The sequence below is a fragment of the Ostrinia nubilalis genome, chromosome 23 (assembly GCF_963855985.1).
Source record: "Ostrinia nubilalis chromosome 23, ilOstNubi1.1, whole genome shotgun sequence".
In the NCBI taxonomy this organism is placed as follows: Eukaryota; Metazoa; Arthropoda; class Insecta; order Lepidoptera; family Crambidae; genus Ostrinia; species Ostrinia nubilalis.
This window is the reverse complement of record NC_087110.1, coordinates 3,725,671-3,869,849: the sequence shown is the minus strand read 5'-3', so window position 1 is coordinate 3,869,849 and position 144,179 is coordinate 3,725,671. Positions and strand designations below refer to the sequence as shown.

Here is a 144,179-nt window from a genome sequence, read left to right as displayed (position 1 = left end):
CCATTTTGTTTCTGACATCAATACTTAAATGAGCTTTCCTTGGCTTCTACTCTTCTAGCACTAAAATGTATTCATTCATCATTATCATAAAATATATTATAGTAGACATGGCCGTCACATGTACCTACAAAAAATTATTTTCTATCAACCCTTACCCATGTGACATGCAATAAACAATTTGAATTTGACATTTCAGCCTCGTTTTTACCATTAATTGGTCCCAAAAACATCCACTCGTGCGGAAAAAGCCAGGAGTTTAGTAATTCCAACCTCTTTAGAATCCATTTAATATTTGCTTCAAACTGGAAATTTTCTTGAAGGTCCTTGTGAACAAGTTGTCGACATCTGAAAAAACAGAACCCAGTGGTTTGTGAGACAGAGGCGGTAATACGTCCGCCAATCTCACGGTACGTTACACTTAATCTTTGGAACAAACACCCATGCTCGTGATACAGCATGGCTTAGAACAGCCAGTTCAGTCTTATTTTACTGTCGCCCACATATTCACCATGCAACAACAGTTTAACACATTAGGCTCTTTCATTCGGAGACATCCAGTTTATTGCAGGAACTGTTTTATGCAGGATTCCGATTTACGTGTTTTACCACTTTGTATACGAACATTCCATTTGCAGTGTCCCGCAAAAAAACAATCAGTTCGAATTGATGAATTCGAATTTCAAACACACTATTTGTGTGTCAGTCCACACGACAGTCCAGTTTTGCGGGATCCTCCATTACTGGATCCCTTTGATTACCTGGGAACAGACCCTTAACGTCATCATCATTTCAACTACGTCCACTACTGAACATAGGCCTCACTAATGATTTCCAGGTTGATTGGCTTATGCTAGTTTTCACCATCAATTTCCAATTTTTAACCCCTAAGGTAACACATGACAGGAATTTTGTTTTTAAAGGGACACTTAAAAATTCCGCCGTGCTAGAAATCAGCAGTAATTCCATTTTTTGACAAAACTATAACAGCTGACAGGAGTTTTTTTAAAAGCAAAATTTTGCAGTTACAAGACACTGCTTATACCGATAGCACGGCAGAGTAAAGGATTGATGGTGTAAACTGGCGCAACTGTAATAATAACAATAACTAAATGGTACTTACGACACACAAGAGAAACAAAACAAAATCCTATTTTAAAGTAGATAAGCACTCTAAGCTTCCCCTGCTCATTCACTTGCTTTGTGTGAAAGGACTGTTCTCTTTTCTTTGTGGCAAAGGCGTACGCTGAATGCTCTTAAACACATAAAAGGTACCACTTTGAGGGTAACACAGGAACTGCATTACAGAACAGCTAATAGAAAGAGACGTAAATAGAGGGAAAAAGATAGTGAATGCGTTGAATCCAGCGCTAACTGACTGTTAAAGTCTAGCGCTAATGTTTGCTGCACTAAGGCTGAGTTGCACCAACTTATTTGGACTGTAACTTTAACAATAACCGGTGCTCTTTGTATGGAGTTTGACAGATTTTTGACGTTTGTCAAAGTCAAAATAAGATGCACCATCTTATCTCACCTAAGAGCGATTTCACATTTAGGCGATTTAGCAGCGCGACAAACGCGCGACAGACGCTTTTGACTTACTTGACTTAAGATTCCATAGCCACAGAGGGCGTCCAGAGGGCAGTTTAATCACCCACTTGCACGAAAATACTCGATAAGATAAAATTTCATACTATGTGACAGCTGATGCCTCCCTTCACTTTACAAAAACGCCGCTGTCGCGCTGCTGTCGCGCTACTAACGCCCTAATGTGAAAGCGCTCTAAAGCATTCGATTTAATTCTGCTAAAGAAATCTTAGTAGCTGTGCCCGAGATTTCGTACGCGTGAAAACAGTTGATTAGCTATTGCAACATTTTTCATTACTGCTTTTTATTACTATTGGCTGTAAGGTGTTAAATGTTATAATTAATTTTAGCACCGAATTTAAATTACACAACAAGATACAAAAAACCGCATTAAATTGTCTACAAAGTGTGCTCTTGGGAGGTCAAAAATGTAATTTTAGAAAAACAATTATTATGAAGTCTTTACTTTTTAACTAATCTTGCATTTTTTATACTTTTAACATTTTGGTAACAGCTTTATTTTTTAAAAGCATAATAGATTTAAAATTGTATTCATAAGGCTCACAAGAAAATTAGTTTTCTTTTCATCTTCAACAACGTATCAAATTATCAAAACAACGAATATTGCGGTCTTCAACTCGTTTATTTCAAATCAAAATGAGAATTTTCTGTCCAAATTTTATTCGACCAAAACTAAATTGCTTCATAAATAAAATGAACTAAGTTACGAAAATGCAAAACCATAACTTAGCCACAAATTACTTGGATAATAAATTACTTTTTCTTCCCACTTCCCACTGACTGGCCTGTTACATAATTGTTGTTTCACAAAAATTGTTTCTTCCCACAAAAAGTTTGGAGTTTTGGCGATTTTCGGGGATATTCAATTTCTGTTTATAAAGGTTGGTTTGAAGTAAGTAAAAGGTCCAGTTAAGAAAACAGGTCAAGTACGAGTTGGAGTTACTTGCTGGGGGTACCGTATCACTCCCAGCCAGTATACACTGTATCTACCCTGTATATACCGTAAGAGTGAATAGGCACTTACAGGGCTGATCAGATATACCATCCTAGACTGCATCCCACGTTCACTCGCAACATCAGTAGAGTCACAAATGCGCTGCCAACCTTTTAACTCCCATCCCCCCAATAAAATGAAATAGGAACACAATAATGAATAGTTCTCATAAGTTTAACAGAAATAATTTTAACGTAGTAGTATCTTCGTTCGTTCGTTTCAGCCGAAACAAGTGCACTGCTGGACAAAGGCCTCCTCCAAGGATTTCGACAAAGACCGGTCCTGCGCCGCTCGCATCCAGGCACCTCCCGCGACCAGATCGTCTGTCCACCTAGACTCTAGGTGGACCGACGTGCTACGTCTTCGGGCTCGTGGTCGCCACTTAAGAAGAGTATCTTCAAATTGTTGCAAAACTTTTCTGTTTCAATTTAACTCAGTATTTACAAGCAAACTAACGTAATATTATTAAATTTTAACACCCAGGCATGCTTCTCAGAAGTAAGTATGAGTTTACGATCTAGAAAATCCTTGAGCCTAGATATAATAGTGTTTTGTGTCCATATAAACTTAATTACTACACTGCTCTTTCCACACTAGAGTCCCTTGAGATTAATATAATACTCTATTTTAATACCGTTGTTTAGTTTAGTTTTGGTTATAATATCTTCAAATGTTCGTAATATCTCAGTTGGGACTGGGTGAGAGCAGGAGACCAATTGACTGTTAAATAAATTCGTTTGAAATTATTGCATGTAAAAAAATATTTTATTAAATACATGTATTTTCCTGCCGAACAAGGCATGCCTTATTCAGCATAAAAAGAACATATGCGTCAATAGGCCAATGGTGTCCAAATTGAGATCTGAAGAACGTGGGTTCTTCTAACTATTGTGGGGAACCCACTCGTAATACAAGCATTATTAATTTTAGCTTACACGAGGGGTAAATGGGACTATATTTTTATTCGTTCGTTTCAGCCAAATGACGTCCATTGCTGAACAAAGGCCTCCCTCAAAGATTTCCAGAACTACCCGTCCTGCGCTACCCGCATCCAGGTTCATTTTGCGGCCTTCATCAGATCGTCAGTCCACTTAGCGGTGGTCCATTTTAATTAAAAAAAATACTAAAGAAACTAAATTTTATCATACCTAGCTCTAATATAACTATTGAATTTTATTCACATTATCAGCACTGCACCCCATTATAATTTCAAAGGCAATACAATACCTCTTATCTCTGGCCTTGCTCATTCAAAATGCCACCTGCCGGTACAGAAAATTCAATTTATTTGTAGCACTTTCTTCCTGAGCGTTTTTTGAATCCAAATGACTGTTACATAGCTAATAGAGAACCAACAACTTTGAGGCATTTGCACATGCCTAATAAAATTATATACAGTTAGTCGCTTAAGTAAAGGAAACTGAGGTGAGTTGTGATATTGTCGATTTTAACTAACTACTAGCGAGCTCGTAACAGTGAGCTTTTTTATTTCAAGTCTCGAGTTACCAAATATGCGCTGCTGCGAGCTGATTTAAAAAAAATCAACAATGTCACTACTTTCCTCTGTTACAAGTCACCACGGTCTCCCCTATAGATCAAAAATTGTTAAATTTGAACTTCCTTCTCCTGGGGAAAGTTTTAGAATTTGATCTGTAGAATGAATTAAATTTGTCAAAGGTATAGCGTGGGCAGGTCTCCTACTAGGTGGACGGAAGATCTGGTAAAGGTCGCGGGAAGAGCCTAGATGCGGACAGCGCAGAACCGTTCATTGTGGAAAACCTTGGGGGAGGCCTTTGTCCAGCAGTGGACGTCATTTGGCTGAAACGAACGAATAGTGTCTTATGTCATAGACGAAATAGAATCTCTCTGCGTACTTCATACAAAAGGAAGGCATAGGCACGTAATGTGAATAGTCTCTTTATTGTCAAATGACTATTGACTACCCTCCCCAACCCGTCTGGCCAGGGTGGCGAATGTAGGCCAAATCCTCCATTTACTTCTAGTAAATTAGAGAGGGTCGTGCTCCTGCAGTGGAGACTAAATAAGCTGATGATGATGATGTTATCAAAGGACAGCCAAAACTGTAGTAGCTTTTGAGTATAGATTAGAATTTATAATCAAAACACAAATGATATACCTGCTGCACTGTCGGTTTTTCAACGGGCTAATCACATGAACCGTATTACGTAGAAAGTTGAAATGTTCACAGAATGCTTCTTCTAATTTCGCCATAACAACAAACAAAAACATAATTTAAAAGCTTCAAGGAAAAAAACAAAAACTCAAAAGTCCACGGGGTATTAAAAATGCCAAAAAAACATGTTCCTTGCACAAGAAACTTTTTTGTTTCTGTTGAACTTACGAAAATAATAATACGTAGGCCTACCTAGAAATATTTTAATTAACTTATGAAGGTATCGTATAAACCTAGAAATGAAATTTAATCATCAATCCAAATATTAAAGGTACAGCCAAACCAGCGCGATCACACGCGATCAGCCGGCGTGCAGCGATGGCGATCAGACTTAAAATGATCGCGTATAATCGCGCTGGTTTGGCTGAACCTAAAAGATTCGAATCATTTGAATCGATTCAAAACAAAAGAAGATCGGAACTGGTGGTAGGGGTAACTCCGAGTGCAAATATGGTCCTCCCAAATAAAGTACTCTCAGAGTATCCGATTTTCATCCCAACTCCCGACTGAGTGGACATGGAAGGCATATGCATGAAGCTGTATTACTTGTACAGGCAGCACATCAAGCTAAAAACAGAGGTCAGTAATGTCACTGTAATAGGGTTGATTTTGCATCAAAAATGCATAGTCTGATCTGCTGGTCGTCTGTACCTAATACCGGGTACGAAATTCATTTTCAGCTTCATTTTTAACCCTTTCAGAGAAGTCTTATGCGCTCGTTCGCTTTTGGATTGTAGTTTGAATTTGAGAACGTTTTAGAACGAATGTGAATTGTTGATGGCGCGGATTTGATTGCCAGTTTGGCCAATTTTATTTAATCAGATCAGTAACTTTGTTTCTACAAAAAGTCACACTTACCACAAAAGCCTTTATTGCTTGGACCTTCACAATGAAGTTGAAATAGTGTTAACTTCTTAGTTAAGTTCTTGCTTTTGCACAGCATTCATGCGTTTTTTCTTACCAAAATTCAGCAGTTGTTTATAAACCTAAGGCAAAATATTACAAAATAGCCCTATAAACCTATAAACCTAGCTGTAATGCCTCTTCAAAGAAAATTTCTGAAAATCGTTACTTACTAGGTATCGGATTCAAAATCCGACAACTGCTGTTCAAATTCCGACTATCTGAACTGTCGACTCTAAAACAATATCGTACAATGTTTCCGCGAACCGCTTTGTTGTCACAGTAGAGTAAAGGACTCTACACACCAAGCCCGGCGGCATCATTTTAAACTAGCTTTTGTCCGCGGCTTCACCCGCGTAAAATTTGTTTGTCACAGAAGATCGTGACAAATTATAGCCTATATGTTATTCTGGGTTATAAAGAATAATACTGTAAAGTTTCATCAAAATCCGTTCAGTACTTTTTGCGTGAAAGAGTAACAAACATGTTAACATCCAGACAATATGCATACTTTAGGCATTTATAATATTAGTAAGACTAGCTGCCCCGGCGAAAGTACCGCCCAACCGCCTATGTTCATCAGAAATAATGAAGTATTCTCAAATCAATCCAGTACTTTTGGAGCCTATTCAATTCCAACAAACACTCTAATCTTTTCTCTTTTTAATATCGGTAGATGAATCATGTATTTTGTACCCGCTCGAGTCGCCCAGCTTGCCTACTTTTAACAACATTTCGGCGATATGACGACACTCAAGAAAACCATACTGTCTTGTCACCGGTTGTCATAGTGACTGTCGTTGATAGCAACTGTAAAAAAGTTGCTATAGTTGGTTGGATACCACTGAACTCAGATCATAGAAGGGAATAGATGTGAAACGGGGGCGTGGCGCGTGTCTCCGCGATATGCCCAGAAACGAACATCGGCCGCGTAGCTAGTTTAGTCGCGATTCAGTCGTACTAAGGAAATGTTCTCCGATATTTTGGATAATGCGTCGTTACGTGCAATAAAACAAGTGAAACGAAGAACTACAGGTACAATGGAGTCATTTACTACATGTAAGTATTGCAAATCCATTGGTATTTTGCTTATAAATAAAAAAAACTAAACATTTTTACGAACGAATTCAGTGCCGTAACAGTTACTGCGATATCGAAATCAGTGGTGATAAAAATTCTAACACACTTGTACATTGACGATTTAGTTAGCAACCACTTTATGTCATGCTCAACTACTGCGCAATGTATTTAATTTCTTCCGATATCCACTGTCGTGTGAAAATACACAGTACGGCCGCATGTGCCGGTCGTAACATAGTGCCGTGCTCGTGTTCTAATGCGGTTTCCTATTATCGATAAATAGAAGTAAATTATAATTTTCTATTTTGTAATTTTAAATAAAAAAATGATGTGTTACTTGCGATTATAAGATTTTACAAAAAAAATAATAACAGTAGAAGTAATTAGTAACTGTCAACTATGTAATTACTATAAGAGCTAATTGAAAGCCTAATATAGGCATTATTTTTGATAAACATATGCGGTACGCAGATCGCCATAATTAAAAAGTAAATGCGTGATAGTAGTTAATAATAACGTATAATAATAAAAAGGTTTTCATACATAAGCATTTTGTGAAACCAGTTTCGAGCCTTGCCCCTAGCGATTTAAAGTATCGATATCTTATCGACTCCATTTTATCTTTCTTCTCTCTAATTGCTTTTTTCAAAGTGTGCGTCACGTCACGCGGCCATTGATTGGCCATAAGGCACGCCTTCTGGCCAATCACAGCACTTTTAAGCCGGTTGCACATGTTGTCGTAGACTCTCAGTCGCTTTGTTTTTACACAGTTGAATGTGTGTGTGGGAGCTGTGGTGGGGGAAATGTGGGGACACTGGTTCTCGTTGTAGTTACGCGCGACTTCATATCTATTCTCTTTCTATGATCTGAGCCACTGAAGGACTGAAGTGTCTTAGTTAGAATATTGACATTGATACTATGAATACTTGATTATTGGTTCCGATTTTTGCCACGTTGGACAACACGGAAGTGTCTCATATAATTATGATATTTACAGAAGAGCCCTATCAATATGGGTTCCTAGTTCATTTTTGTAACTTCGCGTTTCAGAATCCTTGGACTGTCATGCTGACAAAGTTTCCCAATTTCAACGAGATATCACTGAGTCGGCGGGTTTAGTGTGAAGCCTGCATTATGACTGCGGCACGAAACTGGGAACACAAACACAAATCTTGCTTGATTCAGGTGAACTCCAGATCCGCTGACCAAACGTCCAATGGATTCGATTCCAGCGCGTTTATTATGCAAAACCATTTGAGTCTGCGTGAATATGCTATTGAGTTTCAAGTTTAACCCTCGCTGTACGAGGTGGGGTGTGACACACCCCAGTCCTTTAAAAATAGCCACAATTTTAAAAATTTGCAAGTGCTGAATTTGAAATTCTCAGTAGCTGGAATTATGACACTGCTGCTTCGATCAGCGTTGCAAAATCAGTCCAGCGCGCAGCGGTGACTACCAACTGAGTTACATGCCTTTAAAGTACGTGTGGGTGTCACACACCCCACCTGGTACGGGACGTTGTTAAAAAGTGTGGTCTATTCTTGCTCTTCTCGACTTCTCTCGTGCATTTGACACATTAAACCATAACCTTCTGCTATCTAAAATGTCCTACTACGGTTTTGATTCTGGTGCATTAAGGTGGTTCTATAGTTACCTTCATTGTAGATCACAGCGCGTGGAGGTCAGTGATGAAAGTGGAATACCATCACTTTCACAATCTACCTTATTGAGGCGAGGTGTACCGCAGGGTTCCATATTAGGTCCAATTCTTTTTATTTTGTATAGTGCTGACTTGACTAGTAATATCATACATTGTAATTATCACATCTACGCAGACGATTTGCAAATTTATTTGTCTTTCAAGCCTCATGAAACTCTCGGCGCGGTGGGGAAAATCAATGAAGACCTTCATAGGATTAGTGCTTGGGCTAATAAAAATTGTTTAGTTTTGAATCCACTAAAATCCAAATTTCTTGTTCTTGGTTCCAACATACAAATAAATAATATTAACAACTTCAACCCTAATATCTCAATTAATAATGAGGTTATCCAACAGGTAACTGAAGCTCGTAACCTTGGAGTCCTTATGGACGACAGGCTTAAGTTTCACAGCCACGTATTGGAGACGGTTAAGAACTGCTATTATAGGCTCAAAGTACTATACCATGTACGAAATTACTTAGATGTGGACTTGAGAGTTAAGCTCTGTGAATCTTTAGTTCTGTCCAAGCTTAACTACGCCGATACCGTCATAGGCGACTGTATCTATGGTTACACTAAAAAGGTCATACAGCGGGTGCAGAATTCCTGCGCCCGATTCTGTTTCAATATCCCGCGTAGAGCCCATGTCTCGCCGTTTCTCAATCAAGGAAACCTGCTTAACATGAAATCTAGGCGTGCACTCCATTACGCGTGTTTACTGTTTGGGGTTGTGCGTACTAAAAGTCCGCCATATTTATATGAGAAACTTTTATTTTCCCATCGGAGTGTGAGGCTTGCTTCACGCCTTGGATGTCCAAGCCACAGTACCGCAGCATTTCGTGGTAGTTTCCGTTACTCTGCCACGAAATGCTGGAATAATATACCACCGCCTTTTAAAAATTGTCACACGTTAAATTCTTTTAAATTAAATTACAAAAAGTATCTTTTAAACCTTCAAAAGCACACATAATAGCATTATAGAAATACCATTCATATCATAAAAAGAAAATCGTAAGAACTAATTTCTGTGCATGAGTTGTTTGTTCATGGTTGTAGTTATTAATTTATATTAATTATTATTAGAATCTTAGCTATACATAAGTAATGTAATTAAATAATCTGTCTAGGCTATCTATGTTTAAAATTACTTGTTACGTTAACCGATTGTTCCTGGGCGAGCTGCGCCCTTTACCTCAACTGGCATCCGCAGAATACCAGTGGTCGTGATGCGCTCTCTGCCGTCACGGCGTATACTGAGCTGATGCCATTTTGGTGCTTGTAGACGTTCTGTTGTCTAGTTTTAGTTATTATCTTGCTGTGTACCTACTTGCATCGAATAAATATTTTTCTTTCTTTCTTTCTTTCTTTCTTTCTAAAAAAATCTGACAGTTTTGGTGTAATTTATATATTTTATAGCTTATGCCTATAACATAAGCTTTGTCAATTGAAAAAAATTCAATACAAATAATATTTTTCGTGATTTTTACGGTATCTGAAATTTTCAAGCACTTTTAGTCAAATGAGATGACTTTTAGTGCGAATCTGGAAGTTTAGTACTGAGATCCGAAGATGTATGTGAACATACACTTATGGGATACAATTTATGCTTGGTGATACAATTTATGGGCTACTGAAATGGAATAACATATTTTATAAATAAATAAAATTGTTACGCTTCCATTTTATGCATTGAGCATACTCATTTTCTTTCATCAGAATTGTGGTAAATTGAAAACCGATGATCAAAACAAATTTATACCCTTCCAGTTTTTAATTTACTTTTAAATTATAAGTAAATACTTGTACTTTGTTAAATAAAAACAGTTGTCATAATTAAAGGCACTAATTAAAAATTATACATAGGAAACTGATTCCTAAATTACAAGAACAACGGAAATTGTGTCTTTTTGTTTTTTTATGATAAAAATGTTATAATACATATTTTCAGCTCAGAGCATTTCTTAAACCTAATTAGCATACGTAAATAATCAATATTAAATATTAAATTCCACCTAAAAAAATGTTGAATGAAAATTTTATCACTTTGTATATTGGGGTGGGTCATACCCCACCTGGTACGGGACGTAACTTTTAGTCACCTCGTACACGGAGGGTTAAGTCAATTGAGGTTAGCTTAAATTATATCAGCTCGAACTACACAGACATTTCGATTCCCAAATTCGTGTGAAACCATTTAGTTTGTTTGGAAATTAACTGAAAATGGAAAAAGTAACGTAACCTCTGAAACTCGTTACCAAAGATAAGTGCGAACATTAAAATTTATGACAAATACAAGTTATGATAAATAATTTAGCAAATTCATTTGGTCATTGTTTTTTGTTTCTCTAACATAATTTAATATTTAACATATGTATCAAATTGTACACTTTTGGAATTTTATCAGATCGTTAATTTGTCTTGACTTGAGGTGTGATAATATTGATTTATCAGTTATGTGTTAGCTAGTATAATTGCGTAAATAAGTAGAGGTTCGTGACTTGTGAATCGTTTTAACGTTTTAAAGTACCTTCTTATCTGATTCAGTAACTCTATAAACTTTTGTAAGGATATTTTTGTAGCGAGACAGCAGTAGCAGTCAGTTTAACAGTGTTAGCAGTGTTTCAAATGTATTATGTCTCGATTTTTATTGATTGTATTCAGTGTGATTTGCTTTACAAATATAAACTCTATCAGTGAAGCAGCTAGGATTCTGGCTTACTACCCTACCCCGTCCATAAGCCACCAGATTGTCTTCAGACCACTTACTCTGGAACTTGTGAATCGAGGCCATGAAGTGGTCGTTGTAACCACAGACCCTATATTTCCAAAGGGTAAAGCACCTGAAAACTTAACAGAAATCGACGTACACGACCTATCATACGCAGATTGGAAGAAACTGCTAAATAAATTTGATAACAAAATGGAAAACAGCGACATCACTGCAATATTCAAAAATGTAGCATCGACTATAGAAAAGCAAATGAAATCAGACGCTGTTAATAAGATTTTGAAAGATAAATCAAAGAAGTATGATTTGATTATTGTTGAGGCGTACATGGAAGCCTTATTGGGATTGACTCATGTTTTCAAAGCACCAGTGATTCAATTCAGTACAGTTGGTGTTACTACTGCTATATACAAGATGTATGGCGCTGCCGCTCACCCGTTGATTTATCCATCAATAATACATGAAACTTTAAATAACCGTACATTGTGGGAGAAGATAAAAGCACTTGTCATTGAATATACATTTTCTATAGATACTGACATTGATGATCATGTTAATGAAGTATTAAGGAACGTATTTGGTCCAGAAGTCCCGAAATTGGATGAACTAAGAAATAATGTGGATATGATGTTCTTGAATGTGCATCCCATGTGGGATTCAAATCGACCAGTGCCTCCTAATGTGGTTCATCTTGGTGGTATGCATCAGAAACCAGCAAAGGATCTACCTAAGGTAGTATTAACTACCACTAATATTTACTACATTTTATACATCCCGAGTTATCACTATAATTAAATTATGAGAGAGTTGAGTTTTTAATAAAACGTAATGATCAATAAATACCTTCCAGGATCTTCAAACATTCCTAGAATCTTCTAAAAACGGCGTTATTTACGTCAGTTTTGGCTCCATAATCGATCCCACTCAATTCCCTCAGGAAAGGATAAAAATCCTAGTAAACGTCTTCTCGAAATTGCCATACGATATTCTGTGGAAGTGGAATCATGGAGATGTCCCTGGACGTACTAAAAATATAAGGATTTCAAAATGGCTGCCACAATCTGATCTTTTGAGTAAGTTTTTTTTTGCATTTGAAGTTACTACACACGCACATTTCGAACAATTATAAAACTTGAAAAAAGTATTACGTATTACTCAAGTGGCAATTGAACCCACAACCTTTTACTCGATTACTCGGAACGCTAAGATACACCGTGCGATATGTCGTTGCTTTATCTAAGCACCTTACAGAGTAGATTATTTTTCACATTGTTAGTTCGCTTGTTTCAGCCAAATGACTCCCACTGCTGGACAAAGGCTTCATGATTTTCTACAATGACCGCGGTCCTGCGCTGCCCGCATTTAGGTACTTTCGGTGACCTACCCATTTCACCACTACATTTTCCGGCTCGCGGTCGCCACTCGAGAACTTTTCTGCCCCAGCAGCCATCTCTACGAGCATGCCCCGCCCTCTGCCACTTAATTTTGGCATATCTGTGGCCTGTGTCGGTTACTATAGTTTCCTGCTCCTCATTTCACAATAAATTTCGTTCCAAATAAACATCTTTTCTTTCTTTATTTATTTCCAGGACACCCGAAGATCAAATTGTTTGTAACCCAATGTGGTCTCCAGTCCACTGATGAAGCCATCACAGCAGGGGTTCCTCTCGTTGGAATGCCGATGTTTGGGGACCAAAAGTACAACGCAGCGCAATATCTCCACCATGGCATTGGTGTTATAGTTGACATTGAAACTGTCACTGAAGAGAAACTTAGTAACGCAATTACCATGATACTACAAGATGACAGGTGAGCTAATGAAACATAATGGGTCCTCGCTTAACGTATAAATCTTCTTATAGGTATGGGAGAAGAATGGGAGGGATGACATTGACATATTATGACGTGACAGAGCATACAAATCTGAAGAATATTTGTTTGACGTCTTAAAAATACCCTCCTGTACAGTTCTCATACCTCAGCTACTGACTGAGTTAAGCGTTAAGACCTTTAATTTTGATGATAATAATATTATCAACAATATATTTAAGACTATTAAGCTGAAAGCAATAGGATTATGAAATATTAACCTCTTTGTGAAGGCAAATAACTTAATGCTCACTAAGCTGTCTGCAAAATTTTGAGATTAATATTTGTATTTGGGTACTTGATCTTTGCAGCTTTGTTAGTCTAGGTACTTCAACTGTTTCAATATAAACCTGATCCTATAATTTTTTAAACTTTGTCACTTTTTAAGCAACAAGAAAAATCGACTTTATTTAATACACGGTATTATCACTTCTAGGCGTAAGGCAACTTCATTGTCTAAATAATTTGCCTTGGATTGGAAGGCATGATTTATTAAGTCTGACACCAGATTCTGACCGCAACTTTACAAACTACACGACAGGAAATGCTCATTCTTCAATTACTTTGATCGTGTCATCATCATCATTACCCACAATGATTTCCAGATTAGCCGATCCGCACCTTTCTGCAATCATTATCGTGTGTACTCAACATTGAGACCCTTACGCCCGTATTCAAAAACGATGCTTGCTTAAGTGAAGCAGCAAATCGAACACACAACATTCAATAGAGCGCTGTGATTGGTTCGTGTGGGACTCTGTGCGTCCACGCGCACTGTTAGACCACCTACCTTTAACCGTAACTATAACGATAACCGGTTAGTAGTTTGACAGATTTTTGACGTACTTGTCAAAGTTAAAGTAATATGATGCAACTGTTCATGTGATATCAATTTCCTCAACGAAATCATGGTTCTCAAAACCAAGTCGTTGCCAAAATGAAAGAAGAAGAAGAAGAAGATGATGCAACCCAGTCTAATGTTCGATTGTTTCCCTTTTTCAGTTACCGCAGAAATATCGTTCGTCTACGTACCCTCATGCAAGATCAACCCCAGACTCCACTAGAGCGCGCGGTGTGGTGGACAGAGTACGTCATCCGACACTCCGGCGCACGCCACTTGCGCGCGGCCGGAGCATATCCTTCTTTTGTTGAATATTATGAACTATACTTATGTGTTTATGGATTGGCAGCATTATTGGCTGTAGTAGCTGGACTTGTGTGTTCAGTGAGATGTTGTAGAAAGGTTTGGAAAAGTAAAGAGAAGACGAATTGATATCAGGGTTTTATTTCATACTTCTTACTGTTTGAATGTATTTAGAGATTTTTAGTGTGAATCAACGAGTTTAAATGATTCATATTTTTTTACTGATTCCTCTGAAGGATGTTTAGTTGTAGGCATAAAAATTAATGACCACGGGTTGGAAGACAGGCCAGACCTCCTACTAGGTGGACCGACGATCTGGTAAAGGTAGCGGGAAGAGCCTGGGTGCGGGCAGCGCAGAACCTTTCATTGTGGAATTCTTGTGGGAGGCCTTTGTCCAGCTGTGGACGTCATTTGGCTGAAACGAATAAAAATTAATAACTGTAACAGTTTCACCATTGCTGCAGTTTTTAAATTGACTAATTCAAAGTTCCCGCAGACTACCGAAAGACTTTTAAGTGTGAGGAATCAACCATTAATAGTTCAAGAGAGTTTAATTTATCAAAGCGAGAAAATACAATGAGGCTGAACGCACTTGTAAGTGTCATACATTTTCGAAATTTGGTATCGAACAAATTACTTTTAAGAAGGTTTCTAAGCAGTTTGTGCTATGTTGTAGTAACGAAACAATATAAATAAAAGGTTCGTTCGTTCGTTTGTTTCAGCCGAAAGACGTCCACTGCTGGACAAAGGCCTCCCCCAAGGATTTCCACGAAGACCGATCCTGCGCCGCTCGCAACCAAGCACCTCCCGCGACCTTGTCTGAGGCCTGCCCACGCTACGTCTTTCGGCTCTTCTTCAAAAAAAGGCGACAAATAAAAGGTACATTATAATAATGATATGAATCAACAAAAGTTAGTGTGGAATTCCAGTACACGAAACAAAGCCAGGCTGTTCGTCATGCCACGATGATAATAACTACCTACCTATGTACCTTAAAAAGCGTTCAAAATTCATAACAAACAGCTGGTAAATAGTAGTTTTTGAAAAACAGTAGCAAAAGTAGCGCGAGTCGAACTCGCGCCCGTATGGTTCCGTACGACAATTTTGTTGTTGTATGAGAGAGTCCCTTTAGAGTTTATTTTATTTTAAATTTAATTTATATCTTCCTTCCTTTCAAACAAACATATTATTATTATTAATAATTTCCATTAGTATTATTATTATTAGTATAGATTATTATTTGTTCCTGTATCACAGAAAACGTAACGACATTAGGAGTAAACAGAAAATGAAACAGAACTCCGTGACGTGAGGAATTAAGCTCCAGGATTCCCCGCCCTGTTGCAACGTCTTAGTCATTAAACAAAATTACATTAATGAACTAATTTTCAAGCATGGCAACCTCAAATACTTGCGGCTTGAACATTCAACGTACAGCTGAAGCTACTGCAGGGATGTTAAGGATATGAAGTTTCGGTTATGGATACGGTTACAGATATAAAAATAATATTATAGCGGTTTCGGTTACGGTTACGGATATGAAATCATTTCGGATTATTCGAAAGTTTCGGATAATTTCGGTTACGGATATTAGAATTTTAAAAATGTAAAATTCAAATATAAAGATGCTGCGTGACCCACATAGCCACTTTGTGCACTATGACGACACTCTATGATAAAGATAAAATAGGCCAGGTTTGGTTAGGGAATGCCAGACAAATTACAAATATTAAAAAATAATAAGATTTAAACTCCACTTTTATCCGAAACTATCCGAAACTTTTGAATCCTTTCGGATACGAATATTTTTTTTATTTCTAATATCCGATGGTTTCGGTTACGGTTACGGATATCCATAACATCCCTGCTACTAAGTGCAGTTTCAACTTAATGGAAGCTAATAACGAACGACGCGGTGCACAGTCTTCCCCAAATTGTGTCAGAAATTTGGACTTTATCGCAGAAGTTTTAGAGTCTGTTAATTTTAAACGGAACACTGTATTGTAATCGCACTGACAGTTTTAAGCAGCGATGGCATTCAAACTTCAACTGAATCCGAAAAGATAAGAGGTTGTAATTAAAAACTAAATAATTTTGTCGTAACTGTGTATGTTAAGTATTTCCATTGAGTGAAATTATCTGGCATTAATATTTAAGGAGCACATTATAACCCGATCCGTAAACGAACTAAAGTCGCTGACAGCCCGACGGATTATCAAGCTGAATTAGTGGCAATGGGCAGGGCACATAATACGCAGAACTGACGGCCGATGGGGCAACAAGGTTCTGGAGTGGAGGCCGCGTACCGGAAAACGTAGCGTGAGTGAGACGTCCACCCACAAGGTGGAACGACGACATCATAAAGGTAGCAGGAAAGCGTTGGACGCAGGCCGCTACCAACTGGGCAACATGGAAAGCATTGGGGGAGGCCTGTGTTCAGCAATGGACGTCCTATGGCTTAGATGATGATGATGATTATAACCCGATTGAGTTAACTGCGCACCTGGCAGCCGTGACGTCACATCGACGCACTGATACGAAAGTGGGGAGGTGTGCGGGTGAGTGCAAGGGAGAGTCGCATTCCAGCAAGCTAACATTTCGATCGGGTTGTACTGCAGCCATACCATAAAAAGTAGACAAGCTACATACTATTTTGTGGCCATTATATCTCTCTCAGGATTAAGGCCGGGTAGCAGAGAAAATGGCGAAAATGAGGTTTTCATTTTTCATTTTTGAGGTACTAAACAGTAAAATTAAAGGCTAAAATTTTTATTGGGCATAGTTGAGGATATTTTCTAGGGCTATTAACGGATGGAAACACGATTTGATGAAGTTGACTCGATAGAATAAATTCCCAAAGTTACCTCTATTCGTTTTCTATTTATGGTTTTATTTTTAAAATAAGCGATTTAAGATTCTAAATCTTTTACTAAACTAAAGTTCAGAAATAACTTGAGGGCTTTTAACGGATGAATTTTTTATATTGCGTCTTATTTAGTTACTATGTTAAAAAATGTGGAAAAAATCGTCCATGACGGCTTGGACAATCTCAATCAGTCGCGCGGTGGCGTTTACGGAGGACGGACGCGTGTCAGTTTTTTGGCCGTGACAGTTCGCGATTTGTCAATATTTTTGACAATGATGACTTTGATGAGTCACAGTATAATAATATCAGTGTTACTGGAGAAAGCTTAAATTTTTGATAATTAAGAATTATCAATTTTGTCTACCTATTGAAATTTAAATCGTTCGCATCCTTTTAAACGAAGACTACTCATGATACATAGTACATTCCTCAAATATGAGACAAAACCAATGAGTTAAAATTACATTTTAATAGTACCTACATACAATCGTCTTACACTCTTTAGAAGAGCACACTGACACAAATAAATAATAAAAAATATTGTCTAAGGTCTGTAGCTAAAGGTCTAAGCTGTAAGATAGAAGAATCTTCTAGCCAAAAAGATGGCAGATGCAGCAGATGTCAACGGATTTCAAACTGGAGTTCATATGACTCCTTGTAGACTTGAGTCTCTAGAGCGTCCCTTCCTCCACCATGCGTAAGAATGTTTCAAAAATACTGTCTAAGGTCTGTAGCTAAAGGTCTAAGCTGCAAGATAGAAGAATCTTCTAGCCAAAAAGATGGCAGATGCAGCAGATGTCAACGGATTTAAAACTGGAGTTCATGTGACTCCTTGTAGACTTGAGTGTCTAGAGCGTTCCTTCCTCCACCATGCGTAAGAATTTTCACAAAAATACTGTCTAAGGTCTGTAGCTAAAGGTCTACGCTGCAAGATGGAAGAATCTTCTAACCAAAAAGATGGCAGATGCAGCAGATGTCAACGGATTTAAAACTGGAGTTGATGTGACTCCTTGTAGACTTGAGTGTCTAGAGCGTCCCTTCCTCCACCATGCGTAAGAATTTTTACAAAAATACTGTCTAAAGTCTGTAGCTAAAGGTCTACATCATTTATATTTACTGTGGTTATAAAGGTGTACCAAGGGTACATGCTACACCTTTTTATTCGATTGTAAGAGTAATGGTTTACTCACAAATCCGTTTTATCTGATTTTCTGAAATCTTTTAATTACACTGGTGTTTATCATTCAAATCAAAGACTAATGTTTGAACTAATTTGGACATATCAAGGTCTATCATTGGTATTTTTTTCAAACTTCTGCGTTGAGCCATTTACGAGATCTGGGACATCACAAAACATTACCCCAGCAAAATTCTAAATAACTTGAGAACCGGAACACGAACAAATTTTGCTATTCATGGACAAATTACTACGCAACAAGAGCTATCTATACCATGTATTTGGTTCCGGGATAGAACGACTTTCAAAAAAAAAAAAATTTGCCAGGGTAATGTTTGAAACGTTACCCCAGCAAAATCTGTTTTTTCCTAATAATTTTAAAACGATAATTTGAACGAATTTTGCTATTAGTGGACAAATTAATCTGCTTACAATGGACTAATTATCTGCTATACTTTCGACTCTCTAAAGCATAACATTTATAAAAATTTTGCTGCGGTAATGCACATTGCTCATAGTGATTTTCGATACAGAGACCCGTACATACGTTATACATAAATTATGGAAAGAAAACACTCAGACCAATACAAACAAATATGTATGCAATTTTAGTATGATATTTTTATTTATTAATAAACAAAAAGACTGAACAAAATTGATGCGTGTACTGATTAATGTAATTAACTACATGCAAAGCTTTGTGAATTGCAACAAGTATAATTTATTATCCAAGCTCTAAGTAATCGCTACTACGAGTAACTGATCATAAAATGTTTTTCCAATCGCTCAAGCTCCCGAGGATCTACCGATAGGTCGGGTGACGTAATCTTGAAATTCTTTTAGCCGGCGCGGAACTTCCGGAAGGTCGGGTGACGCCACGCCTCTTTGAACCGTGTTTACTTTGGCAGTTATATTCTATATTTATTCGATTCTAAAATATATTCCCAAAAATTTTGAAAGTTGTTTTAATTTGTATCACTTGGATATGATTTGTATTAGAAAGTGCTGTGAGTGTGACGCTTGAACGGAAGGAAGTCAACCTAACCTAACCAACTGCGTATTTCTAAACTGCGTTTTTCTATACTGTGTAGCCGCGAGAGCTCTTTGGCGCGCTGTCTTCGGCGAAGTATTGCGCGCGCAGATTTTGACAGCGCGAAATACCTACTTTAGCAGAAATACCAAGCCTTAAGTTTAGTTGATAATGTAATGACTTATCTCACGTAAATGATTTCTTTCTCACAAACAAGGAAGCTCTTGATCTGCATCTCACCTGATGGAAAGTGATGATCAAAACACTGTATTTATATATAACATCTTTATGTATTATCTAGTCTCGGTGAATAAAATAATCTTTGAATGATGAAAATGAAGAAGTTTATTTACGTTTAAGTAATGAAGTAAGAAATTGTTGAAAAAAATCAAAGCAATTACACACATCAGTTCTTCTTTACTTTAAACGTAACTCTGAATAACTTCACATAAGTATACCTTAGCACTCCTATAACTACGGCTAGTGCTAGTCCTACAACAAATAACACAGTTATTACTAATTCCAACTCATAGTATTCTGTCCAAGAGATGTTCGCTGCAGGTGTTCGCAAGTGACGTGCTCCAGAGTGACGTATGGTGTACTCTGTCCACCAGACCGCGCGCTCTAGTGGAGTCTGAGGTTGATCGCGCATTATGGTGCGAAGTCGCACTATGTTGTTACGGTAGCTGTAAATAATAATTATTCATTAGATAATATTATTTATTCAGGTTCACCTGAATACTTTAAATCCTCCAGGAAAAGGCCTTATGCCAGTTTTGAAATATTTTAGATTTATAAATCCAGACTTTTGAGGCTTACGTTTCTAACCACAAGGCCATCGTACGTGATTATAGTAAATGGCTCTCTATTCTTATCAGAGTATTTAATTTTATTATCAACAAGAGCTGCATTGTTTAATTTGTGTAATCAAGAGATACTTCTGTGACTTACGAATCATCTTTCAGAATTTTATTGATCCCTTCATTTAGTTTGTCTTCAGTTACGGTTTCCAAATCAACTCTGACGCCAATGCCGTATTGTAAATACTGTTCAGCATTGAATTCCTGGTCTCCAAATACTGGCATTCCAAGAAGAGGAACACCAGCTGTGATGGCTTCATCCGTGGACTGAAGCCCACACTGGGTTACGAATAGTTTAATCTTTGGATGTCCTAAAATAGATTAAAACTAATTAAGATTTAAATAGTAAGACATGGGTCTTAACGCGAAGTTTAATAATGAGTTACATTATGTACTCACGGCTTGACGTTTCGGCTGCGATGCTGCAGCCGTGGTCACAAGCAGAAGCGAAAGTTTAAAATCTTATAATTAAGATTTGGTTCTTTACTTGTTACTGATGATGTACGAGTACACAACTATTAATTTATAGTCACATCAGTCGGTACACGTTAGGTACTTTTTTTTATTGTTAAAAAGACACTAGTTATTTATTATTGACATTGCTAATTTAGTGCTAGCATTTAACACGTTGACTGCCAAAGTAAATTTACTAATTCGCCAAAATTGAATTTTTTGCTAATCGATGTGTAATGGCTTGAAATGAATAGTTATTGTTAAAAAATATTTTTTTACTATTTATATTGACATATTATACCCATAAAAAAAACTGTCAGCCACCCGTGCCTGACGCGGCCCGAATGGTATAAATTTCAGTCACAGCGCCATGTCAAGCATTTTGTCAGGCACAACAAAATCACGTTTCTGCGTTTTGGCGGGAACTACCGTGTCGCATCGCTGTCCTCGCTTTAGCCCTCGTGAATACTATCGCTCTGTCCGGTTGCTGTCGGTCAATTGTCAAATTTCGGTCGTGTAAAGTCGAGAAAGACAGCAAGTTATAACTTACTCTCTTCAAAGCCCTAATCAGCCTAATTTTTGTCTGTAATGTTTCAATTTTTTACACAAATAATAATTTTAATATATATATTTTAATAGCCGTGTGGTGACGGCAGAGTAGAATACATTTGTCACCAACCCCTACTCTTCCCGCGGGTGTCGTAAGAGGCGACTTAGGGACTACACATCAAACAGAGAATGGGCAGCAGCGCTCTCTGAAAAACATCAATCTTTTAAACTGCGATCTCCAACCCGCCTGCCAAGCGTGGAGATTATGGCAAAACCCTCCACTATAGTGGAGGAGGCTCATAGTCCAGCAGTGGACTGTAAAGGGCTGTTGATGAATAATTTTAATAATTATGCTTAATAATTTATTCCGAAATATATCGTAAACTTGTGATTTTATTAAGAATTTCAAATATTTGTCGTGTTTTTACTAAAATTTTCATTCAAACCTGTGTTAATTTTTATTTAGGTACAAGAGTTGCAGGCCATGCTAAACATACTTTGTTGGGGGCCACGTCAGTCATTTAAAATAGGAAGTAACGCATTAAACGTGCCAGGCGGCCTACTGCGGTCGTTTGATTTAGATGCTTCAGTGTCAGGCTCCAGTGACTGACATGGCCCGAATAGGTTGCATGTTTGTCAGTCACCGGTGACTGTCATGGCAGCCTACGTGTTAAATAATTTTAATATTATGAAAAATCTTGTAGATTTGATGTTTCTAATTTACACCAAATTAACACATACAATACTTTGGTCTAAGACGAAGTCATTTTGACCTATGACCTGGTTAAGTCAACTTAAATTACTATGATAATAATTATGAATATTGTCTAGGGAACTACGCCAAATTACAAATTACAGTTAGCAAGTAAAGTTTGGATTTTGAATACTTACTCAGAAGATCAGATTGTGGAAACCATTTTGAAATTCTAATATTTGGAATATAGGATCCGGGGTTATGACGACTACCTCATGTCCCCTTTTAGCTAGTTCTAGACTAAGAGGTCTGAAGACTACTTGATGACTTATAGACGGTGTTGGATAGTAAGCAAGTATTCTGGAAGCTTCACAAATACTAATAATAGTCAAAACGCTTGTAAAACACACGACTAATAGACACGACATGATTCTACGATAGTTCTGGTAGTATAACTATACTGTTTATATAAATAACTCTGTTCACTTGGAAAATTCCAATTTAAATGATTTGTGGGAATGAATAGAGGTGTCCGTGGCCGTGGGCTCCACTGATTGTTCTGTTCATTTCCATAGATCAGCTAGTGGTGCAAAGAGGCAAAGCATGTTTGTAAGATGGGGATAGCGGTGCGGGTTGTACAATAACTAAATGTCGATGTATAACTTTACTGCATATCTGAATTGTACAATTGTTTGTTATCCTAAATAAAATAAAATAAAATAAAATAAAAATAACATAGTGTGATGAGGAAATCTTTATGTTTGCTATGAATGACAATAACTAGTTCTGCAAATTGTTTACAGTAGCCTACCTAATTTTAATGACAAATGATTATTTAATTTTGTAATAAGTATGAAATTGTGGTATTTTACTAAACGAATATCTATGTTTCCTTACAAACATTTAGCGATTTTTAAAGAACCATAAATTTCAGTTTTATGAAATTTGTCGGTAGATTGAAACAGATACATGGAAAAAAAATGGTAATTATTCAGGGTGATCAGAAAAGTGAAGTCTTAAAGAAAAATTTAGATTCCTTACATCGAGGTGTACCTATCTAAATCACCCCCATTTTGTGATATTTTTAAATTTTAATGACCTAGTATGCTTTAAATTTTTTTATCTTTTTTTTTGGGTCGTCTTTTCTCAGATTTTTTTTTGACACATTTGTTATTATTTGCTGATGTTTAAAAAAAACTAGCGGCCGCCCGCGACTTCGTACGCGTGGATCCCGTTTTACCAGGCCTCCGTCACTCGCCTATGCCGGCCGAGATAATTACCTACAGCGCGCGACAACTTCAAGTTGCAAATCAGTCAGGACCGCCACGCGCCTGTGAGCACACGCGTATTTCTATACACGCTCGGTCGATCATCGTCACAATCAAGGTTTATTGTTCCAACAGCACTGTTATCCTTCTTTAATGTAAAATCGTAGTATTTAGGAATAATAATTAACTGTACTAATTTGAATATAAAAAAAAATACACTTTTTAAATAATTTTGTAATACTTATGACAAAAAACTGTAGCAATAAAATTATTTTAGCTAATATAAACATTAACTTACTTCACCGTGTCTATTTTCCGACACTACACCTTTTAAAACTATTTGTCCAATTTCGAATTATTGCAACACTGAAGTTTATTAATAGGTACTTTAGAGATGGTACGATTATACAAACACCACTAGATTAAAGATTACCAATCGTAAATACAATAAATGCTTCTTAAAATTAAGTTATTATTTATTTTACTTTGCTTATACAACCCTGACGCTTGAGCTGCGAGGTAGATTAATTCTGAACACAAAAAATTTGCGCTCTTGTGAGCGTAGTAGTAAGGTGCGATTTCGAATGCACCATGTGCGTTGGATATTTTGCATTATTATTATTACCGTTAAAATGTCGGCATCTGATCCTACACAAAGGAGTGCAATTTCTGTTGCTACTATTATGTATTCTGTGGTTTTACCCCCTTCATCTATCTTACGCGGTTTAGATTTTTTCATACAAATGTTTTTTTCCGCTAACTCCCGTTCCCGTGGGAATTTTGCAATATCCTGTTGTAACTAAGCTTCAAGTTTACTAAGGTACCTGCATGCCAAATTTCAAGCGTCTAACTTAAGCGGTTTAGATTTTTCATACAAATGTTTTTTCCCGCTAACTCCCGTTCTTGTGGGAATTTTGCAATATCCTGTTGTAACTAAGCTTTAAGTTTACTAAGGTACCTGCATGCCGAATTTTAAGCGTCTAACTTAAGCGGTTCAGATTTTTCATACAAAACGATTTTCCCGCTAATTCCCATCCCCGTGGGAATTCCTAAGTATCCTATAACCTGCCCAGGAGTATGAAGAATAATTGTACCAAGTTTCGTTAAAATCCGTCAAGTAGTTTTTGTTTCTATAAGGAACATACAGACAGACAGACAGACAGACAGACAGACAGACAAAAATTTTACTGATTGCATTTTTGGCATCAGTATCGATCACTAATCACCCCCTGATAGTTATTTTGAAAATATATTTAATGTACAGAATTGACCTCTCTACAGATTTATTATAAGTATAGATAATCACTTTCCTATATTTGATGCATGATACAAAAGTTTTGTTAGAAATATTAAAATTATGATTTTAGTAGAACACTATCAAAGGACAATGTTCGTTCTCCATACATTGTTCGCCGTTAGATCAACAGTGCCGAAATAATACTTTCTAGGTTCTAAATGACACAAATCTTTATGTAAGAACAATTATTCCTGGCGGACCAATTCTATAAACTTATTGATAGCAATATTGTTATCATAACCTCTTACTTACTAGTATTGTATTATATTATTTTATGCACATCGATTTGGGAGATGTTCTGTATTGTAGTTGTCGCAGCCAAATTGTATTATAATATTGGACGGGTTTTGGAAATAGCTCGGCGTTCCACTTTTATGATTTACTTACTTACATTTTGCACGTAAATAAATAACATGAATCCTATGTTTACTTTCCACTCTTGACATTTAACACGTGACTTACCAAACTAACTATCTCCATGGTTACCGTCTTAGTCTATGCATGACTAGGGATTGAACAACTTTTAATTGAATATTATTAACAATTCTCGATAATTATTATCGATTGAAAAATATTCGGTATTTGAATCGAAAGATATATTCAATTTTATCAATATCAAAATATTCAATTTTAATAATAAAATAAATATTATTTACTACCACCTATGAAATGTTCTAAAAATTGCCTGGAGCGCTCCCCCAATCCTGGGTTTTCCCTTTCCAAGCTGAGAGGATATCATTTTGGTTCTATCGATACATTATAAAGGTACTTAATATTTGAAATGTATTACCAATTATTGTTATAAGCATTTTGAGCGAATAAAACTTTCAATTCTATTAGAACTTTAGACATTTCTCTCACTTTAAGCGGCATTGGATTTTTCATCGAATTTTGAAACTGTAACAGATATATTAAAGATGATCCCATATTGTTGTCATTGTCTATATCAGTGTTATGATCACAATTCTTTTTATTTTATTCATGACCTTCGACCAGTTGGACACATTAGATAGCTTCTTGTAGTATCGTGCAATATATTTTTAACTTTTAATTAAAATCTAGTCATACTGTAGCAATTTGGACGATTTATTTTATTTACAAGATCGGTATCTTATTGTCTATGATGACCGCAGTCAACATCACTATTACATGGATTCCTAACAATGAAGTACGGCATTGCCTTGTGCCGATTTTACATAGATTTTATCGACACAAATTATGGAACTTCATAGGATATGGAGCAGGCCACGCCCTAAAATGTCCGGATGTCGTCATAGTATTATGGAATACATATAAAATACTTTTATTATTTCATTTTTTAATCCTCAAGTGTCCGTTACAATCTAATTAATATTTAAGTATTCAAAAAGTAAGAGATTAATTTTGATACTTTACTGCTGTGCCCAGGAATCTAAGGCGGTTTCTGACAATGTCCTTTTCAACTTAAATGTTAAAATAAAAAAAAAGAACTTCCATAGGTCCAAAACCATTTTAAAACTGCGCAAGTTTCCTGAACATTCATAATAATACAAAAATGGGCCACTATTTCCTGTAATCGCTCCACTAAAGTGGTAAGTCGGAGATTCCGTTACATGTTTTTGACTTTCTTAGAGTGAATTAATATTGGAAATTACGTAGAACAGATGTACAGAGAATAACTGGACAGAACATGTTTTTATTCTCCACGAGGAAGTTCTTGCCCTTCATCATACCTGGTGATTAGGCTGAAGGTGGAAGGGAACTTCAACTACAGAGGAACTATGGCTTCCTTTTTCCAAATGCCGGAATACAGTTAAGCTATTAACATTATTGTTATAGTGACAGACTTAGGAAAATAGAGTTGCTAGCCAGGCAATGAGAATCAAATCCGGGACCTCTAAAGCTTACCTCTTACCACTTGCTAATAGACGTAGACTAATAAATTTATATTCGTTTTGTAATATAGCTCAAATACTAATAACACAATGCAAATAAAACATACTTAAACGACCTGGTTTTTCTTGTATTGTAAAATAACTGAAAAAGAAGTAAAAAGTATAGGTAATGTTTTTTTTTCTACTTAAATCCATTCTTACTCCACTAAAGTGCATGAAACTTGTGTCTGTTCTACTTCTAACAATAGATGATTTTATTAGCTATCATAAATGATATAAAATACTTGCTTATTAGTGTTAAGGGTACCCACGCTATCCCTCTTGTTTTTGAAGGCAGAAGTGAATACTAAAAATTTAAAACTTAAATCCTTGTTTTGTGAGAAATGGGTATTGAGCCCTAGTATTTATAGTAGTAAAAGCCCTAGTATTGAAGTATTATCATCGATAAAATTGTTCATACATCACGCCCAAAAAATGGACATGGCTATTGTATTAGAGGAATAATTTAATATTTATAAATATTGAAAAAAAAAATCGTCAATTTTATATGTATTTTAACCCCCTATTATGATTGTGTGGAAGCTTCATAGCGATAAGCCCGTCTAATTGTACTGTCCCTTTGTATTTCTTTTTTATTTGTCCTTGTTCTGTGTGTGGTGTACAATTACGTGTTTTTATTATTATTATAATACAGTTAGGAAACGGGGAAAAATAAATCTGATTGAACTGCATTGTATTTATTAAAACGGGATAAGAAATTTATGCCCATTTTCACCATCAATCCCTAATTTTTATGTGACCCCTTAAAAACAAAATTTCACTTCACTCACTTAAAAATAAGGATTGATGATAAATACGGGCATTACTTAGTCTCATTGAATAAATAATCTGGACCATTTATAATGAACAACATGTATAGGTTCAATTTTAGTATTTTCAAGTTCCGAAGAAACATATTTTAAACAAAAAAAAACAATGACACACATCAATTCTTCTTTACTTTAAGCGTAACTCTGAATAACTTCACATAAATATACCTTAGCACTCCTATAACTACGCCTAGTACTAGTCCTACAACAAATAACACAGTTATTACTAATTCCAACTCATAGTATTCTGCCAAAGAGATGTTCGCTGCAGGTGTTCGCAAGTGACGTGCTCCAGAGTGACGTATGGTGTACTCTGTCCACCAGACCGCGCGCTCTAGTGGAGTCTGAGGTTGATCGCGCATTATGGTGCGAAGGCGCACTATGTTATTACGGTAGCTGTAAATAATAATTATTCATTAGACAAATTATTATTTATTTTTTACAGGTTTACCTAAATAAAAAAATAAAATAAAAACCTTATAAATAAAAAAACAAGATGCTGCCTTGGGTTAGGGGCCTATATTATATACTCCAGGAAAAGTATCGGTTCTTCAATTCATAAACTAGTTTTGAAATATTTTAGATTCATAATTACTTAGAATTTTGAGATAGTCAGGTCCTTAGGTTTCTAACCACAAGGCCATCGTACGTTATCATAGTAAATGGCTACCCACTCTATTCTTATCAGAGTATTATTTATTATCAATTAGAGATACTATTGTTTACATTGTGTAATCAAGAGACACTTCTGATACTTACGAATCATCTTTCAGAATCTTATTGATCCCTTCATTTAGTTTGTCTTCAGTTACGGTTTCTAAATCAACTCTGACGCCAATGCCGTAATGTAAATACTGTTCAACATTGAATTCCTGGTCTGCAAATACTGGCATTCCAAGAAGAGGAACACCAGCTGTGATGGCTTCATCCGTGGACTGAAGCCCACACTGGGTTACGAATAGTTTAATCTTTGGATGTCCTAAAAATAGAATAAAACAAGCTTTTTTGGTTTGGTTCATAAATTATTACTAATCGTGAACACGTCACTTCTATTTGGTGTCGAATAGAATTAGGCCATGCTTTTTGGTATCACTAATTAAAAATATCCAAAGTATTTAAATAATTGAAATTGCTTATTTAGTGCTTAATTGTTGTTTTTACCCTACAAAAATGTTATAAATAAAAAATATTGGAGAGTGCTTGACCTAGATGATTTCATTATCAGAAACTTTTAATTTTAAACAATTTGCACCGAAATAACATACGATAATACTTTTTGTCGCTGTAAAAATGCTCCAATGATAAAATGCTAATGGATTGTAGTTATGAAGTTACAGGCCAAATCAAGTTAATAATGTCAAGATTAATAATAGATTTTATATATTATTTCATATTATTTGTCTCAGATCATAGAAAGAGAATAGATATGAAGTCGCGCGTAACTACAACGAGAACCAGTGTCCCCACATTTCCCCCACCACAGCTCCCACACACACATTCAACTGTGTAAAAACAAAGCGACTGAGAGTCTACGACAACATGTGCAACCGGCTTAAAAGTGCTGTGATTGGCCAGAAGGCGTGCCTTATGGCCAATCAATGGCAGCGTGACGTGACGCACACTTTGAAAAAAGCAATTAGAGAGAAGAAAGATAAAATGGAGTCGATAAGATATCGATACTTTAAATCCTGGGGGCAAGGCTCGAAATTGGTTTAAAAAATACTTGTATGAAAACCTTTTTATTATTATACGTTATTATTATGTTCTTTAACGATTTTTGCATAAAGGAGTCAGTTCCATTTTGTATGGACGAAAAACTCAGAATCAATTATTGGGACTAAATGAAGTTACCTTTTATATTAATTTACCCCAACCAAAGCTCAATGTCGTTATCGATGGAGTATAGAAGTTATAGACTGACAAAGTTTGTATGAAAAGTCATGGGTTAAGTAGGTACTTGCGATTTTTACCAGTATTTACAATATTGGTAATATATTATTATTTACTTTAATAATAATAACAGGATCACTATAATTATTATTAACTACTATCGCGCATTAACTTTTTAATTATGGCGAAATTCGTACCGCCTATGTTTATCAAAAATAAGGCCTATATTAGGCTTTCAACTAGCTCTTATAGTAATTACATAGTTGACAGTTACTAATCCCTTCTACTATTGTTATTGTTTTTGTAAAAACTTAAAAATCGCAAGCAACTCATGATTTTTTCATTCAAAATTAGAAAATAGAAAATAATAATTTACTTCTATTTATCGATAATAGGAAACCGTATTCGAACACGAGCCCTGCACTATGTTACGACCGGCACATGCGGCCGTACTGTGTATTTTCACGCGTCAGTGGATATCGGAAGAAATAAAATACATTGCGCAATAGTTACGCATGACATAAAGTGGTTGCTAACTAAATCGTCAATGTACAACGTGTTTGAATTTTTATCACCACTAATTTCGATATCGCAGTAAATGTCACGGCACTGAATTCGTTCGTAAAAATGTTTAGTTTTTTTTTATTTATAAGCAAAATACCAATGGATTTGCAATACTTACATGTGGTAAATGACTTCATTGTTCCTGTAGTTCTTCGTTTCACTTATGTTATTGCACGTTACGACGCATTATCCAACAATATCGGAGAACATTTCCTCAGTACGACTGAATCGCGACTAACCTGGCGTCGCGGGCGATGTTCGTTTCTGGGCATATCGCGGAGACACGCGCCACGCCCCCGTTTCACATCTATTCCCTTCTATGATCTGAGTTATTTGTAGAACAAGACAAAATAACTTACTCAGAAGATCAGATTGTGGAAACCATTTTGAAATTCTTATATTTGGAGTGCGTCCAGGTAGTTCGTCTTGGTTCCATTTCCATAAAATATCGTATGGCAATTTTGAGAATACATTCACTAGCGTTTGTATTTTTTCGGGCGGGAACAATGCTGGGTCTACGTTTGTACCAAAACTGACGTATATGACTCCATTTTTAGAAGAGTCTAGGTAATTTTGTAGGTCCTGAAATTGAGATTAAATAGTACGTATATTTAAAAATATGCCACAAAAATAAAGTTACTAACTTGAACTAAGTTTCGAAACTATACTTGAACTATGTTTCGAATAATTTACAATTACCTTTGGCAGATCTTTTGCTGGCTTCTGATGCATCCCACCAAGATACACCACATTTGGGGGTACTGGACGATTGAAATCCCACAAAGGATGAACATTTAGAAAAATCATATCCACATTCTTTCTTAATTCTTCCACTGTCGGAACATCTGGGCTAAATACACGTTTCATCACATCCAAACAAAATTCGTTTACTTCTGGAACCAACGAATCAAAAACGTATTCATCGTAGAGTTCGTTGAGTTTCTCTCGCAAGGTGAGATTGTAGATTCGATGATGAAAAAATGTAGGATAAAGAAGCGGATGTGTAGCAGCACCAAACAGTTGCAAATCTATCTTAATGCCAGCTAATGAACTAAACTGAATTACTGGTGCTTTGTATATGTGAGTCAGGCCTAAAGCACACTCCGCATGCGCTTCAACGATTATTAAATCAAACGGTCTTGGATCTTTAAGTATCTTTTGCACGGGTTCGGTCTTAATCTGTTCTTCCATTATTGATATCAGTGATTTAAGCATTGTCCCGAATTGGCTGATTTCCATCTTGTTTTTATGTTCCTCAAACAACTTTCTCCATGTCCTGTATGAGAGATCATGCACATCTATTTCTGTTAGATTTTCCGGTGCAGTTCCATTTGGGAACATAGGATCTGGGGTTATGACGATCACTTCATGTCCTCTTTTAGCAAGTTCCAGACTGAGAGGTCTAAAGACTACTTGATGACTTACAGATGGTGTTGGATAGTAAGCGAGAATTCTGGAAGCTTCGACAACACTATTCACAGTCAAAATACTTGCAAAACACACAATTATCAGACACGACATGGTTCCACGGTAATCTTCACCACTCTGATATAATAAAATAACGTGACGAGGAAATCATTTTATTTATGAAGTGGCTAATTCTGCAGAGTCATGTTGATTTAGATTTTTTACAATCTACTTAATTTAAATGACAAGTTGATATATTGTGATAAGCATTTTATTTACTAGCCTATTGGATTCTGTTAGCTTCTCCTTCAAATATTTTTTAACACAAAAATAGGTATTATACAGTGGGTTTGGGATAGGGCTAGCGATAATTTAAGGCGATGTTATTATGTCAATTTTATCGACAAAATGCCTCCAAAAACGTGCCCGTCAAAACTAAATTTTTTGACAAAAACTAAAATTCATTTTTTTTTTTAATTTTTTTGGTTTTCATTTTTAATTTTTTTGATAATTGTTAATGACACATCATTATTATTATCTTACAAATGCAATTTTTTAGTTCTCTGTAAGACGGGCACATAAGAAATACAAACAGTTTTTATGTAGAGTCACATAAAAAATTAAGCCACCCCCATTCCAAGAGGAGGGGTGGGCCCACTTATGGGGCATTTTTGTCGACATCACAACATCGCCTTCAATTATCGCTCGGAACAGTCCAAACACACTTTTAAGGAAGACATTAGACTAGGAATAATATTTTGGATTATAACATGACGCACACACTACAGAAAACACGTTTGACTCAAGATGCAAAGCAGCATTTTTAGGGTTCCGTATCCAAACGGGACCCTATTACTAGGGCTGAGTTGCACTACCTAACTTTGACCGTGACTTCGAAAACCGGTGCTTTAGTATGGAGTTTGTATTTTGACGTTTGTTAAAGTCAAAATAAGATGGTGCAACCCAGCCTAAGACTTCGCTGTCTTTTTGTCTGTGACCAGGCTGTATCTCATGAACCGTGATAGCTAGGCAATACCAAATATTTAAGAGGGGCATACAACAACAAAATTGTCGTACGGAACCCGTCGTGCGCGAGTCCGACTCGCACTTGGTCGGTTTTTGCTACTGTTTTTCTTTGCGTCTAATGACGCACATTATTAATTATACACCAAAAAAACTATTGTTTACAAGAACCTTCCGGGTACTTTAAGAATTTTGTACGCTTTTTAAGATAAATTAATCGGTACAATACAGAATATCATTGTTCCATAACAACTTTGTGTTACGTACGTGTAATTTTTTTATTACTTGGAATTGTTTTTTTTAATATTATTATTATAATGTACCTTTTCAGTATACTTATTGTCTTGTTAACTAATCAACATTGTAGAAAGCTTAGAAATGCTAATTTAATTATTGATTTAATTACACAGGTAATTTGTTTTTATGAAATCAAATCAAATCATTTATTGCATTACATGTGTGGTTTGACAGTTGGTAAATGGTAGGGTAGTACATCACATGCACCCTGTAAGGGCATCGCAAGTATTAAGTATAATAAACATAAAGGTATATTTTGCTGAATTAATTCTTAAGTAAGATAAATTAAATTTTACAAAATAAAAGAAGAAGTTACAATATTAGATCAGTAGTAACAATGATTAATTATGTTATTTCATTATGTATATTTCATTTAATAATACATTTATTCAAATTTAAATTTATTGCAGCCTAATATAATATTCGTCAATTTTGTAGAAACACTTATCACATTGAAAAACATTTAAGGACGCCACAAATTTATCATAATTATCTATTTATTCTGTCTTAAATATTTAGGAAGGGCATTATCTCAGATCATAGAAGGGAATAAATGTGAAACGGGGGCGTGGCGCGTGTCTCCGCGATATGCCCAGAAACGAACATCGCCCGCGACGCCAGGTTAGTCGCGATTCAGTCGTACTGAGGAAATGTTCTCCGATATTGTTCGATAATGCGTCGTAACGTGCAATAACATAAGTGAAACGAAGAACTACAGGAACAATGAAGTCATTTACCACATGTAAGTATTGCAAATCCATTGGTATTTTGCTTATAAATAAAAAAAACTAAACATTTTTACGAACGAATTCAGTGCCGTGACATTTACTGCGATATCGAAATTAGTGGTGATAAAAATTCAAACACGTTGTACATTGACGATTTAGTTAGCAACCACTTTATGTCATGCGTAACTACTGCGCAATGTATTTTATTTCTTCCGATATCCACTGACGCGTGAAAATACACAGTACGGCCGCATGTGCCGGTCGTAACATAGTGCAGGGCTCGTGATCTAATACGGTTTCCTATTATCGATAAATAGAAGTAAATTATTATTTTCTATTTTCTAATTTTGAATGAAAAAATCATGAGTTGCTTGCGATTTTTAAGTTTTTACAAAAACAATAACAAAAGTAGAAGGGATTAGTAACTGTCAACTATGTAATTACTATAAGAGCTAGTTGAAAGCCTAATATAGGCATTATTTTTGATAAACATAGGCGGTACGAATTTCGCCATAATTAAAAAGTTAATGCGCGATAGTAGTTAATAATAATTACAGTGATCCTGTTATTATTATTAAAGTAAATAATAATATATTACCAATATTGTAAATACTGGTAAAAATCGCAAGTACCTACTTAACCCATGACTTTTCATACAAACTTTGTCAGTCTAAAACTTCTATACTCCATCGATAACGACATTGAGCTTTGGTTGGGGTAAATTAATATAATTTAAGGTAACTTCATTTAGTCCCAATAATTGATTCTGAGTTTTTCGTCCATACAAAATGGAACTGACTCCTTTATGCAAAAATCGTTAAAGAACATAATAATAACGTATAATAATAAAAAGGTTTTCATACAAGCATTTTTTAAACCAATTTCGAGCCTTGCCCCCAGGATTTAAAGTATCGATATCTTATCGACTCCATTTTATCTTTCTTCTCTCTAATTGCTTTTTTCAAAGTGTGCGTCACGTCACGCGGCCATTGATTGGCCATAAGGCACGCCTTCTGGCCAATCACAGCACTTTTAAGCCGGTTGCACATGTTGTCGTAGACTCTCAGTCGCTTTGTTTTTACACAGTTGAATGTGTGTGTGGGAGCTGTGGTGGGGGAAATGTGGGGACACTGGTTCTCGTTGTAGTTACGCGCGACTTCATATCTATACTCTTTCTATGATCTGAGGGCATTATATAGCCTTATTGCCATGGAGTATGGTCCCGATCCATGTAATTCTAATTTACTATCCGGCAACACAAGCTTGTTTCTCTTTCTCAGTGTCATAGTCCCAGTGTACTTTTCGTCTGTCTTATCAAATATTTCCCCATTTTGCCTAAGTATTTTGCATATTTCCAATATATAAAGAGATGGGACAGTTAATATTTTATATTCTCTAAAATATGGTTTACAGCTTTCCATAGGCCCTATCCTTATACATTTTTTATGTGGAACCAAAAGTTTTGGCGCATCTGTGCTGTTGCCCCACAAAGCAATACCGTAGCGCAGCTGCGAGTGCGCGTAAGCATGATACGCAATTTTGGCGGTATTCGTGTCTGTGGACCTTTTTAGTTCGTTCAATGCATAGATAAATCGCGATAGCTTACCTGATATGGTTTCAATATGGCTTTTCCAATTTAAATTGCAATCTATTTTTATACCTAGTAATGAAAATGAATTGACGCATTCGAGCTCTATATTATCAACTGTGAAATTTAGTGGTATTTTTGATAGGGTCTAAAAATCATTAGTTTTGTTTTGTTGTAATTTATGTTTAAAGAACTTTATTCTCATAAGAAATTTACATTTCACTTATAATGAGATACTAAAATATTTAATAAATAAGTTACAAATTAGGCACTGGTACTGGTGTGGTCATTAATTTATGACTAGATTATCACCCAACCAAGATACAATTTCATGGGTAGTTTTATTTAACTTATCTTTTAGTTGTTCTTCATCTATGGTAGGAAGTATAACTGACATGTCATCTGTAAACAAAATACTGGTCTCTTTAATTATTTTTGGCAAGTCGTTTATGTAAATGAGAAATAGAAAGCATCCTATGACTAGGGTTGCCAGGTTCAAAAACACAAAAGCCGGAGTCTGTGCTTCATTTGGCCGGACATTTTCATTTTACCCTAAAAGCCGGACATGTGAGGGGGGGGGGTGCAATTAATGTCATAGCTCACGAGTGAGTACTATCATCGTATCACCATCGGCTGCCCAACATCCTGACGCGTGCGATTCATATAATTCTGTTGCTCTACTTTCGTCTGGCGCGGCAGGCCAAACAAAAAGCCTAACAAAAGCCGGACAGGCCGGACAAGACCGTAAAAAGCTAAACATGTCCGGCTAAAGCCGGACGCCTGGCAACCCTACCTATGACACTTCCTTGGGGTATAGATTTTGATACTACTGCCTTGGAGCAGGTATTAATGAAAGGGCCCACTTTTAGCTTCGATGTTTTTATTAGTAAATTAAACACCAAATCAACAAAAATCTACTCTAAAATCTTAAAGTGGGCCCAGTTGCTGGAAGAAAAAATAAATAAATCAGTGATTTGGCCCGTGGACCAACCTGATAGTGGGCCAAGTCACTGGATAATTATTTCAATAGTTGGATTTTTACATTTCGATTTATGTACAACGCTCTTCCTAGTGCTAAGCCCTTCAGCCTCATTATTTCTCGCTTTGCTTTTAAAATTGAAAAGCTCGTTTATGTACAAAATATTTTCTTATTTCGACCATTGAAGGTGGTTCCACTACATGCCTTAGCAAAATTGTAGGGCGCGGAAAGCCGTTTATGCCTCAAAATGCTTAGAGCTAAAAATTGAAATGGGATGGTTGTTTGTTGAGCGTAGCGATAAGCGGAGCGGGTGACGGTTTGAAGCGAGTGGTGCATGACTTTTATAAAGGTTTAGCCAAACCAACGCGTGCAGATCGCGTAGACTATGATGGTCTGCAGGCGCTGATTTGGCTTAAGCTAAGCGGTATTTATACAGGATGTCCCATAAAGAGCGTGCCGAACTTAAGGAAATAATAGACTAATAGATGAACATCTATGCAAAAAAAAAAGTTATTTAGAATCCCTGATCGTAACAAGGCAGGTATTTGACCGCAATCGCACTTGGCGTTAAGTGAGATGCAGTATAGGATGGTACAATCTGCCCGGTTTCAACCAAATTATATACTTGCTGGACAAAGTATTCCAAAGACTTCCACAACGTCTTGCGTGCGTGCGTGCTTTCCGCGACCTTTACTAGATCATCGGTCCACTACGTAGTCCTAGTTAGTTCCTTCTTTCTGCTTATATCGTTTCAGAATTTACGGTGCATAAACTTGACTCGACTTGTTACTGGATCCGCACCCGAATGGTAAAAGCCAGTACGTTTTACAGTAATTAAGATATTAAAGAGCCGAGTGTTTTGAGCCGTCCCGAGCATTCATTTGGAAGTTTAAAAGCCGGCATTTTCAGGTTAAGTCTTGTTCTGTTCGTGTTTTAGTAATGCAAGCTTTCTTGCTTTTGGGGTGTTACAGGAACACTGCGTCAATACCGTAAGTGTAAACAGTTTTTTGCAGGAACATTGCGTCAATACCGTAGGTGTAAATTATTTTGCTGTTCACACAAACTTACAGAACGGGGAAGTATTTTTGAAACATTAGAAACAATATAATCTTAATGACGGACTTTTGAGTTTTTTACTCGCAAATGTTAGCTAAGTACCTATTTAAGTGTTAAAAAGGTGGACTCTGTGAGGCATTTTCTGCTAGTCTTAAATTGAGCTGAGCACTTATTTTTTTTAATAAGTGGAGGATTTTGATCATAATAATTGATATTTTTTTCAACTTAGATAAATCTCCTGCTGGACTAAGGCCTTTTCTACAAATTTCTACAAGGGCTTGGTCTTGCGCTGCCCGCATTAAGGCGCAACCCGGAACCTTATGGTAACACTTTAAAGGAATTTTGTTTTCAAAAGGGTCACTTAAAAATTATGGATTGATGTTGAAAACGGGTTCGTACTGACGATCTGGTAAAGGTTCCGGGTTGCACCTGAATGCGGGTAGCACAGGACCTGCCCTTGTAGAAATTCGTGAAGAAGGCCTTTGTCCAGCAGTGGACGAAATTAGAATAACCAAACGAAAGGCGATAAATACATTAATAGGTCACAAAAACATCGGATAATTAAACTTCCGTAAACCACAATTCCTTTATTAATATTGTAACGATTTTAAGTCGTTATTATGAGCGAGCTATTAACTTTGACAAAATTACAGCAAATTCTGAGCGTCAGAAGTTAATTAACTAATTGTATAGGAATTTCTCATCTTTTGAGCAGAATAAACAAGAAAATATCTTCATTTACTCGCTTATTATGAAGCGAGGGTGAAAATTACAGAGTACCTACATTTTGAATAGACTGTTACTCGTGGTCAATCCAAGTTATTCAAATTTATGTACCTATGCGAGTCATTTCTACTAGTATTTAAGTATCTTAATCTGTAAGTCTAGATATTAGCACGTCACTACCTTGTTTAATATACCACGCAATTTTGTATACCCATTCTTATAAGTATACACCATACAAGAATGCATGGTAAATTCAGTGAACTGCTCCTGAATCGAATGTACCTACTACTGCTATTTCTATTTATTTATATTAACCGACAGAGGCACAGTGGTGACTGAGTTTGTTGCGGCGCTTCTTCTCAGCACTTGCCAAATGTTGGTGTCGAAGCGCTGGTAGGGTAAAAAGATTATGAGACATGTAGAGGCTCTTTAAGAGCAAAATGACGATTTGTAAGAACTATTTATTAGTCTAAACAAATAAAGAAATTTTGACTTTGACTTTAAACTTTTCATTAATAGGAATATTTTTAGTCAATTCGATATTCTGACATGCAATAATTTGCATGCATCATTAATTATTATGACAACCTTTAATTAAAATCAGCGATTTTTATAAGCACATGATGTCGTGCCCTGCGTTCCCAAACAACTGCACGCAGGAAGATTTAATGAATGCTGCTGACAACGCCACTCTTGTATCGGAGTTTTGGGCTGATACTGTATAGGTTTGTTGTCGACACGACAAGAAGAAGAAGAATCATTATTTTAAACCGAAATATCTCACTTTAGGAACAAAATGCTGTATAAGTCAAATTGGCGCCATCGTTATGAAAATGTTTTAACCATTTTTAGATAGGAAAAAAATATTGGACACAAAAACTGTCAGTTTGTTACGTTCATACCACATACGAAATTGGAAGGGTTAAAAAGGAAATCCTTTAAAAATCATAAAGTTCTTAGAAATGTTAACATACATTTACAACTTCATCACTTGGAATGACATTACAATATTTTAAACAGATCAGTATAAATTAGAGATGAAACGGATATCCGGTAACTATCCGGTAGGCCGGATATCCGGCCTAAATTTACTATACAGCCGAATACCGGATAGTAACTCACTATCCGGCCAGATACCGGATATTAAAAAACTACGACAATTTCCTATGAATAAAATGGAATACATTAATCTTTGAGGTAAATATCAATAAAATGGCTTATAGTAATGACGGCTTTTATTTAAAGTCCAAAAAGTTACAAAAAAGCCATATTAAGGCCTTTCAAAAAACTAATTACTTTTTCAGGTCTATTCACTCTAATGGCGAATACATAAATAGTAAACATCTGTTAATGTCGAAATATTGCCAGATAAAAAGGGGATCTTTTTTTCACTGATGGTCTAGTGACATGATGCATGCAGTTCAGTCAGATTACGCAGCAAGTAAACTAATTTAATTTTCGCTATTCAATCACACACTCACGATAGCAACCGATATCACCCGAATTGATCTGCCCCCTAGACAAGTGGCAAAATCTGACATTCTATTCGGACGGATTTGATTTTCAAAAAGTGTGACTACTCTAGTCTACTAATAGACCCACTGATCGCGTTCAAAGCACCTGTGCAGCGCTAAACTTGTCACGACATGCAACGAGACAATGGGCCAACTATCCGGCCGCCGGATATCCGGCTATCCGGCCTGGCAGCTGGCCGGATATCCGGTATCCGGCCAAACAACTATCCGTTTCATCTCTAGTATAAATGTAGAATTACATTCGTTTTAAAACAGTTTTAGAATAAATTATGTTTCTATTTTCGTTATTTAATTAAAAGATGTTAATTATTAAGCTCGACTTATTTACTAAATATTTGGTTAATAAAGTTCAGGTCAAAATTTTTGATAACATAATATTATTAATTATCCTAAAATGATTTTGTGAGAAACTAGTGTTGTCTAATCTATTAATGGCTTGGCTATCGATATGCTGTAAAACTATTTATTTTATACCTTGTTAAAGATCGATCAATCTGATAATCGTAAAAATACAATTTATTATTACTAGAAAAGTTGCAGCCTCTTTGGCCAGTTCTGGCTGCAACTTTTCTTATTTTTTTCAAATTCTAGATGGTTTTGAAAAACCAAAGGTTATACAGGGTGTTGATTTCAATACCCGCCATATTTAGGGAGTTGATTAAGTAGCTTATTCTGATCACGAATCAGCAAAAAAACTGACTTCAAATTTTTTTTAATATTTTTTTAAATATCTACGATTTCCATAAATCGACCACTACAGTGCAGAATAGTCCCCCAACGCAAACGGCGCGCGGCGCTCACCTAATCGCCTGAGGTATGTCAATCGTTTTCTTTATTTTTCTTTTGCTTGCTTAATTTTAATTTTCCCGAAGGTTACCTAGCAGACCTTATGGCATTTATATCGCAATTTCTATGTTCTATCGTATGTAATTATTAGTTAACGCATCTCACAAGTCTTAGGCTGGGTTGCACCATCTTATTTTAACTTTGACAAACGTCAAAAATCTGTCAAAGTCCATACAAAAACACCGGTTATCAATATAGTTACTGTTAAAGTTAGGCAGTGCAACTCAGTCTTAAAAATATGTTTGACACAGAAGCAGAGCATTAATAATTTTTTTTTTTTTTAGTGTAACAAACCGACTATACACGTAACTAGTAACCACAAATTGTGGGCAGCGGGCCTATTAAGGACACTGGGCCGTAAAGGGGAACTTTCGTGCAAAAAAACTGGGCCGTTCCCTCTACAAACCTGGCACCCACAATGGGCCCTAACTCTAAAGTTAGTGACACTAAATACACAGCTTTTTCCAACTTTATCGGGCCTTATTAAGCTAAAACGGGCACCAAACTTGCTGCCGAGATAATAACAATCGAAAGGACAATCTCGTTCTGAGTTTGGGGCTACGAAAATGAAGGAAATTATTTTCAATTTTCAGTTTGTTAAACCGCCTCTGTGGACTAGTGGTAAGACCACCTGCTTCATACGCAGAGGTCCTAAGTTCGATTCCCAGTGGAGGCAGATTTTTCTGTTCGGTTTGTTTGGTGGTAGGGCTTGTTCTAAGTCCGCCTGGCTAGCTACCATCATCTTACCTGTCTGTCGCCATAAAAACAATGTTAACAGCATTGTTGTGTTCCGGCAGTTAGAGGTAAGATAGCCAGTTCCTCCGTGGTTGAGGATTCCCGGTGAAGCTCGCTTCCACTTTCGGCCTGATCATCACTTACCATCAGGTGAGATAGAGGCCAAGAGCTTCCTCGTTATGGATAAAAAAAAATTGTTTCAGCACAATGGATAAAGGCCCATATCTGGAGAAAGGCCTTCCACAAGGATTTCCATAACGACCGGTCCCGCGCTGTCAGCATCCACTACTTCCCGCGACCTTTACCAGATCGTCGATCCATCTAGTGGAGGCCTGCCCACATTACATCTTCCGGCCCGTGGTTGAGAAATGTCATGGGCACAAATGTCGTTGTCATAATTAGCTGCTTTAATAATGATTTTATTAAGATGAATTAATAGCCGTGGGTTCCAAATAATACCAGAGTTATGTTCTACATTCTACTTCTATTATGTATGTAATTCTACGCTAGAGCATGACACTTCAAATTCAAATTCAAATTTAAATTCTTTATTGCTCCAATGTTGGTATATAAAAGTTTCTGAGTGGTTGCCATTTTAGTTCAAAAATAAAAACAAATTCATTTATTTATACATCTATATTTCTGATGATTTTGAGCTATATAAACAAATATCTTTCTTCTTATTTCAAATAATTATTATTTTTAGAAATTATATCGCGATAGCTCTTTTCGTGGCCCCATAGAAAGGTTGTTTCGGTTAGAATATTTGGGGTAATCTTTATTTATTAGTGCTCGCATGTTTTTGTACCCTCTATTATTCCCGTTGTTTCCTATTTGCCCTTCTATATGGATACGATAACGGCGAAATAACATATTTCAGGGTATTTTCGCTCGTTATAATGAAAATAAGGCAACATATTGGAACACTTACCTGGATGCCTAAAAGCGTGTAGAAAGTACGTGGTAGGTTTCCATTGCAGGAGCAAAATTCTCTCTAATATACCTACCAGAGGATGGCTGGTTCACACGTCATGTTTGTGAACAGGCGCTGCCTTCGGGGACTGGTCAAGGAAAGATATACCTGACATAAAATATATATGTTTCAAAACGCAACAATTAACCTAGAAATTAGCACGGCACTAAAGAAATATATTCAAAACTGCCACGCGGTCTCGTGCTAGATGGGCGTCTTAAAGGCCACCTTCTTCAACGGGAGCGCGTGGTAAGTAACTTGCTTCTGAATGTATTGTAACTTCCTACTTTTTTATATTTTTAAACCGGCAGACAGTGGTGACTGAGTTTGTTGCGGCGCTTCTTCTCAGCACTTGCCAAATGTTTGTCTCGAAGCGCTGGTAGGGCAAAAAAAGAATGAGACATGTATAGGCTCCTTAAGAGCATTTGACGATTTGCAAGTACTAATTTAATTAGTCTAAACAAATAAAGATAATTTTGATTTTGATTTTGATTTAGAGGCTTTGTAGATAGAAGATTTGGTCCACACTCCTCACCCTGGGTTGGAGAGGCTTGATGTTCGCTTATTTGTCCTCTAGTCATCTTCTTTGACAACCATAAGAAGAGTGGGAGTGGAGGACCACTAAAATCCAGAACCGCAAGGCATGTCGGCTGAAGCACCACGATAGGCCACCTGAACTATCATTTGCCAATCAAGTGCGGGTGAGCCTCTCAAAAAGGACGATACAAAGCACGATATCTCGCGTTTGCATCCCGTCGCCAACTGTCTTCTTTAGGTCGGTGTATGGAGTACGTGAGTACTCAAACCAATTAACACAAACTCCAGGGATGGCTGGACAAAGGCCTCCCCCAAGGATTTTCACAACGACTGGTCCAGCGCCGCCCGTATCCAGGTACTTCCGGCGGCCTTCACCAGATCGTCGGCCCACGTAGTGGGAGGCTTTCCCACGCATCTTGAGGCTCGTGGTCGTTCGTTCGTTCGTTCGTTTCAGCCGAAAGACGTCCACTGCTGGACAAAGGCCTCCCCCAAGGATTTCCACAAAGACCGGTCCTGCGCCGCTTGCATCCAGGTACCTCCCGCGACCTTCACCAGATCGTCGGTCCACCTAGTGGGAGGCCTGCCCACGCTACGTCTTCCAGCTCGTGGTCGCCACTCAAGAACTTTCCTGCCCCAGCGGCCATCAGCTCTTCGAGCTATGTGCCGTGGTCGTCAGTCAGGAATTTACACTAGGGTAGCTAGTGGCCATCAGCAATACGGCCTGCCTGCTGCCACTTTACTTTGCCAATTCTGTGGGCTATGTACTTATTAAGCACTTTGGTAAGGTTATTGTATTTACACCCATTTTAATCGTACTATCTGAAAATTCTATTGTTTCAAATTGAACTGACGATGGAAATTAAACGAGATTTGGGTGACTAAAACACATGTTTAAAGAGAAAAAAAGGGAAAAAAGGAATGGAATTAATTTTTTTCGTGTGAAAACAAGAGCCGAGCGTTAGCACGGAAACATTGTTCATCCCACACCGTTTCGCCTCTAAGCGGGTCTAAGCACAGCGATATTAAATTCCAGAGTATTTTCGTACAGCACACAGTGAAATTATGTACAGTAGCTGTTGCATAATAGTGTTAAAGGTAGGGCTATAAATAACATATTAGTAGTTTTCCGCTACGGGACTCTCTCCCACCTCTCGTTCCCACCGCTGCATCTCCTGTGTAGCCATGATCTACAGCTTGACCGCCAGTAAAAACCCAACCAGTGAAGTTTTCCGCTAGTGTCAAACTCAAACTCTTTCATTTTCCCTATCTCCTTCTCTTCCTATACTTTCTACCCACTCTCCCTTTTTCTCTCTCTCTCTCTATCTCTTCACTTTTTTGGAATTTATAAAAGTAGGTAGGTGTATGATCGTGGCAATAAAAATATAGGGTGTAATTTTTAACGTGGTTCAATTCCCGGGTGGCGCTTCGATGGTTCTTCCTTTTCAAAAATAAAGGAATTTTTGATAGTAATATTTTTCTCTATAGTATTATGAATGAGTACTTTCCCTCCAGGTGACATTACACAATAACTGGATTTATTTATTTACACGAAGTTGCGAAAACGATACACAAATAGACCCGACCTTTCTGTCTCTTTCTTCATTATGAAAAAGGCCTCTTCTGGCTGGATATGTAGAATTAAAAACAAAATCCCTGAATATGCGTTACGTTACTCATTAAAACAAGGATGGTTTTGTTTTGGACAGCAGATTCGTTAGATAACATTAATTCCCATTTGAGAGCATTGCTCGTAATCCTACTAACATTATAAATGCGAAAGTTTGGATTCACAGTATTATTGTTTATAACCCAGAATAACATATACGCTATAATTTATGACGATCTGTGACAAACGAAATTTTGTTATTGAATAACACTCAAATTAAAGCATAGATTCAAATTTTATTTAATCAAAGATGTAACGGTGAAATATACGAGTATGTAATAAATTTAAATTAGATAATCAGTGTGCATGAGTTTATGTTATGTATGGTCGCTACAGCGCCCTTAGCGGCTACTTTCAAGAACTAAAATCTTCATAGATTTAGATAGCTAGCGAGCAATACTACATCTTAGTTATAATTTGTTTAAGATTAAATGGATTCATATTTTTTATTCGGAAACTGCGACTGCTTATAAATGCATTAAGGACAGTGGAATCTCGATCTATAAAAGTGATATACCACTCAATGATTAATCACGAAATCTCAGAAACTATAATATCACCTACAAACATGAAATTTGGCAGTTAGGTTCTTTATAGGTCATAGACATCCGCTAAAAACGGATTTCACGAAACTCCACCCCTAAGGTGAAAAAACGGGGGTTGATTGGAACTCCACTCTTACGAAGTCGTGGGCGGCCACTAGTCTACTATAAGACTAGGCGCAGACCACCGATTTTTAGTTGACCGATAGTTTTGCCCGATTTTAAATTGTATGAAGAATCGGCCAAATCAAATCGGCGTAATGTGCGCACTTCCATACATGCCCATACTGATCAAATGCTCGACTAAACTATCGGCCGACGAAAAATCGATGGTCTGCGCCTAGGCTAAACATGATAGTGTACATACTTATTGACGGTAAATAAGCCAATTTGTTTCTCCTAATATATCGAATATTGTTAGGACTCGAAGATCTGTGTATCTTGAACTTACCATATTGAATGATGACATAAAATCTAATATTCAAGAAAATCTGTAATAACGTTCCCAAGTAACACGCAATCTGTATATTCACTGAAGTTAAGATTGATTTACGTTTTAAAGTCAGACTATCACTTTAAATCAGTTTTGACTTAGTTTAAATGCTTTTGAGTAGAATGCGGTAAAATTTACAATGCATGAAGCTATTATATGGTCTAAAAAAATTAAGTTAATTGGCTTATAATCATACTAAAACATTAATTACTTTTAATATACAGCACCTTTAACAGCATTTACACTAACACAAAGGTTAAAACCGTATATTAGTAAATAAGAAAACCTAATGCATTAAATAAACGTTGTCGAAATATTCTATAGTGTATTCAGATATATTAACACATTTTACAGATTGAACGCATTTTTATGATCTTTTCTTATGCTTATTTACTGCTCAGCATTAGCCAAACATTTACTAAAGTTTTAGCTCTGTTATCTTCTTATTTTATTGTTACTTTAAAGCTTTTAGCACTATTTAGATAAATAAAAAAAATATTTTATTACTTTAGGTCATAATTTGGCCATAAAACCACGTGCCGTATGATTATATTCATTTGTGCGTTAGTAGGTCCTGTATATTCATTAGAAAATTTATGTCGAACGTGTCACGTTATTGACATGAATAAACAGTGGAAAAAGACTTAAGGCCGGGTTGCACCAACTTACTTTAACAAACGTCAAAAATCTGTCAAACCCCATACAAAAAACATCGGTTATAGTTACGGTCAAAGTTAGGTGGTGCAACTCAACCTAAGAGAACAAGTGGAGTAAAGAGAAAGATAAAGACGGAATATTCAAACTTTATATTTGATTTAAGAAATGCAAAACGTGTTCCAAAAAATGATACACCTCATACACAAAATACAGTACAATCGGTTGTTGTGTGAGTCAAGAAGTTCCGTAGAACATTCCTTCATCCCTTTCGGTCATTTGCACTATTTTAAAAGGCATCTGAAAAAAAAACAAATAAGCTTATTTATGACTTAATAGAGAAGTAGGTACCTGAAAACTAAATAATTACCCGTATAACGCATACCCTTCAAAAAACGACTACAGCAACACTACTAACTAGTTACAAAAAGTTCCTTCAAATTATTACTATTACAATGAGCGAAAAATAAGATAGGTAGCTATATCGTGTTTCATTACAAATTACATTTGTAGTGATAATGATTTTATACTTAACACTTGTCAAACTAGGTACCTACCTAATTGGAGACAGATAAAATTGAAAGACGTGGAGTAGGGGATCATGACGTGATTAAAGGATTCTAAATTATTGTTTCGGTACCCTGATTAACACTAAAGCAATCCATTTTTATGACGTTTAAACCTAATGGACATTATAACATACCTAAAAAGTGTTACAGTAATGCTAAAGATATCACTTAGATATTTTATATGTAGGTTGAATGACTTAACCATTTTCTTTTTACTATAATAAGACTGACAACATTAAAAGACACTAGTTGAAAGTTTTAAACATTAATATTATCTGACGCCATTTGCTTTCTGTTTTCTCTAACATAGAAAATAAAATTATAATACACATATGCATGAAATACTACTTATTATCCTTTTCTTACAAGCGGAGTATCGATAGAAGCAATTTTATAAGTTAAAATTAATCAAATCGTTAAAAAAATCACAAAAAGTGTCATATGTCGATTCTAAATTTGTCCCTATTTTATTAAAAAAAGGATTTCTGTGAGGGCGCGTGAATTATAAACCACAAACATATATATATATTCACATAAGACTAATACTCCCAGCTCATTTTCATTCTTGAAACAAAAAAAAATGATACTTACCTTATGATAAATTATTTTAAATAAAGACATTAAAACATCTTCTCACAACACCATTGCACTGCAATACTCTAAACGAAAAATAATCAAATCGGACAATAAAATGCGATAAGTTTTTTCGAATACTTTCAAACAAACAAAATAAAACGTTTAGCCTTAGAATAAAACGTAACTTTGGCATTGTAATTCTGAAAGCTGTTTCAAAGCTGTACTAACATCTAATAAAATGCTTTTTACATTAGAATATGCTGTCTAACAACTTTACTAATGTCTGTCTTCAATAACATTATAAGCGCTGGTTAGCAGCACTAATAATATTTAATAATGCTTAAAGCCGTATTATTTGGGGCCCAAATTGCGCTTACAAGACACTTATAGACTTTTATACGGCTGATATAGTGCTACATATGCTGCTTATATACTGCTCTGCACGTAGGTTCATGCTGTTGTACGCTTCTTATAATTGTGTTTTGTGTTACTTGGGTTGTCAACGGAACCCTCGTCAATACTGACAACACGTTTGACATTTTCTCGGGAGGTCAAATCTGACAGAGCCGGTTTTTTGCCAATACGCCACATTGTTAATAATGTTTCTGGGGAATGTTAAAATAACTTATTTCCTTACAAATACAGATAGTACAAGTACCTCGAAAGCAAATCACCTAAAGTTAAAGTCAAAGTCAAAATATCTTTATTTTCATGGACCTAAGTCTAATAAAAAAATAAAACTTAAAAAATAAGTTCCTCAGAGCGAAAACAATATTTATTATTATTAATATAAAGTTTTTTTTTATTAAAAGGTCTGCAAAACTAAGTCAAAGACTTGTTTGCTTATAAATCTAGTAATAATTGATGATAACCAGATCCATAATTTATCTGTTACGAAATAGCTCAGAATATTATCTGACAGATTTTATGAGAAACATTTCTTTGATAGGATCCCGCGGGAAAACTATGAGTAAAAGGGCAATTGAATCAGAAGGACATACACATTCATAGAAATATCGGTTGCTAGGCCCGGTTTCATACATAGCGAAAAGGAGAAGCGACGAGACATAATATTGTATTTAAGGTCATAGCACACTTATCAACGCGTAAAGGGATCAACACCGCATCGCCTTCCGCCGCGCTGTCAACCACGAGACAAGGCGTTTACATTACGGTGCGGAAAAGTGTGCATTACAGTACGGAGTTTCTTACAAAGAATACTGACCGCCTCGAGCTTACGGGTTGATAGTTAACTTCGTCCTTTATTAGTAACCCAATCAGATGTCGTTATTTCAGAATGGCCGACTTGAGATCCGAGGAACGTATGTTTTTTTTTTATATTAGTGCTACTGAAATGCACTAGAAACGTAGGTTACACCGCCGCGGCGCTCGACTATTGTGGTGAAGCCACTCGTAACACTAGTATAAAGGCCGTAGCACGTTTATCAACCCGGAAAAGGATTGTAACTGATCAACTCGATGCGGTCAGTAAAATAAAAAATAAAAATAAAATAAAAGTAACGTAAACGCCTTGTCTCGCAATTGACAGCGCGCGAAAAGCGATGACAGCTCGCAAAAGGCGATATGGTGTTAATCCCTTTCCGAGTTGATGAGCTTTAAACTTAGCACGAGAGGTTAACTGGACTATTCTTTAAAAAAATAGATGAAGCGGAGAGAAGATTTATGTGCGTTCACGCGCCTCGTTCTCCGCTACCTTCTCCCTGCGCCTCATACACCCAAAAACTCACATCTCCGCTACGCACACTCACATCTCATCTCCTCTCGTCTCCTCTCCGCTTTAGTGGAAAGCGGGCTTTATTAGAGTAAGTAGGCTTTGTGAATGTCAAAATAAAATGTATAAAAATATTTCATACTAATAGTGTTCGCAGTTCCCTAGGGATTTATTAATTTACTAGCGGCCGCCCGCGACTTCGTACGCGTGGATCCCGTTTTACCCCCTTTTCCCGAATTTTCTTTGCTATAAACCTCACGGAGCCCGAGACCTTTCCAACGAATGCAAAACCGTGGAAATCGGTTCGTGCGTTCTGGAGTTATAGCGTCAGGGAGGAAAACCCGACTTATTTTTATATAGTAGATTGATGGATATTTTTTTCATTTAGCTATTTTTTCTATTACAGGACGATGAGTACCTTATAATTTTCTCTTACCATTTTCTTTCTTTCTTTCAAAATCTACTCATATCGAAACAAATAAAATCCACAGTTTTAAGTGTGTTCTTATGTTACAGAAACAAAAAATAAAGGAAAATAAAAATCAGCTCGGTTGTTTTAAAGTAGATTTTAAGTGACTTGTTTTTCAAACAAACAAAATATTTCATATACATACTTAACTGAAAATGACATATTTCGTTAATTTAAATAGGTACCTACACTTATAAATGAATACTTACAATAACCCCTCCTTCTGGGCAGTCGGGTAAAAACATATGACCTTGGGTATAAAATGATAGTAATACACTTTGTCGGGTGTGTTGTTATGCGGTACATCAGATGTATGAAAAAAAAAACAAATAAAATTCAAACTCCGAAGAATTTATTTGGAACAGAGTTGCAAATTAATTGAAATCCGCCCTCAACATCTGCCCCAACTTCCTAAGATGGAGTTGGTCATCAACCCACTTCCTCAGAGCTGACATTTTGGCGTACACTCCAGGGTAATCTGGTCTAGCGCATCCTGCACCAAAGGACACTATACCAGCCAGTTTGCCGTCGTGGATGAGAGGACCACCACTATCACCCTGTATAAAAAATAGTTTCAGATACTTTTCTTCATCATCATTGGTTTCGGAAGACGTAGTGTGGGCAGGTCCCCCAAAAGGTGGACCAAAGATCTGGTGAAGGTCGCGTAGGACCGGTCGAAATCCTTGGGGGAGGTCTTTGTCAAGTGTACCGTGTACCATTTTATTCTGTGTCTCACTCTCAACACGTTCAATACCTATTGAGACTTCCCACTTGGCGTTCCAATTACTGCAACTCCCGTGTAGCTGGAATCTACAGCTTGACCGCCCCAAAAACTCTAGCAGGGAAGATCAGGTTTGTCCCGCGGGAAAGAAACTACCATTTGACCTACCCATTGTAAATTTTTTATGACGTTAAGAGTATGCGACTAGTGTGACTTAACGTATGCTCGTGTAGCGCACAGTCGCATAGCATAGCTTTGTGTCGCGTTTGTCACCGATATTGCTGAGATTCATGAAGCAGTGTCACTTATCGCTCTCGTCGTCATTTCAGTTTATGACGTCCACTCATGGATAAAGGTCTCCCCCAAGGATTTCCACAACGACAGATCCTGTGTTTCCCACATATAGGTGTTCCCTGCAACCTTCACTAGATCGTTGGCTCACCTAGTGAGATGCCTTGTTTAGATTTTAGGTTAAATAGTAAAAAAATACAAATAAGAACGCTTTACCTGGCAAGCATCCTTCCCGCCTTCAGGAAAGCCCGCGCACAGCATTTGTGGGGTGATTTTTGCAGGTGCATATGCTTTTTGACATACATCATGGTTCACTTTGGGAACCATTACTCTTCGCAGCTTAACGTTGTAGTTCTGTAACTTAAAAGGAATAAATTTTAAAAATATTTGACCAACCACTGACGTTGAATTTCGTTCTTATTTGACCAGCATTGAAAGATAATCAATTATTGCCAGCTTATGTGCTTAGGTATTTTTATTATTTTTATCCCTTAAGAGGAAATTGACTCATTACCTTTTTGTTATGGGACATTTTCAAAAACGCGGGAAGATTGGGGAAGTTCCTATTCTACTCTGCCATAACCACATGGCCATGCTATGAATAGTGAGTACTATGTAACAAAATCTCCTTACTTTAAACCAAGGGTCGGTAGCTCCATATCCTGTCACTTGTGTCATCGCACCATCAGGTACTTCTTCGTTTGAATCCTTCATTGGTATAGCCGCGACTTTGTCACTGAATGTAACTGGTTTAGAAAGCCAAACGATAGCTATATCGTTGTTGGAGTTATAATCTGGGTGGCCTAGTACTTTGGCAACCCGTAAGACCTGACCACCGCTACCAGAGTACGACGACCCAACGCGAACTGTGTAATCCAATGGGTTTGTGCTAAAAGAAATTTACATAGGTAATACGATTATTATTTAATCTTTATAGCTTCAAAAGGTTTTTAAGGCGGACTTTTAGGCCGGACACCACAATCTTCTTTTTTCGGATTTGATTTATTTTCCATAGTCCATTGATCGATCGCAGAACTGACGGCCGATGGGGCAGCAAGGTTCTGGAGTGGAGTCCGTGTACCGGAAAATGCAGCGTGGGACGTCCACCCACAAGGTGGACCGACGACATCATAAAGGTAGCAGGAAGGCGCTGAAAGCAGGCTGCTACTAATCGATCAACATGAAAATCATTGGGGAGACCTATGTTCAGCAGTGGATGTCCTATGGCTGAAATGATGATTGATTATCGATACAGTTGAATCAAAAGGGCATTACGTGGACAAACAATGTGCTGCAGTAATAACGACGTCCTTGGCTACTATTGAACCTCCACAGATGAAGTCACCCTTGAACAGCAGCCCCACTTGGTGAGGAGCATCAGTGATCTCTATCTCTTCGCCTCCAACAATTTCATTGTTACCGCGGCTAAATGACCCCACCACTGCAACAAAAAAATGGTCTAAGGTCACATTTATCAACCTGGACCCCTTCCAGGTTGATAAGTTTAAATCAACACCGTATCGCCAGAGTAAATAAATACAAATGAGTAGGTCATCTTCATAGAAACGCACCGAGCAACAACAATTTAGCGTGGATTAGCGGGGTGTAGCGCCGAATTTTGTCAGTGTGTGCGTGCGCGCCGCATATACGTATTGGCGCGCTCACATACAAACCGCGTTCGGTGCGTTTCTATGAAGATGACCTACTCATTTGTATTTACTCTGGTATCGCCTTTCTCCGTGCTGTCAACCGAGGAGTGGCGTTTACGGTTACATACAATGGGGATGAAGGACGTCCCATATTTATCAACCCGGAAAGGGATCGTAACCGTATCAACTCGAGATGGCCAGAGGGCTGAGTGTGAGGTTCATCAAACGCGCTCACTAGTGAGCGCGTCAAAAAATGACATTTAATGTATGACGGATTGTACAGCGCCCCTAGCTGGAAACGTTCAAAAACTAAAATTTTCATACATTTTTTATGTAAACTCACACTTAGTACATAGTATTCTTTGTATGAAACTCCACACTGCAAGGCACACTTATTCGCACCGTAACATAAACGCCTCGCCTCGCAATGAGGGCTATCGTTTTCATACTTAACAGTTGGCACCCCTGGCGATTGACAGGACCTTACTCTACAGTGGCGCCATCTTGATGAGTGCAAATGCGATAGTCCTCCTACCACTTTAGCGCTCACCAGTTGGTGCCACTGTCTTCGCGACTAGCAAGTGACAGGACCTTACTCTACAGTGGCGCTAACTGGTGAGCGCTAAAACGATAGCCCTCATTGACAGCTCGATTAAGGCGATGACAGCTCGCGGAAGGCCATACAGTGTTGATCCCTTTCCAGTTGATAACGGAGCGGTATTGAGTGTCATACAAGGAAACTGACCGCCTCGAGTTGATACGGTTGCGAGGTTGATAAGAATTCAGCAATGAAAGGTTCCTAGTTTAAAAATATTCCTGGGAAATAGTGTACTCTTGGGAACAAGTAGGTACATAAAATAAAATAATAGAAGTGAGAAAAAACCATCAAGTATTACCACAATAACTACTCTCTGGTTATATTTAAATTTAATTACCTCCAGCGTGGCCGTTGAAAAACTGTGCTTGCAGAAATAGAATTACAGCGAACCACATTTTGGTTGTTTTATAGAACCCAAACTTAGCAAGAGAAAGCTAAGTAAGTCGATAGTGAAATTCTTTCTTATGTTTATATAGGTGCCCATTAACGCGACTGGTATAAGGTAAGACGTACAGTGTGCATTAGGTTTCCTTAAAAAAATACAAGGATAATAATAAAAAAATAGTGAAAGGTTGTATGGGAAACTAATTTATAGGTATTGAAAAAAATATTTTTTATGCTAGACAAGGCAGGTTGACCGCAATCGCACCTGGTGTTAAGTGAGATGCAGTCTAGGATGGTACATATCAGCTGTCTTGTAAGTGCCTATTCACTCTCGCCTTGAAAATGCCCGGATTATAGTGTCCGGATTATAGAGGCCTAAGATGCGCGCCGTGATAACTTTTATCGACGCCAAAATGTATGGGCAAAATCGATAAAATGGCGTGATTAGCGCTTATCGCGGCGCGCATCTTAGGCCTGCAGGAAATACAGCAGCAGGCAGCGAATTCCAGTCCCTAGCTGTTCGCATTACAAACGATATTACGCATTTAGGCTTCAAGTAAAAAATAACGATTTTATGTATTGATAAATGATTAAGAAGATTTACTATATAAAACTAGATTATCATCAAAATAATGTGGCTTATGTTAAAATTTAAACCATTTTTCGTCACAATAAAAAACATTTCATAAAATTAAAAGCAAATTGTCAGTGTACGACATACCTTAAATAAAATATTTTTAACGAGTTATTTAAATTCCAAAATGTATGAAAGTATGTAAATGTATAATATTATTATCATCTATCACTTTTTAACACGTTTACAATAAATACATACGTAACATTTTATGAAAAATAGTTTTCTTATCAACATTTTTATATAAGACAATTTTTCTAAGGATTTGCGTATGCGTTTTGTGGTATTTTGTACTGTATAAGAATCAGTTTTGCACTGCAACATATTATTATTATAGCTAGCTATTGCCCGCGGTTTCGCCAGCATTATTTCGGTATGCCACAGATAGCAACTTTTATTTATGCAGTGTGAGTCTTGATAAAATACACATATGAAAACAGATGAAACTAGATCAATTTTTATCGACAGCAAAAGGTCAAAAAATATCTGAGATATTTTAATTTTTATAGATTTTTTTTCGTTCAAATACTTATTGTTAAGAAAACGTAATAACTTTTAAACTAAGATGTACCTACATATATCCTGATAAAATATAAACAGTAATAATACTAAATTACAGAAGATACTAAAAAAATACATAAAATACCCAGAAAATGCCAACAAATAATAAAAAAAAAATATTTTCTGAAAAAAATATGCATTTTAATTCGTGTTTTTTTGAAAATTTGAGAAATGTCTCCAAAAAATGCCCATATAACAGGTGGTTTTTATAACTTTGTGTTATTTTCTATCATATTACCTTTGTAAAACCAAAAATCTCATGTCTCTATCCCTATAGCTACGTTTGCAATGATCGTCAGTTATATTAATGTAATAAGCTTAAGACTAAACCTACATTCGATTTTACTGAATTTGAAAAGATGGTGATGGGAGCACACCATAAACTTAAGGACGAAGCACACTTATCAACCTGGAAAGGGATCGTAACCGTCTCATCTCGAGGCGGTCCAGTATTCTGTGTATGAAACTCCATACTGCAACGCACACTTAGGCCCAGAACAGACGGTGAAACGCAACTACAACGAAACTGCAACTTTCTGATGATTCTAATGAATGAAACTGAAACCGAAAGTTTCAAACTGGTCGCGTCATGTGTGGTCTCTCAACGGACGCTATGGCAGAAACTTAGATGCAACTCAAAAGTAACTAGCAGTTGCAGTTTCGTTGCAGTTGCGTTTCACCGTCTGTTCTGGGCCTTACCCGCAACTTAACGTAAACGCCTCGCCTCGCTGTTGACAGGGCAGCGAAAGGTGATACGGTGTTGATTCCTTTTCGCGTTAGTAAGTTTGCTGACATTTAACTTTGCAGTGGAATCACACGAATCCCTTACCATTTTACCTACACCAATAGTACTTAAACTTGTACTGAACAATCTTCAGTACAAGCTTTCTTATAATTCGAACCACAATTTTATAGGTTTTATAATAAAAATAAAAATATCGGCCGTGGTGTTATTGGTTCGTTCGTAATGGACTAAGTACTATGCCAGAGATCGCGGGTTCGATTTCCACACATTTGTGTGCATGAAGATATTTGTTTGTATTAGCCTGGGTGTTATACAGGGTGTTAGGTAAATGGGTATATGAGCCGACACTAGCCCATGTTAACATGGGCATATAAATGGTATGGCGAAGTCAGAAATTTGATATCATCATTTTATGTTTTTTAATTTTCATACAAAATAAATTTTATAAAATCCGATTTGTATGAAAATTAAAATAATTAAAATGAAGATATCAATTTTCTGACTTCACCATACCATTTATATGCCCATGTTGACATAGGCTAGTGTCGGCTCATATACCCATTTACCTAACACCCTGTATATCTATCTATAAATATACAGTACCTACAATATAATATTTGTAGAAAATTAACATACTTAACTAAAGTATGTTTATATATATCCGTTATTTTAGTTCAATGTTTTCTTAATTTGGGACTAGAGTCGCAAAGTGAAATTTCCAAGGATATTATTTTATTTGTTATTTAATAATTGGTAAATACTTATGTGAAGGAAGGTTGAGTAAAAAATAGAAAAGAAAGTTAAAAATCTCAAAATTTTATTCCACATTAAAAAAAGACAAATCACTCAAAATCCCTTTCCCACTCCTTATGCAGTTTTTTCTTGCGGACTTCCTCATCAATCCATTTCCTCAAGGCTGATACTTTGGTGTACACTCCAGGGTATTTTTTCCTGGCACATCCTTTACCAAAGGAGACTACACCAGCCAGTTTTCCATCGTGGACAAGAGGACCACCGCTGTCACCCTGCATAAAAAATTAGAATGTATAATTACTGGATAAGGTTTAGGTTTAGGTTAAGGACATAACACATTTATCAACCCAGAAAGAGATCGTAACCGTATCAACTCCAGGCGGTCAGTTATGAAACTTCCTACTGCAACGCACACTTATCAGTATCGTAACATATACGCCTCAACTCGCGGTTGACAGCGCGCAAAAAGCGATGACAGCTCGCGAAAGGCGATGACAGCTCGCGAAAGGCGATACGGTGTTAATCCTTTTTGGAGTTGATAAGTCTGCTTTGACCTTTAAGGAGTTTTTCTTGCATCGTGTGGATCATAAAATTATGTAAAAGACAGAAAGACTTTGACCCAAGTCTGCATAATTTTCCGTGTCAATAAATTACAGAAAGTAATCTTAATAATTGAGTCCTGAGATTGAAATTTGAAACTTACGGCCTTCGATCAAAAAAGGACAGAAGGGGTGGATATCCTCAAAGCCATGTTTTATTAAAATTAGTTTTACTGTAAATATTAACAAAAGATACTAAAATGCCATATTATATAGTTTAGCCCTAAGTTTTTTTACCTTACAAGAATCTATTCCACCTTCAGAAGTGCCTGCACACAGCATTCGAGAACTAACATGTGCTGTTGGTTTATACACCGCTTTACATGCTTCAAAATTTATTGTGGGAACCAGAATCCTTCGTAGCTGATCATCGTCTTCTATCTGTAAACAGCATCATGAAGTTTTAAATAAAAAACTGCTTGGATTAAATTTTCATTATTTGATAAATTAAATTTTCATGACATATTATTATGACATATGGAAATAACATCACCGTTTCACCCGCATGAAATTTAGTTTGTCACAGATCGTCATAAATTATAGCCTTTATGTTATTCTGGGTTATAAACAATAACACTGTAAAATTTCATAAATTTCCGTTCAGTAGTTTTTGCGTGAAAGAGTAACAAACATCCAGACATCCAAACTTTCGCATTTATAATATTAGTAGGAAGGATATCGAAGAATAAAATTAGAGAGACCGTCGAGGGTGCGTCTTTCCGTTCTATACATGGCCAGAACGCACCCATAGGAAACTGCTCGTGTATATTTTGTAGTGCCCGTTTGTAAATCTGTGACTCCAAACTATACACGAATTTTGCGTACTGATCGTGTATAGTTTGGAAGAGCTTAGTAAAAAAAGTCATATCCAAACTATACTCGATTAGTTTCTACTACACCACTTACACTTGACTAGAGTGTGTTTAGTTGATATTGATTTAGTAAAATATGGAATTATATTTAAAATTACATTTATTCGATATTATTACATAAAATATTATTATTTTACTGAATCTATAATAAATCTAGATTTTTAACACTATTGTAAGTGGTTTTTGAAATTAAATTGATTAGGTAGATTTCAAATTAAATAACAATTATTAGTGTAATCATAAATTCATTTAAAATGAGAGAGAGTGAGAGAAGAAAGTTCAACGTGCATTATTAATACATTATGCTAGACTTTAAATGCTAGGTTTGTATTATCGGCCGTTTGGTGTAGTGGTTCGAAACGGACTACTATTCCGGAGGGAGCGGGTTCGATTCCCGCACAGTACAAACATTTGTGTGCATGAACATATTTGTTTGTATTGGACTGGGTGTTTTCTATGTATAATAAGTATGTATTTACAAAAAAAAAGTATTTAAGTATGTATGTATAATACTTAGTATTATGTACAAGCTTTGCTTAGTTTGGGACTAGAAGCGCAGTGTAAAATGTCTAAGGATATTTATTTATTATTTATTTTATTTATTAACTTTTATCTCAAGAACAAAATCATTTTGACATAATAATATTTCCATACCTACATAATTATTAATTTAAGAGTTATTCGAGAATTGGTGAAAATTAAATATCAGCCCCAAAACAAATATCTTTTCTATGGCAGAATACGTGTCGAAAGATGATTCAATGTTTAAAGTAGACACGCAGATATGAATTAATATATAATAGAAAGAGAGGTCAATAAGACAAAATGACTAATAGCATGCAACTACTCGCGTATAAATTGTAATCACGCACTTATTACAATACATACATGATTAGTCCGTATGCGTACTGGCGATGTATATTTTGGAGTAAGATAATTAATGATTAAACGAACTTACCTGTACGTGAAGTTCTATCATAATTATACGATAGCTTCGTCCGAAGAGATTAAGTAATACACATGTAGTAGCACCTACCATGTCGCCAGTTAGCACAGTTATTTGAGAGTACTAATATTTAATAAAAAATCAAAATACCGTTACCGTTACAACTTCCAACGTTATCGCTGTATCGCCACTAGTTGTCATTATGTTCAGAGTTATTAATATGTGATATTTTACTTCAGGGTTTGGGTGGGAGGGTTGTTAATCTCTTCGGACGAAGCTATCGTATAATTATGATAGAACTTCACGTACAGGTAAGTTCGTTTAATCATTAATTATACTCAAGCTTCGTCCTTCGAGATTAAGTAATACACATGTAGACATTGAGAGATGAAAATCGTAAAATATCACATCATTCTAAAATAAAGACAATCGCTTGAGTAATAAAAAAAAATATGTAATTATTATTCCCTTTAAGTTATACTGTTTAAATTTTTAATTATAAACATTTTTAACTTATAAATTAATCATCATCCGATTCACCTGTTATAATAGACCTGGCAAAAGAAGTCTGTTCCACATTGTTATAAATTTCTCTATGATAGAAACGCCCAAAGGTATTTGAGCTGCCAGTCCACCCTGCCGTTTTTCTAATTAAATCGATGTTGACCCCAAGTTTATATGCCTTAGAAGTCGCAGCATGCCTAGTGCTGTGCGCTGTAAAAATGGATACATCTACCCCACATTCTTCAAGTGTGTTTTTAACCCAACGACTAAGAGACTGAGATGTAATTTTAGAATGTGGTTTTCGTAAACTGATAAAGAGATGAGAATTGTCAGTGCGTAAGGTTTCAGTCATATTTAAATACGAATCCAAAGTGTTAACGGGACAGATTTGAGGTTTATTATGAAAAGAAGGCAAAACTAGAGTAGGCTGTTGTGATCCAATACGAGAAGTTTTTATAAGATCAGGAATTTTGATAATTATCTTGTCCGGGTATCGTTCAATATTATGAATGTTAATCTTAGATAGAGTTTGGATCCTATGAGCGGTCGTTAGGGCTAATAAGGTAACAAGCTTCTTAGAAATTTTCTCCAAACTTAAAGATTGATTGGGATACCATTTACCTAAATGATCTAAGACTAACGAGGTATCCCAAGTACAATTGTATTTTGGCAACGGGGGACGTAATCGGAATATACCCCTGAATAGACGCTTGACTCTAATGTCATTTCCAATTTGTGGTCCAAAAATTAGAGACAGTGCGGACTTACAGCTGTTAAGGGTACCGTACTGAGCACCAGCTTCGAACTGCTCAGTTAAGAAGAGTAAGATATTTGGAACAGACTCCTCTAACAGATTGTAATTATGAGCAATACAGAATTGGAACCACTTTTTTAAACATGTGTCATATTGCTTTATCGTATTTTCAGCCAAAGAAGCTAGAATTATATTAATTGAAGATAGTGGAACCTGTTTCTTAATCATTGATCTGGTGATAAGATTCCGGCAACCAGGGTAAGTCGTTGGTGAACGTTGCGGTTGCTGGAATGAGAAAATATTAAGTTCTGAGATGGCTCAAAGACCAAGGGCTTTGAGACAAGTAGCTTTTTAAAAACAGGAAACCATGGCTGAGTTGGCCACCAAGGCACAACTAGAATACCCTTGGCTTTATCCTTTATTATTTTACGAATAGTTTTAAGTATCATACTAAATGGCGGAAAGCCATAGAAAAAAAAATTTGTCCAGGGTATTGTAAAAGCATTGGTGGCAAATGCATCTGGATCCCTGTGCCAGGAAATATACTTTGGACATTTTTTGTTTACTCTGCTAGCAAAAATGTCTATTTCAGGTATCCCGAAAACATTTTGAATTTTTTGAAATGCAAAATCCGCAAGTTCCCATTCAACGTCAGGATGCACCCGCCTAGACTCTGAATCGGCTAGAGTGTTGTCTGCGGAGCTAATATATGCAGCAAAGACTATAATATTTTTTGCCTCGCACCATTTCCATAATTCACGGGCTATTTGCGTCAAGTGAGGAAACTGGACACCGCCCATACGATTTACGTAGGATATTGCAGTGGTATTGTCGATTCGAAGCAATATTTGACAGTTATTTAAATTTCTCGCGAAAACTTTAAGGCCTAAAAAGGCAGCAAGTATTTCTAAGTAGTTGATGTGCATGCTACGTTCTTTTTCAGTCCAAATGCCGCTCGCAGTTTCCTCACCACACGCAGCCCCCCACCCCATAGTCGAAGCATCACTGAAAATTTCTATACAGTATTCGTCATATTTTATTTTATTTACTGGGTTCTCCATTGCTTTTAACCACCAATCAAATTCCGATTTTAGACTCTCAGGAATATCCATATACATATCATAATTTTCATTATTATTTTTCAGATTTAAATATTTACACCTTTCGAAGCTTTTTGTATAAAGCCATCCGTATTCAGTAGCTAAACAAGCAGAATTGAGTAACCCGAGGAAACTTGCAAAGTCCCTTATTTTGCATCTAGATTTATTTTTGAAAAAATTTACTTTTTCTTGTATTTTATTTATTTTTTCCCGTGGTAAACTGATATGGAAGTTTTCAGTGTCAATAATATAACCTAAAAATTTACAGACAGTTTTAGGTTCCATATCACTTTTATCATGATTAATAATAAAGCCCAAAGTTTTAAGCAAGTTTATGGTAGCATTAGAGTTTTCAAAACAACTACTGTAACTGTCAGATATTAATAAAATATCATCAAGATAAATAGTAGATATATAACCACAAGATCTTAGCAGACTGACAACCGGCTTCATTAATTTCGTAAAAACAAAAGGTGCCGTGTTGAGGCCGAAGGGTAAAACATTAAATTGGTACATCTCCTCATTGTCGCCAAATTGAAATCGAAGGTATTTTTTATAATTATCTTGGATTGAAATTAAAAAATATGCATCTTTCAGGTCGATTGTACACATATAGTTATTTTCGGATACTAATTTTATAGCTGTACGTAAGTCTTCTAATTTGAAGTGTTCTGTGTCGATAAATTTATTTAACTGCTTCAAATTTAAAATAAATCTATTTTTCCCATTTGGCTTAGGTACTAGAAAATAACTAGAAAGAAACTGATCCTGGCATGGCTGACAAGAGGAGATGGCACCAATAGACAAAAGCTCATCAATACACTCCTTAATTTGTGATTTTTCATAATCAGAGTATGATCGACATTTAGGAGGATCGTTTTGAATTACAGGTCGTGCAAATGGTATTTTATAGCCTGATATCCACGATAATATAGTAGCGTCGTTTGTTAACATAGACCATTGATTGTAAAAACGTGTTAGCCTGCCGGCGTGGCTCACCGTGTCTAGCGTCGGTTGCGATTCTTCGGAGGTGGCGCTCGATATGATGGTCGCGAGGAGCTCGCGGGCTGACTCCTCTGTGCAGGCTCCTTCGGCTCCTGAGTCCCTTTCGGCCTGCGGTTCTGAGGAGGAGCCTTCCAGTTTAAATTCCTTTGAGGCGTAGAAACTGGAGTTTGCTTGGTGAATTTTGTAGCAGCAGGCTTAGGTGGTGGAGCTGATTTTAGCTCGGCTCCTGACTTCGAGATATTTCTGGCAGTTTTTATATTTTCTGCTAGGTCCGCACCAAAAAGAGAAGTGTCAATCTTAGATTTTTGTAACTGATCTCTCATTTCCTTTTTAAGATTATAGAGTATGAAATTTCGACGTGTTACAGAATCAGTATTTTGGCAGTCGCATATAATACGACAAGCATCCATTAGGAGCTTAATCAATTCTGTATTTTTATCTTCCACGGCTAACAGTTTGGATATAGCCTCCCCAATACAGGTAATTGCACTTCCAAGGAGTTTCTGTTTCAATTCGATGCCCTTATCCCTTTTTAAGACTGTCTCGGAAACAGCAGCTTTTATTTCCGGATTAAGAGTGGGGGCGTCAACAAAAGTGCAGTTACTAGGGGGCAAGTATTTAGTCTGCAGCTCTTTACGGGTATCTTTGGATAGGCCGTTGGTTACCATGTGCTGGATACGAACTGCTAGTCCAGAATTAATCTCATTGCCATATGATTTGGTAACGGATGGATCATCTCCTAATAGTTCTAGCATAATTTTGTCCATCGGTTCTTCACACGGTGAGGTATTTGTTTGTGACTGTGGCGCTTCGATTGATTGAGATTCGATACCTGATTGTGGCTCGACACTTGTTGACGCAAGCGCAGCTTTGCTCGTTGAAGCTATAGGTGAGCACTCGCGTTCTGGTCGCGAGATGTTCACAACACTCGCTGGCCGGCATTCGTCATTTGTGGTCTCCAAATCCACCGCCGTAACATCGTTGTCAACGTCTATTGATTCCAACTCGACCATTGAGCCGTCTAAAAAAAAGTATTGAATGTTTACATTCCATTTTACTGAGTAAAAATAGGTACATATCGGGAATGCTATATGAAACACAAGTATCAAAGTGACAACCCAATCGGAAGCCCGCAATGTACTTTTTCATGTTATTTCTAAAAATTTAGTAACAATGAAGTGACTACCCAGACGGTAGCCCGCAACATCGTATATTTATCGTGTTTATTAGCTAAGTGACAATCCCAAAAACTGCCCGCAGAGCTAACTTAATACACGTAAGGTATGATTTTTTCCACTAAAGTGATAACCCAATCGGTTAACCGCAGTAGTGGAATATTTCATAAAATAATATGTTCAAGTGGGTAGTATGCAACCTACCTTCTAGGTTTTTCGGCGAAGCAACCGAGTTATGCGAATCACTTGATGTTGATGAGTCACGTCGTTTTTTCTTGGATCGTTTCACCCTTTTTTCCAACTTTCTTAACTTCTTTATAATATACTCATATCCATCTTGATCGGAATGTTTTCGTTTTCCCATTTTATTAACTGCTGGAAAAAAAACTTGTAACGAACGGAAAAAACGTGTGCGCACCGGCGGAGCACAGACAGTGAATGACAACTAGTGGCGATACAGCGATAACGTTGGAAGTTGTAACGGTAACGGTATTTTGATTTTTTATTAAATATTAGTACTCTCAAATAACTGTGCTAACTGGCGACATGGTAGGTGCTACTACATGTGTATTACTTAATCTCGAAGGACGAAGCTTGAGTATAATTGACCTAAGTCACTACAAAGTATACGCGAGCAGTACGCAGCGTATGCGTACTGGTCGTGTATAGTTTGGAGGAGCTTAGTAAAAAAAGTCATCTCCAAACTATACTCGATTAGTTTCACACCCTTGCGTTCTGGCTATGTATAGAACGGAAAGACGCGTCGAGGGTGTCATTATTACTAATGTTTTAATGTAGCCCTTAAAAGTATTATTGATTAACGAAAATCAGTCAGTATTATTTGTATGAAACTCCAATTGAAACGCACACTTATCCGCATCGTAACGTAAACACCTCGCCTCGCGGTTGACAGCGCGCGAAAGGCAATGATAGCTCGCGAAAGGCAATTCGGCGTTGATCCCTTTCCGAGTTGATAAGTCTGCTATGACCTGAAGGGGTAAACTGGTACTGATGGAAAAAAACTAATTACTTTTCTAAATTGAGGTTGGGTATCTCCAAATCCCGTCACTTGTATCATCGCACCTTCAGGCACTTCTTCGTTTGAATTCTTCATTGGTATAGCTGCGACTTTCTTACTAAACCTCAATGGGGTCGAAAGCCACATGATAGCTATGTCGTAATCAAACCCATCATAAAATTTGTAACGGGGATGCGATAATGTTGATTTTACGGATCGGACAATGCCACCCTGACTCTTGTACGACGAACCAACGCGGACTCGCCATCCTGACGGTTGTTTTCTGAAATGAGTAAGATACAGAATAGTTCCTTTAATCCGTTTTCAATCACAAGAAAGGTTTTCCTTTAAAATACAATTTTACGAAATAATTTTCATTGAAGATAACTGTCACAAAAAGTATATTTACAAACTAGCTGTGCCCGCGACTTCGTACGCGTGAATACCCATTTTCGCAACATTTTTCATTGTTGCTCTGCTCCTATTGATCGTAGCGTGATGTTGTATAGCCTATAGCCTTCCTCGATAAATGGGCTATCTAACACTGAATTTTTTTTTTAATCGGACCAGTAGTACCGGAGATTAGCGCGTTCAAGTAAACAAACAAACTTTTCAGTTTTATAATAGATTAAAAACTTTTGCGGCTTGGTTCAGTGGGCTGAGTGTGAGTTTACATCAAGTTTAAAAATTGTATGAACATTTTAGTTTTTGATAGTTTCCCGCTAGGGGCGCTGTACAATCCGTCATACATTTAATGTCATTTTTTGACGCGCTCACTAGTAAGAGCGTTTGAAAAAAGCTCACACTCAGCCCTCAGTTCTACAGACTCCAACAGTAAGTTACTTTTTTTTTACACAGTAAGTTACTTTACTGTCAACTAATAACTTTTGATTTGAGTCAAATGAACTTTTTTTTGTATTTTTTTATCCTTACCCATATAAACAATGTGCTGCAGTGAGAACGACATCTTTTGCTATGATTGATCCTCCGCAATCGAATCTATTTTCGTACCACAGAGACACCTGGTATGGTGCCTCGGTAATTTCAATTTCATCGCCTCCAACAATTTGGTAATTGTCAATTTCTGTAAAAAAACAATAAAAAAAATTACTCGTTTAATTTTACATTCTCGGGAAGAAAAAATTCTATCCGGGATAAAAAGTAACCTGACTAGGCTAATATTATGAATTATGCATTTATTTCACTTATTATTTTAATAGTAAGTTCTAAATGCAATTGGCATTTAGGCAAGCCGATTTCTTCAAGTTTATTATACTCCGAGGTCATAGCAGACTTATCAACTCGGAAAGGGATCATCACCGTACTTCCTTTCGCGAGCTGTCATCGCCTTACACGCGCTGTCAACCGCGAGGCGAGGTGTTTACGTTACGGTGCGGATAAGTGTGCGTTGCAGTGCGGAGTTTCATACAAATAATACCGACCGCCCCGCCGTTTGATACGGTTACGATCCCTTTCCGGGTCGATAAGTGTGCTACGTTTCTTTATTTTATATTTAGTTCTAAATTAGATTTAATAATTGAACCTTAACAGGAACTCCCTAATACTTATTAGGTACCAACTAAAAAATTAAAATAATTATTTAGTTTGCATAATTAAATTAAATACAATTTAAAAATAAAATACCTACATCATAATTATTATGAAAATTCTTACCAGCGTCACCGCTGAAAAATTGAGCTTGAAACAATAAAATTACAGCGATCCACATGTTGAGGTTTAATAGATAATAAGTAATAATGTTTTTAATAATATTTACCTTGCGTTTTATAGGTGTCATTCAACATAAAATCTGATTTTATTGAACACCGCATAATAAAATTTACTATAAAAATAAAATATTTATAGCAAATTACTGAAAAACAAAAATTTGAGCGTAAAAATGAACTGAAAATAAAATAATTATTGCAACAAGACAACTTAGTGTACACAAATGCAGTAGAAGGCATGAAATAGTACATAATTAATTTCATCAACAAAAGAACTAGTAATTGAAGAATTGTATGTCATTATACTCTCGAAAAACATAACCCTTCTTCTGGCGCATTCGGGTGATTGGAGCTGAATTTGGTTTTGCAACTTATTCGGTTGGTAGTTACATCAAAAATATTATTATTGTTTTACCATCTACTTTGATAATGTCATTTAAACAAAAGAGTGAGAGTATATGAAATTACTTTTCCGGAGGTAGCGGGTTCGATTCCCGCACAGTACAAACATTTGTGTGCATGAACATATTATTTGTTTGTACTGAACTGGGTGTTTTCTGTGTATATGTATGTATTTACAAAAAAAAAGTATTTAAGTATGTTTATATCCGTTGTCCAGTACCCATAGTACAAACTTTGCTTAGTTTGGGACTAGAAGCGCAGTGTAAAATGTCCAAGGATATTTATTTATTTATTTTCTACTTTTTAATAAAATTCACTTTTACTTTCGTTACGGTGATCTTTAGTTACAGTGGATGGTTTTTTTAATGGATTCATCGTTAAAAGTTCTCAGTGAATTGTGCAGTGAATCAATAAAATGTATCTATTACTTTTTTAATACCTACTTATTATAAAGCTGAAGAGTTTGTTTGTTTGCTTTAACGTGCTAATCTCAGAAACTACTGGTCCGATATGAAAAAAAAATGTGTAGGATTGTTTGCCCATTTATCGAGGAAGGCTATAAGCTAACATTATCCTACAACCAATAGGGGCGGAGCAGAAAATAAAACAGTAAATATTATTCAAATTATTTTCAAGCGTACAGTCGCGGGCAATTAATCTAGTAAAGTCAAATAAAAATATTTCCGCAGTGTACAACATTCTTTACATATAATATTTTACGCGAATTCTTTAAATTCAATATCTTGTTATCTGTATTCACGTGTTAAAAAAGCATTAATCTATACTTTTTTTTAAATTATTACGCTGAAGAGTTTTTTTTTTGTTTGTTTTAACGCGCTAACCTTGGGAACTTACTGTTCCGATTTAAAAAAAAATACTTTTGTGTTGGATAGCCCATTTATCGAGGAAGGCTTTAAGCTATACAGTATATAGCTGTAGGAGCTAGTAGGGGCAGAGCAGTAAAGTAAAATGTTGCAAAAACGGGAAATATTATTCAAACCATTTTCACGCGTACGAAGTCACGGGCACAGCTAGTAAAGTAAAATAAAAATATTTCCACAGTGTAAAACGTCGTTACAATAATATTTTATGAGAATTCTTTAAATTACATAATCTTGTTATCCGTATTCACGTGTTTCTTAAAAAACTATTAATTATCATTATATTTTTGTCATTTTTTAACACTTGACAAATCAGATAAGTTAGTGTAAACAACCTATAATTTTTTGAAACATATTTTTAACAAGATTGCTACTAAAAACCTTAAAAGCAAAACCAGGTTCGTTCATACGCTGAAAATATAACAACGAGTATAATTTTCAACAAAAGTTAGCGTTAATTACCAGGACATGAATTTGGTTTTATTTCACACTAGACTTGCTCATCCTGTGGTATATAATAAGCGTTTATCCTTGGGATAAAATGTATCCTTCATCGCAACTAAAAGGGTAAAGGACGTAGCACATTTATAAACGTGGAAAGGGATCGTACTCGTGGCGCTGCAACGCACACTTATCCGCAGTTACGTAAACGCCTCGCCTCGCGGTTGAGAGCGCGCGAAAGGCGATGAAAACTCGCGAAAGACAATACGGTTTTGATCCCTTTCCGAGTTAATATATCGTATAGTTCCAAAATACTGAACTGTCCTATGCATGACATTGACAGCGAGGCGCCACCGTCAATACCGGATCGCTGGTTCCGATTTTTGCCATGTTGGAAACCATATAGTTGAACGATGGTAGCGCCCCCCTGTCATTGAGTTTGGTGGGACAGTTCAGCGTGGGTCATCTATAAGTCTGAAACATCTACAAATCTCAAAAATATCAAAAATCTTTTTAAGTTAACCAGTGTGTGTTAATTTTTATCTTGATGGCGACTGGCTTCAGTTTGGATTCCGGACTACTATCCCAAAAGTCGCAAGTTTGATTATTACAAAGATTTGTGTGCAAATAAGTATTTACCTACTTATCTTTTTGATATTACATAGCTTTAGCACAATAAGATTTCATAGTCATATTGTTAACGACAGCAGAACAGGTTTGCTACTTTAGGTCTCCGCCGGGCCAAAGCGTCTCAGTCTAAAGAACATACAATAAAAATTAATACAGTAGGTTAGGTCACAACGTTAGGAGAGACAAACGTGTCAACGTCCAAAATTGTCCAGTTTATAGAGCGACTTAAAATATTTTTTGCTTTATTTGGCGATCTTCTGACCGATATATTATATGGCTGAGTTGCATGACCTTTGGTTAACCGTGACTATACCGATGTTTTTTTTTTATATGGAGTCTGATAGACTTTTGACGTTTGTTAAAGTTAAAATAAGATGGTGCAGAGCAGATTACAACTCTGCCTACACGGAGACAAAGAAACTACACTATCGAACCTTGACAAAATATTTTAAATATTTTTCAACCGACTTCAAAAAAGGAGGAGGTTCTCAATTCGACCCGTATGTTTTTTTTTTCTATGTTTGTTACGCGATAACTCCGCCAATTATGAACCGATTTGAACAAATCTTTTTTCGGCGTATAGGTAATACCTCAAGGGTGGTCCCATTTAAATTTAATAATAGAAAAAACAACCCCCAAGGGTGGAAAATTGGGGATGAACTTTTTTATACGCAATATCTCCGCCGATTATAAATCAATTTGAACGATTATTTTTTTGTTGAATAGGTATTATCAAAAGGGTGGTTTCATGCGAATTTGAAGAAAATATTTCACCCCCAAGGGTGGAAAATTGGGGATGAACTTTTTTATACGCAATATTTTTAATTTTTAGTTTTTTTTTGTGTTCACGCATTTGAAGTCGGTTTTATTTTTTTAAAAGGTTAATTATTTAAAGATTATTAGAAATTTGTTATTGCACCAATTACTAATACTCCCGTTAGCCCCTCGTACTAAGCTAGATAATACTTGTGTCACGAGTGGGCTCACCACAATAGTCGAGCGGCGGCGGGGACTAAACCCGCGTTCCCCGAATCACGAGTCGGCCAGTCCGACCCCTTCAACGTTCGGCTATCGTGGCTTCAAATTGACCTTACCGGGCATCGAATTCTAGGCTCCTTTAATGGTGATGCTGTTCCTTCGTCCATTGTGACAAAATATGACAGAAATTGGCACAGATAAGCACTCTTAGCCTTAGCTTGAAAGCACTCGCGCTTTAAAACGAGAAACTGGAAGAAAATAAGACTTTTATGAAGAATTACGGCGACAATTTTTCTTGAGAATAATAGACACGTTCGCAGTGAAGAAGTTTAGACTAATAAAAGTATTCAAGTTGATGGTGCTAAAATTAAAATGCCACTGGAAAGGTTAGTTAAATAATTAAACCTTAAGTGTAGTGTTTAGGGAACTCGACAAATCACCGTTTCAGTGAAAATACGTAGTAAAAGCTTGCCCTGATTTTCAGCACTTACTAAATACCTACTGTTTTCTCAACACTAAAAGTAAAGTAAAAAGAAAAAAGAATGTGATAGTTGATATAGTCTAACGCCCGTAAGCAAGCATCGTTTGTGAATACGGGCGTTAAGGTTTCTTAAACATTTTTGGTCATTCTCACTATAATATCACGGCAAAATAATATTTAAATGAGTTCACAATCATAATCGTGCAGATAACACTTTACTGACGCTCTTTACATATGAAAATAAACTTTGCTATTCATAAACCCATCCCAAATGTACGGGCAAGGCGACCTAATTTGACAAGATGCATCTCAGATTGCACAAAGAGATGCATAATATTCTCAAGAGCTCTGCGTGTCCTCAAACTTTGGAAGTAGGTATCTTGGAAACCTAGGGAGTGAGTTTTAGCATTCTTGCCAATGTATAAATACGGGGCCTAGAACTAATTTAATTATAAGAAACAATTTAGTTCTGAGTAACAAGTTTTTGTTATATGAATATTTAAGTATGTACAGCATTTTAAATAAATGTTTTCCCTTCCCTTTTACTTATTTTTAAGTCCTCTAGTTTGCCTCAAACAGAAAATCCCCTAAATTTTGCGATCTCTTTTGTATATTTCCTTGATTTTTTTTTGTAGTAAAAACAAAATGTTTCTGTCTATAGATCTATCTTTCTACCTTTTTTCTCATGCTTTTTGCAACGCATAAGACCTTTTCTGTACAAATCGCTATTATTATTTTACCTCATTATAATTTTATCTCTCACAACAGTTGTCATTAATATGTAAAGTACGGCCAACTAGCAGCGATACAAAAGGTCGATACGACTGTCGAGTTGACAATATATTCTGTCTCTTCCCATCTTGTGTATTTGTCGTAATGTCTCGTTCTCCCGCCAAAATATGTCAAAGTCAGACGGGTTCACCCATGACATTGGGTTTGTTTACATTTGGTATCGCTTCTCGTTGGCCCTACTTTAGGCGCTCCGTGAAGTGATTTCTGAATTAAAACTGTCACAGATGCTACTTTATCTAGATACTAATGAAGTCTCATTTTCGAGAAGGTCTTCTCCCAACAGACTTTGGAAACGGACGCACTCGTTACGTCAGTCCCCAGGATCTCTGTAACGCAATAGACGTCCAGCTTCACACCAGAGTAAATACAAATGAGTGGGTTATCTTCATAGAAACGCACCGGGCGCGGTTTGTATGTGAGCGCGCCGATACGTATGCGGCGTGCATGCACACACTGACAAAATTTAGCGTGGATTAGCGGGGAGCCAGTCGTGATTGCGCCGAATTTTATCAGTGTGTGCGTGCGCGCCGCATACGTATATTGGCATGCTCACATACAAACCGCACTCGGTGCGTTTCTATGAAGATAACCTACTCTTTTGTACTTACTCTGTTCATACCGAAACGCTCCTCCATACTTTATTTTCTATTTACCCAAAGGTCCTCGTCTAGCTGCGGAAAGCGCTTTGGCAAAGCGCTTTGCCATTTCAGGACGCTGAAAGGAAGCGCTTAAAGTGTCATTGTGATTTATTATTCTGGTAAAGTTAGGTGCTAGTTTAAATTTACTCTTTTGTCACCTCTTTCTCAGGGGCAGGGTAGTTTCATTTATTACTAAGAGAAGGTTGTCAAATGAGCAAAATTTCATTTTGTTCAGGTAATTGCAAGCAGTTTTGCAGTTTTAAAGTATGCAGGGTGTAAAAAAATAAGCATTTTTTTTAGGGTGACAAAGAATAGTGATTGTGAAGTAGTATAAGTACCTACCTACAGTATAAAAAATTCCACACAATTTTATCCGCTGTATGATATTTTCAGTCGTAAATTATAATTTATGATAGTCACCACACAATGCATGCTTTTTTGCCTACCTAATTTAATAAAAAGTTCTTTCTAACTATTTAGCTTATTATGATATGTTTCGTAAATAAATAGTTTAACTGTGTTATAGCTGTCCTTATCGCTCGCGCGTAATTATATAGCCCGCACGACTATGTGACGGGCGGCCGTAGTGAGTGTGCGAGCGCGACAACAATATAATTACGCGCGAGCGATAAGGATGTGTAGCTTGGGGTCATTAGACGAATTTATACGTGCTTGGCGTGCGGGCTTTAGCTGTTACCTATGCACTACTGCATAAGGTTTTACCCAATAAATTCCCTGGCGCTCAATTGTCATTTCGCATCACAACAATAATCCAAACGTCAACTACTCGTCCCTAAACCTAATTATCGGCTAGTGTTGAACGTCGGTCTAATTATCACAGTTAATTACCACCACAATACATCAGTTTGTCGTGTGTTCCCAATTAGATTTGCACTCGTTATGATTTGGATCCGATCTAAATTGACTTACCAATTTTGAGCTATGGATTTGATAGGTCATTATAACAAGGAATTTATTTCCAGAATTGTTTTTTATTTACCATCATTATCCTTTATTTATACGATCCGTAAACGAACTAAAGTCGCTGACATAGCCCGACGGATTAGCAAGCTGAAGTGGCAATGGGCAGGGCACATAGTACGCAGAACTGACGGCCGATGGGGCAGCAAGGTTCTGGAATGGAGGCCGCGTACCGGAAAACGCAGCATGGGACGTCCACCCATAAAGGTAGCAGGAAAGCGCTGGACGCAGGCCGCTACCAACCGGGTAACATGGAAAGCATTGGGGAGGCCTTTGTTCAGCAGTGGACGTCCGACGTGATGATGATGATGATGATGATGATCCTTTATACAGGACTTTTTTTTTACTTTTACCACCATCATTATTTCAGTCAAAGGACATCCATTGCTGTAAATAGGCCTTTCCTAATGTTTTCCAGATTGGCCAGTTGTTAGCAGCCTGCGTCTAGCTCTTTCCTCCTACCTTTATGAGGTCTGTCCACCTGTTTGCTTTATTCTTTTGTTACTTTACTAGATTTGCATAAGAAATTAATATCAAGCTAAATAATTGGGAAGTCTATCTACCTACATACTAAAAGAAAAAAAAAACTACATAATTAATAAAAAGAATTTGAATTTGCTTTCTACTGTGGAATTTGAATTCAATCGCTAAGAACATAAGAAGATAGCCTCTCTACTAGATTACAGCGTTTTGAGGTCGATTCCCAAGTAAGACAACTTCGCGAACTTGTGCCACTTATGTTCCGAAAATAATGCAGGATTCTAATGGTTATAGAATTTTTCAAATCAGTTAAGTCGTTTCGAAGCTTGTCTATCAGATGCCACTTTAATCCGTGTCACGTTAACACGTTGAATGTCAGCGTGTCTGTCACGCCAAGTAATTTTGCATTGTATCTCATCCCTCGGCTGCGATTATAAACGGTTATAAAGCATCGCGGTCTGCAATAATATTTCTCCCGCGTTCAAACTTAAACCGATAAATTTTACAACGCCGTAGAACACGCCTAATCGTCGATTATGACGACATCCATCACGTTCGATCTTAATATAATCTGGTCATGATTGATAGTCGGGAAATGGAGGTCCTCGGAAAAATCTCGGCCGGCCATTTTGTGAGGTTTAGGCCGCATTTACAGAAGCGGAGCTTAGAGCGGAGCGTTGGGCTTTAACTAGTTAATATGGTGGCAGAAATTGATGCCACTTTAGTTATCTATCATATTTATAAAAGCTAAGGCTGAGTTGCATCACCTAACTTTTTCCGTAACTTTTATAACCGGTGTATTTTGTATGGAGTTTGACAGATTTTTAACGTTTGTCAAAGTTAAAGGAAGATGGTGCAACTCAGCCTTAGGGTCACTGATTGACTGACTGACTCACTCATCACGAAATCTCAGAAACTACAAGTGCTAAGAGTCTCAAATTTTGCATGGGGGTTCCTTTTAGAACGTAGGTGCTCACAAAGAACGGATTTTTACGAAACTCCACCCCTAAGGGGGTAAAACAGAATCCACACATACGAAGTCGTGGGCGGCCGCTAGTATCAGATAAAGTTCAATGCCAATGAAAAATATTTTTTTCCCTATACTAGCTTAAAAGAGTTAAACAAGACGTGAATCTGGAAGAAAGAAAGAACGTTAAAAAAAATATTGTCATAATTTTTGTGTCTTAATTATTTTAGTTCAGTTTCGTATTACATAAATGCGCTTCAAAAATCGTTCATTTTTATCAACAGATTGGAAAAATTTGAACAAGAATCGCGTTAAACTACTTATATTGTATTGTTCCTACTATTGTATCGAGGTACACAAAAGATTTGTAATGTAATCTTTTTCCAAACTCAAAATTAATAGCATTTCACAGCTACAATAATAAACAAAATAATATATTGTAATACCATTGTTTAGACGAGAACAAATTTCCTGAAACGGTAAATACCTATTGTACTAGGTAGCTATTGTCGGCCCATGACAAAAACATGATTCGCAGGTCAGCCTTTGTTTCAGACCTGGCTCTCACCTAGATCCAAATGAAGTATCGTAGCCGAAAACCAAAACAACCGTTTTAGAGATGGGCATTGGGCATACTAATACAATATAAATTCTACGATGTACAATCAAGGGCATCCATGATTGGGCAGCAAGGTTCTAGAGTGGAAGCCACGTTCCGGAAAACGCAGCGTGTGACGTTCACCCGACGACAGGACCGACGACCTGATAAAGGTAGCAGGAAGGCGCTGGATGCAGACCGCTACCAACCGTGCGATGTGGAAATCATTGAGGGAGGCCTATTTTCAGCAGTGGGCGTCCTGTGGCTGAAATGATGATGATGAAGATACCGCAGTGTTTTCTTGATGTGCTATCGACTGTAAATACAAAACTAATTTAAATGCTTCTAAAACAAAAGCCAACAACAATGTTGTTATAGACAATCTCCTTCTATTACGTTACGCCTCCCAAATACGAGTAGATACTAAAAACTTAACTCTATCAGCAACATAAAAGAAAACCTTGCTAACTGGGTATTTCCTGTAACAAAACTGGTAACGTAACATATTTATAACGAGCCTAATATAAAACGTTTACCTATTTACGAAATTCGTTTTCTAGTAAACGAGGTTATTTACTTTATAAATTACAAAATATTCATGTTTGCTTAGTGAATGAGATTGCTGTTATGTGAAAAATACGTTTGCGATCCATTTAATTAAAACATGTAAAATAAATTTGAATTTTAGTTTTATTTTATTTTGGTTAGTTAGGAACTACTACTGAATGGATTTTTGAATGAAATGTTTTATTCACAAAAGTTTTATTTACAAAACCAAACATAAAAATAAAAGTAATAACCTAGTAGCCAGAATCATCCATCAGCAACTTGCTCTTCAGTACGGCCTTCTTGAATCTGAGAGGCCTTATTACCGATGCCAGCCGGTGCCAGTTCTCGAAAATGGTCATGCATTACTCTATTGGGATCGTTCTCTTCTTCTTCTCTTTCTCATTGCTCTATTGGGATCGTTCTCTTCTTCTCTATCATCACAGACAGGACTATTGTCTATAATAAGCCTGATATTGTGGTGGTTGACCAATCCCAACGTCGGGCAGTGCTCGTTGACATTACCACGCATGGCACGCATTGTCCGGAGGTTCCTCAGCCTGTGACCCTGATCACCAGTAGCTTGGGCCTTGCTCCGCTGCCGGCAGATAAACTAGTTTTAAGTGTTTTTTTTATAATGTTTTTTTAAATTTTTTCTTTTGTAATTTACATTGTAAAAAAATATTTAAAATTAAGACAAAAATATATATAAAGTAATAAAAATAAACATAAACATAAAATAAAAAAACTAGTGTGTTACCAAAAGGCCACCAGCTTCATGGAGTTATAAGATGCAGCTTCACACAATAAGTTAGAAAGTTGGGCTGTTTTTTGTCTACATTTATGCGTACCAAATCTTGTGGAAGAGTAAATTGTGAACGCACACCTTTTGGTTTTAAGAAAATTAAACTGTTCAAACTGAACCTGAAACTCTGAAACAATACTAGAATTATAATAAAAAGCACATCGAATAAGAACAATCATTCGATGCCCATCTCTAGCGGCTTTCATTAAAACTTGCTTGACATTAAAACCACCGCGATCTGAGCCTGATTTTCGGTTTGTTCGTCACAGCTTGGGTAGAAGAGCCAGTGAAATATAATAATCACGTTAAGGCTGGGTTATACCATCTTACTTTGACTTTGACAAACGTCAAAAGTCTGTCAAACTCCATACAAAAAACTCCGGTTATCGTTAAAGTTACAGTCGAAGTTAAGTGGTGCAACTCAGCCTAAGTCTGCAAATGACATTGACGAAGGAAACCGACAAGTGTTCCTAAAGTTATATTAGAAAACTTTCATGAAAAAGTTGTAGTTTTACATACTGAAGAAACGTGTATCTATTTATAGAGAGGAAGGATTTGATTGTTTGTATTGAATAGGCTTCGAAACTACTGGGCTGATTTGAAAACTTCTTTCACAATAAATTATGGTCCTACATTGTTTCTGATGAACATAGGCGGTACATAATTCGCCGGTTCAGCTAGTGTAAAATTATCATTGTAGATGCTGAGCGGGGTCTGTTGGCACATTATTACCTCTTCAACCTTCGCTATTACAGTTTTTGTTCTGTGTTTACTATTGTAAGTTTTATTACTGTGTTAATAAAGTTTTTTTAATTTATATTCTATAAGCGGCCGCCCGCGACTTCGTACTCGTGGATGTCGTTTTACCCCCTTAGGGGTTGAATTTTGCAAAATCCCGACTTAGTGAGCACCTACGTTCTAAAGGGAACCGCCAAAGTTTGAGACTCCTAGCACTTGTAGTTTCTGAGATTTCGTGATGAGTGAGTTAATGACCTTTCGCTTTTATAGATCCTATAGATTACAATAATGGTTACATTTAGAGGCTGTTCTGTTTTCCCTCTAACAGGATGCCGGAACGAGACGAATCCCCATTTATCCCCGACACTGCTCCCATTCTATTGTTAATTTTCCAATTAAAATCCGGAATAAACAGCAACGACGGCGAAACCAGCCGGTTAAAAGATAACGGAGCGTTAAATGTCTAACCGGAAACCTATTCTGGTACGAAATCTGCTTGATTAATGCTGGAATGTAAATGAAATATCTAGATTTAGGCTTTGAGGTGACTAAAGTGGGTGAGATAGCCCAGCTGTTTATAAGCATAGGGACTTAATGAAGGCCAAGTAATTCGATGAACTAAGGCCAAATCAAAAAGATAATAACAGATTGATTTCTACAACCTATACCCTTAGCGTCTATATCCTGAATGATAATAATCAGACTAATAAGTTAGATGTGGTTAGCCTGCCCAATCCATCTGGCCAGCGTGAGAAGTGTAGGCCACATCCTCCATTTGCCTCTGAAATTAGAGTGCTTCATCCTCCTGCTGTATAGTACGCAGAACTGACGGGCGATGGGGCAGCAAGGTTCTGAAATGGAGGCCGCGTACCGGGAAACGCAGCGTGTGACGTCCACCCACAAGGTGGACCGACAACATCGTAAAGGTAGCAGGAAAGCGCTGTACGCACGCCGCTACCAATCGATCAACATGGAAAGCATTGGCGGAGGTCTATGTTCAGCAGTGGACGTCTTATGACTAAAATGATGATGATGATGATTATCCCGCTGTGGAGACTAAAAGACCTAAAGATGATGATAATACAGCTAATACAGCGAACATAACCACGTTTGCTCAAGTTTTAAACCCTCTAAGTGTTCTTAAAACCGCAGCCTTACAAGTATCGTTTGGAAAACAACAATTTCCGAACACATAAACAAGAAATCCCCTAAGGCATTAAAAGTAAGGAATGAGCCGAAACAGACGCGGACATCGGAAACAATATCACAAGTTATAAAAACTTTTAAAACGGCTAACTCCCAAAGCGAAATCAAGACTTGAATAGAAATCTACAGTTAAAATGTGGACACACGGACTTGTGGTTTAAACAGCAAAATCAGTATCGTCAGTCATTAAGCCTCCATTACCTACAAATGACCGACCCTTTCTTATTTACTAGAGGCAAATGGACAATTTGGCCTATATTTTATGCACTAACTGATGGACTGGAAAAGCCTGCTGTTCGCAATTGTTCGCATAATTACTTTCTTAATCTCCCCTTACGATTTCCACGAGAAGACTTCCCGTCTTATGCCGCAACCACTCGGTTGATATTGCCACGTATGTTATGAATGATGGACTACGTATACTTCTAGTAGTGGGCTGATATAGGCTGAAATTATGATGATGATGAACGTTTGAAAAGTGGACTCTTGATTTCAGACAAATTAAATTCTTTGTGCGTTTTTTCAAATTATCTTGAGATCATTGTGACTCTTCTTCTTCGAATGGTTGTTCATAGTAAGGTAGTTTATATGCAAAGCGTGCTGCAGAAAGTTTAGTAACTATCCCAGGTTCTCTAATGGTTTATCCGCTCGCCATTCTTCACGTCTGTAAACCCCACAAGGGCAGCTGTAAAAGGGAACGGAAACAAATAAACGTTACTACAAAGCATCAACTAACCGCAAATATTGCTGAGATTATCTCAAAGCCTGATAATATTACTTTTACTTTAAATAACAGCTTTATACAGGACTAGCGGCCGCCCGCGACTTCGTACACGTGGATCCCGTTTTACCACCTTAGGGGTGGAGTTTCGTAAAATCCTTTCTTAGCGGATGCCTACGTCATAACAGCTACCTGCATGCCAATTAGTCCGATCCGTCTAGTGGCTTGGGCTGTGCGTTGATAGATCACTATGTCAGTCAGTCAGTCACCTTTGAGTTGTATAGTTATATTTAAGAGATACAGGGATCAAAGAGGATGAAAACAAGGATGAAAAATAGTTGTTTTTACTGTGAATATGAGCTGTAATTAAAAAGATTCCTTTGTTAGTATTTACAGTAGAGTGGTTGCTCGTTGTAATGAAATTATTTTCTACTACAAGGGGTAAGGGCTCTTTTCAAGGGAGACATCCCGTTTTGTGCTAGTAAATAATATTAGACAATTTGACACCATTCTCCAATAATTCGAAATCACAACTTTTCTAAAAAGCCACTTCATTCTGGCTCCTAAAAACTTAATTAATTTTAAATTACCTCTAAATTACGATTTTTGGTCGCATTGTAATTGAAAAAGTAGTTTAATTGAGTTGACAAAATAGTGACGTCACTTGTTTGTAGTGCCATACAAAATCTATGGGAGAGTTTAGTTTTGACAGTTTTAAAAAGTACGCCAATTAAGTCTTTGGAAGTGATGTTGTTACATAGTCTGTGCCCGCATCCCCGGGAGAGTTACAGGTGCGCTACCACACTTACACCAAACAAGGCACAATTATTTAGACCGGTGTTCCGCAAAGGGAGTACCGGGGCACACTGGTGGGCCATGGTCACTAGATAGTGTGTTCATAAGGTTATCTTATAAACTTATTTTTAGTAAGTAAGTAAGGGTAATCCGTCCGCAAGCTGAAGTGCCAATGGGCAGGGCACATAGTGCGCAGAACTGACGGCCGATGGGGCAGCAAGGTTCTGGAGTGGAAGCCGCGTTCCGGAAAGCGCAGCGTGGGACGTCCACCCACAAGATGAGCCGACGACATCATTAAAGTAGCAGGAAGGCGCTGGACGCAGACCGCTACCAACCGGGCAACATGGAAAGCATTGGGAGAGGCCTGTGTTCAGCAATGGACGTCCTATGGCTGAGATGATGATAATGATGAAGTAAGGGTAAGACTAATACAAATGAACTTTGCATGTGTGGTGTACCTCCAAAAAAATTCCTAGATGTACCTTGAATACAAAAAGTTTGCGGAACACTGATTTAGACGATCTTATTGCTATAAAGCGATCTATAAAATATTTCAAGAGTGATTTACTTTTGATTAATGAAAACGGTCTATAAAATACTTAAAAAACAATCAATTTACTTTTAATGATCATTTTTTATTTCTGACTCATGATGATTCACAAAACGTGTGTCAACTCTAAAACACGCATTTAATTAAATGTCTATAAAAAGATAACATGTCATTAGCACTACTATAAAAAGTAAACAATAGTATCTTTTTGCGTAATATAAAATTAAGCAATCATTTGCCTTGGCATGAATTGAATGATCTAGTTCAGATAATGTTTTTAAGAAGTTTGTTTACTAATAGTTTTTATTAGTCATTTATACTGCATTAAAATCATCACCGACATACAGATTTTGAGTTCGATTCCCAAATAAGTCACGTGTCGTCACGTAAAGTGTAAAATCACTGTGTAGTTCCTAGTTGGGAAAGAAACTAGCTTACTAAGGCCTGGTTTCCACCAAGGTGGAGGAGAGAAGAGAAGTTTTTTTAATAACCAATCAGATTCAATTAGTTCCACTTCTCTTCTCCGCTCCGCACGGCTCCGCTCCGCGCGGCGCCACCGCCACCCGCCGACGGTGAAGTGACAATACCTCCTAAGCGCTCCTGCACACGACGCCGCTGCCGCGCCGCTGCTGCGCCGCTGCCGCGCCGTCGCCGCGCCCCTACACTGTTCATACACGCCGCTGCCGCGCAACCGCCGCGCCGCTGGCAAAATTATGCTTTGATGGCGCGGCGGCGGCGCGGTGGCGGGCTTACTCGGCGCGTATGAACAGTGTAGGGGCGCGGTGGCGGCATCATGTGCAGGAGCGCTATCATTTTTTAAGAAATCTATTTTCTTAATACAATAGGCTTAAAATTTATTTGGCGTGGACTTTTTCCATTCGAAATTCCCCTAACTGATATTTCTTTTTAAATAGCAATAAAACTTTGTGGAAATAGCTGCTATGCGCAAGTAAATATTACTTGCGCATAGCAGCTATGTATTTTTTATGTCTCCTGAAAACCAAAAAAAAAATAAATGCAGTTAGGAGGTATTGTCACTTCACCGTCGCCGCTGCGAAAAATTTACGGTCAGACACTTCTCCGCTCTACTTTAGTGGAAACCAGACCTAAGTGCCAAATATGCACCTTGACAGCTTAGGGAATGTATGCCAAATCCTTCATTTGTCTCTGATAATTAGAGAGGGTTTCGCTCCTGCAGTGGAGACTAAATGACCTGATGATGTTGATTATGAATATTGCTTCAATTTCTCTACAAAAATAAAGATATAAAATTGCGATACAATATAAAATACTAATAGCATCTATTACATTATCTTTATTAAATGGACATAGCAATTGAAGAGAAAACGTGCGAGATAAGAATACTTAAAGGATTGAAGATGATAAAACTAAAGTGCCTTTTGTATTGATTGTGTAATCGTCCTCTTATCGTACATTATGAAGAGGATCTTATAAGTACCATTATTATCTCTACGCGTGTCTCTTTTGAGGATCAAACTCAGAAGTTTAGCAAGTCCTATTCGATTATTTAACCACTAGGCTGGTGGAGTGGATGAAACATGTAAAGATTGAGATATTTCGCGCATGAAGGGTTCTGTAGTAGCATTAAGAATCACCTATTAGTTGTAGCTACCTTATTTGCACTCACCAGTTGATGCCATTGATTAATGAGAGTCCTCCGCCTGGACATGAGCTCCCCTGGCCTACCTGGAAGTCTTTAAATAGACTTCAGACACAGGTCGGCCGTAGTAAGGATAATCTGTTCAGGTGGGGATTCTTGGATGACTGAAACTTGGAGTGCAAGTGTGGTTTTGTTCCCCAGTCGACGAAGCACATGATGTCGTGCTCTGCGTGCCCAAACAACTGCACGCAGGAAGATTTAATGAAGGCTACTGACAACGCCATTTTGTGGCAGAGTTTTGGGCCGACGCTGTGTAGGTTTGTTGTCGACACGACAAGAAAAAGAAGTTGACGTCGTTATAGTGAGTAGGTCTCGTCACTGCCTGGTGCCTATGAGGGCTGTACTTATTCTATACCAGAGAAATGGCAGAAAAAACACGTTTCTTTCATTTGATTTTATCGTTACAGAGGAGCACACCTGTAAAAATATATCTAGATGTTATTACGGTTCATGAGACAAGCAAGGAGTAGTCTATAAGATTTCTACTGACATTTGGGAACCCTAAAAATTAATCGCTAAAAATTAGACTGGATTAGAAGTTTTACTCAATATCGCGATAATATTTTGAACTGACCTACTATAAAATAAACAAAAGAATGATAATGATTGTGTAATTTATCACTTTAAAGTTTTAAACCCTAATCACACGTGTTGATTATTTAAAAATCAAATCATAAACAATAATATCTTTATTGTTTTATCTATGAATTGGTGTGAAGGACCAACATTATCTGTAGAACGATTATTATATTGACCCAATATCTTTTGTAACACCTGGTATAAATGCGGTAACTTTTACCCAAATTGGTTAGTCTAACCCCAAGATGTTTCAATTGTTGTGCAGTGTTGCCTTTTTCGGGTTAATAGGTAAGTGTCATTTTTAGTCATCATCATCATCATTTCAGCCTTAGGACGTACACTGCTGAACATAGGACTCCCTCAATGATTTCCACAAAGGCCAGCTAGTGGCGGCCTGCATCCAGCGCCTTCCTAACTTTATGAGGTCGTCGGTCCACCTTGTGGGTGGACGTCCTACGCTGCGCTTTCCGGTACGTGGCCCTTGCTGCCCCATAGGCCGTCAGTTCTGCGTAGGTATATGCCCTGCCAACTACCTCTTCAGCTTCTGTTCTTCTGATTAATTTCGTTGCGGGTCCAATGACAGTTTAACTTTCCCCCGGGACAAACTTGACCTTCATTGGTTGGGTTTTTGTGGCGGTCAAGCTGTAGATCCTGGCTACACAGGAGTTGCAGTGGTGGGAACGAGAGGTGGGAATAGTCCCGTACCTCTAAAGCTTACTAATCCGTTGGGCTATGTCAGCGACTTTAGTTCGTCATTTTTAGTACTAAAAGAAAAAAAGATTATCCGTTAGTGAAATTAAAACGGTACTTAGAACTTAGAAGCAGTTAAATATTCGATAGTTTTTTTTCAAAAAATATGTAATTTACAAAATTTTCAGTCGCATTTAGTTTTATTGTTCTGAGGAACTCTCTTTAGAACCGCTTGTTGTGGAAATCGTTGGGTGTCCAGTCCAGCAGTAGACGTCAAGGAACGAACATAACTATGCTGTCAACTACCATTTCTTTTGTTCCAGTCGCCTCCCCAACTTCAAGGGTCCACGATGGCCGTATAGTTGGGGGCGAAGACATCGACATCACCGAAGCCCCTTACCAGGTGTCACTGCTGTATAGGGGGCGCCACTCGTGTGGGGGCACCCTGGTGGCCAATGACATTGTTTTGACTGCTGCGCACTGCATTATGGGGTAAGTTTTCTTTTTAAAGTAGCTATTTTCGGCAAGTGTGACGCAGGCCGCTACCAACCGGGCAACATGAAAAGCATTGGGGGAGGCCTATGTCCAGCAGTGGAAATCCTGTGATGCCCTATGATGATGATGAGACAGAGGTTTGTAACAGAGGACAGTGACATTGTCGATCTTTGGGAACCTAATAACTGGAACTAAAAAACGCGCACTACTTCGAGCTCGCTAGTCACGTAGTTAAGTTCCAAAAAATCGAAAATGTCACAACAACTCTCCTCACTCTCCCTTATGGCTCCGGCAGACTAGAGTAGGACCACTCCCGATCTTCCCATGGATGTGGTATAGCGTGATCAAGGGACATGAGACATCAACTCACACTATCTGCCAGGGTAAATGGCGGCCCCTTCTTTTTCTCTGGTAAACTAGAAATTATCCTGCTATTGCAGTACAGACTATATGGCATGATGATGACGATAAGGTATTTTCACCTCAAAGATTTTTCAATTCACGATCTTGATTTCAACAGAGTCGACTTTGATAAACAGAATAGCCCCCCATTTAAAATTCATGATAAGACCATAATGACTATACATTAACGTTATCAGTGTCCATCGAGTTAATTAGACATAATATAATTTCGCAACCACTGATAAGGAATAACATATTAACGATGAATTGCTGGAACGTTATTGATAATAAGTTATCACGTTGACGTTTTTATAGAGACTTTTTCATTGGAATGACTGGTCGATTATTTTAAAGTAACAAAAATTTACTTAAATTAAGGATGAGTAAACATTTTTAGATCCAAATTGTGATGCCTGCATTTTTTCAGCTGAACGCAATAAAGCTGTACCTCAATTTTATTGCAAAAAAGTGCTTTTTATCTAAACTCGTTTAAGATAAATTGCTTTAGTAGGTATAATAACCACGATAGCCGAACGGTGAAGGGGTCGGTGTGGCCGACTCGAGATACGAGGAACGCGGGTTCGAATCCCACCGCCGCTCGACTATTGTGGTGAGCCCACTCGTAACACAAGCTTATTTAACTTACCACGAGGGGCTAATGGGACTATTAGTAATTTGGGCAATACAAATTGGTAATAATCTTTTTAAAAAAAAAAAAAAAAAAAAAAAAAAAAAAAATTAAACATTATAGGTCCGATTAATAATCCGATCGGTACTCGTTTCATAAAGTGACGTGTTTTTGTATTTACTTGTAGTAAATACAAAAACACTTAAAAAATATTTAACTTTCAGATTTATTTGAGTAGAGAAAAAAACTACCAAAAATATTCATGGGTTAGTTTGATTCATCAAATCTTTACCATTTACAATATTGGTTTAGAAAGATTGAAAAGTCAGCTCTGAGTTTTTATTACGATTCGATTATAATCTAAGAAAATAGTTTATTTCAAGATTTCACTGTGGAAAGTTTACCTCAAGTCCTAATTTTAAAAACATAAAAATATTCGCTGTCGCATTATTATCAAAACGTAAGCATGAAAACCCGTTTACCTCACTTTTCATCAGTTTTGCGAGCTACCTTCTTTTCCTACACAATATGAATTGGGTAGTATTTAACTGCAAGTCAAAAAATCATCCTTTTGCATACTAAAAAACATCCGAATTCTAAGCAAAAATACTGATTGCACAGCAAAATAATTACCTCAAAATATTAAAATCTTAACAGCACTTTCAGTTCGTGACGCATTGCTATTTATTTTAAAAGTGAAGCTATTTTATGAATGCATAGCTAATAATAACTTGCGCACAGTAAATGTATTACATCATCTATCTATACTTATAATAAATCTGTAGAGAGGTCAATTCTGTACATGAAATATATTTTCAAAATAACTATCAGGGGGTGATTAGTGATCGATACTGATGCCAAAAATGCAATCAGTAAAATTTTTGTCTGTCTGTCTGTCTGTCTGTCTGTCTGTATGTTCCTTATAGAAACAAAAACTACTCGACGGATTTTAACGAAACTTGGTACAATTATTCTTCATACTCCTGGGCAGGTTATAGGATACTTAGGAATTCCCACGGGAAAGGGAATTAGCGGGAAAATCCTTTTGTATGAGAAATCTAAACCGCTTAAGTTAGATGCTTGAAATTTGGCATGCAGGTACCTTAGTAAACTTAAAGCTTAGTTACAACAGGATATTGCAAAATTCCCACGGGAACGGGAGTTAGTGGGAAAAAACATTTGTATGAAAAATCTAAACCGCTTAAGTTAGACGCTTGAAATTTGGCATGCAGGTACCTTAGTAAACTTAAAGCTTAGTTACAACAGGATATTGCAAAATTCCCACGGGAACGGGAGTTAGTGGAAAAAAACATTTGTATGAAAAAATCTAAACCGCGTAAGATAGACCCTTGAAATTTGGCATGCAGGTACCTTAGTAAACTTTAAGCTTAGTTACAATAGGATATTGCAAAATTCCCACGGGAACGGGAGTTAGCGGGAAAAAACATTTGTATGAAAAAATCTAAACCGCGTAAGATAGACGCTTGAAATTTGGCATGCAGGTACCTTAGTAAACTTAAAGCTTAGTTACAACAGGATATTGCAAAATTCCCACGGGAACGGGAGTTAGCGGGAAAAAAAATTGTATGAAAAACACTGAACCGCGTAAGATAGATGAAGGGGGGGTAAAACGAGATCCACGCGTACGAAGTCGCGGGCGGCCGCTAGTTTATTATAAAAAATACTCTCAATATTTCTATCGTGCAATGCAGTTTATCTTAATGAAATATCATTTTATTTGACATAACAATCGAACGTCCATGCTTGCGTTTTTGGCCAATAGATAGGTATATTTTTGGCCTCTGCAGGTGATGTGACATACTTGTGGTCGAATTGTAAGCCCTATAAATGCTTGCATAAAATACTTTATTTAAAAAAAAGGGGACAGTTAGCTACATTTAACATTCATCCTGCATTTTTTTAAATCCATCTCACTTGTACACAATACACCAAGTTCGGCGACTTGGTGTCGGCGGCCTTATTTCAAACGAATGTCGGTGGATCATCAGGACTGCATTATTGAACGGCATAAAGTGTTAGAAAAGACGCAAAATAGATTTTCAGTTCAACTTTAAGAAATAATGCTATACAAAGTACATTATTTTGATTTAATATTATTAAATTTGCCGAACAAGTTCTTTGAAATTTTGAGACATTATTGTTGAGCAAATTTTAAAATGCATATTAGAAAACATGTTGCAAGAATAGTTATATTGATATGAGTGTGAGTATTACTGATTTACGATCGAATAAATTTGCTGTGCAATTAGTATATTTGATGAGAAAATAATATTTTTGCACATCAAACAACTTTTTTGTTGCGCGTTTGAGAAAAAATATAGTACACTTTTGATTTGTATTTTCGTATTATTTCTAGTACTAGTTTTGTTAAACAATTTGTTTATTTGCAATGAAATAATTTATTTGATGTAAAAGTTATTTAAATTGATGAAAATAAAATTTACGATAAGTTATTTGATGTGCGATTAATAATATCCCATATGAATTTAGTAGTCCAAATCACACCATGCTAATTACACAACAATGTCATCATCAATCATCATCATTCAGGTCCTATAGTCTCTACTGCAAGAGCAGGGTCTCATTCAAATGGTTTGGAGTTTGGCTTTGGAGAATTTGCGTTAAACTCCCCTGATATTCGCATATTTTCTCCCATAATCACTTCTTTCGAAGAAGATAAAGGTGGTTCCACTCTACTCTGCTGGAACCACTCGGCACAATGTAATTTAAAGGACAATGTTCGTTCTCCATACATTGTTCGCCGTTAGATCAACAGTGCCGAAAAAATACTTTCTAGGTTCTAAATGACACAAATCTTTATGTAAGAACAATTATTCCTGGCGGACCAATTCTATAAACTTATTAATAGCAATATTGTTATCATAACCTCTTACTTACTAGTATTGTATTATATTATTTTATGCACATCGATTTGGGAGATGTTCTGTATTGTAGTTGTCGCAGCCAAATTGTATTATAATATTGGACGGGTTTTGGAAATAGCTCGGCGTTCCACTTTTATGATTTACTTACTTACATTTTGCACGTAAATAAATAACATGAATCCTATGTTTACTTTCCACTCTTGACATTTAACACGTGACTTACCAAACTAACTATCTCCATGGTTACCGTCTTAGTCTATGCATGACTAGGGATTGAACAACTTTTAATTGAATATTATTAATAATTCTCGATAATTATTATCGATTGAAAAATATTCGGAATTTGAATCGAAAGATATATTCAATTTTATCAATATCAAGATTTTTAATTTTAATTATAAAATAAATATTATTTACTACTACCTATGAAATGTTCTGAAAATTGCCTGGAGCGCTCCCCCAATCCTGGGTTTTCCCTTTCCAAGCTGAGAGGACATCATTTTGGTTCTATCGATACATTATAAAGGTATAGCCTGACCAGGAACATAAAAACCCTCGCCATGTTGCGGAAAACTAATGGTACTAATTTCTTTTAATGGCAACAGTAACTAAAAACTTCATTGACATGTCACCTTGCATGTCAGTCTATTGCTGTCAAAGTGTAAACAAACTTTATTTTAAATGTGCGCAATTGATTTTGTGAATTAAATTGCTAAAATCTTTTTATAGTCGTGAAAGAAAAGTGGTTCACTATGTGTTAAAGTATTTGTCGAAGAGAAATACTAAGGGTTCGGACAATATTTTCATTGAATAATGTTTCCGACAAAGGTTGTCAAATTGACTGACATGTTTATCGTATAGTACAGTCCACTATGAAAATTAGCTGCAGTTTGTTTCAACTACCTATTTTAAAGTTTTTTGTCACTTTCTAAGTGTTGAATTTTATGGAATTGGGAAAGAAGTACCGAGTTTGAAGCGTTCATGAGCAGACATTGCAGTTGAATATTCAAGTTCTGAATTTGATTATTGATGAATAATAAAATAAATCCAACTAGCTGATTGATGGTTTCATTTAATTTATTTAAACCAGTTTACTTATAATAATATTTTTTCGTTAATTTATGAAAATATTAAATTAGCCCGTAATCCTGAATCCTGATACATAAAGTTAGTCTATTAATTTAACACAGGTACGACTGTACTCAGTGTTGCACTATCAAATGCAATTGACGCGCCTCTATGCCAGGGTTTTTATGTTCCTGGTCAGGCTATACTTAATATTTGAAATGTATTACCAATTATTGTTATAAGCATTTTGAGCGAATAAAACTTTCAATTCTATTAGAACTTTAGACATTTCTCTCACTTTAAGCGGCATTGGATTTTTCATCGGATTTTGAAACTGTTACAGATATATTAAAGACTAGCGGCCGCCCGCGACTTCGTACGCGTGGATCCCGTTTTACCCCCTTCATCTATCTTACGCGGTTTAGATTTTTTCATACAAATGTTTTTTCCCGCTAACTCCCGTTCCCGTGGGAATTTTGCAATATCCTGTTGTAACTGAGCTTTAAGTTTACTAAGGTACCTGCATGCCAAATTTCAAGCGTCTAACTTAAGCGGTTTAGATTTTTCATACAAAAGGATTTTCACGCTAATTCCCGATCCCGTGGAAAATTTCGGGAATTCCTTATTGTAACTAAGCTTTAAGTTTACTAAGGTACCTACATTCCAAATTTTAAGCGTCTAACTTAAGCGGTTTAGATTTTTCATACAAAAGGATTTTCCCGCTAATTCCCGTTCCCGTGGGAATTCCTAAATATACTATAACCTGCCCAGGAGTACGGAGAATAATTGTACCAAGTTTCGTTAAAATCCGTCGAGTAGTTTTTGTTTCTATAAGGAACATACAGACAGACAGACAGACAGACAGACAGACAGACAGACAGACAGACAGACAAAAATTTTACTGATTGCATTTTTGGCATCAGTATCGATCACTTATCACCCCCTGATAGTTATTTTGAAAATATATTTCATGTACAGAATTGACCTCTCTACAGATTTATTATAAGTATAGATGATCCCATATTGTTGTCATTGTCTATATCAGTGTTATGATCACAATTCTTTTTATTTTATTCATGACCTTCGACCAGTTGGACACATTAGATAGCTTCTTGTAGTATCGTGCAATATATTTTTAACTTTTAATTAAAATCTAGTTATACTGTAGCAATTTGGACGATTTATTTTATTTACAAGATCGGTATCTTATTGTCTATGATGACCGCAGTCAACATCACTATTACATGGATTCCTAACAATGAAGTACGGCATTGCCTTGTGCCGATTTTACATAGATTTTATCGACACAAATTATGGAACTTCATAGGATATGGAGCAGGCCACGCCCTAAAATGTCCGGATGTCGTCATAGTATTATGGAATACATATAAAAGACTTTTATTATTTCATTTTCTAATCCTCAAGTGTCCGTTACAATCTAATTAATATTTAAGTATTCAAAAAGTAAGAGATTAATTTTGATACTTTACTGCTGTGCCCAGGAATCTAAGGCGGTTTCTGACAATGTCCTTTACTTACTAATAATTAATTGTTCCAGGTCAGACCCAACCAACTACCAAATCCGCGCCGGCTCATCGTACAGCGAACGTGAAGGTGTGGTTTACCCAGTGGGAGAGATCCTAGCTCACCCGGACTTCAGTTTCTCCAAGATGGACAATGACGTAGCTATCGTATGGCTGTCACAACCAGTGACGTTTAGCGACAGAATTGCTGTAGTGGAGATGGCGAGTCAAGGAGATGAAGTGGAGGATGGGGAACTGACTGAGGTTACCGGCTGGGGGAATATCAGGGTAAGTTTAAATAACGACTTTAACTTGAATTATTTGAAGGTTGAATTGGAAGTTGCCCGGATGGTAAAAAGTCTTAGGTTTGCTATCATGATTTTTATCCACGACAAGGAAGCTCTTGGCCTGTATATCAACTGATGGTAAGCGATAATCAGGATAGTCAGACCTAAGGTGGAAGCGAGCTTTACCCGGAATCTAACTGCTGGAACACAGTGTTATGGCGACAGCCTTAGGTATGATGGTGGTAGTTAGCCAGGTGGACTTAGAAAAAGCCCTACCACCAACCAAACTGAACAGAAATATCTGCCCCACTGGAAACCGAACCCGGGACCTCTGCATCTGCAGCATTTATGCCTTATACATTCAAATAATCAAAGAATATTATAATTAAAAAAATAACATCTGTATAACCAACAAAGAAAAAGCCTGCACTAAATTAGAAAAATCCCATCTCCTCAGGCATAATAATACCCCACAAAAGCGGCTCAAGTTAACAAGACTTTAAATACATAACCGTCATGTCTAATAATGTTTCCGTTATTACATAATTTTATGACGGAAATGTCTTCATTTCGTACCCTAGTGCGGTCATTGTCGTGGAATGCAGCGGTCTTGGCGCGCTGCCATTTTTAAACGGCGCCTTTTTGGGCTGAATTCGTGGTAACAATTAGACTGTACAGTGAAAAGATGAAGAGCAATACCGTTACGTTACTATTCCCACCCCTATTCAATTCTACAATTTGACTGCCACTAAATACACAACCAGTAAACAGGACTATTCCTAACTCGCACTTCCACCGCTACAACTGCTGTGTAGCTAGAATCTACTGCTTGACCACCATTATAAACCTAAGCAGTGAAGGACAAGTCTCGGTGAAAGTTAAACTGCCACAGAACATGCAAATAAATTCAGAAGAACTTATGGAAGGTTCGTAGTTAAGGATCAAATCATCTATGAAAGGATTTAGAGCTAAACGTCAATGCAAGCACAAACAAAATGAACAGATAAATCAGGGTATTGAATCTCAAGAGATTGTGTTTAAATGTAAGCATATCCTGATAAATTATAGGTACAAAATTTGTTTGTGATCAGTACCAGTGTGACTCGATTAGCTTTTTTTTCCCAACGTGTAACAGGGTTACTCGTTTGGGTGTGACTCGTAGGGAACAAGCGGTTTACATTCTTAAAAATGGTCTACTGTAAAGATTGTCAATTATATTTCCTTACCGTGGTAAATAAAAGTTGCTGTCCTTTTTCTTAGCACAATTACACCCCGAGTGGTTTATTGGCGTTGTTGAGAACTGTAATGCTTTCTTGCAGAGTTATAATTAAGAACTTCAAGTTTTATTCATTGCTAATTTTTTCAGCCTTTAAAAGAAAGGAAACGCTGCCATTGTGCTTGTTGACTTTGTGTTTTTCTTATGGAGTAAAGTTAATTTACCAGCAGATTTAATTAAAATTTACAATTCTATCGTTTAGGTTCATTTTTCACAAAATATTTAAGGGGTATAAAAACAGCTATTTCTTCTTCTTTTCTTTTTGTTCCTCTTCTTCTAACATGATGAGGTAACATCTCAGCTATTAGATTTTGTAAGTCAGTTATCAAGTACCAAGGGGGATAACAGACCGCATGGTATATAGAAAGATCTTACGTTGTGTCATCATCATCATCATTTCAGCCATAGGACGTCCACTGCTGAACATAGGCCTCCCCTAATGCTTTCCACGTTGATCGATTGGTAGCGGCCTGCATCCAGCGCTTCCCTGCTACCTTTACGATGGCGTCGGTCCACCTTGTAGGTGGACGTCTCACGCTGAGTTTTCCGGTACGCGGCCTCCATTCCAGAACCTTGCTGCCCCATCGGCCGTCAGTTCTGCGTACTATATGCCCTGCCCATTGCCACTTCAGCTTGCTAATCCGTCGGGCTATCTCAGCGACTTTAGTTCGTTTACGGATTTCCTCATTTCGGATTCGGTCTCGCAAAGAAACACCAAGCATAGCCCTCTCCATAGCACGCTGTGCAACTCTGAGCTTCTGTATAAGGCCTATAGTGACAGGCCACGTTTCCGAGCCATAAGTTATCACTGGTAACACACATTGGTTGTAGACTTTCGTCTTCAGTCACTGCGTTACACTTATGTTGTGTACCTAATTTCAAATCAATCTTTGAAATCCTACCCCTTTATGAAATTACACTTTTTTACAATGCTGCTGAGCAGATTGCGCTTTATCAGTTTTCAAATAGATGTAGTAGCTTAGGAAAATTAAATGTAAATGAAAGAGACTCTTTGAAAATTTAACCATTGTCTTGCAGGAAGGAGGTGGCATTCCAACAATGCTGCAAAGAGTTTTGGTGCCAAAAGTGAACTCTATGGCGTGCGGTAAAGCGTACGCGCCGATGTATACCATCACGCCGCGAATGCTGTGCGCCGGCGCACCGGGAGGCGGGAAAGATGCTTGCCAGGTGAGACGCAGAATATGACAGCACATCAACATAAACACTGTGGCACATGTACTAAGTTGTATGGTGTAGTTATTTTTTATTTTACTAGTGGTTCACTTTTATATTTCCTCTCAGTTTTGTTTCCGAATTAAATTAACCTAATTTGCCATGGGTTTCTGTGCTATGGATTTATGTGGATCACATAGTCTTCACAGCGTTTCCCATTAAAAACAGTTGATTAATACCAAAAACATAATAAAAGAATAATGATGGACTCCGTATGGTAACTTTCACTCCGTTCACGTTCTTTCCACAACATAAAGGAGCAGCTCTGGAGGCGAAAACTTCTTCAATAAACACAAGGCGAACTTAAACCTCTTCAATATGGTATAAGGAAAAATATGTATTATTATTTCCATATCATAATAATGTCGCAATAATAATTCCAATATTTTCATACAGGGTGACAGCGGCGGTCCTCTAATTCACAACGGTAAACTGACTGGAGTGGTTTCCTGGGGCCTCGGCTGTGCCAGACCAGAGTACCCTGGCGTATACGCCAAGGTGGCAGCCTTGAGGAGGTGGATCGACGAACACATCCTATATTTGAGACTGAAGAACATCATGAGATGGTAGATTTAGACTAGTTTTGTACTTTTATATTGTAATTAAAAGAATTGAAAAATATTTGTGTTTTATTTAATGTAATTTTATCTTTCTACAAAATCAAAAATCAAAATCAAAAATATTTATTTACTTTAGACCACAAGTGGCACTTATAAACGTCAAAACATAGTAAATAATAAAAAAAGAAAAGGTAGCCCTTATGGGGCACTTTACATGTCTCCATGTCTTTTGGGCCCTACCAGCGCTTCGAGAGGTAAACATATGGCAAGTGCTGAGGAGAAACGCCGGAACAAACTCAGTCACCACAGTACATCCACGGGAATAGTGGAGATATGATACTATTTTGCTCAGTCAGAACTATACGGCTAACAATGATGAAATTTATAATAATCTTCCCAACCCGTCTGGCTAGCACAGACTGCTAAAATGCATTTGTAATATTAGTATGGGTATAACATTTGTCGCATTATAACATTTCAACATCTTTTTGAACATTTGCGAAGTTTATTAAATTACACTGTATTCAGTATAATTTTATAAACTTCGGAAGGAAAATTTCTTCCAACATTGTTAAAATTCTCAAAAAGTTCAACGCTTAAATCAATTTGTTTAGATTTTGAATTATTCCTTATACATTTTTCACAAACATTTCGAAAAAATATCTCAATAATTGGAAATGTTTTCTAAAATCACGAAGTTTGTGGCTTTGTACGTCATTGAAATTCCATTTTGAGAATTATCAGAACTTAAACTAAGGAACTGCCTACTGCTCTTTCCCAAGCATTATTAATAATCCGGGTCTCTTCAAGGCGAGAGTGAATAGGCACTTACAGAACAGATAATTATTATGTACCTACCATCACTTATCATCAGAAGTGATTGCAGTCAAATACCTAAGTAGGTAGGTACTACCCTTTCGCGCTAAGTTTGCCGGTCCGTTGAATACGCGTCCCCTCCCCCAACCGCGAATAAACGCAATTAGTTAGTGATTAAACGCAATTAATGTGTCTTATTTTACGCAAATACACAATTTTTGTCAATAATATAAATAAGATACATTTTAAATGTAGTTTGATAAAGTTATAGACACTTCCCTTCGAGTGACGTCATATCGCCAACGGCAAACGCGAACGGATAGCACTTTGTGTAAGTCACAAAATCATTGTCGAAAGTACGGGACTATTCCCACCTCTCGTTCCCACCGCTGCAACTCCTGTGTAACCAGGATCTACAGTTTGATCGCCATAAAAACCCAACCAATGAAGGTCAAGTTTGTCCCGGGGGAAAGTTAAACTGTCATTGGACCCGCAACGTAATTAATCAGAAGAACATAGGAGGTGTTCGAAATTGCAATTGCTTCACAACACAATAATGGTATTTACCAGTGATTTTCCAGTGTTTGAAATAGGTAGTGTTAGGGACTATTGTTGTCGAAAGTAGTTAATTTGGTGAAGACAAAAGTTTTGCTTTAAAACTAGTGTTCATGGCATGATTACTTAATTAAGTAGTGTAAAAAATACGAATACTGATAACCATTACCAAAATGTTTTCCAACTGAACTCTCCACTATCTGAAATACCAGGAACGCTTACATTTCGATACAATTATGCAGAAACATTCCTGCATCAGCCACATTTTATAATTCTTGCTTTTATCAATGCACATAAATCTTATTCTCAAGAATTAGTATTGACTTTATTTAATTTTAAGTAGGTATTTGAAGCCACATTCTACGCAACATGTCAACATTGATCTGTCCACGGTTGAAGGCGGAAATAATAAAAGGAAACCATACAAATGAAAGACTTATAACGTTTACCATTTTTATTAGACTTCTTTATTAGACGTACAATGTTTTTATAACTTTTAAAATCTTCATGGCTTCTTGTCTTATTTCAATTGTTCGTCGATCCATCCTCTAAGGGCAGATACCTTCGCATACACAGCGGGGTAATCTGGTCTAGCGCATCCTATGCCAAAGGAGACCACGCCGGCCAACTTACCATTATGGATGAGAGGACCACCACTGTCACCCTGTAAATTTAATGGATAGTAGTAACCAATGTTGCACAGCGTGCTATGGAGAGGGCTATGCTCGGTGTTTCTTTACGAGATCAAATCAGAAATGAGGAGATCCGTCAGGGTGGGACTTCCACCCAAAACAGACATCATAACTGTAGCAGGGAAATGCTGGACGCAGGCCGCTACCAATCGACCAAGCTTGCAATGTTTACTAATATTAAATACTAAATATGCACTAGGTGGACCAAAGAACTAGTGAAGGTCGTGGGAGATGCCTGGATACGGGCGGCGCAGGATTGGTCCTTGTGGAAATCCTTGGGTGAAACCGCTGTCCAGCAATGCACGTCATTTGGCTGAAACGAACAATCTAAATGTGCTTAGTCATTTCACACAGCGCCATCTAGATAAATGGATAATGTTTAGTCATCACTTTAATCATCATTATAATCAGGTCAATTGGTCTCCATTGCAGGAGAATTATTCCCATCAATTTAGAGGCGAATAAAGCATTTGGCCTGCACACTTAACTGGCTGATATTTCTCCCTTAAGTCGTCTTATAGAAACTTATCGATGTTCTGGCATGAGAATAGAAAACAGGTTATTAAATTTTTCTTTCATCATTCTTTAAAAGTAACTATTAAGTATACTAACATAACAAGCATTTTTCCCGCCCTCGGGTAGTCCAGCACACAGCATATTCCCTGTGAAATATTTTCCATAAGCATCACGGCACTTCGAATCAGCAACCTTCGGGATCAGAACTCTTTGAAGCATCAGATCATTGCGAGCCTGCAACCAATTAAAAATAACTCTTATAGGAAATACTTGATAAATCATAGTCAGACTTAAAAAGAATGCAGTGATGCATATCCAACTTACCAACGATCTTGCAGGCTCAGTCGACCCCCAGCCCGTGACTTGAACAATGTCACCGTCAGGAACTTCTTCACCCACACCCTTCATTTCCACTGGTTTCAACCAACAACCAACCTTGTCACTCACTTCCACAGGTTTAGAAAGCCATACAATACCAATGTCACTGTCTAATTCTTCATAGTCGAATTTTGGATGCGGGAGAACGTTTGCCACTGGGTACAGTTCACCATCACGGTCAGAATAGGAGGAACCCGCTCGAATTTGGTAATTGGAAGCGTCAAGACTGAAACAGAACTTTTTTTAATGGAAACTAAAAATTGGACATAAATTGCGACTAAGAATTTTACGGCCATTCTCAGATGAGCTAGTTTTTGCGTGTCCGGGCTGTTAAATCGTTGAAAATGACAAATTAGAGACATGCAAGTATTTTTATATGTTACTTAACAACCCTATCCAGTTGTGCATTAAATCATAGGCCTCTATTTTAAGTATTTGTGACTTAATTAATTTCATGAACCTCTGTTCTCTAATTACCGTTACGCGTCCGCACACCGACTTAATGTTAAAAGTTGGCTGTAATTTTTATGTCGTATAGATTTGGTTCACTCCATTCAACATTTCAAAGAGTACAAAAGATTGTCTTATGCATAGCAAAATATCTATTCAATAGAACCATTCTGTAAATAATTAGAATTAAAAAACCGCTTGTCCGAGCGAAAGTCCTAATTCCCGTGACGTTTTCTGTTTTTGGGCACACAAGCCTAAATAATAACATTTGACACATCATTTATGCGCGCGGCGCGAGCCCTTAGTTAGTTCTAAGACCTGTTAGCAAGTAGACGTCTATTGCGTTGGCGTACCTTCGATGAATTGCGTGAGAGTATAATTACCATATCTTTGGTTTTCAATTTTTCTATTTACCATGTCCTTATTTTTATATTCGATTTTTGAAGGTAGATCCACGTTGTTAATTTAAATAGAATCAGTACTTTGGCCTTCATACGTTGTAGTAAGACAGTATTTGCATACGCTGCAGATTTTAGAAATTTTGAAGAAAAACTATCGTATTATAATTTCCATGTACTAATTACCATATATTTATAATCACCGTTGTATGAAATTATTACCTACAAATTGCACTCACGAATGAATAAGTATGATGATAAAATATGAAATATACCTAGACTTTCCCATAACAACTTTACGGACTTTTCTTCCAATCTGACATCAAAATTTTGAAAAGCTTTCGTTAGAGTAACCTCGAAATAGATTCGATTTCATGATGAATGTTCAGCTTCAGTTGCTGCATGGTTATTCGATTTTAGAGTAACATTTTAACCCCTAAGGTAACCCCACAAAAAGAAGTTAGATGGAGTGAAATCGGGGCTTCTTGATGGCCAGGAGATGTCACCCCTGCGTGAAACATGTCTCGTACCAGACACTTATTTTCACTATTAATATCATTGATATTTACATGTTAAATCATTAATTAATTCTAATATAATACCATTAAAATCTATCTATATTACCTTTGCCCTAAGAAGATGAGATTGTCCAACATTAACTTACTACTTACCTGGCGTGATCACATTAAGAACAAAAGGGAACAAATCAACAGACAATGGGACTTTTCAAGACAAGAGTGTATAGGCACTTTGTACCATCCTAGACTGCATCCTAACTGATTTGTTATGCATAGAAAAAACTTCGTGATATGAAATGGATACTGGGCAGAAGAAGCTTGGAGAAAAAACTATATACAAATGCATCCTAAGACCCATGTAGACATTATGGCATCGACTTAGCCTCGCAAATGTAGATATACTTTAACGTTTTCAAAAAAAAGTAATAAAAATCTTGAGCTGTGCACCTTGTTTTACAAAGTCCACTGAAGTGATACCAAACGTCAAAGAGGGTGTAGAAAATTCCTGTAAAGCTTACAAACAAAGACTAGACCGTCATGAAATCTATTTGCTGCATCCCTTCTAAATTCTGAGAATTCTGCATTCAGGCTCAGGAGGAAGCGAATAGCATCAATCTGAAAACTTGTTGTAAAAGAATCGAGGTGACAAATCATGGGATATGCAGAGCTGGAACTGTCATTATTACAAATTCAATTTAATCTGATAATGGCTGATGGCTGATCGCAGATAGATTAAAAAGAGGAAAAATCACTTATATAGTTAATTACTTTTTCGATATATGCATATCCGAAAAGTCTAATTCGTGAGACCTCCTGATCCATTAATTATCTGTACGTTAAATCGTTTGTACCATAATAGAAATTAGTGTTTTTCTTTTTGCAAAGGGTTTATTAAGTGTACCTACAGCTTTTTTATGACGCTATATATTTGTATACAAATTTATCAATGCAAGATGTTGTTTTTTTGCTATTTTACATATCTTTTCTAATTACCGTTAGATTAAGTATTAGCCTTATCTAATTACCGTGACCATAAAATTTTTGGATCTCATTTACGCGAAAACAGCTTTGAATAATTTGACGCCTTTACGATTGTTAAATTCGTAATTTTCATGTGTTTTATATTTCAATGCATTTAAGTCAATTAAGCCAATTTTCAAAAATGATATGGTAATTAGGCTGAGAACGCCTGATCGTGAGAATGACCGTTTAGATTTAATTTTGTCACTTTCCTGAAAATTAGGCATTTGAAAAGATGAAAATAACTAGCTATGCCAGCCACTTTGTACGCGGGAAAATAGTTTGTATGTCACTGTCTATTTTCACCATCAACCCAAAATTATTTTTTCAAATCGGACCAAGTAGTTCCTGAGATAGCGTGTCCAAGCGTTACAAATTAGTAAAACTTACCTATTAAGACAATGTGCAGCAGTTATTACAATATCCTTGGCGACTAAGGTGCCTCCACAATAGTGCCTTCCCTTCACCTGAAGAGACACTTGGTAAGGTGCTTCGGAGATGTCAATATCTTCGCCTCCAACTATCCCATCGTTGTGTCTCAACATGGGAAGAACAGCGACTGGATATATAATATTTGATTATTTTTATACATACTATAAATTATGGGTCTGTGGATGTCTATTGATTGCACTGCAGAACAAAATATGAGCGTACGAAAATACAATCCACGATTTGGCCTCGTCGTAGAATTGCAGAAATAATAGATAATCTGAAAAACTTTCGAGTCTATGCTAAATAATAACACAAGCGTGATTTTTCTTATAATCATCATCATCATTTCAGCCATAGGACGTCCACTGCTGAACATTCTTCTTATAATTACTTGTGAAAAGGCTCCACAGAAGATGATCGTAGTATGACGTTTAAGTTCGATCGTCTTTTGTAATAATTTTGCTTTCAAAATTTGTGAACTGCGAACTGCTAGTGATGTAGGTGATTGTGTTGATAAATTACTTACCCTTGGCTTCGCTGCTCAAATACTGCACTAGCAAACACAAGGCAACTGCACCCCACATTTTGCTGAAGTAGAAATGTACAAAGAGACTTCAAAAACTTCCTTTAAATAGGTTTCGTTCATAATTACACGTGTCCAGTTAAGGCACAACGCGAACTTAAATCCAAATTCTTTAAAATTATGCCATGTAAAATGGATGTATTGTGTTTTATTAGAATGCCTTTTTTAGGCTTTATCATTTGTAGGGTTTCAAGGGGCCATAGGGGTATATTAAACAATTATGGCTTTGTTGTTTATCTATTATTCGGCGGCCTACAATAAATTATCTAAGACTAAAATTAAAAATGTATAATATTATTATCAATCATAGAAAGAAAGAAAGAAAGAAAGATTCTCTCCAGTTTACCAGAGAGTTACTGCAAAATTAGCAAGACAAAAGAATCATGTTTTTACAACTTTTAATAATCGATGGTAGTTAATAATAATTATATTCTTTTTGATTCGACTATGCGACACACCTTATATCAAATTATGTGCATTGATTCATACTACATAAATTTTGGCATGCTAATAATGGGCTTCAGGTGTAATAAAATGTAATAAGAATTATAAAATGTGATTGACGCAGGAAAATAATTACTTATATCGGAATTTAAACAATAATCTGGTATTTCAGATACAAAATAGTTCAATAAACATTATAGCCAATTATATTATTATTTACCGTTGGAAAGGTAATTGCCAAGAATATCGTGATAAATACTGTACATTTCTTTCAAACGTAAAATAATAACGTAAGTTTTACATTACACATTTAAATAAAGTTCATCTTTCAATTCTCTATTTTCAAGAAAGAGTCCAATCCAAATATTGTGAAAAACTTAACTTCTTTCAAGTCACAACTTTTGTCAAATTCTTAGTTTCTACTTGAAATACTTGACTTCTGTTTTAGTCTAGATGCTTCCAAGTATCAAAATCGAGCGGGTTCCTCCTTTTCTGGCCGCGATGGTGAACTGTACCTACCCAGTGGCAAAAGTTCCCCCGCATCCCAACTATGGCCAAAAAGATTACGACTGTGACATTGCTATTAATGTACTTCTTAGTTAATACCTAATTGTAAGCATAATCTATACCTACTTGTTTGCGGTGAGAAATAAATACTACACTGGTCATCATAAAAATCGACCCTCCCGCGACAGGCACTTTCAAACGTATGCATCCCCACTTCCCACTAATATTGGCACCATTTAAAAGCCTAGTTCTAAACTTCATTTCATTAAAGGAAAGGTTTTTACCCCAAAAATGTGTCTGTAGAAGAATCCAGAGTCACTTCTTCAAAAAATAGGTAGTTATGCTTGAGCCAATTTTTATGGCTATAAAACTGTTAAGTTGGGATTAATCGCTATCAATCTGTTAAAGAGGACACGTGAGATCCTTTTGGCTTTATAACCATGAAAATTGGTCTAATTGATCCCAGAGGTGAGCCCAAAGTCAGGTCTTCTTTTCAAGTCACATTTATTGTATATGTTTAAATCGTTTCTTAAGAAATTAAATGTGTTTTTCTTAAAGGATATTTATTGGGCTTTCAAATAATACCAATATTGTTGGGGCACCATGATTGTGTCAGTAGAAACGAGTTTTCCTGTAAAACGTAGGTGGGCCGATTTTTGTGATGACCAGTATATTTATCTATACTATCTATACTTAATGTTATAAATGCGAAAGTAACTCTGTCTGTCTGTCTCTCTTTCACGCCTAAACCACTGAACCGATTTTGATGAAATTTGGCAGGGATATAGTTTGAGTCCCGGGAAAGGACATAGGATAGTTTTTATCCCGGTTTTTGAAACAGGGACACGCGCGCCAAAGTTTTTCTGTGACAGACAAAATTCCACGCGGGCGAAGCCGCGGGCGGAATGCTAGTTATTAATATTTATGTAGCTTTCTAAACCTATGCAATTGAGTGACAACTTTGGAAATGAAGGGATTGCAACGGTGGAAATGAAGGGTGTGGGCGAAGAAGTGCCTGATGGTAGCACTGTTCAAGTTACGGGCTGGGGGGGGAGCTCTAAGCCTTAGAGGAGCACTATCATTAGTAAGTTCTAAAATTTCGTTCGTTCGTTCGTTCGTTTCAGCCGAAAGACGTCCACTGCTGGACAAAGGCCTTCCCCAAGGATTTCCACACAGCGCCACTCGCATCCAGGCACCTCCCGCGACCTTCACCAGGTTGGTCCACCACGTGAAGGCCTGCCCACGCTACGTTTTCCGGCTCGTGGCTATAAAATTTGAAGAGTGCAAATTCAATAGCTTTGAAAAATCATAGATATACGGGACTAACCTCACCTCCTTCTCACCACTAAAACCCCTAGCCAGAGTTTGGCCTCCAATGAAGTTAATATCATCCCAAACTATTAATCCCAGGCTATCTTTACTATGTTTGAACTCCTATTAATTTAATCAGATAATAAAGTATGTGTTCCAAATAAAATAGCATCGATTTCCGTCCGCCAGACGTGTGGTTAAGCAATCTTTTTTTGGATCACAATAATATTATGTTAGACACATTTTACATAATTAATCAATGCATTCTTCTCTTTTTTTACTTTTATTCGAGTATTCTTAAGCTTATTTTTTATATTATTTGCAGGTTTATAATGATCTGATACTCGGCATGAGGCACACTGAAAACCAGTGGCCTTCCCCACCGTGGGCCACGGCATATGCTGAGTGGAGTCCCATTGCGATGGGCATCGCTGTTGCAACAGAGTGGCACTGCTCAGTTCACTTTTTATTACCTTGTAATATTTACCACCGAAAACATAAATGTAAAAAAGGACAGCCAAGTTCAATCCAAAAATTATGCTTGGCTGTGGGCTTCTCCGCAAAAAGAATGGAGATCTAAATGAGTGCCACGTTCTATGCAAAATCTAAATAGGTATGTATTTATAGGAAAAAAAAACCATTATGAACAGTACTAAACTTTATTTCTTTGCTTTATTGGATACCTATAACAATTGCTGTTATTTAAACATGTGAGATCTTAAAGTAGCTTAGATTTGACTTGGCCAGTCGGCTGAGTGTGAGTATACATCAAACGCACTCACTAGTGAGCGCGTTTAAAAAATGTATGAAAATTTTCGTTTTTGAACGTTTCCCTCTAGGGGCGCTGTACAATCTGTCATACCTACATTTAATGCCATTTTTTGATGCGCTCGCCAGTGAGCGCGTTTGATGTAAACTCACACTAGGCCCTCAGTTTTCATTACATCAGTCATTTTATAAAGTTATTCAACATAATCATTCGTTCGTTCGTTCGTTCGTTTCAGCCAAATGACGTCCACTGCTGGACAAAGGCCTCCTCCAAGGTTTTCCACAATGCACGGTGCTGCGCTGCCCGCATCCATGCTCTACCCGCGACCTTCACCAGATCGTCGGTCCACCTAGTAGGAGGCCTGCCCACGCTACGTCTTCCAGCCCGTGGTTGCCACTCAAGAATTTTTCTGCCCCAACGGCCATCGTCTCTACGAGCTATGTGCCCCGCCCACTGCCACTTGATTTTAGCAATTCTGCGAGCTATGTCGGTCACATTCAACATAATACATTTTTGTTTTAATTCTGATAAAAACTTAACAAATTTATTTTCTCTGATGGCTCATGGACCCAAAATGTGTCAATCGATAGGAGTTATCGCCATTTACTGCATCTTGTCAGTCACGTGCTATAAGCTTGCGAGGGTCATTTTAGGCTTTGATTCTATTCTCGTGGTTAAGTATTGATTTAATTTAATTTTAAGAATTTATTGAAGTCAAATTCTTACGCAACATGTCGTTTGATCTGTCCATCTATAGCTTGACAGCGGAAATAATACAAACTTTAATAAAACACGTATGACGGTTATATTTTTTTATTGGATTTATATAAGTTTACCATTTTTGTAATACTCTCCGAGATTTAATTTTCATTTTCATATGGCTTCTTGTCTCCATTCAATTGTTCGTTGATCCATTTTCTAAGGGCAGAGACTTTCGCATAGACAGCGGGGTAGTCTGGTCTAGCGCATCCGGTGCCAAAGGAGACCACGCCGGCCAACTTACCATTGTGGATGAGAGGACCACCACTGTCACCCTGTAAATATAAATTTAATAGATAGTAACCAATGTTTAAGCCTCAACCACACCAACGCGTGCAGATGGCCATCGCCGGCGCGATCATAGGCCAATGTTAGGATGCGCGACCCATGACAGTTCACGCAACCTGTCATTGGCCTATGATCGCGCCGGCGATGGCGATCTGCACGCGTTGGTGTGGTTGAAGCATTACTAATATTATAACATTTTAAGCGTAATAATAAACAATACTAAATATGCACTAGGTGGACCGACGAACTAATGAAGGTGGAGGGAGGTGCCTGGATGCGGGCGGCGCAGGACCGGTCGATGTGGAAATCCTTGGGGAGGCGGTTGTATATACTATATTTTACACAGCGCCATCTAGATAAATGGTTATACTTTATTTACAAATTATACAAATTATTAAAATAAACAGATATTTTACCAACAAACGCAAACGTAACTCAAAACAGAGAAAAAAAAAAACAAAAAAAAACTTTTTGTTTACTCAAAAATAAAAGCGTGTCCGCGAAGCAAAGAGGCGAGGATGCTGGCTGCATTTCCTCGCTCGATAGCGATACTTAGCGAAAAGCATTTGTGCAATGCAAGAAAAGAGCCAGCATTCAAATTTTCCGAAATTTTTAATAATTTAGGGGAAATGGTTTGAAACAGTAATTTTGCATTCGGTCTCCAGGGTCCGAAGGTCTCGCTCGACACCAAAAGGCGCAAATTAAAGACTCATGTTTGCGCAGTTTGGCTAATTTAGCCGACTCCGCTGCAGCCCCAGCTTTAACAATTGATTCCCTAAGATGGGAAGGCGCTAAAGAATCGACACATATTCCCAGAGAACCAGAGTGAGACCGTCAGGTCTCTTGTTATCGTCACGGACCAGTCCACGTTGTTCTAACGTGGAAGGAACGGTGATGCTGGCAAGGGCTCTCTTGATGGCGTCGTTGAGAGCAGCGTGTCGGGCGAAACGACCAGCACTTTGCTGGCAACAGAGACCGTAGTGACCGAATTGATCCACCTATTTGCCACAGGGACACTTCGTATGGGGTACATAGATTGGTGAACATGGATATAATAGATGTTGGTTACAATACGATTCATCACCATAATCATCATCATAATCTGGTCAATTGGTATTCATTGCAGGAGCATAATTCCCATCAATTCAGAAGCGAAAAAAGCATTTGGCCTGTACATTGTTACGCCTGTTAGTTAGGTGTACTTAACGCTGGCTTGGGGAGGCCTGATATTTCCTTGTTTCTTCCTTAGTCACCTTAGTGAAACTTATCAAAGCAGATGTAGATCAGAATAGAAAAAAGGTTATTTAAGATACGTTTTTTGAACTTAATAAAGGATTACTTCAAAAAGAAACGTATACTAACAAAGCAAGCATTTTTCCCGCCCTCGGGTAGTCCAGCGCACAGCATATTCTTTGTGAATGTATCGTAAGCATCACTGCATTTTGAATTAGCAATCTTCTGGATCAGAATTCTTTGAAGCATCAGATCATTGTGAGCCTGCAATCAATTAAAAAAATAACTCTTATAGGGAATACTTTATAATTAAAGTTAAGAAAATTGCAATGAATATTAAAAATTTCCAACAAAGGACAAAATAATAGTTTGGTCCAAAAAAAGACTAGTTAACCGTTTAGCCTAGACTAGATAACCGGAGACATTTGTTAAATTATTTTGATTGAACAACTCCTTTGATGTTGTGGTTAAATTTTCAAGAGTTCAAAGATTAGGGGTCATCCATAAAGTACGTCACACGTAAAGAGGGGGGGAGGGGGTTGACAAAGTGTGACATGGTGTGACAAGGGGTGGGAGGGGTCCTAAGTTTCGTGACATCACATTTCAATTGTTTCAAATATTTTATATAATGTTGATTTCATAAAAAAAGTACTTAATTTAAATGGAAATAAAACTAATTTCGGAACTGCTCTTAATTTAATAATTTTTCGATGTGAAATTGCAAAACATGTGACGTCACACTAGGGAGGGGGGGATCTCAGAAATGTGACCACCTGTGACAAGGACGGAGGGGGGGTCAAAAAATCATGAAATTCGTGTGACGTACTTTATGGATGGCCCCTTATTACTCCAAAAACAACAATACTATGAGAGAAAGAGACAAAATATTACGTTATAGCGCTGGCTCGTTCGGCGATCTAGTTGGCTTCGACACTGTGACAGTTCAGTTGCCACCTGTGCTTTGAGATGTGAGGTGCTCTTCGTTTTTAAGAAAAACGTGACATCTCGAGGATACCACGGTATTGATGACAAAGGTAAGTTTTTAAAATATTTTTATTTTATTCGACAATGTGGCACGTCATACTTATCACAATGTTCTTCGAAAACAAAAAGCAAAGTAAAAGAGAAATTATTTATATGTCACGTTATTCTTGTAAGAAAATCGAAGTATCATTGGGACATCTTAACTAGTAACGTTGTAGATGATGAAAATTTTTCCTATATTGGAAATATGTTGTAGGTCATTTGTTGATGTTCTGTTATTGCAGAATGCATGTTATTGAAATTGAATGGTATATCTACTTGTCACGTTGTATACGCTAAACAGTAATACTAAACTCCAGATATCATTACAGATTGGGACTAGCAATGCAAAAAAGCAAAGGTTAACATTTGTGGCGATGCACTGCCTGAAGGAATTCTACAACCTAATCCGACAGCATGATTAACAGCGCTATGCGAGCGCTGTGAAAGGGTCTCTTTGAGCTACAATAACGTCGGAACTAATACGAGTAGATGTAGACTGATAAACATACATTCGTTTTGAAGAATAGTTCAAATACTAGTAATACAGTGCAAATAAAACATACTTATACGACTATCTGTTTTTACAGACATAACAAGCAAAATATTTTATATTATCATACGATAGCCTTAGATTAGCTTAATCTAAGACGATAGCTAACAAAATTATCTATTAGTAGAAGTATCCTAGAAAAGCAATGCGTTGGATGACCCCAGATATTTGTTTATTTATTATTATGTAATTATTCAATGTTACTTAGCTGTATTGGCTATGTTTTGCTTTCTGCAAAAAAGGTATTTTAATGTTTTAATATAATTACAGATCGTCAGCAATTAACGGAATTTTATCGCTTATTGTCCAAACAAATAAATATACGTATATTAACATTGCAATATAACTATTTCAGAAAAACTACGCCAATAAAATGGGTACATTATTTATAAATAGTGGTTGTTATTTTTCACTATTTAGTATTTATACATTATTTAAATATCTTTTATAAATTTAATTTTAAATAAGTACCTACAAAAAATAATACCAAAATGTCGCTCTTTTGCCATTTTATTCGCCGGGGACGGCGATTGTCGCGTTGATAATTTTAGGATTAAATTGTCATAACTAGTCTGTTATAAAATATCTATTTACTAACCTAGTAGGTACCCAAAATTTTTTCTTCTGCATACATAGGTACATAATTAGTAGAGATGAAACGGATAGTTGTTTGGCCGGATACCGGATACCGGATATCCGGCCAGCTGCTAGGCCGGATAGCCGGATATCCGGCGGCCGGATAGTTGGCCCATTGTCTCGTTGCATGTCGTGACGAGTTTAGCGCCGCACAAGTGCTTCGAAGGCGATCAGTGGGTATTAGTAGACTAGACTAGTCACACTTTTCGAAAATCGAATCCGTCCGAATAGAATGTCAGATTTTGCCACTTGTCTAGGGGGCAGATCAACGGGCGATTTCGGTTGCTATCGTGCGTGATTGAATAGCGAAAATTAAATTAGTTTACTTGTTGCGTAATCTGACTGAACTGCATGCATCATGTCATCAAACCATCAGTGAAAAAAAGATCGCCTTTTTTATTTAGCAATATTTCGACACTAACAGATATTTACTATTTATGTATTCGTCATTAAAGTGAATAGCCCAGAAAGAGAAATTAGTTTTTTGAAAGACCTTAATATGGCTTTTGTAACTTTTTGGACTTTAAACAAAAACCGTCATTATTATAAGCCATTTTATTGATATTTACCTCAAAGATTAATGTATTTCATTTTATTAATAGAAAATTGTCGTAGTTTTTTAATATCCGGTATCCGGCCGGATAGTGAGTTACTATCCGGTATCCGGCCGGATAGTAAATTTAGGCCGGATATCCGGCCTACCGGATAGTTACCGGATATCCGTTTCATCTCTAATAATTAGTACAGTTTCTCTTACTGTGTTTTTTTTGTAGTAGTTTACGAGATTTTACTTTTGAGAGTTTTTCGTTTATTTTGATAAGCATTAGTTTTTAGAATAAGAAAACTTAATGTGAGCTTAAATATTATATGTATGCAACTGTCTGTCTACTTAGATAACATTTTTATGAGTGAAATTTAACATAGCAAAGCGAAATATTCGCCTGTTCCAATAATTATCTCATTTTTACTGATTGTAAAGTTATTAAAATAAAATAAAATTTTTCAAGATCAACGTTTTATCTAAATAATAACTTATATAAATATATTTTTTTACATCATCTTCAACGTGACAACTGAACTTACCATCTTCAAAATATTATTTTTTACTAGAACAACGTGATAAGTTGTCTCTTTTTTTTTTCAATCGCTATAATTTCATTAATTTAGACATAAATTTATGTCTTACTATAAATATTTAAATTCATTTATAGTTAATCTTTAAAAGTTTCATACACAATTAGGTAATCCTAACCTTCTTTTAAGAGTTATGGTCATTCAAAAGTTAAAAAGTCGTTTTCTGTAAAACCACTGTTTTTGATATATCACAGTGTCGTCGCAAATGGACGATATGGACACGTGTAAGTATGCATGAAACCTATTTAAAGGAAATGTTCGAAGTCTGTATGTACGAGAACCATTCCACTTCAGCAAAATGTGGGTTGCAGTTGCTTTGTGTTTACTAGTGCAGTTTTTGAGCAGCGAAGCCAAAGGTTAGTAGTTTATCAACACAATTAGCTACATCACTAGCAGTTCGCAAAACTAACAGATACTGAAAGCAAAACTACATATAAACAGAAGACTATCGAACTCAGTCGGTAAATTACCTTGCCGATGTCTATTCGGCAATCTGAGTCACTTCCTATTTTTAAGAAAAGACTCAAGTCTCACTTCCTCACGTTGCTACCTTAATTTCCCTATATCTCTATTCCTTTTAGCTTCTTAAAATTCCTATCTATTTTCTGTTGGCTATCTAGTTCTATCTTTGGTTCGTATCAAGAATTGTATGACGTGTATGTATATTATTATATGCTATATATGTATGTATATATTAATATATTTTATGTATTATTTTTTGTATGTATTATTTTGGGTTAAATTTTACACTTTTGTTTATTATTATTTATTTCATTAGTGTCGACACCGCCTTCCCCTTCATTTGTTTTAAGTAACTGTCCTCTCTATAGGTTGTCTGGAAGAGCTCGCTTCATAGCGATAAGACCGCCTAATTGTACCTTATGTGTTCCTTTTCTTTCTGTTTCTTTTTATGTGGTGTACAATAAAGAGTATTTATTATTATTATTATTACGATCATCTTCTCTTGAGCCTTTTCACAGACACCATTATAATACGAGTATAAATCATGTTTGTGTAGTAGGTATTTAGCTTAAACTCGAAAGTTTTTCTCTATTACTTCTGCAGTTCCACGACGAGGCCAAATTGTGGAATGTATTTCTTATGCTCATATTTTTTACTGCTGTGAGCTGCTGCTGCTGTCAATAAAGAAACGTCTTCCTATAATAAAATTTATAGTGGGTATAAAATAAATCATACATTTTATTTCCAGTCGCCGTACTTCCTATGTTGAGGCACAATGACGGAATAGTTGGAGGCGAAGATATTGACATCTCCGAAGCACCTTACCAAGTGTCTCTTCAGGTGAATGGAAGGCACTCTTGTGGAGGCACCTTAGTTGCCAAGCATATCGTGATAACTGCTGCACATTGCATTGGAACGTAAGGTTTACATTATTTTAAGAAATGTCATCTTTCAATTCCCCATTTAAAAAAAAAGAGTCCAACAAAAATGTTGTAAAAAACATTACAACTTTTGTCAAATTCTTAGGTTTTACTTGAAATACTTCACTTCTGTTTTAGTCTTGACGCTTCCAAGTACCAAATTCGAGCTGGTTCCTCCTTTTCTGGCCGCGATGGTGAACTGTACCGAGTGGCAAAAGTTCTCCGACATCCCAACTATGGCCAAAACGATTATGACAGTGACATTGCTATTATGTGGCTCTCCAAACCTGTGCGATTGAGTGACAAGATTGAAACGGTGGAAATGAAGGGTGTGGGCGAAGAAGTGCCAGACGGTGACATTGTTCAAGTCACGGGCTGGGGGCAAACTACGCCTGAGAGATCGTGGGTAAGTTCTAAAATTCAATAACTCAAAAATTCCCCATTCTTTGCCCCACCACTAAAACCCATTTAAAACCAGATTTTGGCCTGCAATGTTGTTAATATATTTGAGTATTTTGCAGTTGTTTAAATATTTGCAGGTTTACAACGACCGGATGCTGCAAAGAGTTCTGATCCCGAAGATTGCTGATTCGAAGTGCCGTGATGCTTATGACGACTTATTCACAGACAATATGCTGTGTGCTGGACTACCAGAGGGCGGGAAAAATGCTTGTTATGTTAGTATAATGATAAAAGATATCTTTTACTTAGTCCACTACAAAAGTATTCTTTAAACAACCCGTTTGCTATTCTGATGCCAGAACATCCATAAGTTTCACTAAGGCCCGATTCGACCAAACTTTTATCCGAGAATAACTCCTGGTATAACTGACACATTCACATGACAGTAATTTCAGTATGGGAAATTAAATATGGCAAAACTGACCATTTATTCTGAGATTAATATTCACTCTTGTTTGGTCGAATCCGCCCTAAAACGTCTTAAGCCAAATAATATCAGTGCACTGATTGAATAAACTTTCCTATTTAACAGGGCGATAGTGGTGGTCCTCTTATCCACAATGGCAAGCTGGCTGGCGTGGTCAACTTCGGATACGGATGCGCAAGACCAGAGTGGCCTGCAGTCTACGCGAAGGTATCTGCCCTTAGACAGTGGGTGGATGAACAGCTGAAGTGGACCGTCCCCGATTTGTAATATAACGACAAAATCATGAAATCACTTCCTCTATGCTCAATGTCGAATATAATCTTACAGATTTAATTAAAAAAGAAGACACTGTCAATGGTTTAAAAAAATTCATCGACTAACTATGGTATAACTGGCACATTGACAGTTTCAGTAGGTATAGAACTATAGATGACCTAAACTGAACTGTACCATCAAACTCATTGACAGGGGGGCGCCACCATCGTTCAACTAATAGTTTCTAACATGGAAAAAATAGGAATCAGCGATCCGGTATTGACGGTGGCGTCCCCCTGTCAATGTCACGGGTGGGACAGTTCCAATGTACTGTCCCACCATAGATCCAATACAATTATTGGATCTATTTTACTGGAACATTGACAGTTTCAGTATGGGAAATTATGTCAAAACTGACAATTTATTCCGAGATTAATATTTACTCTTGTTTGGTCGAATCCACCCTAAAAGAATTTAACAAATAGAATGTAATAGGAATATTGTGGAATAAGTGAATAAATCTCATAAAAAATAAATATTATAATTTTATTGAATGTTATTCATTCCTTAATGACGTCATAATTATTATAATTTATCATCTCAACGATACGTGAGTTCTCATGGTAACTACGAAATTATCTCAAGGCAAATAATTATGTAGTGTGATTAGAATACGGAAATAAATAGTTAAGATAACTCTGTTCGTATAGATTTCAATTCTATATCAAAATATTATCACAAAGTCTGTTTGTAACTATAATACCTATAAACTTTTTTTATATTTTTTAAATGTTAGATTTTCTTAAAACTGAAATTGTGAACTGTCATGTCCAAAATTTTGTCAATGATCACTGCGATTTTTTTCGATAACAATCTCTCATTGAAGGGTAAAGAAAAGAAGAATGAGTGACTAGGTGAACAACAAGCTTTAAAAGATTCTTATCTTAGACATCATCAGTCGGATTTTTTTTACACTAAACCTAAAATTGTATTTAACTACCTACTTACTACTAAACTAGCTGCTTTTGACTTTCTGTCTCACAAACTTTTTACTGACTAAACTATACAAAGAATAAAGGGTCACAAGGGTCAAAGTGACCACAGTCAACAAAGCTAAAACTACATAAGTGACTAGTTCTAGTTCTAAGTATTGATACAAAGGCAAGTTGGCACCCGCCGCGCGTAAGTGACGTGCGCCGGAGTGTCTAAGCACGTGCTCTGTCCACCACACCGCGCGCTCTAGTGGGCTTTGGGGCTGGTCTCGCATTATACTTCGGAGATGCACGATGTTTTGACGATAGCTGAAAATAAAAGAATAACTGTCAACTGAGCTAAACAGCAGGACGTCCACTGCTGAACATAGGGTTAGACTTCCCCAGGTTTTCAGATTGACTGGGCGCCTTTTTGTTACCTGTATAAGGTCAACTGTAATTTTGTGGATGGACTATCCCATGCCGCGCTTGCCTGTGCGTGACCACTATTATAGAGCCTTACTGCCCCATCGCCCGTCAATTCTGCGTGGTTATTACCCTGCCCATTGCCACTTCAGCTTGCTTACCCATCAGATTTTTTATCGGTTATTTAAATGAATACGTCTCCAATGTAAATACAATTAAAAACGAAGTAGTATAAAATATCAGCAACATACCTTTTATTATTTTTCAAGATTGTTTGGATAGCACTGCTTAGTTTATCTTCCGATATTGTATCCATATCGACTCTGATACCAATATTATAGTGCACATATTGTTCCACATTAAACCACTGGTCTCCTAACATTGGCATTCCAATTAAAGGCACTCCAGCAGTGATGGCCTCATCCGTAGATTGCAGACCTCCTTGTGTGATGAACAATTTTACTTTTGGGTGACCTGGAAAAGAATACCAATTAATGAAAATCATCATTTCATCGTCTTCTTCTACTATCAGCATTGGATTCAAGGACATTTTTTATCAATTTTATCTTTCAAATGTTCCTTTCTCTTTTCTGATAAAAAATGTGCTAAAGTCGCTCAATTTCATTTAAACAAATATTATTATAATTGCTTATTGTTTCATCATTATCATAATAAAATACTAATCGAATAAAATAATAATCCATTTAGTTTACTGATGGTCTTTACTTTTCCCAATAAAAGCTGTTAAGCACATTCTTCTTTAAGGTCAAAAGTTTGCAAGTAAAGAAGGTACTTAGGAATTTTTTTCTCTCACTGTCAGTAAGTTACAAGTTACTTGGTAAGTCATATTTAAATATACGTACGTAAAAGATCGCTTTGAGGCAACCATTTTGAAATCCTGATATTAGGAGTTCTCCCAGGCAGCTCATCTTGATTCCACTTCCACAAGATATCGTAGGGTAGTTTAGAAAGTACGTTGATCATCGTCTGTATTTTTTCCGGAGGTAACAGAGCTGGATCTACGTTAGTTCCAAAACTAATGTATATGACACCATTCTTAGATGAGTCCAAATAGTTTTTGAGATCCTGAAAAATTATGAATATGTAAAAAAAATATTTAATAAGCTTTTTACCATTAAATAAATGTAAACATTGATCATGGTATCACGATATCCTGCAGAGCAATAAAGTATTGAGTTTGTAATTTGTTAATTAATTTTAATAGACTATCATTTAGGCATAATCATAATATTATTAGTAATATTTTTTCGATTCCAAACAAAACGAAAATATTTTAGAGTGATATTGATATAAAACAACCAATCTTTAAAGATAATACGAGTACGTACTTGAGGTAATTCCTTTTCGGGTTTTTGATGCAATCCTCCCATATAGATCACATTCGGTGGAACCGGTCGGTTGTTTTCCCAAATCGGATGAATATTCACAAATAACATGTCCACATTGTTCTTTAATTCTGTCAAAGGAGGGGTTTCTGTTCCAAATACTGCAGCAATTCTTTCATCATAAAATTTTTCAGCTGCATCTAATATAGCCAAGGTATCATAGTAATGGTATATTTCAGACAGTTTTTCGAACAGGCTGAGGTGGTTCAAACTCTGTTGCATAAGAGTCGGGTACAAAATGGGATGAGACACTGCCCCCACCATGTGCAGATTGTCCTCCGTATTTCCAAGAGAACTGACTTGTATCACAGGGGCTTTGAATACATGCGACAAAGCAAGCAATGGCGTGACAAAAGCTTCCAGTAACAGCAGATCAAACTTCTGTGATTTATCTTTCAACAGCTTTTGGAATTCAGTCGTCAACATCTGTTCCTCAAAAACTTTCATCAATATTTTCAATGACATACTGACTTGCCCCGACAGTTCTTCTTTGCTACCTGACGTTACGCTTGCCGGCAGAAATTCTCTCCTCCAAATTCCATAAGACAGGTCGTGTACATCAATTTCTGTCAAATTTGTTGGTGCTCCACCATTTTTGTACACTGGATCAGTAGTTACAACAACCACTTCGTGACCTCTTTTCACTAGCTCTTCTACGAGAGGCCGAAACACTACTTGATGGCTAATTGATGGCGTCGGAAATACCGCAAGTATTCGCGACGCTTCATTGTGAACTATGAAGCACGCGAAAATAAATACGTACCGAAAACTGGTCATGCTAATCTCGCAACAAACTTTGTACTATTAAATAAGCCGTTTGTACAAGCTTATATATCTACTCGTACGTTCTATTAAAATTGATATTTCTTTTTTATTAATATTGATATTTCTTATCATTTTTTGTAGACACGCCACTATCAACGCACGTGGTACCTCACAAACATGTCATTACTTAAGGTTAGACCAGACCAACGCGTGCAGCCGGCGTGCACGATGACGATGGCGATGGCGACCAGACAGAGTGTATGAATTTGTTCACATCAACGCGTCCTGTCATTGGTCGCGGCGATCTATGCAGCGTCTGCACGCAGCGATCAGCGATCATCGCGACATATTTTGTCACTGTGACGTTTCTGTTTTTTAAAATTGATGTAATAAATAGTAAGTAGGATCTGTTAAAAAGTTTTTACACAATTCAAAATGAATTATTCATAACATACCACTAGTCTGACCTACTTGAATAATAAAAAACCGGCCAAGTGCGAGTCGGGCTCGCACACCGAGGGTTCCGCCGTACAAACGTAGCGGTTTACAATTTATGACGTATTAAATCAAATTACTTACTTGATTCCGTTGCGAGTAGTGGAGAATTTCAAAATATGCGGTATGATTATTTTTTATTTATTTATTTTTCCTATATTTGCATTATAGGTAGGTACCTACCTCAGCGTTTTGAATTTTTGCGTTGATTTAGAATTTCTCACAGTTTAGAGGAAATTAGATTTAAGAAGTGTTTGATATGAATTTCAACTTTAATATCTCTACGCGTTCATGTGAAAAAGGGTAGGTATAGCCTGACCAGGAACATAAAAACCCTGGCGTAGAGGCGCGTCAATTGCATTTGATAGTGCAACACTGAGTACAGTCGTACCTGTGTTAAATTAATAGGCTAACTTTATGTATCAGGATTCTGGATTACGGGCTAATTTGATATTTTCATAAATTAACGAAAAAATATTATTATAGGTAACCTGGTTTAAATAAATTAAATGAAACCATCAATCGAGTTAGTAGGATTTATTTTATTATTCGTCAATAATCAAATTCAGAACTTGAATATTCAACTGCAATGTCTGCTCATGAACGCTTCAAACTCGGTACTTCTTTCCCCATTCCATAAAATTCAACACTTAGAAAGTGACAAAAAACTTTAAAATAGGTAGTTGAAACAAACCACAGCTAATTTTCATAGTGGACTGTACTATACGATAAACATGTCAGTCAATTTGACAACCTTTGTCGGAAACATTATTCAATGAAAATATTGTCCGAACCCTTAGTATTTCTCTTCGACAAATACTCTAACACATTGTGAACCACTTTTCTTTCACGACTATAAAAATATTTTAGGAATTTAATTCACAAAATCAATTGCGCACATTTAAAATAAAGTTTGTTTACACTTTGACAGCAATAGACTGACATGCAAGGTGACATGTCAATGAAGTTTTCAGTTACTGTTGCCATTAAAAGAAATTAGTACCATTAGTTTTCCGCAACATGGCGAGGGTTTTTATGTTCCTGGTCAGGCTATAGTAAGTTTATAATTATTAAAAAAATATTTTGTCATGTAAGCAAAAAAAATATTTTAAATTTTATATAACTTCAAATTTATCATTTTCGCAATTTTTCCTTTATCTGTACTATACAGGGTGTTTCTTGTAAGGTGTCAAGCCGAAGGCAGGTGATAGGTGAGGACTAGACCTATTGATTTCACCCCCATGTATGTTCTACGATTTTTCATAGTTTAGAAGTTATCGTTAATTTTGTGATTTTTTCAAATTGTATGACCCAGTAGGCTTTAAATTTTTTTATCTTTTTTTTGGGTCGACTTTTCTCAGATTTCTTTTTTTTGACAGATTTCCTATTAATTGCAGATTTTTGAAAAAAATTATCAACTTCCTATCTTTGATGCAAGATACAAAATTTTTGCTAGAAACATAAAAAATATGCTATTAGCGGAACATTCTAAAATTTTCAACTTAAAAGTTTGAAAAAAAAAAGAACTTCCATAGGTCCAAAATAATTTTAAAAACTGCGCAGTTTTCTGAACTTTCATAATAACACAAAAAAACATGTACTTAATAGGCCATTATTTTCTGTAATCGCTCCACTAAAGTGGTAAGTCGGAGATTCCGTTACATGTTTTTGACTTTCTTAGGACTAACTAATGATTGCAATTCTCTAAGTTTACGTTACGTAGAACACATTTAAAGACAATAACTGAACCGAACATTTTTTTATCCACAACGAGGAATCTCTTGCCCTTCATCTGACCTGATGAAAACTGATGGATGATCAGCGAGTTTCACTCGGAATCCTAAACCACAGAGGAATTGGCTGTCCTAAATATGGTGGCCTTACCACTAGACCACAGTGGTGGTTGTTACTTTACGATTAAATTCGATATACCTACATATTAGAGTGTGAGAGAAAGGGAAAGAGTTTGTGTGTGTGTGTGTGTGTGTGTGTGTGTGTGTGTGTGTGTGTGTGTGTGTGTGTGTGTGAGAGAGAGAGAGAGAGAGAGAGAGAGAGCAAAAATGGGTGTAATGATTTAATTTAAAGTAAATGTTCATAATGTCCGCCGTTGACCTGAATGCACATTCGACAACGACGCAAAAAAATTCTTCGTAAAACCTTCTTCTTCATTTTAATTTGGTTTTGTGCTTCAGTCAGCTTTGTCCGCAGTTCATCAATATTTTCATATTCCCTATTGGCTCTGTGCACGATTACAGCGCCAACTATCGTCCACAACTTTGTGGGCTCTGTCACATTGACATTTAGGTCGTCTATTTGTGAAAAAATATCGAAATGAAAAAATAAATATTTTCGACTAATAAATTGTTGTGATACCACGATTTGGGTGGAAAAAAGGTTTTGAAATCATTTTGGTCATTCAAATCAAATGAGGTAAGTCCAAAAAGTGTGTTTAATTTTGATTGTATCAGGGTTTGTTTACTTCATTTATAGTTGTAGTTTTACAGTAAAACGAAAAGAAAAAGCTACTTTAACGGTTTCATTATATAACAGTAAATATATTTAAATGTTCCTGTATCGCTAGTAATAAATTAAATATCGTTTTCAGATCGAAATGAGTATTGTTTTGAAGACCGGGTTTGTGAGTGTTACAATATCAAATTCCAACCACAAACCGTATTAAAGGAAAGTTGTTGGTATTGGCTGGACAAGTCCGAGATGTAGAAGAATTAAGAACAAAACAAGGGCAGAGTTCAATAATTCACGCTCTCATCATAAGGCAAACATCTGTGCACAACAACTACTGTGACTCATTTTTGTACTACCACGTTGTATAGTCTAGTTATTTCCAAATTGTAAACGGCTATTAAACCAGCCCTATCGAAATACAGTCCACTCTTTTATTTAAGTTCCCAGTAGGACCCTTTTCATGCGATTAATGAATGATATTAAAATGTATTATGTAGAATCGTTTTGCCATTGACAGATACATCTGATGACAGAGCTTACATTATTTCTACTTTTCACCACCATGAGCGCTGCGATAGATTATGTTACCCCCACCTAGTACTTCGCACCCAGCGAATTGTATACCAGATGAAGGGCAAGAGCTTCCTCGTTGTGGATAAAAAAATGTTCTGTTCAGTTATTGTCTCTAAATGTGTTCTACATAACGTAAACTTAAGGGATTGCAAACATTACTTAGTCCTAAGAAAGTCAAAAACATGTAACGGAATCTCCGACTTACCACTTTAGTGGAGCGATTACAGAAAATAATGGCCTATTAAGTATATGTTTTTTTGTGTTATTATGAAAGTTCAGAAAACTGCGCAGTTTTTAAAATTATTTTGGACCTATGGAAGTTCTTTTTTTTTTCAAACTTTTAAGTTGAAAATTTTAGAATGTTCCGCTAAAAGCATATTTTTTATGTTTCTAGCAAAAATTTTGTATCTTGCATCAAAGACAGGAAGTTTATTATTTTTTTTCAAAAATCTGCAATTAATAGGGAATCTGTCAAAAAAAAGAAATCTGAGAAAAGTCGACCCAAAAAAAGATGAAAAAAATTTAAAGCCTACTAGGTCATACAATTTGAAAAAATCACAAAATTAACGATAACTTCTAAACTATGAAAAATCGTAAAACATACATGGGGGTGAAATCGATAGGTCTAGTCCTCACCTATCACCTGCCTTCGGTTTGACACCTTACAAGAAACACCCTGTATAACGTTGCTTCGTGCCGAATTTCAAGATTCTGAGTTCACAGGAAGTACCTTGTAGGTTTTGATTCCCTAGCGTGTGACGGAAATTCGTCTAAGGTGTCGGTATAAACTGCTGTATCTTTTGATCGCGTTAACTTAGAAGTTTGATTTTTTTACTTCTTAAAGGGACAATAGATCTAGGTATTTGGTATAAATTTCAATTTGATACCTTTATTCGTTCGTGAGAAATAAGGTAGTAAGTTTCATTTTATTAAAATATTTTTATTATATTATACAGTGTGAGTCACGTTAAAGTGTACATATGAAAATAGATGAAACTAGACCTATTTTTATCGACAAAAAAGAGGTCAAAAAATTTTTGAGATTTTTTTTAAATTTTTTATAGATTTTTTTTTCTTCCAATTACTTATTGTAAAGAAAACGTAATAACTTTTAAACTAAGCGGTATATCCTGATAAAATAAAAACAGTAATAATGCTAAATAACAGGCAATACTAAAAAAATACATAAAAGACACAAAAAAGGCCAACTAATAATAAAAAATGATACTTTTTGAAAAAAATCTGCTTTTAAATTCGTGTTTTTTTTGGTTATTTGATAAATTTCTCAAAAAAATGCCCCTATAATCGGTGGTTTTTATTACTTTGTATTATTCTCTATCGTATTACCTTCGTAAAACCAAAAATCGCATGTCTCTACCCCTATCACAACGTTTGCAATGATCGTTTGAACAAAGGCCTGCCACAGGATTATTCTCCGCTACAGGTAGAGACAATTTTAATTTTAACTAAAATGCTTATTTTACTTCAAAATCTTTTGTGTTTATTTGAAATCTAACTTGTCTTTATCAAAATTACAAATCTAGAGCCATTTTCAGTTTCGTTGTTAACGAAGCGTTGAATGGCGCGCCCGGAGAGGCTTAGTTCAAACGATCATAGCAAATGTTGTGATAGGGATAGAGACATGCAATTTTTGGTTTTACAAAGGTAATACGATAGAGAATAATAAAAAGTAATAAAAACCACCTGTTATGGGGGCATTTTTTGGAGAAATTTATCAAATAACCAAAAAAACACGAAATTAAATGCAGATTTTTTTCAAAAAATATCATTTTTTATTATTTGTTGGCATTTTCTGGGTATTTTATGTATTTTTTCAGTATCGCCTGTTATTTAACATTATTACTGTTTTTATTTTATCAGGATATACCGCTTAGTTTAAAAGTTATTACGTTTTCTTTACAATAAGTAATTGGAAGAAAAAAAATTCTATAAAAAAATTTAAAAAAAATCTAAAAAAATTTTTGACCTCTTTTTTGTCGATAAAAATAGGTCTAGTTTCATCTATTTTCATATGTACACTTTAACGTGACTCACACTGTATAACTAAAAAAATGAAATTTTCGCAATTTTTCCTATATTTGCATTATATGACAATGCTTTATGCCAAATTTCAAGATTCTGAGTTTACGGGAAGTATCCTGTAGGTTTTGATTCCTTTGCGACTGTCGAAAATTTGTTGAAAATATCGACATAATCGGCTGTATCTTTTGATTGGCTTGGCTTAGAAGTTTGATATTTTCACAGCTTAAAGGGACAATAGACCTGAGTATTTCATGTGAATTTCAGCTTGATACGTTCACGCGTTCTTGAGATAAAGGGTCTTGACAGACGGACGGACGGACAACAAAGTGATCCTATAAGGGTTCCGTTTTTTCCTTATGAGGTACGAAACCCGGAATAAAGTATCAATATCAGAATTTATTTTTATGTAATAAAAAAAATATTCTAGTTTTCTCGAGAACCTGCTTCTTCAACTTCATAAATAAAATTGGGATATTATCTGCAGAACAAAATAATTAAGAATGTACATGTGTGCAGCTTTCTCAAAAGCCCTAGAGCAATTCTAAGTATGCCATAAATAAACTTTAAAAACCTAATTAAAGTCATCAAACGTCTCAGTCATTAATTTAGTGCCACTAGAAATACCTAGTTGACCAAAACTGATGTCTTTTTGTATTTTTGGGTTATTAAGACAAAAAAGATATTTGGACTATTATGTACTCTGTGGTTTGGGTGCATAATGTAATTCCTTTGCCTTAAAAAAAGTAAATGTCAAGATGACTGTTGCACCAAAAATGAAAATGAAAATTGATTTTGATAGATGTTGTGTTGAGTTCTGTGTAGTTTTGTGCGATTTAACGATAAGAACGACAATGGTAAAAGGTAATGGGGGCAAATTTTTTCCCTCAAGGAAAAAGATGAATTGGTTATAGTCTTACTTGCCCACAAGGATACTGTACAAGCACGTCAGCATCGACCGCGACCTACAACATGCTAGCCGACTGGCCCATGAACCCTGAACGAACGTGCACCGTAGGCACTCTACACCGACGGCACATTGGACTGGACACATTGAATTGTGTACATTATGTAAATCTTGTATATAGCAATAGCATAACAGTAATAAACCAGATATCAACCGTCCGCGTTGTGTTTCATTTCCCCCACTGAGGCCAAGAAAGCCTTAGTGCAGTCCTCCTTCCTATCAAACCTTTCTTTAAATCTAATTAAAAGGTATTGTTAGGGCTCTAGGGACTACAAACGAAGCCAGAAATATAGCTTGGTTATGAGTAACCAGGCTACCTATACCGCATGTAATCCTGTCTCATTCTATAATATATGGCCGCCTGAATAAACTTGAGAGAAAAAGTGTTTCCACTGTCTCAATTGCATCAAAAGCTCCAAACAAATCATTTAATTCAGTTTCCATTTTGCCGAATAGGCGTGATTGACAATATGCGTGACAGTTGTGGTGACAGTGACAACCTGCACGCGCAGTGATCGCCATCGCGGTCGCGGCAGTGTGAAACAACTTTTGCACGCGCAGTGGTCGCCATCGCCATCGCCATCGCTGCACGCGTTGGTTTGTCCGAACCTTTACGAAGATATTAAGTAATATATTATATGTTACGGTCAAAGTGATAAATGTGAAAATTATGAATAATCGCCGGTTATTATGAATAATTACCGCATGATTTGGTAAATGTGATTAATATGAGGTCATTTATGTGTGTATAAAACTAAATAGGCGACTTAGGGGTGGCCCAAGGGCCACCCCCGCCGCACCTCAACCTATTTTTCACTTTAAATCAAAACTTTATGTTATAGGCATCATGGAAAAGTAATAATTATGCAAGAAACATTCCAAACTCATTATGCCAAATTATATTAATATATGATATCAAAACGTTCAAAAGTTTGGCTGTACATGAGCACGTACACAAGATGTTGTTCTCTTTTATGAAATGGCAATGCCAGATTTTGTATGGAAAGTGGCGTCTTTTTTTTTTCGCGCGGCCATCGACCAAACGTTGTTTTTTGATTGCAAAATAGTGTAATAAACCAAATTTACTATGGCATGTATACCTCTAAACTCAGTCTGAACTGAGTTACGAGCATTAGAAGTTTGATGATTTTCATACTAGATTTGCTTTTTGTGCGCAAGTTTTGTAAGAAATTGCAAAAAAATATTGCGCTATTTTTTTGTTGCGCTGATTCTGCTCCATACTGATGTCTGGAGCCTTTAATGGATGATATTGTTTGTTTACACATACAATCTTACTATTTTGTTGCAATTTCTTACAAAACTTTGCGCGCAAAAAGCAAATCTGGTATGAAAATCATCAATCTTCTAATGCTCGTAACTCAGTTCAGACTGAGTTTAGAGGTATACATGTTTTAGTAAGTTTGGTTTATTACACTATTTTGTAATCAAAAAACAAAGTTTGGTCGATGGCCGCGCGAAAAAAAAAGACGCCAATTTCCGGCATTGTCTTTTGATAGTACTAAGGTTGAATTATTAAATAATCACTGTTAAATGTGATTAATTTATCACTTTAACCGCTACTGTCGGGAATTATTCATAATAACCGGTTACTATTAATAATTTTCAATTTATCACATTAACCGTAACATATACATAGGCCGTTTTTGCCGCTAAAAGTCAACGTACGCAGGGCCGCGTGACGTCACTATATCCGAATCGAGCGCAGCCGGCGTACTATTGGGATGGAAAATATTTTTTTCCAGCTAAACTATCAGTTATAGAAAAAAAACTTTTAATAACATTTATTCATCAAAATAAAGTAACCTATCGACCAGTAAATTTTAAAAATAAAAATTGTAAAAAATAAGTATCGCTATGTCCAAATCTATGTCAAGTCATACCCAGTTTCTGCCCGGGGGGGGGGGGGGAGTCATACCCAGCTTCTGGCCGAGGGGGAGTCATACCCAGCTTATGTTTATGGCCTGGGGGGAGGGGGAGGGGTCAAGTCATACCCAGTTTCTGGCCTGGGGGGGGGGGGGGGGGGGTGTAAATCATACCTAACTTCTTGCCGAGGGGGAAGTCATGCCCAGCTTATGACCTGGGGAGAGGAGGGGGGCGGGGGAGTCATACCCAGCTTCTAGGCTAAGATTAAATAGATTTCCAGGAGGGAGCAGCTGTCCTTTCCTGCAGCAGCTGGCCCGCCCATGGGAACGGCGAATAGACAGGTAGGTACGTAGGCTTAACTCAAAAAACAGGTAGGTATTGCGTGTACATCGAAATGATCTTCATAGCAATGTCTTGTAGCCTAGGCAGAGTGTACAGATACACTGAGGCAGACCTCAGCTATACCTTATATTGTTAGAAGAAGTAAATAAATTAATATTTATACATTTTAATATTTTACTTGGAAGAAGATATGACTCTAACAACACTTATGAACACTTTATTTCAATAAATCGCCAAATATACCACCGCGGAGACCCCAATCGCGTCTCCGCGTTCCATTGAATCGTATGAGCGTATGGATTTTTTGCGATATTTTTCACAATTTCTATTTTTTAAAATTACCTATCGATAGCTTACTTTATTCTGATGAATAAATGTCATTACAAGTTTTTCTCTAAAACTGATAGTTTGGCTAGAAAAAAATATTTTCTATCCACGCAGTACGCCGGAAGCGTTCGGATCGGATATAGTGACGTCATGGTTCCCGCGCCGGGCGGTCAGTGAACTTTTTTAGTAATTTGGCCATAACTTCGTCAATTTTTGTTCTAAGGATTTTTGTTCTAAGGAAGTTTGTCTTAAGGATTTCTTAGCCCTATAAATCTGCATTCACAGCTAAAAATCGAAATGATCCTCATTAGGATTCAACTAGACTATATTAGTACAAAATGGCGATCGCGAGTTGGAGGTCCGTACGAGGAGTACGTGCTGTGTATGGCTGGGGGCCCAAGCGAGTGTGTGGCGGTGGCGCGTTCGGCGGACGGCGCGCTGCTCGTGGTTGTCGTGGTGGTGGGATTCCTCCCGCACGTCTCCTCCCGTGCGTCAAGACCGGTCCGCGACACACGCAGTGGAATATAATTTTTAATCTACGAATATCAAAAATACAATTACATGTTTCACAACTGATAAACCAAATCCGATAGTAACAGCAAACATAAACACCGATTAATTATATTGATATTGTTATTTTTGTAACTATGATTAATGGACTTTACTTATCTATACAGGGTGTTAGGTAAATGGGTATATGAGCCGACACTAGCCCATGTTAACATGGTCATATAAATGGTATGGTGAAGTCAGAAAATTGATATCTTCATTTTAATTTTTTTAATTTTCATACAAATCGAATTTTATAAAATTTATTTAGTATGAAAATTAAAAAAATAATAATATTCATAATAACTGGTTATTATTCATAATTTTCAATTTATGACATTAACCGTAACATATACATTTAAGATCTGTGTTATTGTAATACCTATAACTAAGACAATAAATGATTTATTGATTGTAAGAGGAATGGACTTCCTTAAAACATATTAGCAAAGAAAAAAAGAGTTATTGAGTTTTTCAGTAATGCACAATTAGATACTTTTCAACTTAGCACTTTTGTTCGGTCTAATCACAGTTCTGTACAAGAGGTAGCATGCAAAAATGATGCTTAATGTCACAGTTAATAAGCCTAAAATTACATAAATGACTAGTTCTATTTCTAAGTATTGGTGCCAGGACATGTTCGCTGCCGCTGTGCGTAAGTGACGTATCACGTGCTCTGTCCACCACATTGCACGCTCTAGTGGACTCTGGGGCTGGTCATACATGAAGGTTCGGAGACGCGCTATGTTATCGTAGTAACTGAAATAAAAGGTTATTTTTATTCGAACATATTATGTAGATAGTGCCTTCAACGAAGACGCGCCCCACCATTCGTCTTAATCGTGATCTTAATTAGTTTATGTATGCTTGCTTCCGCGAATGTTAATGTTTGAGTGTTATCAGTACACGCTAATTTATCCATCAGTGCACACGCACACTACAATAATTAATTTTCATGACTGACGCTCGGATCAAACTCCCTGCAACCGCGCTTCTTGACCAAAAATTAGTCGGCCGTGACTTCGTGGATGGTACTATCTATATGAAGGAAGGAGGAGGCATAATGTTCGTTTGTTACTGAACATATCAAGTGGCTGAAATTATAATGATTTTCTAACAATGAATTCGAAATGTAAGTCTGTCAGTTACGTTTTCACCCCTAAACTACTAATATGGTATAGAGATAGATTGGGTCCCGGGAAAGGACATATAACTATAATAGTTTTATCCAGGACTAGAAGGGGGACACGCAAGCGATGAAGACTTTCTGTTGACAGACTAAAATTCACGCGAGCGAAGCCACGGGCAAAGGTTGTACATAATATTTTCCAATCGTATGCATATTGCAAAAGGAAATATTCCAGATTGCATACTAGACTGAGCAGCTCAATTATTGAATGATTGATATGACCGTGATAGATAATAAAACCGATAACATACGATGGCAATCACAATAAAAATTCACGATATGTATTAGTATTCATTCTAAATTGCATATCAAATTGATGAGTAAACCTTTTGTCATTTCATATACTTTCATAGAATAGTAACAAGTTATAAAACTATTAAAATGGTCTCAGTAAAAGATCACCCGACTTTGGCTCGAATATGGCATGTTCAAACCCTTCAAAGATCAATAAGAAGAAGGAAAGAGAGGAAGAATATATTTCAAGTACCTACATGTTAATGGCCGCCGATAACGTAAACATGAGATAAGGGGGCAAAAAATTATGTAAAAACATAAGTAGACCACTCCAAGATGGAATTTATAGTTTTTTTTGTGTTGGTATTAAAATTAGAAACAAAAATAGTTATACAGCTAGTAACTAGCAAAATTGTGTAACTTAATGGCGACTTACCTTTTATCTTTCCTAATAGTTTCGATAGCGTTCCTCAGTTTTTCTTCTGAAATGGTGTCCATGTCAATTTTGATGCCAATTTTATGGTACTCATATTGTTCTATGTTGAACCACTGGTCTCCAAACATGGGGATGCCGATCAATGGTACGCCAGCTGCTATGGCTTCGTCAGTTGATTGTAGACCTCCTTCTGTTGATGTGATGAATAGTTTTACTTTTGGATGACCTGGAAGAAAACACAGTTATCATGGGAAGCAAAATCTTAGAAGTAAAAGCTGATCAACTTCTGATGCAGACGATGTCAGATATTTTAACTCATAAAATAGGTAGGTATGACATAAAATCTTAGTTGTTACAACGCACAAAAACAAAAGACTAAGGCTGAGTTGCACCACCTTACTTTGACCGTAACTATAAAGTTAACCGGTGTATTTTGTATGGAGTTTGACAGATTCTTGACGTTTGTCAAAGTTAAAGTAAGATGGTGCAGCAACCCACCCTAAGAAGAAAATAAATAGTGCAAAATAAATGCCAGCTGATGAATTACAGTTGAAAGTATATCTACACTAATATTATAAAGAGGAAAACTTTGTTTGTTTGTTTGTTTGTTTAGTTGTAATGGATAGGCTCAAAAACTACTGGACCGATTTTAAAAATTCTTTCACCATTCGAAAGCTACATAACTCACGAGTAACATAGGCTAAATTTTATTTTGGAAAAAAATAGGGTCCCGTAAAATATTTAGGATTTTCATAAGACGTGGAAAAGCGCCATCTATCGTCATAGGTTAAAATCTTCTTGCGCCTGCCAAAAATTTTTGAGGTACGTAAATATTCATGAAGGCAAAGCTGTCAAACGCCATCTATCGACATCATTAGTAAATTAGTAACTAAATATTACATTTACTATGAATAGCGCTGTTCGTAAATAATATTGAAAATTTAATAAATAAAGATATGTTATGTAATTAAACCATTCACTGTATGTACCTATTTGAATCATTCACTGTGTTTAAACGAGCACATCAAAGTGTTAATTAGTGACTTTTTACAAACTTCCTTGCAAATTCTTACTATGTGCCGCCATCTACCGAGATGAACATTAGGGTACGGTTCAGCGGCGGACAAATGGGATGGGCGCGTGGGCGATTGTAGTTAAATAGGATAAGAATTACTTCGTTTTTATTTTCTGTATGTAATTTGTAAATTTTTTGATAGGGTCTTTATTTTAATTACTTAGGTTGGTAGGTACTTACTTATTTGATTTTAATGATAATTACTACAGGTACGTATAATTTTAGTAGAAAGAAAGGTCATTGAATGACTAAGTGACTCACTCACTCCTCATGAAGTCTCGGAAACTACAAGTCTCAAAAGAGTTCTCATAGGGGTTAATGGTCTGTCTATTCCACTTTGATCACCTGGCTTTGATCACCAAGATGATCAAAGTGGACTCCAGTTAAATGATTTTTTTAGTGTTCTTTGATCACCTATAAATAAATCATACCTCTGAATTGTCACATACATGTCCAATTTGTTTATTGCGGTTTTTAGAAAATATCAAAAATGTTACAAAACAAAATATTATGTAGTACAACAATTGGACATGTGACTATTCAGAGGAGGTGTGCTTTGTTTGTAGATGATCAAAGGACACTAAAATAATACTTTAACTAGAGTCTACTTGGCTCACCCAGGACATCGTATCCGTGGGTGATCAAAGGCACAAAACAAATTCAAAGGACACTAAATTGTCGCTGTAAGTCCATTTTGATCACCTGGCTGATCAAAGCCAGGTGATCAAAGTGGAATATAGTTATCTCCTTTTAGAACGTAGGTATTCACTAAGACGAAATTTTGCAAAATTCAACCCTTATGGGAGTTAAAAAGGGAGTTAGAAGTTTGTATTGCAGTCCTTGGTTTTTAAAGTAAGAGACTTGAAAGTTAAAATATATGCTCACTATGATCTCTAGATATTGTGGAGGTGTACATATACTGTTCGGTACACTGTGGTACTGTGTACGTACATGTGTACACAGTACCACAGTTTGCCGACGATTGTGGTCATGCCAGAATCGTTGGAAGATCTTGGCACAATGCTCGAAGACCTTAATCGATTTTCCCAACAGGTAGGCCTGAGGATGAACATGGACAAAACGAAGCTTAGATAATATGTCGAATGTCCATGTTGCGCCCTACCCAGTTTCAGTTGAGAGCTCAATTCTCGAGATTGTCGACAAGTAGGTATGTCTACCTCGGACAAACGATCCAGCTAGGTAGGTCCATTTTCGAGAAGGAGGTCAATCGTCGAATCCAACTCGGCTGGGCAGCGTTCGGGAAATTACGCAACATTTTTTCGTCCAAAATACCTCAATGCCTGAAGACTAGAGTGTATAACCAATGTGTGTTACCAGTGATAACTTATGGCTCGGAAACGTGGCCTCTCACTATAGGCCTTATACAGAAGCTCAGTTGCACAGCGTGCTATGGAGAGGGCTATGCTTGGTGTTTCTTTGCGAGATCGAATCAGAAATCAGGAGATCCGTAAACGAACCAAAGTCGCTGACATAGCCCGACGGATTAGCAAGCTGAAGTGGCAATGGGCAGGGCACATAGTACGCAGAACTGATGGCCGATGGCGCAGAATGGTTCTGGAAAGGAGGCCGCGTACCGGAAAATGTAGCGTGGGACTTCTACCTACAAGGTGGACCGACGACATCGTAAAGGGAAGCGCTGGACGCAGGCCGCTTCCAATCGATAAACATTGAAAGCATTGGGGGAGGCCTATGTTCAGCAGTGGACGTCCTATGGCTGATATGGTGGTGGTGGTGGTGGTACATATACTGAAAATGTATCATTAGAAATCAACTACGGGGGCTAAGGAGATAAAAGGAGGGTTGGAAGTTTATATTATGAAAGTCCTATGTGTTTAAAGTAAGAGAGTAGAAATTTAAAATGTATGCGCTATAGATGCTAAGAGCGGATTTTACGAAACTCCACCCCTAATGGAGTAAAACGAGGTCCACGCGTACGAAGTCGCGGGCGGCCGCTAGTTATATTAATAATATGGCAAATAGAATGAGTCTTGTCTATCTATACTTATAATAAATCTGTAGAGAGGTCAATTCTGTACATGAAATATATTTTCAAAATAACTATCAGGGGGTTATTAGTGATCGATACTGATGCCAAAAATGCAATCAGTAAAATTTTTGTCTGTCTGTCTGTCTGTCTGTCTGTCTGTCTGTCTGTCCGTCTGTATGTTCCTTATAGAAACAAAAACTACTCGACGGATTTTAACGAAACTTGGTACAATTATTCTTCATACTCCTGGGCAGGTCAAAGTATACTTAGGAATTCCCACGGGAACAGGAATTAGCGGGAAAATCCTTTTGTATGAAAAATCTAAACCGCTTAAGTAAGACGCTTAAAATTTGGCATGTAGGTACCTTAATAAACTTGAAGCTTAGTTACAACAAGGAATTCCCGAAATTCCCACGAGAACGGGAATTAGCGAGAAAATCCTTGTGTATGTAAAATCTAAGCCGCTTAAGTTAGACGCTTAAAATTTGGCATGCAGGTCACCTTAGTAAACGAGCTTAGTTACAACAGGATATTGCAAAATTCCCACGGGAACGGGAGTTAGCGGGAAAAAACATTTGTATGAAAAAATCTACACCGCGTAAGATAGATGAAGGGGGTAAAACGGGATCCACGCGTACAAAGTCACGGGCGGCCGCTAGTTATTAATACGTACGTAAAAGGTCCGACTGTGGAAACCATTTTGAAATTCTTATATTGGAAGTTCTTCCCGGCAACTCATTCTGATTCCACTTCCATAGCACATCGTAGGGTGACTTAGAAACTGCATCAATCATTGATTGAATTTTTTCTGGAGGTAACGAAGCTGGTTCTACGTTGGTTCCAAAGCTGATGTATTGACACCATTTTCAGATGCGTCTAAATAATTTTTGAGATCCTGCAAATATTGTTTACACAGTTTAGTATTGTCTAATTCTGATTTTAATTTTAATGTTCTCATTCTAATTTTTTATTTAGTAAAACTATCATTTACCTGAGGTAATTCCTTTTCTGGTTTCTGATGAACACCTCCCATGAAGATCACGTTTGGTGGAACCGGACGATTCCTTTCCCATATCGGATGGATATTTAATAACAATAAATCAACATTGTTTCTCAGGTTATCAATCGATGGGACACTCTCACCAAACACTCTTTTAAGCATTTCATTGGTTATTTCATATAATTTAGCAAGATTTCTTTCTGTGATGTAAGCATTGTAAATATTTGATACCTTCTCCCAAAATGTCAGATTATTGACTCTCTGAATCCCACACGTCGGGTAAAGAAAAGGATGGATGACTGCACCAAAGGTTTTCAAATTATCATCAGTCTATCCAAATGAACTGACCTGTATCACTGGTGCTTTAAATATGTGCGTAAGCTCTAACAATGGCCAGAAGTATGCTTCGAGTATCAGCAAATCGAATTTCTGCGATTTATCCATTAGAAGTTTTTTCATTTCCTCCAGTTGCATCTGTTTTTACGAATAGCGACATCAACAATGTTAGGATTAACCTCGATTGGGCGCGCATATCCTTTTTATTGCCTGTTGTAAGATTTGATGAAGTAAATACTGACCAAGAATCGTAAGAAACGTCGTGAGCAAGAATTTCGAGCAAATTCTTTGGTGACCCTCTATCTTTGAAAATTGGGTCTGTTGTCAGAACAATTACTTCGTGACCTCGGTTGACTAACTCCAATGTCAGCGTTCGAAACACCACTTGATGGCTTATTGATGGCGTAGGGAACACTGCAAGTATCCGAGCTCCTTCATCACTCACAATAGCACATGCAATAACTATCACTAAGGAAATTAGCCTAGCCATGGCTGTATTGTTGTCACGATAATGTCTAAGCTCGTTCTGATGGATAACTTGACAATTAGAATATATAATAATATATTATGCGTCTAATCGTTTCAACGATTTACTTTTATTGAACTTGAGTCACATTGCTTTGTGCTACAATGTATCTATCGGCATAATTACCCTTATCTTCTATTTAGTTTATTTGTGTGAAGTTTTAACCTGGTTATTGGGTAACTATAGTCACTTCGGGTTGATTTATAGCTTGTTGATTGATGGCTTGATGAATCTAAAATGTTACCTTTTATTGGATACTAGCTTTCCGCTCGTGGCTTCGCTCGCTTGGAATTTTGTCTGTCACAGAAAAACTTTAACGCGCGCGTCCCTGTGTCAAAAACCGGGATAAAACCTGTCCTATAGGACTAAGATAGGACATCTTGGGAGTCAAACTATCTCCATGACAAATTTCATCAAAATCGGTTCAGTGGCTTAGTCGTGAAAGCGAGACAGACAGACAGAGTTACTTTCGCATTTATAATTATTAGTATAGATAAACCAATCACGACGAATAGTGGACCAATTTTATTATCTTTATTAAATAATGCCCAATTCATTAGATAATGACGTTACTCATGATCTAGTCACTAGTGGACCTTGTGTTAAGTAATCTAACTTGACTTCTGTATATTTATTTATTTTATTCCTACCCGGAAAATCAAATCAAAAACAAACACAACTGATGGCGAATTGACCTGATCTAAATTATTTGTCAGGTCCGGTAGGAAAATAATAGTTTTATTTTAAAAAAAAACATTTCCTAGGTCAATTCTAGACAAACACATAATTTGATTAGATAAAGATTTTTCTAGATAAGTTAACATTGTTCAGTCATAGATAAAAACTGATGGTTGCTGGGTTGCACCATCTTAATTTAACTTTAACAAACTTCAAAAGTCTGTCAAACTTATACAAAACATCGGTTTAATTTTATTATAAGTCAGTTGGTCTGTGCTATCCTAAACTGTTGTGCGCTATGTTAGCATAGATACGGCTGGCAGTGTAGATGTGATGTGATAATTATTAGGCAAAACAAAACATCGTAAGTTTGTAGTAAAATCGGTAATGCACGATTTCATAATAATAATTATTGATGTCACACAGTTGCGTGGATTGTGTGATTGAGTTGCCTATCCCTCGAATTTCGTATGCGGATTGTATTATATTAGCGTTTAATTTGTCGCATAATTGTTTACAAATTGCAAATAAAACAGTATTGGCTGCCACTTTCAAGTAATGCGCGAGCCAAATGATAACGGTTTGTGACGGTACCTTCAGCAAGAAAAACTTACGACTTAGAATCGTTTGCGTATTCGAATCGCCATAAAAAAATTTTGTATGAAAACTTAAACAGCGTGCCTGTGAACTTGATCTAAAGTGAACTCAGTATGAGAAATGGTAGAACGAAACTAATTTTTACCCGACTACGGCAAAGCAAAAGGAGGGTTATGATTTTGACAGGCTATGTATGTATGTATGTATGTTCATCTGTTTCCTCGTAACTTCTAAACTGCTTATCAGAATTCTACAAATGCCATATCATTAGAAGCGTCTTAATTGTCCGCTGGTTATAGGCTATATTATGGGGTTTCACAAAATCTAATGTGGCGCCCTCTAGCGGACAAAACATACAGAGTAAAAAAATAAAGTTAAGATAAATATGCCGTGTTTGGTATCATTTGAAAGCGCTTTACTTGTACATTTTGAATATATATACACCACTACTTTTTTATCACCGGAAAAATTTTAACAGGTTATGTAGAAATGTGTGAAAATTATGATTCACATCTTTTCGTTCATAGCTTCTTTACTACTTATTAGTTCATCAATTTAACTTTTGTTAATATTATGCGCCACAAATACACTTTAACACCAAAATAGTACAAATAATAAAAAGTAAAAAAACTAAAACCCAACTACGACAAAAAACGACGCTGAAAAAGTATAAAACAAGATTTTCTGAATACTGAACTGAACAAAGTTGCTAATGTAGTTGCATAGTAATTTTCATGTTTGGAAAGGCGTAGTCACACGTTACATTATATTACCTACCTACCGTAGGACTTTGACAACGTGTGACTGCGGTTTTCCAAACATAAAAATTACTATGCAACTACTGGGATCGCATTTTTTCGAATACATAAACCATTCAATCGAAGACGAAAGTTTTTCGTGCTAGCCAAACGGTTGTTCACATCAGATATTTCGATCAATGCAGTCGATAGTAAAACAGCACATAATATGTCAATCTGTATATTATACAGATTGACTGTCATTATCAATGTGTGCATTATTTACCTGCGAAACTAGAATTTGCATCAGGGATGTTAAGAATATGAAGTTTCGGTTATGGATGCGGTTACGGATATTAGAATAATATTATACCGGTTTCGGTTACGGATATGAAATCATTTCGGATTGTCCGAAAGTTTCAGATAATTTCGGTTACGGATATTAGAATTTTAAAAATGAAAAATTCAATCAAGATGCTGCGCGACTCACATAGCCACTTCATCAATTATGACGACACCTATGTTAAAGGTAAAACAGGCGGCCAGACAAGTAACAAATATTAAAAAATATTAAGATTTAGACTTCGCCTTTATCAGAAACTTTTAAATCGGTTTCGGTTACGGTTACAGATTTTTTTTATTTCGGATATCCGATAGTTTCGGTTACGGTTACGGATATTTTTTTATTTCGGATATCTGATAGTTTCGGTTATGGTTACGGATATCCATAACATCCCTGATTTGCATTGTGATGGAGCCCGCGGGCCTGAGGCTGCGGGGGGCGTGCGTTTAGCGCTGAAGGTGTGGAGGGACACCGCTCGGTCAGTCTCGGATCAGTCGTTGTGAAATAATGTATGTTTTTTGTTACACTTACGACACGGTACAGTTTTCACACAACTTATGTTTAGTGATAAGATTGTCCAAATCAAAACCTAGAAATCTTTGGCACGCGTATAATGAGTGGTCGGCACTACACATTAGGTATTTTTTGATAGAAGTGAATCGTTGATGCGGCTTATTGGTGGAAACATTGCAGTGGACTTTGTAGAAGTTATGTTTTTATTATCGTGGTTAAACTTTATACTAGGACTATGTGGTACCAGCAATGTTTCCAGCATGTTAGCACGATCCTTGAGCTTAATCAAATCATCTACCTTGAGAGCTTTCTTAGAATCTGAGTGATTTAAACTCACGCTCAGTAGTCTCGTCTAATTTGGAGGTTATTATGTAAATAACTAAAGTGTACCAATGTTCTTTGGGTTCACCTAGTATTTTTAATGCGCGTAAGTTTTTAAGTATTGTATTGAGACGTCTGAGTGAATTTGGAGACTCCTTAGGGAGTTTTTGTTTGGAAAACAGTGATTTTACATGATTGTGCACTAGCAAATGATTGTTATTGTATCTGTTTAGGAGTAGCTCCCATGCTACTGAATAGTTAGCTGCAGAGAACTCTAAGGAATTGATAACTTGCTCTGATCTTCCCTTTAATGAGGATTTCAGGTAGTGAAATTTCTGTATATTTGAGATTTCATTAGAGTTATGCACTAGGGAAACAAAAGTATCTCGAAACTCGAGCCGGTGCTCGTAAACACCGTCAAAGTTAGGCATATTTATTTTATAGTCGGTAATTTAATCGATTGTAATGAACCACTAGGCACCTTAGAAGATTCACTGACCCCTGATTATGAGCTTAGAATGCATTCACAAGGCTAAGATACTGTAGCAGCTCTCTTCAAACTGATCGCGTTGTGTTAATTGTTCTTCTAATGCTGAGTCTGATACAGTTAGTTCTATTCGTGTTTGAAGAGTGCTGAATTCAGTGAGCAAGTCATTGATGCCTTTCATGCGTAACTTTAAATCTATGCGTTTTTGAACGGGTAAGTCTTGATTAACGAGAGTATTTACATAATTTGACAATCTCGTTAACCTGCCCTTTCGAACTCCCCGTATTTTAAATAACTCCATAAGCACATTATTGTTACTTGATTCAGAGAAAGCAAGTTTAAACGGTGACTTTTCTGATGTCATTATGGTGATTTGTGGAAACACTTACGGCTTAATACTGGTGTGTAAGCGGATGCTAGATGACGTAGCACGGATTGGGTGGATGCATGCAAGCACTGGAATGAGAAATTAAGCACAGTATCAACACTAGTGAAGCTGGGGAGGCAGGTTAGGGAAAGAATGGCTGGCCGTACCGAAATGCGCTTTTGTAGGTTGTAGACCTACTGCAGACTTTCACGACGTCTTAACCAGGTGCCTTTTCTCAGTCTTCGTCCTCTTTGCACGTTTTGGATGGTTTTTTTTTTCCTTGCGATGTGTGAAGTTGCACGAAGTCCGAAGGTCGCCGAGCCTTTTCTGTGGGTACTTCGGCCGCGAAGGAACACAATGTTGCTGCGATGCTCGTAAACGAAGAGGCGTGTTGATAATTCCGAAGTAAAATGCTTTTTATTTAGGTAATTGCGTGTAATCTCAATTTCCAGTAAATTAAAGCGTTAGGTCGTTACATTTGAAAACAAGTAGTAAGAAGTAATGATTTGACAAAAACGTGTATTTAAATCGTGGGCGGCTCAGTGGCGCCACTTCAAAATAGTTATAATTATATTTTATAGCTTCATTCTTCAGATATTATTTACCAGGTAGTCCCTTTAAGCTACTAGGCGACTTCGCAAAATTTTTAGAGACTTTTATTCAGTCTAATTAAAAACAAAACACGTATGGTTTGTATTGTAATACAAAAAAGTATCTTATTTGACTACTTTATTTCTTCCCCCTCCAATAACCCTACCGCCGTAACAGTCGTAACCGGTACTACAGCTCATTCCTTTTTGCGCGCGGCGACGAACGCACCTCTCAAAATATATTTGCATATAAAAATAAGTGAAATAAGTGATTTTACAAAAGTTTTTGAAAATCAAAATGCCAAAACGTAGTGCTGAAGAACTAATCAAGCATTACGAAAAGAAAATTGCAAAAATAAGGAGAAAAGAAATTACGCCAAGTGTATGTGAAACCGATGACGACAGTTTTCTATCAAGTATGTGTACTAAACCAGTGTTTTCTCCTACCAAAACGCCTCACATGTAGGTGTAGAGCGTGTAGACCCAGAGTTAATTCTCAAATGAGATTGACCGAGAGTCGCTGTTGTTTACAACAGCATTTACTTACTCAACCCAGAGCCAAGTATCTTTCGAGATCGGCCGAGAGTTGCCTAAATAAGTAAATTATGCATTTTAGCAGACCCAAGAGTCAATTTTTTCCAAATTGACCGAGAGTCAAATCCTTGACTTTACTTTTAATAAAATTTATATACCTACCCACTAAAATACTTATTAGATATTTAAAATACAGACAACAGAATCAATATTTAGCAATATTTTCATGATCTAAATAAGGCAGTATATAAAAAAAAAAAAAAAAAAGTAATTCTTTCCACCTTCAACATAGGTAGTTAAAATAATTCAAATTGTAAGAATTTTAATTAAGTACTTACATAGCTTATTTCTACTTTTAGTTCCCGAGGAGAATTCACCTCCTCAAGCCGATAACACGGTTGAAATCCCCTACGAGGAAACCTTTGAGATCCTGCCAGAACCAAACCTGGAAGTACAAACTACTTCAGAGCCTACACAAGAACTAACGAGTCTTGTTGAAAATGTCACTTCGGAGACAACAACGCCACCAGACTTGGATCCAGAGCTGCTAGCAGCATTGGGAGACCCGACTGATGACACTCCCGAATACGGGAGCGACATACACGAACGGCTGGCCAAATTATGGCAGCCTCTACTCAAAAAAGGCCTGGACAAAGAAGCAAAAGACAGGATTTACAAAGAATACACTACTCCCAATAACTGTAGACTGCTTCAAGCCCCGAAAATGAACCCCGAGATCATGGCGGCCGTGACTGACGCAAGGAAAACAAAAGATAAACGATGGGCCACAAATCAACAGCAAATAGGCTCGGCTATAACAGCCATAAATAGGGCCATGGAAAAATTAATGACAAGCGACGACAAAGCCTCAGCTATAAAACATCTAAGCAACAGTTGTCGAATGCTGTGTGATATGCACGCATTGTTCACGAAAATCAGAACTAGAGTTGTCTGCACAGGCCTAGATAAAACCACACTAAGTGTTATAAATAACACAGAACGAGACGAATTGCTCTTCGGGGCCAACCTGTCGGAAAAAATAAAGGTGGCAAAAACCCTCGAAAGACAAGGCAACCAAATGAAAAGACCTAATCAAAACCAAAGACAAACACAGCCTTCAACATCACGTCCATATTCGGAAAACTGGCAGGCCCCTCCTCGTTACCCATCAACCAGAGGACGAGGAGGATACAGGAAGCCCACGCCCAATGCTCGACGACAGTACGAGCAAACCTCGATGATACCACCACCAGCTCCACCTCTCCCAAGGGGTCCACGTCCTGCACACCAGATGCGCCCGAGGACATCACAACAATAACTCAGGTACATGCTGGCAGATTATCTCTTTTTTATGACAATTGGACACATATCACTTCCAATACTTATGTATTAGACTGTGTTAAAAATGGTTTACGTATACCTTTTTGTAAAGAAGTAGTTCAATATAACATACCTCCATGTAATTTCTCACATGCTGAATATCAAGATTTAAATATCGCCTTAAACAAACTTATAGACTTAGGAGCTATTGAAAAATGTACACCTCTCACTGACCAATACTTGTCTAGCATATTTTTAACACCAAAACCTAATGGCGACAAACGTTTTATATTGAACTTGAAAAAATTTAACAAATTCGTCTCAAAGTCTCATTTCAAAATGGAAGACTATAGAACAGCATACAAACTTATTCCAAAAAATGCTTATCTGGCAACAATAGACCTAAAAGAAGCCTACCTTTTGATCCCTATTAATCCCGAGGACCGAAAATACTTGCGTTTTCAGTGCAAAAAAGCCTCCAATTCAATCATTGAAACATATGAATTTACTGCTATGCCCTATGGTCTATCAGTGGCACCCTGGGTGTTTACAAAAATTATGAAAGAAGTTATTTCTCATCTCAGAAATCTCGGCTTTAAATCAGTGATTTACCTAGACGATATTTTATGCATTGGAGACAACTTTATCGATTGTAAAAATAACGTTAATGAGACTTTGAGACTCCTGCGATCCTTAGGTTTCGTAATAAACTTTGAAAAAAGCTCTCTGCAGCCAAATCACATTTGTCGCTTTTTAGGTTTTGTTTTCAATACCAAATCATTACACATTACATTACCCGAACAAAAACGAAACAATATTGCTCAGTTGGTTAAAAAATTTACAACTCTTACCAAATGCTCGATACGAGAATTTTCACAATTAATTGGGGTATTAGTCGCAGCCTGCCCAGCCGTAAAGTACGGTTGGGTATACACAAAGATATTGGAAAGGCAAAAGTACTTAGCCTTACTTAAAAATGATAATTACGAAACAAACATCATACTCCCTATAGTCATACTAGAAGATCTTAAATGGTGGTTAAATAACATCTTTAAAACCTCTAACCCCATGCGATATTCAAACTTCGAACTCGAAATTTATACAGACGCGTCTAGTACAGGGTGGGGAGCTACGTGCGGAAACAAACGAGCTCATGGAGCTTGGAAAGCTGATGAACAACAACACCATATTAATTATAAAGAACTGCTAGCCGTCTTTTTAGGATTAAAGGTATTTGCTAACCAAATAACCAACAGCGCAATATTGTTACGTGTAGACAATACAACAGCCATAAGTTATGTAAACCGCATGGGAGGCATTCAGTTTCCCCATTTAAACGATCTATCTCGTCTTATTTGGCAATGGTGCGAGAAACGAAATATCTGGTTATTCGCGTCTTATGTTAATACCAAAGAGAATAAAGCTGACCCTGCATCTAGAATTATAAATCCTGACACCGAATGGCAGTTATCCGTCTCAAGCTATAAAACCATCGTTGAACAGTTGGGTCAACCCGACCTAGATCTATTCGCTTCTCGCACAAATACCAAATGCACTAAATTCGTATCATGGAAACAAGACCCAGACGCAATCGCAGTAGATGCATTCACCCTAAACTGGCAAGACGTTAATTTTTATGCATTTCCTCCCTTTTCGCTTATCTTAAAATGTTTAAGAAAAATCGTAGATGACAATGCAAACGGAATACTAGTATTTCCAATATGGCCTTCGCAGCCGTGGTTTCCATTTCTGCAGAGCCTTGTAGCCTCTAAAATAATATACTTAGGCCCACATAAAGGACTTTTGCAATCTCCTTTCAGAGAACACCATCCATTGCACGAGACTCTTACCCTGGGTGCCGCGAGGCTCTGCAAGAAGCATTCATACGGCGAAAAACACCACTAGAAGCCATATCCTTAATGTTAGCCTCGCTGTCTGACAGCACTCTAAAGCAATATAACGTTTGCTATAAACTATGGTGGCATTTCTGCGAATCTAACAAACTAGATACCTACGAACCGACAAAATCTCACATCTTAGGTTTTTTAACTGAACAATTTAATAAAGGCTGTTCGCATGCATCTTTAAATAGTCATCGATCAGCACTGTCCTTATTATTAAACGTTAAACGATTACTTAAAGGAGCATTAAAACTAAGGCCTAGCTTACCCAAATATACCTATACATGGGACCCACAATTAGTTCTTAATCACCTTTCAAAATTGTACCCCAATACCGAATTAACGCTGGAAAACATCACTAAAAAGCTAGCAGCACTATTGGCAATTTGTACAGCTCAAAGAGTACAAACGATCTCACTAATAAAACTAAGTAATATAACTATTAATGATAACATTATTAGAATTATAATCACGGACATCATTAAAACATCAAGGCCGGGCCATGAACAACCTATATTAAATTTGCCTTACTTTCATGAAAATATCAAAATTTGCCCAGCTACTACCCTAAAGGATTACATTATTTTAACGCGACATAATAGAGAAGATAATTCCGGTAAACTATTATTAACATTTAAACCACCACATAGACCAGCAACCACACAAACAATTAGCCGCTGGGTCAAACAAGTGCTGGCAGATAGCGGGATAGACATAAGCATTTTCACTGCACATAGCACGCGGCACGCAGCCACATCAGCTGCGAGTCGCGCGGGATCTAACATAGAAACAATTAGAAAAGCCGCAGGCTGGTCTAACACTTCAAGTACCTTCGCTCGATTTTATCATAGAAATATACAAGATGACGGCCTGTTTGCAAAATCTGTATGTTTACCTAAAAGGTAGCCGATTTACGATTCCAATTACCGATTTACAAATTGTTATTATGAATAATGAATAATTACTATGTAATTTAAATTCTAACTTATATTGTACAACACAAATTATGTGTTTTAACCAATAAATAATTATGTTAAGATGACATCCATGTGTAAAATGATCTATTTGATAATTAACCTTATTGATAATAAGAAACAATGTGTTCATTAGAATTAAGTATTGATAATGAATAAAGTAATTATTATACATTATTTTTTATTATTTGCAAAACCCTTTACTCTAAATATCTACCTGGTAAATAATATCTGAAGAATGAAGCTATAAAATATAATTGATGATTAAACGAACTTCGAGTGAAGTTCGATCATAATTATATGAATAGCTTCATTCGAAGATATTATCACCCACCCCCCCATATACCCACTGAAAAGGTTTTGCAAAAACTCTGAAAGAATGAGCTGTAGTACCGGTTACGACTGTTACGGCGGTAGGGTTATTGGAGGGGGAAGAAATAAAGTAGTCAAATAAGATACTTTTTTGTATTACAATACAAACCATACGTGTTTTGTTTTTAATTAGACTGAATAAAAGTCTCTAAAAATTTTGCGAAGTCGCCTAGTAGCTTAAAGGGACTACCTGGTAAATAATATCTTCGAATGAAGCTATTCATATAATTATGATCGAACTTCACTCGAAGTTCGTTTAATCATCAATTATCTATGCTAATAATGCCATGGTTATAACACCGACACAAAATAACGTTACCGTTAAACTAGACAGGAGCAGGTATTTTTTATAAATAAAACAACCATAAACAATACTTAAAAGTATAATTAAAATAAATATCAACAATCCTACTAAATTAACTTCGTTTAATTTTGATACTAGCTTTATACTGCCCAAAGATACTAAACAATAAATAACCAACAAACACTATAGCTATAGTCAGTAATGCAAAAATTAAATAGGCAGCTAGCTCCAGTTCGAAGTATTTATACCAGGATACGTTAGCTGAAGGCGAGCGGAGGTGACGTGCGCCGGAGTGTCGGATGGCGTACTCTGTCCACCAGACAGCGCGCTCTAGTGGAGTCTCAGGCTGGTCTTGCACTAGGGTACGAAGTTTCGCTACGTTCTTGCGGTACGTGCTGTAAGGTAATAAAAATAGTTATCATCATCATCATTTCAGCCATAGGACGTCCACAGCTGAACAGAGGCCTCCCCCAATGACTTCCAGACCTATGTTCAGTAAGGGACGTCCTGTGGCTGAAATGATGATGATGAGCAAGTCTCAGGGGACACAGGACTATCTGAGGCCTCAGCCTCAAGTTTAGCGGGCAGCGGGGCGGGAGCGGCGGCGGCGCGGGAGCGGCAGGATCTTATGCGTAAAATCAAATAGACCGCTTCTCGAAAACAGCGGCGCGGCAGCGGGGCGGGAGCGGGCAACGAGCGGGCAGCGGCGCTTGAGCGGGCAACGAGCGGGCAGCGCACTCCTTCTTTGGCCCACAATAAATCGAGCGTTAGGAATAAATTTGAATCGACATAAAATTGTCGCCGTTGTTCAAACATTTCGTTTGCGAATAAAAACAAATATCTCGACAACACAACCCCGAACACAACATTTCGCCGCTAAAGCGCCGCGCGAGCTGCCCGCTTGTTTCGAGAACGGGTCTGCGTTGCCCGCCCCGCTCCCGCGCCGCCGCCGCTCCCGCCCCGCTGCCCGCTAAACTCGAGGCTGAGGCCTTAGAACCCACCAAGAATTATTTTGTTAAAATGTTTATTTTACATTTGGTTGAATGTTTTGCTTTACGAGTTCTTAGATTATGTTCTGCCAAAAACACCTCACATTTAGGTACCTAATCACCATATAATTTGTTTCCAGTTATTATTATGTTTAGGTATTATTATACCTAATATGACGATGATGGGTTCGCATAATGTGCATTTTTTCTCGATTTTGTTTTTCGGGCTGTTATTGCGTCATAAATAAAGGAAAATGGTTCGAAGTTATTGAAGCCCGATCATAAATTCTGGTATTGGATTATCCTTAATATTGTCTCTGAATTGTTAATTACAAGAATTCATCGAATTCTTACCTTTCATCGTTTAGAATGGTGCGAATTGCACTATCCAGTTTCTCCTCAGTAAGCGTTTCCATGTCCAATTGAAGTCCAATTTTGTGGTACGCATACTGTTCCACATTGTACCACTGATCTCCCAGCATCGGTATACCAATCAGGGGCACTCCAGCTGTTATGGCTTCGTCAGTGGACTGAAGACCACCTTGGGTGATGAAAAGTTTGACTTTGGGGTGTCCTGAAACATAATTTACAGTTATGACTTGAAAAATTTAATTATGGCCTACTTTTAGCTTTCCGCCCGCGGCTTCGCCCACATTGAATTTTGTCTGTCACAGAAAAACTTTATCGCGCGCGTCCCTGTTTCAAAAACCGGGATAAAAACTATCCTATGTCCTTTCCCGGGACTTTAACTATCTCTTTGCCAAATTTCATCAAAATCGGTTCAGTGGTTTAGGCGTGAAAGCAAGGCAGACAGACAGAGTTACTTTCGCATTTATAATATTAGTATAGATATAATACTAAAATATTTTATGCGTTTTCAGCACCCAGTCTTGCAAATTTTATTAATTTTATAATAATGAAAACTATAAAAATAATAAAATAATCCCATGAAAACCCTATAAAGCCTATCCCAATTAAACAGTTTATCAGCAGGAAGTACTCGTAGCAAGTACTTAAAGATTACATACTAGTTCAATCCACTCAATTTCACAATTAAGATTACAACACTAGATCAATCCACTTAATTTCACAACACAGCTTAACAATTTTTTTTCAAATTCAAATCTTTATTGCGTATTTTACATTTTTGTAACAAATTAGCATCTACTTCTTTAAAATCCGTTCAGTAGTTTTTGCGTGAAAGAGTAACAAACATCCATACATCCAGACATCTAAACTTTCGCATTTATAATATTAGTAAGAAGTAATGATAAATTAAGATACTATCATCTATACACGGGAAGTATCAAATAGTTCGTACACCCAAAGTAAGTAAGCCAAAAAGTTCATAATACCTACATCTTTGTTACAATTGGAATAGATTGTTCTGTCAATTTGGCCACTTTGAAAGTCACGAACTACTTGAATCTGACTGTACATAAGGATTTGAAAGCAATAAAGTTTTGACTTACTTAAAAGATCCGACTGCGGCAGCCATTTAGATATCCTTATATTTTCCGTTCTTCCGGGCAATTCATCCTTATTCCATTTCCACAATACGTCATAAGGAAGTTTGGAGAAAACGTTTATAAGTTTCTGAATTCTTTCCGGGGGTAACAACGCTGGTTCGACGTTGGTTCCGAAACTTATGTATATCACGCCGTGTTTGGATGAATCGAGGTATGATTTGAGTTCCTGGAACAAAAAAATCATTCAGTCAGATAATTTACGCCCGTATTCACAAACATTACTATGAGGTCTCACAGAGCGCGTGGACGCACAGGGTGACACACGAACCAATCAAGAGCTCTATTCAACGCTGTGTGTCCGATTTGCAGCTTCACTTAAGCAACCATTGTTTGTGAATACGGGCGTTAGTTTCCACTGCTAGAGAACGACCCTCTCTTAGATACCTATTGCCAGAGGAAAATGGAGAATTTGGTTTACACCCGTATTGATTAGGTGATTGATATAGTAAAATAACGGATTTCAAATACATGCTAACTTTTTTATAAGCTTTTTCCTAATTTTATAGATAGTAAGCATCAGCTAGACCAAATAGATTATCTACATAATAATAATAATGTCTTTATTTCTTTCCTACAATACGAGTACAATGATAAAATACAATTATTTACTATGCACTATTTAAATATAACTTTAATCAATGTTTGTGTTGTGCAGTGATCGAACCCGTGCGACCTCTGCGTATTTAAAACAACTACGCGAAACGGGTTTAATTCGTTTAATATTAATTTTAGACTATTCAAGAATACAATAGCGAGTATGTGAACACCTTACCTTCGGCAATTCTTTCACTGGTTTCTGGTGTAGTCCTCCCATATAAATAACATTTGGTGGACTCGGCCGATTTAGCTCCCAAATCGGATGCACATTCAAAAACAAGAAATCCACATTGTTCCTCAATTCACTTAATTTCGGAATATCCGATCCGAGTACCCTTCTTAACATTTCATCACTTTCTTCTTCACACAAAGCCAGAGTCCTATACAATCTTATATGATTGTAGATCTCGACGGCTTTTTCCCATATCGTTAAATTATGAACTCTCTGTCTTATCGACGTAGGGTGCACAATTGGGTGATTTGGCATCCCCATAGTCCCAATATTGTGCATAAACGCCCCAAACGAACTCATCTGGATCACTGGCGCTTTGATCACATGGGTCAAACCCAACGCCACTAGTGGACAGGCTTCTACTATAAGTAGATCAAACTTTTGATTTTTATCTTTAATCAATTTCTGTACTTCGGGTGTAAGTAGTTGCATTTCAAATACTTTATTTATAGTGCTAAAAGCTACGTGCATTTGGGTTTGCAGATCTTCTCTGTCACCGCTGGTTACAGCATCTGATAGAAAGTTTTCTCTCCATGCTTTATAAGAGCGCTCGTGGACATCAATTTCTGTGTAATTCGGCGGACTCTTTTCATTTGTAAATACTGGGTCTGGTGTTACTACAGTCACATCGTGTCCTCGCTTTGCCAATTCCAGTAATAGTGGTCTGAAGACTACTTGATGACTTATTGATGGAATCGGGAATACTGCTAAGATTCTTGCTCCTTCATATTTTTGCACTAACACTATACTTATTAGTAGTAACACTTTCATAACACTTGGCATATTTGCTATTGTTTTTAGTATGAATTGATTTTGTAGGTTTCTTGAATTTCTCAAGAATTTTGTGAACAATCTAAGGTTTTTTACATCGAGGAATTTTTGACCGTCATCACCATTACAGACAACTTTTTCCTCATTCACTACACTTCCTTGGTCATTGATTTAATAAATACAAATACAAACTGCCACTGTTGACTATTTATACCAAACACTGCGAATGAACAACATCTTGAGAACACAAATCATTTATAGGACCGTTTTGCACGTTCATTCCGATGATAAAGAAATAATAATATGTCATTAGAAAATGAACAGTAGTTGTATTCGCTAATTATGCTAGTGGTGACCCGCTGATAAAAATGACTGGACTGTTTTAAAGTGGTGATAAAACATTACTGCAATTAACAAATTAACAGTCAATTATGAATTTAAAGGTCTTTTTACTCTTGAGACTAATGGGTTGCAAACTTTTACGTCCATTCTACTTTGAACCAGAATAACTGATAAATAATTTAGCAAACTCACTGCTGTTAATTTAGCCAAATTAAGTGGCAATTCAATTGTTTCGACAGTCTTGAAAATCTTAACATGATAAGGGTTTTGTTTGAATTTTAATCGAACAAGCAGTTTTAAACTTTATTAATCTTTAACTATAACTTTAACAGCAGAAGTAACTTTCAATATTTTAGAATTTTGATTTATTGATCAAAATATCTAAAGAAAT

The 144,179-nt window shown here is 36.8% G+C and overlaps 10 protein-coding genes and 1 pseudogene across 10 annotated transcripts; 3 read left to right on the top strand and 8 right to left on the bottom strand.

The window, feature by feature from the left end:
- The first annotated feature begins 11,397 nt into the window (after nt 1–11,397).
- Nucleotides 11,398–14,347, top strand: LOC135083206 (UDP-glucuronosyltransferase 2B20-like). Its single transcript, XM_063977940.1, has 4 exons — nt 11,398–11,937; nt 12,143–12,278; nt 12,795–13,014; nt 14,077–14,347. Exons 1-4 carry the CDS (start codon nt 11,398–11,400, stop codon nt 14,345–14,347), a joined length of 1,167 nt encoding a protein of 388 aa, XP_063834010.1.
- Nucleotides 14,348–19,670: 5,323 nt separating this feature from the next.
- LOC135083205 (UDP-glucuronosyltransferase 2B14-like) lies at nt 19,671–22,520 on the bottom strand. The gene is made up of 4 exons (XM_063977939.1): nt 22,516–22,520; nt 22,045–22,115; nt 20,243–20,462; nt 19,671–19,977 (listed from the first exon to the last, which is right to left on the bottom strand). Exons 1-4 carry the CDS (start codon nt 22,518–22,520, stop codon nt 19,698–19,700), a joined length of 576 nt encoding a protein of 191 aa, XP_063834009.1. The 3' UTR covers nt 19,671–19,697.
- A 4,487-nt stretch (nt 22,521–27,007) lies between these two features.
- Nucleotides 27,008–31,165, bottom strand: LOC135083420 (UDP-glycosyltransferase UGT5-like). Its single transcript, XM_063978159.1, has 4 exons — nt 30,309–31,165; nt 29,969–30,191; nt 27,915–28,134; nt 27,008–27,551 (listed from the first exon to the last, which is right to left on the bottom strand). Exons 1-4 carry the CDS (start codon nt 31,128–31,130, stop codon nt 27,272–27,274), a joined length of 1,545 nt encoding a protein of 514 aa, XP_063834229.1. The 5' UTR covers nt 31,131–31,165; the 3' UTR covers nt 27,008–27,271.
- Nucleotides 31,166–49,070: 17,905 nt separating this feature from the next.
- LOC135083308 (vitellin-degrading protease-like) lies at nt 49,071–52,407 on the bottom strand. Its single transcript, XM_063978050.1, has 5 exons — nt 52,337–52,407; nt 51,028–51,193; nt 50,386–50,641; nt 49,969–50,106; nt 49,071–49,297 (listed from the first exon to the last, which is right to left on the bottom strand). Exons 1-5 carry the CDS (start codon nt 52,392–52,394, stop codon nt 49,115–49,117), a joined length of 801 nt encoding a protein of 266 aa, XP_063834120.1. The 5' UTR covers nt 52,395–52,407; the 3' UTR covers nt 49,071–49,114.
- A 2,758-nt stretch (nt 52,408–55,165) lies between these two features.
- Nucleotides 55,166–69,998, bottom strand: LOC135083204 (vitellin-degrading protease-like). Its single transcript, XM_063977938.1, has 4 exons — nt 69,990–69,998; nt 69,330–69,385; nt 63,062–63,167; nt 55,166–55,348 (listed from the first exon to the last, which is right to left on the bottom strand). The coding sequence occupies exons 1-4, from the start codon at nt 69,996–69,998 to the stop codon at nt 55,166–55,168; spliced, it is 354 nt and encodes a 117-aa protein (XP_063834008.1).
- A 10,844-nt stretch (nt 69,999–80,842) lies between these two features.
- On the top strand, nt 80,843–91,795 carry LOC135083310 (vitellin-degrading protease-like). The gene is made up of 5 exons (XM_063978052.1): nt 80,843–80,954; nt 81,680–81,848; nt 88,414–88,666; nt 90,980–91,129; nt 91,571–91,795. The coding sequence occupies exons 1-5, from the start codon at nt 80,912–80,914 to the stop codon at nt 91,742–91,744; spliced, it is 789 nt and encodes a 262-aa protein (XP_063834122.1). The 5' UTR covers nt 80,843–80,911; the 3' UTR covers nt 91,745–91,795.
- Nucleotides 91,796–93,625: 1,830 nt separating this feature from the next.
- On the bottom strand, nt 93,626–98,093 carry LOC135083203 (vitellin-degrading protease-like). Its single transcript, XM_063977936.1, has 5 exons — nt 98,036–98,093; nt 97,468–97,636; nt 94,638–94,917; nt 94,410–94,547; nt 93,626–93,769 (listed from the first exon to the last, which is right to left on the bottom strand). Exons 1-5 carry the CDS (start codon nt 98,091–98,093, stop codon nt 93,626–93,628), a joined length of 789 nt encoding a protein of 262 aa, XP_063834006.1.
- Nucleotides 98,094–106,984: 8,891 nt separating this feature from the next.
- On the top strand, nt 106,985–109,741 carry LOC135083309 (vitellin-degrading protease-like). Its single transcript, XM_063978051.1, has 5 exons — nt 106,985–107,105; nt 107,960–108,128; nt 108,270–108,537; nt 108,671–108,808; nt 109,126–109,741. The coding sequence occupies exons 1-5, from the start codon at nt 107,048–107,050 to the stop codon at nt 109,285–109,287; spliced, it is 795 nt and encodes a 264-aa protein (XP_063834121.1). The 5' UTR covers nt 106,985–107,047; the 3' UTR covers nt 109,288–109,741.
- Nucleotides 109,742–109,803: 62 nt separating this feature from the next.
- On the bottom strand, nt 109,804–112,928 carry LOC135083299 (UDP-glucosyltransferase 2-like). The gene is made up of 4 exons (XM_063978040.1): nt 112,022–112,928; nt 111,536–111,758; nt 110,924–111,146; nt 109,804–110,576 (listed from the first exon to the last, which is right to left on the bottom strand). The coding sequence occupies exons 1-4, from the start codon at nt 112,853–112,855 to the stop codon at nt 110,291–110,293; spliced, it is 1,566 nt and encodes a 521-aa protein (XP_063834110.1). The 5' UTR covers nt 112,856–112,928; the 3' UTR covers nt 109,804–110,290.
- A 10,046-nt stretch (nt 112,929–122,974) lies between these two features.
- LOC135083202 (UDP-glucosyltransferase 2-like) lies at nt 122,975–129,254 on the bottom strand (annotated as a pseudogene).
- Nucleotides 129,255–139,391: 10,137 nt separating this feature from the next.
- On the bottom strand, nt 139,392–143,737 carry LOC135083300 (UDP-glucosyltransferase 2-like). Its single transcript, XM_063978041.1, has 4 exons — nt 142,619–143,737; nt 141,790–142,012; nt 140,672–140,891; nt 139,392–139,723 (listed from the first exon to the last, which is right to left on the bottom strand). Exons 1-4 carry the CDS (start codon nt 143,456–143,458, stop codon nt 139,441–139,443), a joined length of 1,566 nt encoding a protein of 521 aa, XP_063834111.1. The 5' UTR covers nt 143,459–143,737; the 3' UTR covers nt 139,392–139,440.
- Nucleotides 143,738–144,179: the final 442 nt, after the last annotated feature.

Excerpts from the sequence above, each read along its gene's own strand:
- LOC135083206 (XM_063977940.1), top strand. The coding sequence starts at position 11,398 with ATGGAAAACAGCGACATCACTGCAATATTCAAAAATGTAGCATCGACT. Across the intron at positions 12,279-12,794 it reads GCCACAATCTGATCTTTTGA|GACACCCGAAGATCAAATTG; the intron begins GTAAGTTTTTTT and ends ATTTATTTCCAG. Across the intron at positions 13,015-14,076 it reads ATGATACTACAAGATGACAG|TTACCGCAGAAATATCGTTC; the intron begins GTGAGCTAATGA and ends TCCCTTTTTCAG.
- LOC135083205 (XM_063977939.1), bottom strand. Across the intron at positions 20,463-22,044 it reads TCCACAATCTGATCTTCTGA|GACATCCAAAGATTAAACTA; the intron begins GTAAGTATTCAA and ends AATCTATTTTAG. Across the intron at positions 19,978-20,242 it reads AAAATTCTGAAAGATGATTC|CTACCGTAACAACATAGTGC; the intron begins GTAAGTCACAGA and ends TATTATTTACAG.
- LOC135083420 (XM_063978159.1), bottom strand. The coding sequence starts at position 31,130 with ATGTCGTGTCTGATAATTGTGTGTTTTGCAAGTATTTTGACTGTGAAT. Across the intron at positions 28,135-29,968 it reads TCCACAATCTGATCTTCTGA|GACATCCAAAGATTAAACTA; the intron begins GTAAGTTATTTT and ends TTCTATTTTTAG. Across the intron at positions 27,552-27,914 it reads AAGATTCTGAAAGATGATTC|CTACCGTAATAACATAGTGC; the intron begins GTAAGTATCAGA and ends TATTATTTACAG.
- LOC135083308 (XM_063978050.1), bottom strand. The coding sequence starts at position 52,394 with ATGTGGTTCGCTGTAATTCTATTTCTGCAAGCACAGTTTTTCAACGGC. Across the intron at positions 50,107-50,385 it reads CTACCGACCCTTGGTTTAAA|AACTACAACGTTAAGCTGCG; the intron begins GTAAGGAGATTT and ends TTTAAGTTACAG. Across the intron at positions 49,298-49,968 it reads GCGGGAAGGATGCTTGCCAG|GGTGATAGTGGTGGTCCTCT; the intron begins GTAAAGCGTTCT and ends TTTTTTATACAG.
- LOC135083204 (XM_063977938.1), bottom strand. Across the intron at positions 63,168-69,329 it reads AGAGATAAAATTATAATGAG|TAAGAAAGTCGCAGCTATAC; the intron begins GTAAAATAATAA and ends ATTGAGGTTTAG. Across the intron at positions 55,349-63,061 it reads CCCAACCTCAATTTAGAAAA|GGTGACAGCGGTGGTCCTCT; the intron begins GTAATTAGTTTT and ends TTTTTTATGCAG.
- LOC135083310 (XM_063978052.1), top strand. The coding sequence starts at position 80,912 with ATGTTTCAATTGTTGTGCAGTGTTGCCTTTTTCGGGTTAATAG. Across the intron at positions 80,955-81,679 it reads TGCCTTTTTCGGGTTAATAG|TCGCCTCCCCAACTTCAAGG; the intron begins GTAAGTGTCATT and ends CTTTTGTTCCAG. Across the intron at positions 91,130-91,570 it reads GCGGGAAAGATGCTTGCCAG|GGTGACAGCGGCGGTCCTCT; the intron begins GTGAGACGCAGA and ends ATTTTCATACAG.
- LOC135083203 (XM_063977936.1), bottom strand. The coding sequence starts at position 98,093 with ATGTGGGGTGCAGTTGCCTTGTGTTTGCTAGTGCAGTATTTGAGCAGC. Across the intron at positions 94,918-97,467 it reads GCTGCACATTGTCTTAATAG|TCTTGACGCTTCCAATTACC; the intron begins GTAAGTTTTACT and ends GTTCTGTTTCAG. Across the intron at positions 93,770-94,409 it reads GCGGGAAAAATGCTTGTTAT|GGTGACAGTGGTGGTCCTCT; the intron begins GTTAGTATACTT and ends TTAAATTTACAG.
- LOC135083309 (XM_063978051.1), top strand. The coding sequence starts at position 107,048 with ATGTGGGTTGCAGTTGCTTTGTGTTTACTAGTGCAGTTTTTGAGCAGC. Across the intron at positions 108,538-108,670 it reads CTACGCCTGAGAGATCGTGG|GTTTACAACGACCGGATGCT; the intron begins GTAAGTTCTAAA and ends AAATATTTGCAG. Across the intron at positions 108,809-109,125 it reads GCGGGAAAAATGCTTGTTAT|GGCGATAGTGGTGGTCCTCT; the intron begins GTTAGTATAATG and ends CCTATTTAACAG.
- LOC135083299 (XM_063978040.1), bottom strand. The coding sequence starts at position 112,855 with ATGACCAGTTTTCGGTACGTATTTATTTTCGCGTGCTTCATAGTTCAC. Across the intron at positions 111,759-112,021 it reads CCGAAAAGGAATTACCTCAA|GATCTCAAAAACTATTTGGA; the intron begins GTACGTACTCGT and ends ATAATTTTTCAG. Across the intron at positions 110,577-110,923 it reads ATCTTGAAAAATAATAAAAG|CTATCGTCAAAACATCGTGC; the intron begins GTATGTTGCTGA and ends TTTTATTTTCAG.
- LOC135083300 (XM_063978041.1), bottom strand. The coding sequence starts at position 143,458 with ATGCCAAGTGTTATGAAAGTGTTACTACTAATAAGTATAGTGTTAGTG. Across the intron at positions 142,013-142,618 it reads CAGTGAAAGAATTGCCGAAG|GAACTCAAATCATACCTCGA; the intron begins GTAAGGTGTTCA and ends TTTTTGTTCCAG. Across the intron at positions 139,724-140,671 it reads ACCATTCTAAACGATGAAAG|CACGTACCGCAAGAACGTAG; the intron begins GTAAGAATTCGA and ends ATTACCTTACAG.